Genomic DNA, 142829 nt, shown 5'->3' on the forward strand with positions numbered 1-142829 from the left:
TTTATATGAAAAACAAACCCAATTGACTTGGTCAAATTTTCATAATCTTGGCTGATATTTTTAAAATGAGTCGTGATAATATGAACCCCCCCAAATGCCCCCATCAAAGAATCGTATATCAATTCCCTCGAGATACATAAGGAAAATATTTATGATTATGCGTATCCCGAAGTAGTTGGTCTATGATTCTGAGATGTGGCGTAGGGGGTGTGTGTCAAAGGGGGGGCGGGCATAAGAAAATATTGAACAAGCCAACTTGGTTTCTAAACAAGTCAATGTGATGGATGATTCACGTTGAACATCTCACCCAATTGTCTTTGAGATTAAGATGAATCGCACGAGTCATCAAGTTAAAAAAGTCAATTCATTTAATGTGACAAAAAAAATGGATAGGGTCTTGTTAACGTGTGCCCCCAGGGCACACGTTAAAGTGCAATAAAAACACTTTGAAATTTGGATTTTGTACCAAAAATGATTTGAAAAATTAATAATTTTCAACCAAATATCCTCGGATTCCAATTTTCAAAGTGTATTTATTGCACTTTAACGTGTACCCTTAGGGCACACATTAAAAAAATCCAATTTGTATTTGGATTGTATGGATCTCTTTCAACCTATTTGTCAAACTAAGTTGGATCCTTCGAAAAAACCAAAATATTGACTCGTTCATATTATTAGGGACAAGGACTATAAGTTGTGCAATTTCATTTTTTTCATTTTAAAAAATAAATTATAATTTACATTAAAATAAAAAAAGATAATCTATTTAAATACTAATGATGTCGCATTTTATTAAATTATTTTATTTTTAATTTATATTTGTATTTGTAGTCATGTTCTTGTTTTGCAATTTGCAAACTCCATTAAAACTAATTGTATTCTAAACTATATTCTACTATTAAAACATTAGCATGGAGAGAAATTAAGAATTAGAAATAAGATTTAGGGGAGATGGACTTAGAAGAAATGAGATTCTTTTCAAACCATTTATTACACGGATCTCTATAACGCATCTAAACGTGTCGAAAAAGTAATAACATCATGATCATTATCCAAAAGAATCTTTTTAAATATTTTATACTATTTATAAGTGTCGTGCTGTAGTGACCTCAGATGGTGACATCTTGACGTGGTTGCGTGCGCATGCCCGTAGATCCATTTCTCCGAGATACGAGTAAAATGCATTTACGGACATGCGCATGCCACCACATCAAGATGTCCCTCACTAACGTCACTCCAGCATTAATATATTTATAATAGTGCAAATAAAGAACAATAATTGTGTACTCTTTATCTTTTTTCGATCCCTTTTGATCTTCTTTCTTGTTGATGATAATTGACATTTTGGATCGTGTGATCGCACCTATGGATCATGGTTTCAAAACTCGATTTGTCGGCTAGTACGAGACAATCCATTTAATTCAATTTATATTGATTGATTTATATATGTTAAAATTAAAATAATCATGGTTTTTTTTTTTTAATGAAGTAAGATAGAGTAGAAAATAATTAGTCATAAAATGAAGTTTTATTTATTTAATAAATATTTAAATTCTAAAAAAAAAATTTATTTTAATCAAAATCTCAATCAACTCAGTCGAAATTTTCAAAATATCGTCTGAGATATTTCATTTATCTTGCGAGATGATGTGAATGTTGAGACATCTTGCATATCCCTATTGTTGTTGAAAGAGACCGAGATGATTTGGGCGAGTCATCTTGGCCTGGGTTCTAACTTTTCAAAACAGTCAATCAATGTTTTACTATGATCGAGGGTAAATTGGTCAACACATACTCCAAACTTGATGCAATTATTTCCTGCTACCACATTAATTATATCATTATTTTTTATGCCTAGAAGAAAAATATGATGATCTTTTAGGCGCCACTACGCAAAAATATAATTTTAAAGATTACTAACACCAACCCAGAGGTATTGGCTCAATGGCAATTTTGAACTGATAAGTAATTAATGTCCGAAGGTCGTGAGTTTGATACCTAGTAAGAGCATTAGTTCCTTAAGGGCCACTCGCGAGGACACACCCTCACTTACATGGTGCATGTAATGTACGGGTGTTGCGTGTTCCCTGGGCCTAGCCCTTGGTAGTTGTTCTCATTTATAGACATTGATACAATCAGGATAGGATCGAATGGATAAAAAATCATAATCATTTAATTAAAGTAGTTTGGAACTATAGCACTCGATTACACATGGTTTTAATAATTGGATTTTGGGATCGAATCCAAAACCATGATTCCAAATGATTGAATCAGATTCAATTAGATGAGTTAAATTGTTTGACATAAATTGATAACCATCATTTCAAATTATATTATTGAGTCTTCTGTTATAAATTAGATAAATAGAAGCTATAATCACTAAATCTTTTATTAAATTAATCATAAATATTTAAATTCTTAAAAGATAGGTATATGATAATGAATTTGATCCAAGCTGGTTACTCGAACCTAGTTTTGAAATCAATACAAAAAACCAAAAAAACAAAAACAAAAAAAATTTCAAAAATTAAATAATTCAAATCATGATTTAAAAAGGTGTTTAGGAGAAAGATGACTCTGGCAAGTAGGGGCAGATTTACATTGGGGGCACTTACCCCCACAAAAATTGTCAAAGTCTATAAATTAATGAGCTATTACAATAGATATTAGCAGCGGATAAGAACTCCATCCCTATTATTTTCATAATTATTATTTTTTTCATGCATAATTGTCCCCACAAAATATTTTTTTCACTCAAAGTTGTCCCAACAAAAAAAATTCTGCTCTCAGTTGCCTCCACATGGGCAAAATCCTAACTTCGCCCAACAAGTCATCTTGGTTTTGGAGGCAATTGATCAAGAATGTCACATGAATCACCCATCATATTGACTCATTTGAGATCCAAGAACCCAAAATTCTAAAAATTGGGATTAAATTTTTAAAAACTCGATTAAATTGGTCAATTTTATTTTTTTTATAGAATATTTTTTAAATAATTTAGATATGTGTGATTTATATTACATATTATCCTATGATTGATCATTTATTAATCCAACTTATGATAAAAAATAAATAAATAATCATCATTAAAATATAAAACAAATATTTATAAAGAACTATTAAATCAATTCTTAGCCACGACCCACGAGTTGATAACATGTCCCAGATCAAAACTCGTCCGAGCCTTCGGATCCCGTTTGACTGGACCGAGTCAAATCGGACTCCGTTAGCAGCTTTAAAACCAGGAGTCCAGGACATTCTTGCGAAAGAAACAAATGAAACGTCCAAGTTTGGCACCGAACCAGTGGTAGTTTCGTAGTTTAGATTACATGCTAAGGGTAATATAGTCATTACAAACTAATTTATTAATATCGACTACAGTACTGGCTATACTTTAAGGTACACGAGATTATTAATTTATTAATAAAATATGCTTTTCTTCCATTTTCAGGCCTACACTGTAACCCATATTCCTTTCCCGAGCCCCCACCGCCCTATCGCACCGTCGCTGCCAACTTTATTCAAGATTTTTATATTTTTTTAAAACAAAAATTCCACGTGGCGATTTCTTAGAGGTGTTCAACGATGATCACTTTTTATTTAATTAGTTCTCACGATTATTAAATCCCACGTAAACTTCTCGAACCTTTTTGGGGGATCGCATTATCACCCAATAGAAGGCCGTCCCTTGCTACCTATCCAGCTAGACCGTGGGCCCCACACAGCCTTAATTAGTTTGAGAATCGGCGAGTTGATTGAAAAACTCGCGGAGGTGTTTGTGTGGACTGCATAGAAGATTTGCACGTGATGTGGAATTAGACACGTGACCACTAGATGGTAAATACGGTCTAATAAAAGTAGGTCTTTCCCAAAATGTCATCTAGCCGCCAAAGCTTTTATTTTTAATTTCCTATATGGGATCAAATAAAGTAAAAGTCGAAGACTTCGAAGATGATGGGGTTTAGCCTTTTGAGGGAGAAAAATCATGACTTTTTGGGTAGGTTTTGAAGATGAGGGTATTTAAGTCATTTTGTCTTACTTTAAAAAATATTGGAGACTAAGGGTATTTTTGTAAAATCACTAACACATATTGTGTATATTACTTTTAAAATGTTTATTTAACTAATTCAGAAAATGACTAGAACAAGCGGTGTACTGTACCTATAACAACATACGGTGTCTATGTGCCACATTTTGATTGGAGACTAAACAGAAAAACAAATTGGTTAAGAGCTCAATGAGTTTTAAACTCCAATCAAAACATGGCACATAGGCATTGTTCCTTTTCTATAGGAATGGGACACCTTACCAGATCTTGATTCATTTTTTATTTTTAATAATATAAATATAGTTATAATAAAGTTTAGAGTACTGGTTTGGGCTAATGACAGGCCTAGTTTCCGAGTTCAACCCTAAACATAATTGAACTAATTTGGGCCTAATAACAAAATGGGCCTTGTAACACTACCAAATCGTGATAATTTGACTACCCCCACATGGCAAACTCAATCGACTACCCTCACCTGACAAGTTTGAGAACTGTAGATCTGCGCTCCTCGGGATACACAGCTGCACTTCCCCATAAAAAAGTGTTTCCCAAGGAGTGCAGATCTACAGTTCCGAACTTGTTACGTCAAGTAGTCAATTGAGTTTGCCACGTGGGGTAGTCAGATTAGAGTCGTGATTTTCTGATGCCCCCTCTAACATATGCTCCCTGACATGGCATGGGCTAGACCATAGATTTTTCCTCAGGATACACAACTGTACAGCCCCATAAATATGTGCAATTGCGTATCCCAATGAAAAAATCTTTGGTTCTAGCACATGCCATGTATGCAGGCGTATGTTAGAGGGGGAGGGGGGGGGGTGTTTCAGAAAATCATTTTTCTTTTTCACCATATTACTTTCCTGGTTATAAATGGGCTGAGTCAAAATGTGTCTTAAATGTTTTTAATTGGGCCTAAAACCTAGTCCAAGACTAACTCCTTAATTAATAGGCTTTAGAAAAATCGACAAAGTCAGGCCCAACCTACCTACAATCCGATCCAACTATATTTGGACCAACTTGTGGGTTAGGCCAGGTTGGCTCTCCTTAGTTCTCTGCAAAATAGAGAGAGAAAGAGGAGGAGAGGTGGTGTGGGGAACTTTGTAATGGACAGTGTTGGGCAAAGCTACAATACAATACGATTTTGAATCGCAAATCCAAGCGCGGCCCTTTAACTGAAAATGAATAGAAACTATCTATTTTATAAAAACCCAAATCCAAGTCGAACCCTTTTATTTAACAAGTTTACCTTGGCCCGATACGAAAATGAATTGAACCTATTTACTGAATTGGGTTACGGGTTAGCCCGGTCCATTGACATTGCCAGGCTCCCATGTGCATTCCCCCTAAAAATTTGGTTAAAGGACTTTGTCGACGGATACCCATTTAATCGGAACCGAAAACCTCGATTATGGAACTCTTTATTGGAACCTATTAAAGTAAGGTCTATTGAAACCGAACCAATTGAGAACCAAAACCAATAGGAACCTAGTATGTAAACTATTTAAGGACATTTTTTTTTTTTTTTTGATAATTTAGTTCTGGCTCTATTAATTTGAGAACCAAAATTGAAATCAATAGGAGTCAAAATCGATAAGATTTAACTGTTCTGGTTTTAGTTCCGTTAGAAATCAAACTGGAACCAACCCATCGACACCCCTGCACGGCAATGCAGTTGTTCATTAAAGATAGTGCATAGCTCGGTAGAGTTTCTAATCCAAACTCGATGTAAATTCGAGCTTGACTCAGCTAAGTTGATGAGTGGAGTTTTGAGTCAGCTTAACCTAAAGTATGAAAGTTATGGTTTAGAGGTGTTAATGCTAATGTGATGGGCTTTTAAGTTTAATAAACTTTGGAGTCATGCTTGCATTGGGCTAAGGCTTAACTTCTGTAAAATTAAAAAAACGAAAGCGTTTGGAAGAGTCAACTAAGACAAAACACACAAAGTCCATGAAGAGGTGGGCTAAATATTTATTAGTTGGGCCCAACATGGACCACGCTTAAATGAGACAGAAATCTAATTTGATTTTTCTTTTGAGTCCTGATAATATGATTCGCCAGGTGGCGTATTCAATCGACTCCCTGACGCGGACAAGTTCGGAAATCATAGGTCTGTACGCCTCTGAATACACAGCCTCTCTAGATACACTTTTTTTTTATGGGGAAGTGCAATCGTATATCCCGAGGTGTATAGATCTACAGTTTTCCAAACTTGTCACATCAGGGAATCGATTGAGTATGCCACTTGGCGAGTCATATTATCACGACTCTTTTCTTTTTTTCTTTTTTTGCTCATCATGGGTATCGCCACCCTTCGGGTGAGACTAATCCCATGGTCACATGCATTGCCTCCTTGGAAAGTCCTAGTGCAACTGGTTGAGTTGAGGATCAATCGAACCCTGGAGGGTGGTCCCAAGGAATTCATAGTTTCGTAGGGTTTTGAACATTTGACCTACCCTTCCTGAGGAGCTTATCAAGGCTAGGCTTCCCATTAGGCCAACCCCTTGGGGTTAAAATGAGCAAATGTGAGCTCAAGAAAAAAAATGATCAAATAAAATGGAACAATCAACAAAGGTGACGGTTAATAACATTTTTTTTTTAATTATTGCAAAGTACCACTACACGTTTTAGGATGAGACTAATCCTTATGATCACATACTCAAACCCACAAAATTTTCTCAATGTGCAGCAAAGTAAATCAGGAGGTCATCCAATTTTGAAGATATAATCAGAGGGAGAAAATCCTCATCTTTAGTTTTTGCTGTTCTCAGAATGCATGATTAAGTACTTCAATGGGATCAACCATGGTGTGTTCTAACTTCTAAACATACTCACAAATTCACCTAATTTTTGTGAAAATTTAGAAAAATTTGCTAACAAACCAACCACTCCAAAAGATTGATCAATTGGAGAAGGGGAGAACGATGAATATACACTCGACACTCCCCCCTACCCATACGGGTGGATAGATTTAAACCCGCGACTTATACAAACTTAGGCTTTATCCGTGAGTATCCGAAACCGATTTATTTTAATATTATACATGATTTAAGATTTTCTTATATTTTAAAATTAACATATATACTTTGTAAAGCCCTTCAAATTTTCATATCAACAAAATATTAGAGCTTGAAATAGCTCATCTCTTCTTAAAGTTTATTACTTGTACAAAATATAATTTTTAATTTTTCACAAAATTCATTAAATCTTATTTTTAGTGAAACAAATTATAATTAATTTGATACTTTTTAGATAATATATTATTTTTTTAGAAGGAAATTTTTTATTTATAATAATTTTAAAATATTTTTTTCCCATTTAATTCTTGAGAATCGGAACCAAAAAAATATGGTGATTATGATTCTAACTTTTTCAGCAATCGAATCCTAACCGACCCATTGACATTCCTACTCTGTCCAAAGTTAGGTCAAGTGTTGGAAAAAAGAGTAGAAGTGCCACACAGAACCTCTTGTGGCTTTGGAGGAAATCTTTGGCACCTTGCAAGAGACACGTTAAAGTGACATTTCCTTAAGTAAATTAGAAATACCCCCTTCACATTTTTGTTGTTGTTGTAAATATTCGAGATATCTCAATGTTTTAAAATTGATGTCATTCCCTTTGACATGAGTCTTCTTAGATAATTTGATAGAAAATGACTTAGATGTCCTCTTCATCAACCTCTAGCCAAAAGTAATATATATATATATATTAGGGCATTTAGGCCATTTTATCTTGGCCTGCAAAATGGATGTTTATCAAATCAGATATTGGTACATCCGAATTCGAATCCAATTTATTTCTGGGAATCCAAATTTGAATCTGAAATCTAACGGATATTACGAATCTCAATCCGAACAAGAATATAATTGACTTATTAGATGTCCAATAATATTCGATTTGATTTTGAAGTAATTTTTATTTACTCATTTTATACACACACAAATTAATTACCCCTTAAACCACGCATCTTCAACCTTAACTTCTATTAATTCAACCTACAAACCTTGTCAAAAATTAAATTTTGGCTTAAACTTCCATTGGAAGATTTGAATAAATTTTTTTTGACAAAATTAAGGGTTTTTTGGCTTGAAGTTGAAAATGAGAAAGGGAGAGATTAACTACTTACTGGGACAGGTGCATGGTCATCGAAGTTGGTTTTATAGTTCTTGCCTCTTGGTCATAAACCCTAAATGTAAGGGGAGATGATGAAGATATGTTGAAATCAGCAACTGATTTTCTCTTTATAAAATCTAAGAGAAACAATATTTATTATTAATAATAATTATTATAATACGCTTTTTATATATATCGAATTGGATTTTATTGGATTCGGAAGTACCAACATCTGTATCCGAAATGTATTCGAATCCTAAATGAATATTCGAATCCAATATTTGAAATTTTGAATACAAGTTCAGATTTTCAACTATCCACTAATAGGCCTATTTTTTAGTCTCTCTAAGCAGACCAAGGTCAAGGGATACGCCATTTGAAAATAAAGAGTTTTCTCAAATATTCACAGAGAGAGGAACCCTAAATAGCTTTACTAATTTAGTAAGATTTTAATTCTTACTAAGGGTTGTTGAGCTCACCTTGTGGCATCCGATCATGTTTTTGATGTCACAAGGTTGTAGAGGACAAAATTCTGTGAACTTTGAAAAAAAATGTTATTTTTCACTATTGAATTTTAATTTTAAATTTGAAAGTTTCGTGGAAATTCGGTGGTCGTCCGTTTTCCAAACCTTTGGATCAAGAAAAAGAAAAAAAAAAGGAAATTTGGATATGAGCTTTCCCATGAAATCTAGAGGAATGTAGTGTTGGATGGTTAGTGTGGTAATCCATTTGAGCTCAAGAACCCTTAGTAAGAGTTAAAATCTTACAAAGTTAGTAAGGAAAGTGTTTTTTTTTTCTTTCTGAAGAGAGTACGCCCATGTTGGCAAGATGTCACCATGACGATTTATGTAAGGGCGTGCTATTGACACCTACTTTTATGCTCGTCACACCTACTTAAATGTTACATGTCAACAATGTGTAAGTACATAAATACCCTTTTTGATTTTATTATGTTTTATTGCATACACTCATCAAACTAACACTATTTTTATCTCCTTTGATTCAAAACATATAAGTCCTATCGAAATATCCTATTGGAAAATATTATCAAAGTTCAATTGAATCCACATAATTGAACGATTTTTCTTCAGATTCATTAAAAAAAAATCACGTTTTGATATATCTGTGAGGGATATTATTCACTAAAATTAGATTTTTACCATAATTTGATATAATGAAGCATTTTGATAGATGGAGGTGAGTATTTATCATTTATTTTCATCATCTTTCGTTTTTGAAATTATTTTTAATCATTTTGCAAATAAATCATGTTAAAAATCAATTTTATCTTGTATTGTTTACATCATTTATTTATTTTTTATTTTTCAAAATTCCCAGTACATTCGGTAAGTCAAGATCGAACTCATCAACACTATTTCAGTAAGTACATCTGAACACATTTTTCCACATAAGATCTCATGTAAAGAACTATTCGGTATGTAGGTACCATATTTTCAATATATTTCTATCGAATTTATCGTTCTTAGATCTTTTTACCAAACAGTTCTTTGCACGGGTTCGGGGTTCCATGTGAAAAACGTTTTGTATGTTATTATTGAACCTTTTAACCTTCCAAAAAAAAAAAAAAAACTTTAAAAAAGTTCAGTGGGTGAAGTTAGTAAATAACTATTTATTGCATACAATCACAAGGTTGATGAGTAAAATGAGTAAGTGGGTGTGTTAGAGTAAAAAAGTGGGGGTCAATAGCCATGCCCATTTATGTAACTCACGAAAGAAAAGGTCTAAAATGGCAGAAGAGTGGGATCCATAGCTGAAGTGAAGGTTTCGGATCCATGCGAATAATCTACTACATGGGACCCACTAGTTTTAATTCAACCAAACGGACAAACCTTGCCCATGAACGGCCATCTGACAAGCCACGCTTCGCCGCTTCCCATTTGACACGTTTTGCCTTAAATAAGAGTTTTTCTAACTTTGTGTATGTTTTTCAAAGATGATTCTTTTGCCAACAAATTAAAAAAATATATATTATTATTATTTATTTATTGACAAAAATTTTCTTGCAATCAGGATTTGCCCCCACAAATGAGGATAGTAAGCTATTAATATTTTTCTTATATGATATTTAATTTGGATTAATTAATAAATGAAAAGTATTTCTACTGCATTATGTTTTTATCAGTCACAATCCATGTAAAAAAGTTGTCGCTCCGAACATAATGGAGTAGATGAACACGATTTCGACGAAAATGATTAAATAGGAGAAAAAAATGTGCAAAAGCATAGATAAAGGTGATGTGTTTTAGATTTTGGAGGACACTTGTTTCTTAATCATTTAATAACTTTACGATTTTATTTATTAAAATAAATATTAACTAACGAGTTGGAAAGTTTAAGTGAGCAAAATTTGATGGTTGAACAAATTAGATGCCAGACCAATAAAATACCAATTGAACCTCGACATAAAAATATTTAATGTTGCATTTGCAAATACTTTCCTCACTTTTTTGGATATTCAGGTGTTCGATTTATCCATATAAGATAATTCATTCTTTTAGTAAGTTCGGGATTAAATTCATCATCATCAGAAACAACAACTATTATTAAAATATTTATCTATTTCAGACTAGTGTTTGAAAGCATTTAATCCATCTAAAAATTTGATTTCTCTAATTTTTATGAAAATTGAGGTTTGGTTACGATATTGATAATATCTAAAAAGAAATGATGAAAATTAGAATAATAGTCAAATACTGAATTACGTCTATTGTAATAATGATGAAAAATAATCAAACACTAAGAATTAATTAGACTATGAGAGATTGAGAGATAATGGCTTATCCACCACCTTAGAAACTCCAAGGAAGATACCCTTATCGATACTCATTTATTAGTCATCAAACGCTTTTGGGTATGCAGAGGGGTATGCACTCTAATCGTGTTACCCAAAATTACTATCCATAAATATTCTAATAATTCAACTCAATTTTAAATCGGTTTGAAATTGTAATATTTTAAGCTAATTGTATGAAATCTCCTCCTCCCCCCTCCAAAAAGAAAAAAAAAAAAAAGAAAGAGTAGCTTGAGAGGAGCACTTATTTTCCATATTGAAAATATCAAGACCCAAACTCTGTAATGGAATGGGTCCTACATTGGAAACACCCATTTTGGACTCCACTACGCAAAATGACAATTGAGAAGGGATGGGTAATGAGATAGGTCATGCGCTCGAGTTGCTCTTCTGTCACTCTTCCAAACTTCATATTCTTTACACTTGTCATATACTTCCTATTGCAATCCTTCACACTCGAAAAGAATAAAATATTTTTTCTTTTTCTTTTTTTTCAAAACATTGAATATTTTTACGTCACTTTGGATTATTTTGAAGTGTACTGATTTTTCTATTTCTCGAGGTGATGCTTTGAGATGATTTTCTTAGGTTATGATTATAATGATGGGTATATATGGATGATCTTCTCAAAATCAAGGTCATATTAAAATAAAAATTATTTTCTAAAACAATTAAAAAAAATTATATATTACTTTAAAAATAATAAATAAAAATAAAATAGATTTCAAGATACCTTTGAAATATTATCTACACCTTACCCTTTCATAAAGCCCACGACAGGTAAAACCAAATTCAATGTCCATAACTCACCTAGATAACTGAACTTTGGTTAGTGTGAAGAGAAGAGTCCACCACTTGCCATGCAAAGGAGACTTGAAGTTGGTTAGTTACCCAACTCCTTGGAGTACAGAATCTTCCCTTGACTAGTATATATCTATTTAATCGAAATCCAGGTCGGAACTTGAAAGTTGAAAATTACATACTGAGATTCCAAAAATGGAGTATTATTAATTATTCCTCAACTTTCAAAGAGTAATTTAAACACCTCTCTCTTATTTTGATAAATATTTGAGATACCCCTATTCTTCCAAACAGAATAAAACCCACCCTTGAACTTCATCTTATGTAAGAGACTAATAGAAAATGACATAAATTTCCTCATCTTTAACCTCTAGCCATAAATCTTAAATCCTCTTTAGAAAACTCATCACCTCTACTGTAAATTTAGAAAAACACTTTTCTTACCAAGTAAGAAAAATTTCCTAACCACCCGTTCATGTGGCATCCAAAAACATGATCATATATCACATGGATGCAGATCACAAAATTTTAAAAGTTCTATTTTTTTAAAGTTACTTTTGTCATTGTATTTTAATTTAAAATATGGGAGTTCGTAGGCCATCCACTCTCAACAACTTGGATCAAATCCATTTTTTATTCATTTTTATGTTTTTTTTTAAATCTAAAATTTTCCAAGAAATCTAAAGCGTTGTGGGTTTGAACTGCCAATTTGGTAATCCAACCAGGCTCAACAACCGTTAGTAGTATTTGAAATCTTACTAAGTTAGGTTTTTGACCTAGTCGCCCGTCGTCAACCAGTCATAATCAACCGTTAGCAGAGAAGTCTTGATGTTTTTACCAAAAATTTTATCATCAAAGGTTTCTCAAAGATGGATAAAATCTTGAGGGTGAATATGAGGGTATTTAAGTTATTTTCTTAGTTTGACAAATAAGACCGTGTTCAAAGGGCATGCGTAAGTTTGAAACCATGGGATATCTCAATTATTCAACGAAACTCGGAGGGTATGTTATAAATCACATCTTTTTTAAGAGTCCTTATTTACGGACTCGAAAATTTTGACTTGGTCAGTACGCGGATGACGTGTCAAGGACATAGAACCATACAAAGAAGACGATCAACGGTCCTGTGACCTTGACACGTCAGCGGTTATGTTATGAATCACATATTTTTTAAGAGTCGTAATTTCGGACTCAAAAAATTTGACTTGGTGGGTACATAGATGACGTGTCATGGGCATAGAACCATAGATCTATTTCTTCGGGATATTATAGGAAGATAATCAACGGTTCTATGCTCTTAACACGTCATCCGAGTGAAAGTTTCGAGTCGGGAAATCATTAGCACTTTTTTAATAAATTTTTGAGGGATGAAAGAGAGTATTGAAATGGCAGCCAAAGTAATTTTATTTTACCCTTTTCGGCGTCTTTCGTTCTGCTTAGCTTTCAAAGAAGTTGCAGTCTCGCAGAGCCAACCTTGCACCATAGCTTGCTCTCGAAAACGAAAATCCTAGAAATTATCAAACGATTTCACTCAAGGACCTATAATCTTCCAGTAATCTTAGCTCCCGCGACTGTAGATCTTGAATCCTTGTTTCCACTTATTTACTTTCATGTGAATTTGGTTAGATTTAATTGTTAAATAGTTCCGGAACTGTAATGTAGTGTTGTTGTAATGGCGGAAAAGTAGAAAAATTGAACAATTAGTAGAACTTACAGAGTAAGTCTCTGTTTGGATTTTTTATGGATTTGTGAAATTCTGTATCGGAAACGCTTGATTTCTCCCTTTGTGTTTCTCGAATCGGAAGCTTTGAAGAGTTAGGGATTCTGAATTCGTGGATACGAAGCTGAACAGAGATTTATGAGCTTTTGATGGAGGTAACGGTTAGATCTTGTTTTTTTTTTTGCATCTTTCTGCTTCAGTTTCTTATGTTTCTGATAAATTTGGGAACTTTAGAGTAATTCTTTAGTGGTGATTTCTGGATTACTTGAGTCGTTTGTTCCTTTTTGGAAAATCTGAACTTTTATTCAAATATACAAACTTATATCTGGTGTTAGAAAGGTGTATAATGTGGATAATCAGCGAGTTCTTAATGTTTTTTCTGCAAGTTCAGTAGTTATTGTTCTTGAGGCGGTCAGAATTTCGAATTTGCTAAGTTAGCTTTGTTCGTTTCGATTAGTTATTAAAAAAGCTATATTTTAGTTAAATCTTTTTCTTTCGGCATTTTTAATGATTATTCTGGACGTGCAATTGAAGATCTGTAGGGCTATAATTGTGCTTGAATCATTTTGGTCGTAGACTCATAGTGACCATATCTCATCTCTCAATGGCCTGCGATTGGATTTGCCCATATAGGCCAAAACGTTTGACCATTTTCTGTGCCCATTAAAATCGAAACAATTTCCAACTAAAGATATCACCAAATTTTTTATTTTTTCTATTTCCAATAAATTTTAAGCATATGATGCATAAGAAATTCTAGGGTTTTTCTATAAACAGTTTCCTTTTCATGCATCAAATTCTAGTTTTTTTTCACCATACTTTTGTTTGATAATTTTGTGTAAGTGGAATGAACACACTTTCAATAAAAGAAAGCACCCAAATCTTAGGGATAAGGCTTCGATGATGTTTGATAATCCAAGTATTCCTCCTTGAAATTTTAGCCTTCTTTTTTTCCCTGAATAAAAACTTCCCATGCTTTTGTGACTAGAATTTCGGCCTGAGTGAATCAGATGATCTTACCAGTGGCAACAAAAATATCTAATTAAACTAAGAGATGCAGTCAGCTTGCATTGAACTATTTGTATAGGAATATTTCGGCGGAACATTCCATGGTTCAAAATTTCATTCTGTTTCAGAATGTTTCGGCGGAGATCGGAATGAAATCATATAGGAATATTCCGGTCGAGAGTGCACCTTGGTTTTTCTCCAAACCGAAACATTATCTTGAGGAGAAATTTTAAACTTTGGGTACGCAACTTGCCCCAACAGTACCAGACTAGGTGAATGCCTTCCGTAGGGGCTTTGAGTGAGTCGGGGTCCAATATGGTGATGTTGAGATTTCAATATTTACAATCATCAATCAAACCAATTTGTGGGTGTACGCCATAGCTCAGTTGGTTGATGTATTGCAAACTTCAACTTTGAGGTTGTGGGTTCAAGTCCAGCTTTACGTATAAAGAAAAACTAATTATAAAGTATTAGGAAGATAGGCATTGCTATGTAGAGTCTTGACTTACTCATATGACCTAAAAATGGAACAAAGTTAACTGATTTGTTCATTCAACTTGGATAATTCTTAAACCATGCTCAACATGCACTATTCTTAATTTCTACTTGAATTTTTTTTTCTCTATGTTTTCTTGTTTTGACATTCGTTGCTTTACACTAAATTGAAGAGAGCTTACACAGGATCCACAAAGCACGCCAGAAACACAACCCTCAGCACAGGTCACACATGAGTCACAGGCTGACCAACAGAATCACACATCAAATGACCCTCCGGCAGAGGGCTCTGGTTCTATGTCTGTTTCAAGCAATGATACGAGGAAAGTTTCTCATAAAGATATTATACTTGTAAGCCAGCTATCATTAAATTTTTCTTGAACAGAAGCTCAACTAAACCTGACTTTTTCTGGCTTTTTTAACCTTCTCATGGTTTGTTTGGTCGTAGGTGCAAAATTTGATAGAACATTGTCTACAGTTGTACATGACTCGGGATGAGGTAGTAAAAACTCTCCTGAATCGAGCAAGAATAGAGCCTGGGTTTACTACTTTAGGTAGGTTATTTATACTTCCTTTATTCTGTAAGATTCCTTGTCTTTGTGTACCTTAAAAGAAAAAGATTTCGTGGATCAGCTGCTTTCCATAATCTCATATTGTGGCCTATTAGGCTATGTCATCAAAAAGAAAAATAAAATTGGAGGTGGCCACCTCTTGTGTCGCATGTGGCATGATAATATGTCACATAATCTGATAGTCAAATCAACAATTCTTTTCCCTGGTTTGTTTGTTGGAGCATTGGCCTTGACCATAGACCATTTTGAAATAGTTTATTGAATGGGGTAGTTAGAGATCACCATCCAAGGATTTGTGGACAAGTATTGAATGGTCTGGAAAGATAGCACACTTGCAATTTCTTTACCACTGACCCAGAAGCTTTATAATGTGGTTGCTTTGCACCTAAGGGGAGTGCAAATGTGCTCTGCCCACCTTGGTAATGCCAGCTTGCACTATCGGCTGATTGGGAGTCAATTTCTGATGGCACAGTTGTTTGTCAGTAGCCAGTACAAATCATTACTATTTACATGCTCAGAGATTTAAAAACACTTGTAAATAAACAGATTGATATATGATTCTAAATGGTAGATAGACACCACAATGTTTTTCTTAAAAGTTATTAACCTGAAATTCACATTGCTCATCGAAAGAGAGCATCTTGGGATAGATGCAAACCTGTAAGCAGTTGAATCCCCATACATCTATTTGATTCTTTATGTGCATGCAGTGTGGTCTGATACCCTCATTTTTTTTATTTTTTGATTAAGTATGGCAGAAATTGGAAGAAGAAAATGGTGAATTTTTCAGGGCCTACTACATTAGGTTAAAGCTGAAGAAACAGATAATTTTGTTCAATCATTTGCTTGAGCGTCAATACCATCTCATGAAGTACCCTGTACAACCTAAGGTTCCATTGGCCCCAATGCAGAACGGGATTCATTCCATGCCTGGTAAAGTTCTCTCTTCAAAGAGTTTCTTTATGTTTTAATCAAGGATAAGCACATGGCAAGACTCCACATTTTCTGCTATAAACATGAAAATAACGAAACTCAATTGCTTTTCCACAAAGAACGGATTGAAATGACAAATGGGAGAGTTCAAAGTATCACTCGTTTTCGCTAGGTTTTACCTAGAATAATTTATGTTGGGTGGTTTCAACTTGATTTCTTATTCTATACACTCTTTCTTGGACCAAATGCCTCCTCTTCACAGTTAATTTTTAGAATTTCTTGGAGGAACCACTATGTTCACTTATTAATGGATTTTTATATTTGATGTTATTGTTTGGGGCTTCCGCCCTTATTTTTATATAGGTTCCTCATTTTGGTAAACTACTGCTTTCAACCACAACTTCATAATCTAGGAAGTTATATTTTTCTATTTTTCATTGAAGTTGAAGTATGATTCCAAGAAACTGAAAAGAATGAAAGAAAAAATGGCAGTTTTTACACATGACCTTCAAAAGTAAGGGTTATTTTACCATTTTGTCCATTCAATGGTGCTTTAATCATCTACAAAAGTTCTGGAGTAGTCTGAATTTTCAAAACAGTATAATTAGCAATTTGGTAGTGTTCTTACATTTCTGTTATCATTCTTATTCAATGCCGACCCGTTTGCAGTGCAGTTAACAATTTACCTATGGGGTACCCCGTACTGCAGCAGTCCCCAATCCCGGTTACTGGACAGCCCCATCTTGATTCCATGGGCAGTGGTCTTCCCAGCTTTCATGTGGTAAATGGAGTCCCTGCTCCAGGCAATTTCCATCCTATTCCAATGAATTCTGGGAACAAGTGAGAATTTTTCATTAGCTCCTGTTCACTTTTTTTTTTTCCCTTTCTTTTGCTTCCTCAACTCCGATGATGTTTGATGGACAGTGTCCAATTACGGCTGAGATGGGAAAATATTCCTAGGGATTACCTGAAAACAGATCTCTAGGAAACCTGTACTGTTCCCTTGGAAACTTGTGTTTTTCCCCCCATCTCAGCTGTGCATTGAATGCTGTGTGTCAAGCGTTGTTGGAGACTAGAGAAGTCCATCTAGTTATCTAGACAACTAAATTTTATTAATAATATATTCTCTATTTTTACAATTTAACCATATGGATTATGTACTAGGTAAAGTCTTTGAGTGTTGATACCACCACCTGGGTTCAAAATTCGCCTTCACCTACTAAATACTATCCACAAATCTCACTTAGCAGGAAAAAAAAAAACTTGATTACATGATGGATTGTATCTGAATGTCTGAGAGGTTGTAGAACTTTTTTTGTTTTGTGTTTGGTAGGTGTAATTTCTTTTTTTTTTTTAATTTGTAAATTCTTTTTATTAAAAGAGTCGTGCTGGTGTAATATTGAGATTGACATTGTCTGGGACATTGGTGTGCACAGAACCATAGATGCTTCCCACTCGTATCTCGATGAAAAGCATCTATGGTTCATATACACATCACATCCACGTCAGCAATGTCCCAAACGATGTCAATTTCAATTTTACTTCAGCATTTTCCTTATTAAAAATAAAGAGGGTTGAAGGGGCTGAGATAGTCTCCCATACAAGGGGGGAGAAGAAAAGAAGAACAAAAAATAGAAAAAACTACAATACACCCAAAAAATCTACGTATCACAAAGAGAATCCCATCTGAACAGAGTCCTGAAAAGAGGCTGCCACAAAATCCCTGCTCAACTTTGACCGAAGGTAAAGAAGGCCCATAATCTCCAAAAACACAGCTTGGTTCGTGCTTTCCTTGCCCTAGAACACAGAGGTTGTAGTGCTTTGTCAACTAGGTTTTATACCCTACCAAGTAAGAAAAGGAATTGACTTGTAGGCTATTATATGACATACCTAGTTGAGTTTTCATTTGAGTTTTTGGCCCAACTTTGCAAGAAATCATTGTATCTTCACTTGAGTTTTTTTTGCAGCTTAGCAACTCAAGTAGATATATACAATTTCCCTTTTTTCATATTTATTCTCTATAAGAGATTTGAGAAAATCCAGGAGTGTTTATGGTGGGAAGTAATACTTTACATCTCATACAATAGTGTCTGTTGGTGCTATACTGATGCATACCTAGTTGTTTCTTGCCGACTAGTTGTTTCAGGTTTAAAAATGCACATCGAGTAAAAACATACAGACGGAAATTCATCTCAATTTCCTTATATTTTCCTATAAATGATGTTTTGCTTTTGAGAGTCTTCACTAATGGCAGCTTTTCATGTTTGTTGAAGTACTGTAATGGAGAACAGTGCCATGTCATCCATGTCGGAGATGGCCACGAGTCCTGCATCAGCGGCTTCCAGTGGCCATTTTCAGTTCACCCCTTCAGAGATGTCAGGAATGGGTGTAGACACATCAGCACTTGATGCAGCATTTACATCTGATGTGGCGAGTCCTGTAGGGTTGCATCTGGGACTGGATAGCGGGGCTGGGAATGGAGGGGATTCCCTTGGATCATTGGCCCAGATACCGTGGAATTTTAGCCTCTCAGATTTAACAGCAGATTTGCCAGATATGGAAGGTAATCTTACTCCTCTTTTCCCTGTGGAAGTGACAGTAGGTATTTCAGTTTTGGGCTGCAGCTTTGCGGGTTGTCAGTACTAGTTAAATAGTTGATAAATCACATTAAGCTTTACGAAGAAACCATGAATATAATTCAGAGATTCTTGACATTCTTCCAACTAATTACTCGGGTAGAATATATATATATTTGGGTGATAATCATACCTTTATATTTTCATATATTCTGGTTTGAATTATTTTCTTCAAGCACTATATATAATTCTGATTTTGTACCATAATAACAATCTTTTTGCACATTTATCATCTGTTCTACATACAATCCTATACGTAACTATCACAAACAAGAAAATGAACAATCTTAGAAAATAAAAAAATGAAAATATTTAGTCAATAGAGCTTCTTTTCTTAAATTAAAAAAAAATGATATTAACACAGGAACCAACGCAACATTAGAATAGACACAAATCCAATCTTAAATATCATCTTTTTAGCATATGTCCTTTTTCATATATAATAAATGCATGTTATATATATATAGGGCCAGTTCTGTTGACTCAAGAAACATGACTTGAGGAAAAAAAAAACACAATCCTGACTGTCTAAGCACAAAATCCAACTGTCAATATTTTATGCGTATCCCAATAATACAAATCTCTTTGATAGTTATCTCGAGGATACACAGTTGGGATCATGTGTTTTTTCTCCAGTCATATTTTGTGAATCAATGGAGTGTGAGAGTGTAAAGGTGGGAGTTCAATCTCAGTCCCTGGTATTAAAACAGTCTTTTACCACCTCACCAAGGTGTCACCTTCATCTATTAAAAAAGTTTCTGTATTTTTCCAAAGTCTAACGAGTCTGAATTTGATACAAGCTCCTCACATAAGAAGCTATGCGAAGTGTGTGGAGATGGACACATCATTACTGGTTTAAATTTGTTGCATTCTTTGACACTAATTGTTTGATGTTAGCATCTATTTTTAATACTTTTTGGACCCACTAAGTGTATAGTTTTAATCTTTTGATGGAGATATACAAAAACTTCCAACTTGATTGGTGACTTATAGTTATCAGATTTGATGAATTTTCATGGTCGATCCCTAGTCAGTTAACTTCTTTTAGTCACCAATCAAACTATTTTTTCTGTAGATCCAATAAAATATGGTATGAATAACATGGGTTAGTGGTCCCAATTAAGTGTCTATTCGTGCTTCACAACTTTTTTTATATGAGGGCCGAGGGGTTCACATCAAACTTGTTTTCACTCTGAACATGTCCTTACTGTTATAGCATAAATCTTAGTGCATTTTTGGCGACAATCTTTGTAAATTAATAAATATCATTTATAATGGATTTTAGCTGCAAACAGACATAATCATAAAGTGCAACAGAATGTTATAGAGAGCTACTATTGCCATCCCATGGTGTGGCAATTACAACTCTCATGTTATAACTTACAGCTTTAACTAGAGCTTAGCCTTAATGGTATTACTCATTATTTCCAATCCATATTTTATTTTTTGGGACTTATTGTTTACAGATCTTGGAGCCCTTGGAAACTATCCCGGTTCACCCTTCTTGCCTTCTGACTCGGATCTTTTGCTCAATTCTCCGGATCAGGATGACATAGGTAAGAAGAATTACATCTTCTTTCATGTTTCTTTATTGACTGCTCTACTAAGATCAATGGAAGAGATGGAACTTGTAAATCTCCGTTCTGTTATTATAACATGCCGCTTAGAATTAGATCCTACAAATGTGACACGTGTCTTCTCAATAAAGTACCGGTAGAACAAGAAGCTAGTCAAAGAATGTATAAGACATAAGATTCGTTTAGGTTAAGTCTTTTTTATGATAATGATGCAGTTAAGCTTTGGATTACTTCCATTCTGAGTTTACCAAGAACATTTGTGTCTAGTGTCTACCCTTTAAACTATGTTCTACAACTAAATGTGCATAAATACTTGTCAAGTGGCTGATCCAACAAAGTGAAGTTGGTCGTTGTGGAACGGTTCCAAACTCCATAGTTAACAAAAAAAATTATTTATTATTTTATTATCAATAAAGATAATTTTACTAAAAGGAGAGGGAAAACAACAAGAACATAGTTAACAAAACATAATGACAACACACACACACACACACATGTAGATGGGTAGATGCATTTACACCATCTCATTTTGCCTAAAGCAAATACTTTCAAGAGTCCATCTAGCTTTACTAAGATAGTGAGGAAAAGAGAGGGCTAACTAAGCCTCATCCACAATCAAAAGGACATCGAGATTTGTAAAATAAATCATTGAGATATTTACCAAAACTTGATGTCTTGTTTTATGCATCTCGAAGCCTTTTTGACAGTGGATGAGACTTAGTAAGTCCTTTTTCCTCTCAATCTTAGTAAGGAAAGTGTTTCTCTACTTTGAAATCTACTTCTATAAAAAAATATTATTTATTTATTTTTCATTTTTATAAATGCTGCTTATCCTATTTTATGATTCAGCATGTCTATTAGTTTGAATGATCAAAAAAAAAAGAGAAGTCTATTAGTTATTATTGGTAGTTGAAAAGCTGCTTCTCTGTTTCAGTTGAGGAGTTCTTTGTCGATCCAACCCCCGGAGCTTGCTCTCAGTCAGATGGAGAAAAAGATGAAGAGAAATCCTAGACAAGGATCGAGTATAGCATGACATGGTTGCTGGATGGCATGTATGCCTTGTATTCAGGAGGCTGTCAATGGATTGGATCCAATCCAAAATCTGATCTCATAACTTAGGAAACTGGATTAACAATTCGGGTTCTGATAAGGGCCCAATTAGTAACTTATCGAGTAGTTCTCGATCAATAAGATCCTGATTTAATATGTACCCAATCTGTTATCACGTGAGAATTTCTATAAATTTTATTATATTAGTAGATTAAATATAAACATTCATGTATGCTATATTAAATCAAATTGGATCCAAATCCGACCCAATTATCCATGGATTGGGTTTGTGAGATCGGGTCCGACTTTTATGGTGTTTTGGGGTTGACTTTGACCTGCCAAAATGGTAAGTTTCTATGGTTGAAGTAGTCAAAAGGTTTTTTTAAGTGAAGAATGGGAGATGGTCCATGGCCCATGGCCCATGTCTTGATCAAAAGCATAAGCAAATAATTTATATTTTTTTTCCACAATATGGATGGAATGGTTTCTTGGACATTAAACAATGTTATTTTCCTATTCCACTAGACGGGTTTTTCCAAACCTATTACTGCACGGAGACTGATATCTGGACCATCATGCCCTCGGATTTTCCGAAGCCGTGTTCACACCTTGGTTTTAATTGGATCTAACCCCTCAAATTTTGATTAATATTAGAGATACCCCTGTATTTTGAATTTGAAATTGATACCATGCCTCCCTTGACTCCAGTCTAAAGATCGATATGCCATCGTCTTCAGCATTCAAAAATCCCCGATGTTTCTTTTCAAACCAATCATCTTCAACTTCTTCAACCTAACCTCAAATAGTAAATTAATTTAATATATTTAACCTCTTCACTCTAATGATTTCTACCTTCTATCTAACTCTTCATAAAAAAAAATATTAGATTTTTCTACACAAGGTTTCATTGTTTAATATTTCTAGGTTTCATTGTTTAATTCGTTTGTAAAAATTCAATATTTAAAGGTTAAATACTTGAAGTAGATAGAATCTTTAGGTTACAATTAAGGTTTTAAATTTTTTATTTTGGACAGATTAAAGACGACTGATCTAAGAAGAAAAATCTGAAGGCTTTTAGTTTTGAAGATGAGTTACTTGTCCTTGTCAGAGATGACTTTGTTCGAGACAAGTCGATCTCATTCATGAATGATACGAGTCAAAATAACGAGATTTAAAAACATTGTTCACACTGATGATCCACCCCCTTCCACAAGTTGAACTTTTATTAAGAGATGGGTTTTTTGGTATTTATTAAAAACATTAGCAGTGTTTGTAATTTTGTGATACCAAACACCCAGCCACCTCAATAGTACATAGAGAAGATTTTTAATTTAATTTGATTATATCTTTTGTAAAAATAAAATCAGTTTGTGAACTGGTTGTATGATTGCACCATGAATGCATGTCGTAAATCATATGTGGTCTGTACATGGATGATGTGGTAAGGGCACAAAATCATAGATCTTTTTTCTTGTGTATCCCGAAGAAAAAGATCTATGAATCCACACCCTTGCCATGTCAACAACGTATGATTCATCTTGTGCATTCATCACGACTCTTCATAATTATATGCGAGTTGTGCTAGAGTAACATTGAAATTGACATCGTTTCATACATTGTCGAAATCATTTTCACTAGTTAAATTTTAAGAATTGCGATAATCTAACGTCCCCCATCACAGAACTATAGATCATTTGCCTCAGGATACACAAGAAAAAGATTTATGACTATGCATATCCCGAGGCAAATGATCTACGAGTTTATGATGAGGGGGTAAAAAAATCATAATTCAAATTTTAATTATTATGTATAATCCAGTGAGACTTAACTCCATTGAAACTATCATTTGCATGTGAGGATGGGAATGATTCATTTTTTTCTCAAGATAATCTCAAAATAAATCACAATATTAATTTTCAAAGTTGAATTTATAATAATAATAATTATTATTATTATTATTATTAAGGTTATGTTTGGTAACACTTCTAAAGACTGGAGTTTGAAATCTGAATCTATAAATTAAAAATTTCATCTAGCATCCCTCCATCGTTAATTCAAAATTTCTGAATTTTAATTATAAATTCTGAAATCCGAACTAAAACAAACAGAAATAAAATTTCTAAAGTCTGAATTTTAAAGGTGGAACACCTCTATTTAGATTTTGAAAGTGTTACCAAACACACATTAAGAGATTTGACTCAAGAGTCGTGATAATCTGATTATCCCGTGTGACATATTCAATCGACTACCTGACGTGATAAGTTCAGGAATCGTACATCTGCACTCCCTGGGATACAAGGTTCTCTCGAGATACATTTTTTAAAATGGGGAAGTGCAGCTGTGTATTCTAACGAGCATAGATCTACGATCCCAACCTTATCGTATCAAGGTAATCAATTGAGTTTGCCACGTGGGATAGTCAGATTATCACGATTCTTGGCTCAATGGTGCGAGTGCGAGTACGAGTACGAGTACGAGTACGAGTACGGCTTGTCCTATTTAGTTCTAAAGGTGCTCTTTCCGGGAAATTGTAGTGGGTCCCACACTCCCACTCTTGCAGCCTTGCCACGAGTCAACAGGAGTTAAAAAAGGACTCTACGTGAAGAAGACGTTTACTAACTAAGATCCCAACCGTTGGACAGTCTTCAAAACTGTTTGTTGTAAATCTCAAGGATTATTAAACAATCTAAATATCAAAAGACAGCAACACAGTTGAACTGGTCTAACTGTACTTCCATGGAGATGGACTTGTCTTCCTCTTTCTACAGAGAAACACTTTTATATTTAAAAAAAAAAATTTGAAAAACGTAGACACCACGAACCTTCCTGTTTGTACTTCACGAGAAAACTCGCCCTTCTTTGAAGTCGAGAAAAATCTTCTCTTCTTGAGTTCTTGATCTTCTATAGATGAACATCATTCCTAAGGTTAGCTTCTTTGAAATCGAGAAAAAATCTTCTCTTCTGATCTTCGATAAATAAACATTATTGCTGAGGTTAGGTTTAAATGTTTAAGAAACAATTTTTGAGATTTTTAATATCTGATTCGATTCAGTTCTGTTCTTTGTTTAAGTGAGTTTACGTTTAATTCTTTCAATTATTGCTGCAGAAACCTTACAATTTGCTTTATTTTTGTTAAAGAAAGTTTTAAAATTTGCAATCTTTCTCATCATATAAGTTGAAATTTAGGTATTTTAGTCTTTCTTCTCATGTTTGTTTAGAATTTTGAACTTATCTGAATTATATCTTCTGCTCTGAATCTCGATTATCGAATATCTATATAAGAAACACTCAATACTTCCATGGGTTTAACTATTAAATGGGTCAGATGTTGAGACCTTCTTTCGTGGTTTACTTCAATTTCAATTGATTAGCTATAAACACATGAATTTGAAGATTCCACAATTCGTATATCTTTTACTGGTATTTCTAATCGAAGAACTCGTTCGTGTTAGTGTTTATATGTAGCGAGTCCCACGATTCGTAAAATGCCCATTTCATTTATTTGTTACTGAAATTGAGCATTTATAGCGTTTAAAATTGTTGATTAGAACTTATTCATTTTGAGGAAGATATAATCTCAAGTTGGTCTTTTTCAGGGGTTTGCATTAGAAATTTCTAAACATTCGTAACTACGTCAAGAACATGGACGAATGCCCTTATCTTTCTTGAGAGTTTCAAGGTTCCTTCATTGTATTATACAAGCAATCACAAATAAATAGAAGTCATGAATTTCAGGGAAGAAAAATATGTGAGGTTAGTCCTAATTTCTTTTTATGTACCCTTGAATTGATGACAAATTTGTATTGTATGAAAAGGTAAAATCATCAATAAAACTTTGGATTTAATTAAGGGTGAAGTTCATTAGAAGTCTTATAACAAATGGTGAAGATTTATTTTTTATTGCTTTGTGAAACAAATAACTTTGCTTTTTTCATTTGAATGTGTAATAAATTTTAAAGGAACTACACATTTGGAGATTTGCAATTGTGTTATTAAAAAGTAAGCAATCATTTCCCTTAAAATAAGGAATCATTTTCGTAAGCTTCCTTGTAATACTTTCATGCTTCACAAATGCTTGAAGCATCAAACCTCTGCCATAATTGCTTGAGAATAGGAATTGAGTTAAAATAAAGATAGATTCTATTGCCACACCAACTTTTGATAATGCCACACCAATTCATATGTAAATCACCCAATAATTAGCACACATATTGGGGTGGCGTTAGCAAAAGTTGGTGTGGCATAGAAGTTCTCTAAAAATAAAAAACAACTAGATTTGTTTCAGACTCCAAAGGATAATATTATTTGCAAGTGACGAAACCTTGGGCAAGATAACAGTAATCTTATATGCTCTTATATGAGATTTTATGTTCTTTTCCCTCTTTGAAGTTTGAAAAAAACTTTTGGGAGGGACTTAGCCACTCTGAATTTTTATGAATCATCTGATATTTTAGCTTGTTAATTCAGAGAGTGCATGTCAATTTTTTTTTTTCCTTTTAATATCCTGGCAGGCATTTTCGTTAAGGAGGCAGCATTTTGAGTCAATTAAAGTTGAAAAACGGTTTTGATAATGGTATAACAAACCCATGGTCTATATGAATCAAAGACCATTCAATTTTTTTATTTTTTTGCTTATTGTGGGTATCCTCACCCTTTCGGGTGAGACTAATCCCACGGTCACACGCACCCCCCCTCGGAAAGTCCTACGTGCAATTGGTTGAGTCGAGGGTCAACCGGACTTTGGAGGTGGCCCCAAGGAATTCATTGCTTCGTGGGGTTTCGAACACTTGATCTACCCTTCCTAAGGAGCTTGCAAAGACCATTCAATCGATTGGTCACATTCCGGATAAAAGTATTTGAGGAAGTCACACACATTTTTCAATCCAAACTTCCTAAGATTTTTTACTCCTTCTCCCCCCCCCCCACCTTTTTCCTTTTCCTTTTCCTTTTTGGCTCTGGGACACTTTTTTTTTACCTTGTAGATTTTGTTTCTTTCCTGATTTTAAACAGAGGGTTAAGATAGACAATTGAAACAAGTGTTGGGGGTTATGACCTAGCCATGAGGTGGCCCATCAATTGGATGATTTGGATCAATGATTGATTGGCCCACTTGTACGCTATAGCATCAAGTCGAAACATTTCTTTCCATCATAAAGCACTAATGTATATCCTTTATCGTTTCATCTCAGTGACTCCGGTAAAATTTCGTTGAAATGAGTACCCATTCTTGATTTTGAAATGAGCCAAGTAACTATAACTGAAGCACTTTAGCCATATCTAGACATCTGTCAAGTATTCCTTTTCACCACTTATCCCAGTGATTTGAATGATTATCCTTTTTCCTAACTGATATGTGTTTCTTATCTTTCCTTTCTATTAAAATTCACTTCCCTTTCTCTCAAAATTCACTCTCCCTCATTAAGCTTACTTCATATTTTGTATCTTATATCTCCCATTTTCATTATGTTTCTACACAAACTAGTTTCTTGTTTAGCTTCATGTAGAACAAATTAAAACACTTTTTCAATATTAGAATGCATCTAAGATTCTCCTAGGTCTACTAGGATGATCTACTGTTTACATGGCCGTAAATGTTCATGTATTAGAATGCATCTAAGATTCTCATTACCTTGGCCACATTTTAGCGAATTGGGCGATTGCAACCATTATGTCTATTAACATTTTAATGCTTCATCAGATATTTTTCTCTGGAATACGACTGTATGAGTATTCTATCGTGTTCAATACTTTGATGTTTAACCACGTTGGACTTACAGTAACTTCTTGTATGCTTGATCAGATTTCAGGACTGGACTTCAGAGAGATCTTTAAGTTCTGACAAGCAATTTTCCATGAGAGACGACCTATATCCAGGAAAGGTTAAAACAAGAATAAGCTTGGTTTTGGAAAGGATCCTCAGATGCTTTGCATGGGGGTTCAAAGGGATTAAAAGCATTAGAAAATCAATAAATTCCCATTCTCCGAACGAGTTGGCAGAGACAGACTCTAAGTCTAGGATGAAAATTCTTGACCCACAAGGCCCATTTCTTCAAAGGTGGAATAAAATATTTGTAGTATCATGTGTGATTGCAGTGTCCTTGGATCCCTTGTTTTTTTACATCCCAGTGATCGATGACAACAAGAAATGCCTTGATTTGGATAAGACGTTGGAGATTAATGCTTGTGTCTTGCGTTTTTTCACTGATATCTTTTATATACTTCATATTATCTTTCAATTCCGTACTGGGTTTATTGCTCCTTCATCTCGAGTATTTGGACGTGGTGTTTTGGTCAAAGATCCTGTTGCGATAGCCAAACGATATTTGTCATTCTATTTCCTTATTGACATTCTTGCGGTTCTTCCCCTCCCTCAGGTACAAGATTTCTTTTAGCAATCAATTTGTAGTTTTGATGTATTACTAGTATCCAATGTCGCGTAGACAGTTTGACTACAATTGCTTGCTTACATGTCATACATAGCAACGAAAAGGCTGCAATTTATTTTGTTCCTTGTAAAATACAAGCACGATTGTATATATGGGTTTAATTTTTTCCATGGAATTTAAGGCATATTCAAATATTTCAGGTCGCGATTTTGATTATCATACCCAAATTGAGAGGCTCAGTAGCATTGAATACAAAGAACTTTGTTCGATTCATTGTTCTTCTCCAGTATGTTCCAAGATTTCTTCGAATACATCCACTCTACAAAGAAGTCACAAGAACTTCGGGCATAATCACTGAAACAGCATGGATTGGAGCTGCCGGCAATCTGTGTCTTTACATGCTTGCTAGTCATGTAAGTAGGACTTTCCACACAATCTTTGTCTAAATATTTTAAAAGCCACTTCAACATGCGTTTATTTCCAATGTTTGGTGTGTAGTTGGAGATCTGTCACTTACTAATGTAGATGCCATTGTTGGTTAGAGATATAGAGTGTTGAACATGTATTTTATTGGGATCTGATGCCCACCCATCCATACAAGTGAATTCAAGTAATAGGAACTCATATTACATTCAACATATAACAGTATCTCACTACTTCAGAGAATAAATAAATGACCCAGGTCAAGAAATTATTAAAGAAAGTCCTTTCATTTTTTATGCTTCCTTGGGATAAGTTTGGATATCTGTTAATTATTTGAGTTTTTCATACTTGGATAGCTGTTAATTGATTTCTGTTTATGAAAACTTGTATGATTCTTTTGATGGGCAAAATTTTCTTGTTCTCTGAATTTTTATTTATTTATTTATCTTTTGTGTTATATTTAAGTAACACTAATTTAGTACCTCAGCTGCCATTTGCAAAGAAAATGATAAATTATGGTAATATGTCTCTGATATTAGGTTAACTTGCATGTGTTCACTACTAATTTTTTAATTTAAGGGACTTACGCAAATCTCAATTTCTTAAATAGCTCTGTTTTTCTGTTTGCTTATTATTTGTTTTGCACTTTTTTTTTTTTTGTTGATATGAGGTTCTGTTAAAGTAAAGAGTCATGCTGGGGTGACATTGGATTTACTGCGGTTTTTTACATTTCTAACGTGGAGGTGCACACATAACTATAGATGTTTTTTCCTCGTGATACGAGTAAACACATCTACGGTTATGTGCGCACCTCCACGTCAGAAAATGTAAAAATCACAGTAAATCCAATGTCACTCCAGCATTAGTGTAAAGTAAATAGGAAATTTTACAATAAAAAGTCATGTTTGGGAAATTCACTTACAGATTCATCTCATCTTTGAGTGGTTGTCTGTCCTACAGATATTTGGGGCCCTCTGGTACTTGCTTTCAATTGAAAGAAAAGACACGTGCTGGCGACGTGCCTGTTGGAACACCCCTGGCTGCAGCCTTAGTGATTTGTACTGTCGAGATGATTTTAATGGAAATAATACATTTCTAAATGTTTCTTGCCCTGTCACTGAACCAGATACAGCTCCCTTTAATTTTGGAATATACCTTGATGCTCTCAAATCGGGTGTGGTGCAATCATATGATTTTCCACAGAAGCTATTTTATTGCTTTTGGTGGGGACTACGAAGTTTGAGGTTTGTGCATATAAGATAGTTTTGTTATTCTTTCTGATCTATTTTAGAACAGTTTCATCTGTGTTTGGATCAAGTTTAAATAGGATATTATTTGCAAAATTTATATTTTCCGGACCCAGATTGTTTTCCATGTATAATTATAGGAAAAATTCGAAAAATTCTACGGCCAGAAACTTAATTTAATACATAGTACATGTGTTTTATGTACTGCTCTGCTATTGTTTAACCATCTTTGCATGTATGCAAATATGGTGCACAAGCATGGATGGAGTCCACCTCTCTATTGAGAGATTTCAGATGCAAGAAGGTCTACTCTTTTACGTTTAGGACAGTTCTCTTCTTATTGCACTGACCCTTTCCAAAAGCCTACCCAAAGCATATACGTTAGATTTTTTTTTTCTTTAATTGCGTATTTATTGTATAGGGCCTCTTACTTGTAGCATGACTTAATATCACAGAATGTTGGTTTTGAAGCTAATTTTTTACCTTGTCCACATATATTGTTTACAGTTCTCTTGGGCAAAACCTGGAAACCAGTTCTTTTGTTGGGGAGATTTCCTTTGCAGTTACTATTTCTATATCCGGCTTGGTTTTATTTGCGCTTCTCATTGGAAATATGCAGGTTACTACTAAACCTTCCTCTTACCATGCCGTGCCCTTCACTATTATCTGCATGAGTGATGGGGTCAACATAAAATATGTAATACACCGATGTCCACTATGGAGATTCTCTTAACAAAAAAAATAAAAAATCAGCCAGATCATCCTGAACACTCGTTCATCTGTTTTGTATGTTCAAGAAACAACAAACCAGATAAAGTCTGTTTTGGTTTGTTAGGACCATTTGATTAGGAGACTCCAAAACCCATTCCATGTGTGTCACAAGTATGGTGGCCCTTGAAGGACTATACTTGTAAGAATCAGAATCGAGTAAGGTGTCTCATGTCAATGTGGCACGTTTCATTTGGAGTTTAAAACACGTTGGGCTCCTAACCAAGCCGTTTTCTACATTGCACGTAGCCCAATGTGTCTAATCTCCAACCAAAAGGTGCCACGTAGACACCATATGTTATTATAGGAACAGGAAACTGCTCTGAATTGTGACTCTACTTGTAGTACTGCCATTTTCCTTTGGTATTCTAGATTTTGTTAGTTGAAGGTTTTTACTTGTGCTTTTACAGACATATCTGCAATCCAGCACTGTTAGATTAGAAGAGATGAGAGTGAAACGGCGTGATGCAGAGCAGTGGATGTCCCATCGTTTGCTCCCTGAGAACCTGAGAGAGCGGATTAGGCGGTATGAACAATACAAATGGCAAGAGACGAGAGGGGTTGATGAACAGAACCTTCTTTCTAACCTTCCCAAGGACCTCAGGAGGGATATCAAGCGTCATCTTTGCTTGGCTCTACTCAAGAGGGTAAGTGTCTCTCTCTCTCTTTTTTCAATACATTTCTTTGTTGTACCTATCCTGCCCCAGGAACAAGAACAATTTTGTCGTGTTTGGTCATCCAATACATCTCTACCCCACTTCTGATGCTACTCCAAATTGGGTAAACCTTGAAGATGCACATCCCAATATACTTGATCTTGTTATTTTGAGTTCGGCCAAGACCTCATTTGTTGTGTGTATAGTTTTCTCTACTCTTGGGTGTGCCATACCTTAGTTAAGCCCCATGTCCCTCTTATATCCATTCATGGTTCTCCCCCTCTCCAATAGATCGGTCTTTTGGAGTAGTTGGTTGGTTAACATCATTGGGATTTTGACCTCAACTTACATCTTGACCTAGTTGAGTCGATTTATCAAGCCATGTTTATGTTGGAAGTTTAAGATTTCATCTCATTTTGACATTCTGTGTCTGTCAATTGATGGAACGAGATGTAGCGAAACATATAACAAACTGACTTGATTTTGACTTGGTTTTGTTGTAATCTTTTGAAGTTAGTCGTATCCCTGCCATACTCTCATCTCCCTTTTCATGTAGGTGCCATTGTTTGAAAATATGGATGAGCAACTGTTGGATGCCATGTGCGAACGCCTTAAGCCAGCACTCTATACAGAGGACAGCTACATTGTTCGTGAAGGCGACCCAGTTGACGAGAAGCTCTTCATCATGCGGGGTAAGCTATTGAGTGTGACCACGAATGGTGGAAGAACCGGCTTCTTCAACTCTGATTTTCTCAAGGCCGGGGACTTCTGTGGGGAAGAACTACTTACATGGGCCCTTGACCCCCAGTCCTCTTCCAACCTTCCCATCTCGACCCGAACTGTGCGGGCCGTGACAGAGGTTGAAGGCTTTGCTCTCACGGCTGACGACTTGAAGTTTGTGGCCTCTCAGTTCCGACGGCTTCACAGCAAGCAACTTCGACATACTTTTAGGTTCTACTCACAGCAGTGGAGGACATGGGCAGCATGTTTCATACAAGCAGCTTGGCGACGGCATTGTAAGAAAAAGATTGAGGAATCTCTACGTGAAGAGGAGGATAGGTTGCAGGATGCATTAGCCAAGGGAAGTGGGAGCTCACCAAGCCTTGGTGCAACCATTTATGCCTCCCGGTTTGCGGCTAATGCACTACGTGCCATACGACGCAACCGATCTCGTAAGGCCAGGTTGCCCGAGAGATTATCGCCAATGATGCTTCAGAAGCCAGCGGAGCCTGATTTTACCACCGAAGAACTTTTGTGAGGTAATGTCTTCCGATTCAGTTATGCTTTAATATGTAAAGAGTGAATTATGGCCATTAAACTTACTATCAGTTTTGTATATATTTAGACAACTTAGGTGATGGTTTTGGACCTTTTGTTCTGTCTTTGGCACAAAGAAAGGTAATTTCGAATGAAAAAGACCAAAATGATAGTTGTCATGAAGGATTCATTTTTGTTATATATGGTACAGATCTAATGCTCAGTATCAGTTGTGTTTCCTTGTTTGGTTGGAGTATTAATCAATAATAGAAAGACTCCATTTTTGCATAAATCTTTCCTGTTTTTGCCTCGATGCCATGACACATTGAGATACTCTCACTCTATTTCCCTTCATTTTTTTTTAATGTTTTTCCTCTCTAAAATTTTAGGTTCACATCAACTTGATATCAGAGAAATAACAATTCTTTCCATAAATACCCAAAATCATAGATTTTGAAAAAAAGACAAAAAATTGTTATAAAATTAGAACAACTCTTGGGCTTAGACCCATAACTCTTTGATTAATTGCAATTCAATTTTGAGGTCTTAGAAGATAAAATTGGAACTCTGAGCCCCAAGTGACAAAGTCAAATAATGAAAGGATAAATAAATTTGGAATCCACCCAGAAAAAAAAAAAAAAAAAAAAAACTATCGAAGAGAAATTTTATTAAATTGAAGATGATCTCTCCATTACATTACAATTCCTTTAATAGAAGAAAAATTATAATCCTAGTAATACACGAAAAACTTGTCAAAAATACTAAAAATAGTAAAAACGACTTAAACATAGAAATAGATACTTATTTTAGAAGTAAGGGAGAATCAACGGTTCAGGATTCTGATTTCTATAACTAAAGTTATTAACAAAATGAAAATGACCAAAAATAGAAAAATTGCTTTAAAAATAGGATAAACGAATGAATCAGGCAAAGCAATTGATCGTGATGATCTCGACGTTTCAATTCAAGAATGAGTCTCCTCGAATGATTTTGAATCCCTTGCCCCTCTGGGTCCATGAGCCCACGTGGGTCTAAGCCTTACCCTTGGACTTTTGGCGATCCCAACGTTCCATGAATTCTTCTACAATGTCTTACATCACCAAGGTAGCACCATGTCCTTCATGGACTACGTCTACAACGGCGGGCCAGAGAAGAAGAGAGTCGGCACCCTCAACAAGCCGACATGGGTGAACCTAGCAGGAGAGACTGTCGAAGCATCTACCTTCCCTCCACTTGAGGTGGTAAGATTCACCATGTATCATATTCTTTATTGGTGGATCAAGTCCAACTTATCAATCAAGAAAAGAAAGAAAGTGAACACTACATGTGAAGGAAAGAGAAAAGAACCAACTCACGTTAACTCAGAATTCCATAGAAGTAAAGAAGAGAGAGAGTCCCTTGCTAATCAATTTTATGGATTTAGGAAACCCAATCCAACTTAGAGGCCCCAATTATTCCAAAATTTGATTCTTCCAATATGGAGATCTTCTAAGACTAAGGAAGCAACTTGGGCTCTAACCTGAGCTTTAAAATATTAACCCAAACCCAACCTGAGGTATGGTTAGATGGTGAGTCTTAGAAAGGTTGTATTGAAATCTCTTCATAGAATTTATATTACTGTCTTAATCATTTTGCAAAATCTTTTACCAAAATGATTAAAAAGTTATTTTAAATTTTTTTCACAATTTAGCATATTCAAGAGAAGTGTAATTAAAGAAGAAAGATAAAATCAATTAAAATGTTTCATGTCTATATAATAAAATATAATGATGGATACCACTCTTTTATCTCAATCTTTATATTCCACAAAAAATGTATCTCGAAGATACAATTTTTACTTTTATTGTATTTCCCTTTTTCCACTTTTTAAGGATACCTTCGACTTTATTACATTTCATCTTCTACTCCTTTTCCCTGAATCTCCTTTCAAGTTTATAATTTTTTCTCTTTTACACTCTTAACCTCAACGAGGATGGCCGTATTGTAGGTACTAACAAACTCTAATATTAAAGACAGAGGAAAGTAAGGATGAGTGGGACTATAGCCCCCCCCCCCCCCCCCCCCATTGAGTTTTTTTAATTTTTTTAATGATTTAACCCCACACTTGAATCAATATTTGACATACACCCTCGTGTTTTTTTAATTAACGACATACATCCTTACAGTTACAAGCCAACAAGCCCATTAAACTTTATTTACAAAAAAAACAACAAATTTAGTCCACCGTTTTGATTGATAATTTCAAAATGAATTGTGATAATCTGACTATCCCACGTGGCATACTCAATTGACTACTCTGACGTGACAACTTCGGAACCATAGATCGGCACTTCTCGGGATACACAGCTGCACTTTTCCATTAGAAAAATTTATCTCGAGGAAATTGTGTATCCTGAGGAGCACAGATGTATGATTCCAAACTTGTCATGTTAGGTAGTCGATTGAGTATGCCATGTGGGGTAGTCAGATTATCACGACTCATTAGAAATATACCCCTATGCTTTCAAAGTGACGACATGCCTCCCTTGACACTGATCTTATAGCGCTGATACTAGTGGAAAAAAAAATTAGGCTAACCTGACTAACTTAGTAAGAATTCAAATCTTACTAAGGTTCTTTAGGCCCACATGGATTCCGACATCGGCAATTCAACACCACCATGGTTCTGTAGATTTCATGGAAAAACCTAGATTACAAAAAATTAATTAAAAAAAAAACAAACAAATCTCTTTTGGGATTGATCCAATGCGTTGAAAGTGAATGACTATTAAACTCCCAAATTTAAAATTAAAATTCAGATGAAAAAATGAGATTATATATATATATGGGTCAGGTTTAAGGGACATATGAGAAAACATATGTAAAAACAATGTAACATTAATAAATTTTCAAAATATGGGTTAGAAGTTTCAAATTGAGCTGATTTTTGTGAGGATGATCTCTATGATGGGAAGATCATCCGAAAAAAAAAATCAGTCAAATTTGAAACTTCTAACCCCATTAAAAGTGACTTAGAATGTGGATTGTTGATTTTTTGTCAATAATTTGTAAATCACTTTTGATGGATTTAGAAATTTCTGATTGAGCTGATTTTTGTGAGGATGATCTTCTCATCATAGTGACCATCCTCACAAAAAATCAACTCAATCCAAAACCTCTAACCCATATTTTGAAAAATCATTATTCTTACATATGTTTTTACACATGTCCCTTTGAACTGCCCCCTCTATATATATATACATATATGGATTTTTCTTCTTCTCAAGTTGTTAGAATTTTGTTCACTACAACTCAGTGGTGATCATGGTTTTGGATGCCACATTTAAATCAACCAACCATCGTCAGCACTTATCCCTTACTGACCAAAAATCCTAGCATTACCCCTGTTTAGTATTATACACAATAATCGAGCTCAAACTTATCTAAGCTGGTAAGACTTGTAAAGTGTTGAGAACTACAAATCTTTTTCTTGTGTACCCCAAGTCAAATAATCTACGTTCTATGACAGGAGGCGTATGTCAAAGGGGGGCATTAGATTATTATGATTTTTTTTTTAAATAATAATATTTAGATCCATAATACATTATTGAGTATTTCCTTTTAATATTTGAGAGAGGGAAAGAGGTGTACACAAGGATTTCTTATGATACATTATTGGCTATTTTTCTTATGTTATTCTCCTTTGATTCTCATAGTAAAGACGACTATGTCACATTTCATGGACGTGGATTTCAAAGTCAAATTGCGTAAATCTTGCTAGTATCTTACTTTGATCTTTATTTATTTTTGTTATTTTCTTTCATGTGTTTAACATGTTATATTTAAAAATCTAATAGAGGACAACAAGTGAAGTAAATTATAAAAAAAAAAATTAAAATCCTGTTTTATATCAACCCGGACCGTTTTCTGCCATGGTTCATTAGTACATGAACCGGGCGGTCTACTCCAGGTTTGACATCACCGACAAACGCCGTTTTTTTATTCTTAAAACGTTAGAAATGAGACACACGTGTGGCTTGCTTATCAGTTCGGACAAAAATTCGTGGTTTTGGTGAGGTATAGAAGCTTGCCCTCCTCTTTCTGCGTGCGTGCGTGCATGAGAGAACTTCTCATATCACGTGGTGGGTCCAACGAAAATGTCAGAAACCACGATCCCTCACATGAGAGTGTTTTAATTCTCTAACTACCAGACACGTGTTTCCAATCCCGCATTTATTGCTCAAATTTTGTAACTGGCTTAGGGTCCACTTTTGGCGTGAGTTGCGGATGATGGACGGCTAGGATCAAGGGACATTCTTGTTGTCTTTTCTTTTCATCTTCATTAATAAAGTCAATTTCGCCGATGGTTCAGATCCGCCGACAGAATACGACGTACGTTATAAAGCTACGTACGCTGTAGTCATCTCAAAAAGAAAAAGTTTTAAATTACAAAATTACCCTTACTAACAGACATTTATGAAATTGAGGTTGAGATGACACGTGTGTAAAAAGTAAATGTTATAATTAATGAGCTGTGATGAAAAAATGATGAAATCCAATGGTTCAAAATTGTGAAAGATGGGCCAAAAGTTTGTGATTAAAAAAGAGAGAATCTTTTTGTGACCTCACATAAGCTTTAGTTGGGGATGTGGGGCCCTTTCACGGCACGTGCAATCACATTTTGCAACTCTCATGAAGGGAACATGAAAATATGATGTGGATACTTAGGACCAGGTGCACGTGTGATGATTGATTGGAAACTTCCAAATGCCAAAAAAAAATTCACTTTCCCTATAAGCTTAATAACGAGGCCTTAAAAGGTTTATTTGTGTAACTTAAAAGTGCGACAATGAGGACTTGAAGCCTTTCTTGAGTGTGAAAAATATTTATCAGGTCCATCTTTAATGATGGGCTGAAGTAAATTTTTTATATTGGATCTTGTTAACGTGTGCCTAAGGGCACACTTTAAAGTGCAATAAACACACTCTAGGAAAGAGCATTTGATTATTTATTTATTTATTTATTTATGAAAATACTGAACAACCTTTGTTAGACATTGGTTTGAACGCTAAGATGATGTGGTGGTGCACAGAGAATCATAGATTTCTTTATTTGCAACTTGAGGAAAGAAATTTGTAGTTATCTGTGTATTGTCACGTCAATTCAGTGTTGGAAAGTGTTGAACTGACTTCGTTGGACATTGTGTTCAACATTGAGTTGATGTGGTGGTACATAGAGAATAATAGATTTCTTTACTTGTATCTCAAGGAAAGAAATCTATGATTATCTATGTAATGCCACATAAGCTTAATATTGAACATAATGTCCAACAAAGGCAATGTAGCACGACTAAAAAAGTATATTGTTTTGAAGGCATTTTCGATATAAAATTCAATTTTCCAACTGTATTTATTGCACTTTATCGTGTGCCCTAACCATACCCATTTTTATTTTATGAACGAGCATCCAATGACAATTGATGGCTTCTAAATATATTGAAACAATCATTTTAATCTAGCATATTTAAAGTTGGAGAGAATACAAGCTGACATTATGACTAGTATTACTTTTTTGAAGTTGATTGTTGGGCAGTTTAAAAGTTTCATTTTAATATAGTAGAGATGGAGATGTCGATGATAAACTAAGAGAAAGCCAACACATTAAATGAAGACTGATTTCAATCCCAATTAAAAAAAACATAAAGTTGAAGGTTCTAAAAAAGTGAACGGAAGACCTAAAAGAATATGAATTGAGTTTCTATAGTCAGATATGAGTATATCATCAACAATCAAAGATGTGACTTTAGATAAAATTGAATGGAGGACATAATTCATTTAACCGACCCCAAATCTTTGAAATAAGAATATGATCTCGACGATCTTACTTTAACATCATTCCTACTAATTAGCTTAGTTTCATTAATATTTCAAAGCTATTCTGTGATAGGATTTGAAAAATAATAAAAAAAATCAAGGTGATTTTCATTATAATCTAAACAACCATGTTGGTAGATTCCATTTAAGTTCAATCAGATTTGCTTCTCTTACATCGATCAGGCTTCTTCGTATCAAATAATGCCTCTTATTTGTAGGGTTCAAGATTGTCAATGGCTCAGTTAAAAATCATTCTTGTCTCATTCCAATAAGAAGTTAAGAAAACATATAAACTATATTATTTATAATTTATTGAATCGAAATAGATCCAATTTAGTCCCCGATACCATTATTAATAGATCAACTTTTAGATTCAAAGTTAAGATATGACAAGGTCTCTAAATCTACTAAATTAACATGACCCATTAGATTTTATGTTTACACGGTCGAGATCAAATGTTATCTCATGAGTCATCGGAACTCGACCCTTTCAAATTTTGGTGGCTAACCACTTTGATTCCACTTCTAAAATTTAAATATAAAATATAATTTTTTTTTAATTCAAATAAATTTAAAATGCTTTAAATAGTTTGGCAAGAGATGACTCGGACGAGTCAACATGCTCATCCAGTCATAGATTATCTTTCTTACCAATATGAAATGAATCTCAAGAAGTCAAAAAGAAAAAAAGTCTATCAAATAAAATTAAAATAGAATAAAGGAGAAAGTGAAAAACAGGACCAAAATGTTGGGGATGGCATCCACTTTGGTAAAGAAAGACTGAAAATGTGTACTTTAGTTTCTCATTGGAAGGGCTCCCAAAGTCCTAAGTTAACAAAGCCTGCGATCACACCTCGATCAGCGCAGGACCTCATGTTCCAGATATGTCTTTTTCGCTATACGACCTCATCTCGTTTGTGGTCTATGTGTAATACTTTTTTGGGCTATTTATTGTTACCAAGTCCGTGATTAAGGGTGTTAATTGATTTGATTCCTAAGAAAATTAAAATCATAATCACTATATTTTTTCGATTTTGAATCTTGTTAATTCTGATTTTGAATTTAAAATAAGTTAAAATCAAAATCGAAACTGCCAAGAACAACAGATACCCCTTAGTTCCAAGAATTGAATGGAAAAAAAATATATTTCAAAATCATTTTTAAAAAAATATTCCTTCTAAAAATAACAAATGAACAACTTAATAATAATTTATATTCCTAAAAATATAATTTAATGACCTTTTTTCAAAAATTAAAATTCATCTTCTTTACAATTAATAAATTTTAAGAAGAAATCCTATTTTAAGCTTCAATATTTAGTTTATATGAAAAATTGAAGAACTTCATATAATATATATTAATTTTAAAATATAGGAAAATATTAAATTATGTATAATATAAAAATAAATGACAAAATAAATTGATTCTGAGTACCCATCGGAGAGAACCTAAAGATTTTGATTTTTATTGGTTCGGTCCCATATTAGACCCGGCTCTAATCAGATTCAATAAAAAGAGAATCGAAAGCCAAAAATTTTCAATTTCGAGAAAATGAGTGCCGCTTAACACCCCTACCTATGATGAAAATAAATTCAAGAATAATGATAAATTAACCCCCCTCCCCTCCCAACTTTCCTCACATGGTTGTGCATAAAATCAAAGATTTTTCCTTGGGATACACAATTATACATACTTATGGGGATGTGCAATTATGTATCCTGAGAAAAAAAATGTATAGTTTTATGCACAATCCCGTGGGGACAGTTTGTCAAACAGGGGAGTTAGAAAATCACAACTCTTAATTTAAATCAAATTTCTTGACCAAACATTGGAGTTGTACTCGTCGCAATTAAATGAGTATTCATGATAATCTAACTCGAAAAAACATATTAAATCACTTAAACATATGCGGTCAACGTGGTAAGTGCACAGAATCGTAAAAAAAAATTTCATTGTGTATCCCAAAGAAGATCTATGATTTTGTGCACTTGCCACGTCAACAACATTGAGACCGAGTATTTTTTTTTCGAATCAAATTATCACGATGCTAGATCTTTTACTTCGGGATACATAAGAAAAAAATAGGCAGATTTACCAAAACATGCACAACTTTTCATTTATTTACCAAAACGGTACACTGTAGCAATTAATTCCGAAAACGGTAAATTTACCGTTTTCGGAATTAATTTTTTTTACCAAAACGGTAGAAACAGTAAAATATATTTTTTGATACCGAAAATGCCCTTTTTTATTTTTTGACTGAAATTACAAAAATAAAATTGATTTCGGTAAAAAAAAATTATAAATACATATGATTGTTGGATTACCGAAAGAAAGTGAATCTTTTTAGTTGGATTTTCATTTTTTTAAGGTTAAAATTGTAAATATATATGTAAAACAAAAAAAGGGTATTTTCGGTATAAAAAAAATATTTTACTGTTTTTACCGTTTTGGTAAAAAATATTAATTCCGAAAATGGTAAATTTACCGTTTTCGGAATTAATTGCTACAGTGTACCGTTTTCGGAATTAATTTCGAAAACTCTACCGTTTTGGTAAATTATTCAAAAAAATATATATAATTCTCTGCATTTGCCATGTTAGCTAGTCCATAAAAATACCCTCACTTATTAGGTTTCTCATCAACTTTAGGAAAATTTAAAAGGGCGAGATCTTCGAGTTATTACCGACAAATGGCGGTAGTGGAAACGTTGCCATGGACATAACATAACCGGCGCCAACCGGTAATTCCGGAGTTTTGACTTAATTTATTTTATTTTTATACACATATTTTAATTTAAAAAAAAAAAAACACAAAGTGTAATAAAAAACTCTACCTCTATTAGCGGAGACCGTTGATTGCGGTTGGGGAATAAAGCACTATTATGGGACCCACTTCTTTTTTAAAATAAAAAAAATTGGTTCTTAAATCTTAATTTTTAATTTACCAAAATATATGTAATATTGACTATCTGTAACTTTCTAATATTATTGTCGGTGGCTTTGATATATAAAATAAGAAGAAAAATATATAGTGGCGTGCGCTGTTTGTCGGGTTGTCGGTTTTCCAAATCTTCTAATATCCGAAAACCAAAATAAAGATGTAATTTACGTTTTTGACCTTTATATTACATTAATGGGAAGACTTGAGCTAAAACAAGTTAATCGATTTAATTATCTTCAAGATTTATATTTTGGACAAATGAAATTTATAACATTAATTAGTTTAGTTCTCAATTAAAAGGCTACTTGAACTTGAATCCATTTAAACTCGATTCCACTTGAAAGATTACCTGATTTTTAATCTAAAGATTGTTCAAATAGAATTAAAAATTAATTTAAAGATACATTTCTTTCATTTTGAAGTTTAGGAGCAATTCAATTTACTCAACTAATTATAAGTTAAAGTATAAAAGATGTTTTACGAAAAATGATCGAACATTTATAAAAAAATACCAGATCATTCATACTTTTTTAATAATTACAAAACAGGTTATATATCTGATTTTTTATTTTTATTAAAATGGTTGTCTTATGTATTGTTCCTATGAGTTACATTCATGTCACAGGTATAAAGGTAAACTCATCAAATTGTTCAAATTATAAATTTTAAAAAAAATTAGGAAAACGAGTATAAGTCTGAATTAGGAAACCTCATAACCACTTTATAGTCTACAACGGTACCAAAAGAACCCCATAACCACTTTATGGTACCAAATTGGAGAACTGGACCATAATTTCTCATTCAACACCTTATAAAGGAAACAAAGAGTGTGTGAACCCCATTTCCTGTATGTGTGAATTAGGGTTTTTTCTGAGGATTGCATTTAATTTATATTAGTTTGTTAAAAAAAAAAATAATAATCTTGAAAATATTAATCTTGGCATAAAGAACCTAATGGGCCTAAAGTAAAAAATGTTTGGTTCCACTTTTAACAAAAAAAAAAAAAAACTTCACATAGCTAAGAGTCTTAAATCCAACGTCCTAACATTTAGACGATATCTACACGGAAATCACATTGAATCTCAAAAATCTAAGAATGAATTATATCATGATATGATCTTAGGGTTCACATTATTCTTGAAAGTGATTAATTAAAATAACTTGGTTGCTCTCCAAGTATTAGCTGAGATGGTAAGACACGACTGGGTTTGCTCTCAGGTCGTGACTTCGAGTCTCTAAATGCCTATCCACGTAAAGTGGCTGCTTGCTTGTCATAACACGTGACAAGGTGGGATGGTACTTGCGGCTCCAGGTGGACAAGTCTCACATAAGATAGCAATGCTCTTTGGGTTAAAAAAAATTGAAATAAATAAATAAATAACTTAGTCGATATTGACTCTAAAACTAGAATTGTTTTTGTTCTTAAAATTACTTAAGTGTTGGAGTGGAATCAAAATGAATATTTATGGCAAAGAGATTGCGGTAATAATTGTAATAAATACTTAAGTACTTGTGACTTGCATAAGAAATACAACCTTGATGTATGTGATTTTTATCCTCTCCACTCCCCTTTAGAATCTTTGATTGGCACTGGATCTTGAGAGTGAAGCTATGATTTTCCTTTTCATGTTCAAACATTCCATATTTTATCTCTACTTGGTTTATTCTTAGATTCCCTCAAATATGTTTTGTTTTCATTATCCTCCTTAATTGTTCATCGAACCATTTCAACATCAATATGTCTTGGAACACTTTATTCGAAATGTGTTACCTATGTCGCACTAAAATGAATATATAAAGAATCATGATAATCTGACTACCTCACGTGACATACTCAATCGACCCCCCTGACGTGACATGTGCTAGAATTGTAGATCTGCACTCCTCAAGATACACAAATGCACTTTTATGGGGATGTACAGTTGTGTATCTAGACGAATATAAATATACAGTTCTAGCACATGTTACGTCAAGAGAGTCGATTGAGTATGCCACATGAGATAATCAAATTATCAGGACTTACATAAAAGCATTGTATGCTGTATTGCAGGTATATTGTATTAAAATCTTTAAAATGGAAACCCAAAATAGAAAGAAAAAAATTAATAAGAAAAATAATTTTCAAAATTTAAAATCAAAAGTTAGAAAATTCTAGATTATGCAAAAGATAAAAATCTAGGATAAAACTTTATTTCAAGACATTAAAACTTACCTACTTTAAATTTGATTATTTGACTTAATCCAAATATATAACTTGAGTTTCGGAATCTTTGTAAGTCTTTAATCTTTATTTGAGTGATACACATTAGGGAACAAATCAAGGGACATATGTAAAAACAATGTAACATTAATAAATTTTTAAAATATGGGTTAGAAATTTCGGATTGAGCGATGGTCTCCATGATAGGAAGATCATCTAAAAAAAAAAAAAATCAGTCCAATCTGAAACTTCTAACCCCATTAAAAGTGATTTAGAATGTGGATCGTCAATTTTTTGCCAATAAATTGTAAATCACTTTTGACAGATTTAGAAGTTTCAAATTGAGCTGAATAATTAAAGGGTATTTTTGATAATTCACTTGGGCCTAACTTTTGACTAGCTTTCTTGTTTGGTTAATTTTCATTAGTGTTTAAATAAATAATATAATAACATCTAAATAAATAATAAATAAAATATATAAAACCTTAATTTCTTCAACAAATTCTGTTGTTGAAAGTAAATTAAGCCGCCACCGACCCTTTTCAGTAAAAAACAGATACTTCACATGGCTCTGCTTACAAATTTCAACTGTTTTTAGTTCAAAAACGAAAGAAACAAAAATTAACCAACAATACATTTTTTTATTTTTTTATAAAAAAAAAATACATTAAGAACCTGTGGTTTCAGAACTCTTGGGACCCCTTCCATCACTCCATATATAGTAGCTTGATCTCATTACATTTCTCCACTCTCTCTTACTTTTTCAGTTTTCTTCTTTGAGACTTTATTTCTCTTAGTTCTTGTATTGGGTTTATCAGGAATTTTAACTGATAAACTAAACCAAACATTGGCATTTTTCCCAATTAAATCTGCTTTTTGTGGTGGGTTTTTAAAGAGGATTAATGGGTTTCTCATCTGGGTTTTAGCGCTTTTTTCCTTTATAGTAATAGACACAAATCTGTATTTCTTTGTTTATTTCTCTGTTCTTGAGTTGGATTAGTAATGGAGAAGTTTCAAAGACCCATTTCCATGATTCCTCTGTTTCTCCATGTTTTGCTTCTTTGGGTTCCTTTGGCTTTTGCTGGCCATGACTATGGTCAAGCTTTGACTAAGAGCATTCTCTTCTTTGAAGCTCAAAGATCTGGTTATCTTCCTAGTGACCAAAGAGTTAAGTGGAGATCTCATTCTGGTTTGGAAGATGGAAAGACTAGTGGGGTAACCTCTCTCTCTCTCTCTCACACATAATTTGTTGTTTTTATTTCTCGTTTGTTTTGATTTTCCTTGTTTTTAAAAAAATGGGTAATGCTGGGAAAAATAAATTTTTATATATTTTTTGGGTAATCCATTTTAAAAATTTTAATTTGTTTCTTAAAGGATCTGAATTATTTTGATTATTTGTGATTTAGGTGGATCTAGTGGGAGGATACCATGATGCAGGGGACAATGTGAAGTTTGGACTACCCATGGCTTTCACTATAACCATGATGTCATGGAGCATAGTTGAGTATGGAAAACAAATGGCTACAAGTGGTGAGCTTAGTAATGCCATGGAAGCTATTAAATGGGGGACCGATTACCTCATTAAAGCTCACCCTCAACCTAATGTCTTGTATGGTGAGGTAGGTTTCTCTCACAATTCCTTTATAAAATTATATTAAATTTTTTTATTTTTTTTCTTCTCTTTTTTTCCCAAACAAGACTTGTGTAAAAAGACCAATTGAGTGACCTTATAAATAAAAAAATTCCATTAATCTAATGTAATTGACATTAATTAACTTTTTCATGATGAGAATGTTTTTTTATTTTATTTTTTAAATATAACCCATATCAAATCAAAGTACTCAATAAGCTTTAACCCCCGCTTTCTATCAAATCAAAGTACCTCACAAGTATTACCCCTCTTTGAAAGGATATAATTTGGTCGCATCTTCATTTACTATTACTTATCAGTATGGTTTCAAAACTCGGTTTGATTTCTCGTCCATCGAAGAGATCAAGTTGTCTCGGACAAGACAATCCATTTAACTCGGTTTATAATAATTGATTTACATATGTTTAAATTAAAATAATTATAATTTTTTTTTTAATAAAATAAGATAAATTAGAAAATGTTTAGTCTTAAAATCATATTTTAGTTATATAATCAACATTTAAATTCTAAAAAAAAAAATTTAATTATTTTAATCAAAATCCCGATTGACTCAGTCAAATTTTACTAACTCGGACAAGATTTCTAAAATATCGTTAAAGACATCTCGTTTATCTCGCGAGATGGTGTGAATGTTGAGACACAACGTATATCCTTATTATTGTTGAATGAGACTAAGATGACTTGGGCAAGTCGTCTTGGTCTCTGCGCCCAAGTTGTCTTGGTCTCTGCCCAAGTCATCTCAGTCTCAAATGAAATTTAAAATCATACATACTTATCAATGAAACAGTATCAAATCAAAATACGCAACAAACATTAATTCTCCTTGAAAAGTAGTTTGATTTAATCAAGTCTTCGTTTACCGCTAGTAAATCATTATCAAAGGTCCTTCTAAAATATCTACGATGTATCAATTTGTTTATTGTTCTCTGGTTCAATTTATTTAAAATCATATTTTCTATTAATTAAAGTCATATTCATATTTTGTCAATTAGTTTTGTTATTATTTTTTATTAATTACGATGACGATGATGATTTGAGATTGGAAGGACTAATTTGTTCATTAATGTTCCTCTTTTTTTTCTTATTTTCTTTTTAATTAGGTTGGTGATGGAAATACTGATCATTATTGCTGGCAACGGCCGGAGGACATGACTACTGATCGTAAAGCTTACAAGATCGATGTGAACAATCCAGGATCAGATCTTGCTGGAGAGACCGCAGCGGCAATGGCAGCCGCCTCGCTCGTCTTTCGACACTCTAATCCTTCTTATGCTAATGAGTTACTTACACATGCTAAGCAGGTAGAGCTCCCATTCTTCCTCCCTATAAAACTAGAGTTACTATAGCCTCACCAACTTTTACTAACGCCACACCAAATTTGCAAGTTTGATTTACATAGGAATTGGGTGGCATTAGTAAAATTTGGTGTGGCAATAGCAGTTGTCTATAAAACCTGGGCAGGGCATGTTCAGGCGCACGTTAGTAGATATCAAGATATGTAATAGTCATTAACCATCACGTGTTAGCATTAGTTAAGAAAGATCCAAGTTTTCCAGCTCATTTTAGCAAGGTCTAACGTGCACCAATCTATGGTGGGCTGAGTCATCAGCCTCATACTCATAGTGTATTTTTAGCGCAATTGACGCAAATTAACTCTCTTGCTAATTTGGCGCATGTTAGCGTAACCTATTTTCCTCTTTTACTGGAGGGTTTCCGAGTTTTCGACCGTAGATCTGTTCTCCTCTAGATCTGGTCCATTCGTTTGACAATCCGTCGAAAGTGCGTGTGTTGCAACCACGTGTATCATTGATTGCATCTTTTGACCTCTTACATCGTAAATTGAACAAATTCTCGAATGACTTAATTGCCCTTATTTCCTACTCAGAGGGCATTATGGTCAGTAAAAATATTTATGCTAAATGTCAAAAGTACCCTTGACATGTGACACTAATTACTTCCAATAAAATATTCTGAAATCATTTTTTTTTTCTTATTGGTCCAGCTATTCGATTTTGCGGACAAATACAGGGGCAAATACGACAGCAGTATTAAAGTGGCTCAGAAATACTACCAATCTTACAGTGGTTATGCGGTAAGTAATTTAATTTCCCATCTAAATACCCTCAATAAATACATTTTACTAACTAAAATACCTCTTTTTTTAATGATATTACCAAAAATACCCTCAAAAATTATATCTATGGTGTATTAAATGCATCTCAACATGTGCCCTTGGGGCACAAGTTGAACCCTTTTTTGTTATATAGAAAAATGCTGAACTGACATCGTTGGACGCTGCGTTCAAACACTCGCTGATGTGGCAGTGGATAAAAAATCACAGATTTTTACTTGTATCTTGAGGAAAGAAATCTATGATTATCCTTGCACTGCCACGTGTTGCACGACTCTTTTATATACCCTTCCTAGAATATAGATTCAACCCAAAGGCATGAAAGGTTAATTCACCAAACTATCCCAACAATAACAATATATTAGATAACCATTTTCAGAAATATTAGAAAAATATGGCTGATTCAATATATTTGACAAAATACAAGGTTGTTTTAGTAATTTTCTCTTACTTTTACCTTTTCTGTTCTTTTCTTTTTTTGTCTGATTTGTCGACGAAATGTTTTCAAATTCTCAAAAAAAAAAAAGTTATTTTTTTTTGTTTTTTTTCTAGAAATCTAAGCCTTTGATTGCACCTAGGAAATCTTAAAAGGAGATGTGATTTTTTAGTTTTTGAAGTTGGGATACTGTTGAGTATTGACATGCCCTGATTAGGAATAATGTTTAGAATTCTAATTTATTTCACTCAATTGTATCTATTTGTTTGGATTTTTCAAACTATCGTAACTTTGGCCACGTGGGGGCAATCAAAAGCGATTTTTTTTTTTTTTTTTGTGGGGGTAAAAGATACTATTTTCTTTTATCCGTCGTTGTTATCTGTTGCAATAACTCATAAATCTAAAAAGACTTTGAAAAATCTTGTGGGAGCAAGTGCCCCCCACTGTAAATCCACCTCTGATATCATAACAAGATTGCCATTTGAAAATTTAGGCTGTTTGTGATGAAAATTTTCTATAATATCCTTAACAACATGATTTTTTTTTTTTTTTTTAATTTTAATCTTACGTTAAGACCTTTGGTATAAAATATAATAATAAGATTACAACCCCGAAAAAAAAAAAGATGGTACTCACATGTCATTTACTGATTTGGTTTTGTAGGATGAGTTGCTCTGGGCGGCCGCTTGGATGTATCAGGCAACTGACGATGAGTATTACCTAAACTATCTAGGCAACAATGGCGATTCCATGGGTGGGACTGGTTGGGCCATGACTGAGTTCGGATGGGATGTCAAGTATGCGGGGGCTCAAGTTCTTGTAGCTAAGGTACAATTATAACACGTTGCTTCCTAGTTGTTAGAATTGGACCCAATGATGGTCAGACGTTGGCACATTACATTGCACCACCCGTGACACCCTACATTGTGGTGATCGATGTCGACGTTCCATGTTAAAAATTGTTGATTCATACATTTAGATTTGTTTCCGATTTCTTACTTGAGATTAACACAATTTACTTGCTTCTTTATCCGTAGTTCCTCATGCAAGGGAAGGCAGGCCAACACTCGTCCGTCTTTGAAAAATACCAACAAAAGGCAGAGTACTTCATGTGTTCTTGCCTTGGAAAGGGTAGTAGTCGAAATGTTCAAAGGACTCCCGGTGGCCTTCTGTTCCGCCAACGATGGAACAACTTGCAATTCGTGACAAGCGCTTCGTTTCTACTAACAATCTACTCTGACTATCTTGCTTCCGTGGGCAAAAACTTAAACTGTGCGTCGGGAACCACCTCACCTTCCGAGCTTCTCACATTCGCCAAATCACAAGTAATTAAAATATTCAAATTTTTGGGATATGGTTTCAATGATGATGAGGATGATAATGATTTAAATAACTTGGATTGTTTTATGTCAGGTGGACTACATTCTTGGAGACAACCCAAGAGCGACAAGTTACATGGTGGGGTACGGAAGCAACTACCCACGACAAGTTCACCATCGAGGTTCCTCGATTGTCTCCATCAAGGTCGACTCGTCATTTGTTAGTTGCCGAGGAGGCTACGCTACTTGGTTTAGCCGTAAAGCAAGTGACCCGAATCTCTTAGATGGTGCAATTGTCGGTGGTCCTGATGCCTATGACAACTTCGCTGATGAGAGAGACAATTACGAGCAGACCGAGCCTGCGACATACAACAATGCTCCTCTTCTTGGCATATTAGCCCGACTTAATGGTGGACATAGTGGGTACAACCAACTACTTCCAGGTACAAATTCTCTCGTTCGCCATAAAACGATGTGATTAGTACTTTTCCGATTAATTTATAACTAATTATGGGTCTGTCTTGCAGTGATACCTCCATCTACTGTACCAATCATCCACAAACCCAGCCCCAAACCACAACCCAAACCAACTCCTGATGCCGGTATATTTCAACACCGATCTCTATTCATTGATCAAATCGAATTGTTTTGCGTTATGGTTGGTTCACTTCGGTTAAAGTGAGTAATCAGATTTTGTAAACTTAGAGATTCTTTGTGTTGTGCAGGTAAATCTTCTGCTCCCGTCGTTATTGAACAAAAGGCTACAGCCTCATGGAATTACAAGGGAAAAACTTACTACAGATACTCTACAATGGTGACCAATAAGTCGGAAAAAACATTGAAGGACCTTAAGCTTTCGATATCGAAGCTTTATGGTCCAATATGGGGACTCAGTAAGTCGGACGAGGCATATGGATTTCCTGCCTGGCTTAACTCTTTATCACCTGGAAAGAGCCTTGAATTTGTGTATATTCACTCGGCCTCTCCAGCCGACGTATTGGTCTCTAGCTACAACTTGGCTTAAAAAAAATTAAAAAAAGTTGAGAAAAAGAAGGAAGGTTTGCTTGGTTTCTGAGATTGAATGTAAGAATTGTGCAGATATACAAAGTGCAGTTCAGAAAGGTTTGTTTTCCAATTTTCAATATTTAATACAGGAGTTTAGGGAAAGAAAGGAGTGAAGAGAGAAATGCCCATCCTCTTTCTTCTCAAACTTTCTCTTTATACATAGAGGGATTGAGAAACATAAGAGGGAGAGACAAAAAGATGCAGCATGAGACCTTCTCAATGGATCTCAAGAAGGTTTTTTTCTTTTTTTGTGTAATGTTGTTGTAAGCTTTACAACCTTATTATTCCCCCATATATGAGTATAGTTTGTGGAATGAATGTAAAATTCTCTGTGCTTCAGATTTTTAGTGTAATTTGAGACAGGTTGAGACTCATCATAGTGAGGTTTTGAATGAAATGGGTTTGTTCTTCTTCGTTTTTCCCTCTAATTAATCCCGAAAAGTTCATAAGTTCTCATTTGTTTCCCTAAAGCGCACCAAAAACAAAAAAAAACCAATTAAACAAGAATAATGATTTTCTGACGCCCCCCTCTGAAATACCACCCCCTACACCCCATCACATAACAGAATTTAATTTGCCTCAGGATATGCATAAATTTTTTCTTCTGCATCCCAAGGCAAATGATCTACGGTTCTGTGATGGGGACGCAGGAGGGGCAGTCTTGATCCATCTCATGCCACAGCCAGGATTGGTGGCTCACTACTTCAAACAACCCAATACACAAGTAAGGCAACCGGCAAACCTAGCCATTGGCAAATATGTCTCCAAGAGGGTAATTATCGCCTATAATACAGATTATAGACCACTAATGCGAATGTAGCTGTGATGACACTAATGGTGATTAAGTACATTATCATAAGCAAGGTCTACACATGGTCTAGGTCTTCTCTTCTAGGAAAAATAACCCTTCAGTCACACCAAAGGAATGAAATAGCCGATCTCGATGAGGAATATGCCTTCAATGTGATCATTATTAGTATGAACCTTGTATTGGTACAGACTAGGGGTGCAACTTAATTCGGTTCAAACCAAGAACCGAACCAATCCGTGAATTTTGGATTGGGTTGGTTCGATTTTAATTAAGGACGGTTCGATTTCGAGTTTAAAAAAAAAAAAAAAAAGAACCGATGAATTCGGTTCGATTTTCAATTCAGGATTTGTATATAATCGAACCAAGTTACTATTTATAAAAATAAAAGGTAAATTTTTTTTTTCAAATCTACCATCGTCTCTACGGCTGTGCCACCGTGTCACGGCCCTATTCTTTCGAAGCGAGGTCGTGCGGCGCAAGAGAGTCAAATCCACTTGCAAGCCTGTAAAATGATCGTACACCACACACACGTAGCTAGCAAACAAGTAAACGAGGCAACACGAGATAAAGCCCGGAAACAACTTGGTTGATATAATAGTAATTACACGGGGTAACGCGTTACAAAAGCAATAGATGATCCTATGACATGCGGGACTTCCACGGAGCTGGGCTTCAACAACGTGGGTGTAGGCCGGGGATTGGGATAGCACTGACACCCTTCCTACAAAGTGTATGCTAAGTCTTTACTAGGTTTTCAGAAGGAAACATTAAAAGTAGAGGCCGGTCATACTCTCTTATTACAGAAATGCCACTAAACTAACAAGTGTGCCCTGGCACGGGGCTGACACGTACCCTAAGCTAACAGATATGCCTTGGTACGGGGGCTGACATGGCTTCATAACGAGCCTTACATACTGTTACATGGGTACTCTCGGGTAGCTCCGGGGCAAGCTTACATCTAACTCTAGGTGACAGATGATATGGCCGTTACACACCGGCCGACTGATCTCTCTCGTCTCTGCGAGCTGTGCCACCAGCTCACCGCTCATCTCTCTCTCTCTCTCTCTCTCTGCAGCTGCACCACCAACTCATCTCTCTCTCTCGTCTCTACAACTACGCCACCGACTCATCTTTTTCTTTGCGGCTGCGACTTCTGTCTGCGATCTGCGACCTCCGGCTGCAACCTGCGATCTGCGGCTACGACAGACTGGTTCATCTCTCTCTTGCAAAACAAACTAACAGATAAGGGAATTTCTGCTCTTGGCAACCCATGGAACCAAACTGAATTAAGGTCTGTTTGGATTGGTTCGGTTCTAGACCAATTCGATTCGGTTTTGGTTCTCATAGAATAGAATCGATCTTGGTCGATTTGGTTCTGATTTTGCTCTAACCCGAACCAAGTTGCACCCTTAGTACAGACTGAAATGTCTGAGGGAAATTTTTTTTTTTTCTAAGATTTCTTCTTCAATTGGGAAACCTATAGGAGGCATCCTTTCCCGAAGTCACAGCCTACAGAGCCATTTTGCCAAGTTTCCTAAGAGAGTTTACCTTGCACCCTTAGTTTGAGCAAACGCAAATAGGCATATCTGCTAGGTATTTTGTTGTAGAGAGTGATTTTACTTATTTAAAGGATCTTCACTCCAATCGTACTAAGCCAGAATGACTCCACAAATTCAAATGAAGTCAAATGCTTCACAACCACCATCATTTTTTATCATCAATAGGTAAAGAGAGATACTCACTATTTTCTTTTGCCTCTGCCACTCTCTCTCTCCAAAATATTTCAAATTAAGGAGCCAAAGCTTGAGTTCGTTGGAGTACTTCCAAAGGGCTCTAACCATGTAAAATGACAGTTTGAAGAAGATACAAAGCCCGAGCCCTAGGGCATTGGAGTTGCTCTTATTCTCTGTATACCAATCCACCTATGTTAATTATGAGCACAGGTGCCCTTTTGTTGGGGAGGATTTAAGGGCTTATTTTTCAAGATTCATCCTCTTTAGTTGAGAAGTTACTTGGAACGATAGCTTCCCTTCCCTCCTTCCAGGGTTGGCAATGTAGTATAATAATAGAAATTATTTTAACACTCGCTCCATTAATTCCCCACTCAGTACAAGGTAAGTCTAAACCTCCTCTTGTTTTGATGATACATTTTTTTGTCATAAAGAAATGATAATTGAAAGGTTCCCACAAAAATTATCGTAAGCATCTTAATGTTTAAAGATTAGGATTTAAGATTCTTAGTTATTCATTCACACAAACGCACATGGTTGGAAGAAGAAATTAGAACAAAATCATCAACTTGACAAACAAAAGTCAGAGGTTTCATATTACAAGTAGTTTATCTGCAATTTCCATAGGCATTATGAGGTCCTGCGAAAGCACTTAGTAGCAATTAACAACTCGGGACTTAAATATGAAAGACATAAAAATAACTCACATTTGGGTCTTCTCCATTTCCATTCTTTTTTCTTTTTTCTTTTTTCTTTTTTTCAGAAATAACAATCGGAAATTAATATGCTGACAATCCTAACCACTAAACGCAGATTCTTTGTAGAACGGTTGGAGAATCATCAAGTAAGCTCACCTCCCTCTTCACGAATGATGGCAAGGCAAAGGCCGCTGCATGCATCTGTCAATCAGAGAACAAGAACTACTCAATTTCTTTTTCTTTTTTCTTTTTTTTGTGATTAATTTTTTTTTATTATTAATGAGGACGGTCGAGATGACTTAAAACCCCAAGGACAGAACAAAGCGAACAAAGCAAGCAACAAATGCAAATTAAAACAACAAAATTAAGAACTACCCATATGGTTACAAACCCAATCCCACCTTCCCAAGAGGTCTTCAAAGAAAATCCTTCTTGATTCAATGAACACCGACCTCCAATGAAACAAGAGGCCTAGAATGTCAATGATAACCTCATGTATTTCTTGCTCCTTATACTCGAAGACCTTACCATTTCTTTCGTGCCACAAACCCCAACAAATGGCAAAAGGGGAAGAAAGGTCCACAACTTCCTCTTAAAGGCTAGAAAACTCACTCCCCACTGGAACCAACACTCAAAACACAATCCAAAGAGTACTAGGCATGCACCCTGTCACTCCGAACAAATAAAAGAAATGAGACCAAACCCTGGATCCATACTCACAATGAAGGAGGATATGGTTCACAGATTCCCCGTCGGACTTTCAAAAGCTACAAAAGTTAACCGAAATGATTCCCATTTCATGACATTGTCCAATTTCTTCCTGAATAAGTAACTTAAAAAAGAAAACAAAATTCACTGTTGAATGAACTTTTCACGTACAGACATCTCCCCACTGAATACATATTGGACAGTGGTTTAGTGCGTGGACCTCATCAGTCGTCAGTGATGGGAGAATGTGTAAATAGACCAAACTTGGGCAAATTCAAAGCAACAATTTATCTATCCATTTATTAATTTACCGAGGAATAAGTAAATTATGGAACTGGATAATAATAACGACATGCAAAAAAAGATTAAAGGGGAAAAAAGGTAATAAATCCCCAAAACATAAAATGCTAAAGTAGAAATGTAAGATAAAAAAAAAAATGCAAAAGATCAAGAAGAAATTAATCTAAAAAGAGGGGACTATTTCTGTGTTTCACATATACAATACCTAGAAAAGAGGGTGCGAGTCTTTTGTTAACGCATTTTTTACTAAGTTAATAGAAAGAGAGGAGAGGGGTTCTATGTACATTGGCATTTTCCTAAAGGAACAGTGGCACTTCTGACATATACCTAAGCTCCTTTTATTTAGTTCCATCAGATTAAAGTATAGTTACCGAACCCAAATATTCAATGACCAAAAGGTCAGACCCTTGTCCATAGCAAAAAAACAAAGAGATGTCAAGAATCAATTTGGCTAAATGATAAGAATACAAAACCATTACCTCTGAATTGTAGAACCTGAGTTCCCTACGGAACTTGAGTGCTCCTTCTACCTTCTCAATAGGATTGATAGGATTCAAGAAATCGACTGGTGGTCCTTCCGTAGAGCAAATCAGAAATCCAATCACACCACTGCATATCCAACAGATAAGCCCTTTAGAATAAGACACAATATCAAGTTCGCCATTGAGATCAGACATAAAATTCCATTTTCTAACCAATGGAAGACCCAAAACATTAAAACTATATCTAGACAGTTATTTTCATTTTTTGACAAAAATGCATTTCAGTGATCAAAGCAAAACTTTTACTTTTCATAGGATGGGTTCCTTTCTTTCTGTTCTCCAGTTATTTATTCTACTTTTTTAAAAAAATAGGGTCAAGATCAATAATTTGATTCTCCAGGAAAATAATTAGAATAACGTCACCCAACAAATATTTTTTATATTAGTGTAAACTTTTTATTAACAGAGGAATGCCACCTGACAAATACAAAACCAGATCCTATTACTAAAAGAAAATAAAATGAGAAGTTCGAATCTTCTGCAAACAATGAGTGTTCATTTGATCTAACAGTACAACTAAATTTCCAGGAGGGGTCCACTTTTACAGTTAAAACTTGCATTCCATTAGAAAAACCCATAGAAATCTCCATCTCATGGACTTATTTGTCTTCATCCCTCTTGTTTCTCCATTGAGAGATCATAAAAGATTAGGCTTAACTTTCTCGTTTTATAGATATCTGCAGGTTATTGACTCTGTATGCTTGTTTCAGATCTAAAATCCAAGATTCTGCACTAAGGAGTTGAGTAGCATAACCAACACTACGTCTCCTTGCATGCCACAGGCCACAATCTGTCTAGTTCACAAGCATACAAATGTTTAGCCCAGCTGTTAGTGGACTTAAAGACCAAATATCAACATTGGTGATTTTTAATCACTGGATTTAAGCATTTTTTCTATAATAAAAAATTTATAAAAAAAATCATAGTAGGCCTTATGAATAGGGCAGTAGATGGGTCCCCAAGCCCATGATGAAAAATAAAAAATTCCATGGGAAAAATTTAAGGGAATATACTTTAGTCGTAAAATAGTATCCAGGATTTTTCTTATATGGCAACACAAACAAAGCCTTAATCTGAACAAAAGTTGTGCACATACAATATACGAAAAATAAGGGAACTTCAGCGAAAAGAAAAGTCATTACCTTGGATACGTAGGAACGTTCGTCCAAGCATAACGGACAGAGCCCTTGAATGTTTCACGGCAAATAGACATCATATCCTGAATAAGATGTGTATGGAGCCACATACTTTCTGCCATGTTACAAAGAACACCACCTGGCCTTAACGCCCTTGCTATTGTCTCAAAAAATGGCCTTTCAACAAGTTCTTGAGCAGGACCTGAAAGGGAGAACAGTCTCAGCAAGGAGATTTTTGTGTTAGTTTCAATTTATTTAGGATGAAAAACCCATGCTATGAATTTTAGACCATAGGAGCATAAAAGTTTAGAAGAGGATTTCTCATATGCCTTGCCATACTTAAATAATCAGAGCATGAAAGTAGCACTCAGACTCAGAAAAAGGAAGCATAAATTTCCCTATTTACTCATGGAGGCATCTCGGACAGCTCCATGTGATACAATACACTCCTTAATATAGGAAAAATAGGGCAATTTTTTCAGTGTATAAGTCATCTAAGCACAAATATTTCAACAACAAAAAAAAAAAACAAATATTTTATTTACATGAAATTTCCATACCAAAAAAAAAAAAACATCCTCCTCTCAAGCAGCAATGAAACCTTTATAGTTCAGCATGGAATTTTCATATAAATAGCACTGCTAATGGCGAAGACTATAGCCAACAGATTTAGACATGATACCTCTCTTTTACCCTTTTTTTCCTGATAAGTGGACATGATACCTCTACATCATCACCACCACCATCAAGCTTTATCCCAAAATTGAAACAGAACAGATGGAAGTTGTAGCTTACCAACAGGATCTGATGAATCCACAATAATTGCATCATACAACCCTTTAGGTGCATTCCGTAGAAATTCTGTGGCTGCCAAAATCATGGATATGTAAGCAGCAAGAATAGCAAAATATACAAAATTTGTTGAAAAATGAACCAATCACATAGCACCAGCATCAGTTGAAACATCACAGATGAAATAATTAGATGGTGGCAGCCACCCAAAAAATTAAGTAGTCGGATAATGCAGAGAAGAACTAAAAAAAATTGTACTGTCCAGCATACCATCATCAATATGAAGTCGCACACGAGGATCCTCAAAACCAATAGACAAATCAGGAAAGAACTTTCTAGACACCTAGCATGGACAAAATTAAACTGACTAGTTAAAACATGTAACCAAATAACTTGCAGAATGTAATAACAGGTAATCAAATTACCAAGTTGCATATACCACCACACTTACTTCTATGACCATCTTATCTATCTCACAGATATCAATACGCTCTACAGAGCTATGACGAGATATTTCCCTAAGAACTCCGCCATCACCACCGCCTACAACCAGAACCTGCATTAAGCATTTCCCGTAAATTTGATATATTCTCCTTGTTTGTATAAAGATAATTCAGCATACAATTATTAAGAAATAAAATATACCTAAATCTGCAAAGGATTCATTCCTTAATCATTTATAATATAAAAATGAACATTTTTATAGGCAAAAAATTTTATCGAGAAGAAAAGAAAAAGGAAGCTCAGATAGCCACCCAACAAAGATAAGAAATATGGAACCACACCACACTCATGCATCACATAATGAATCCCACTTGAACAAAAAATCCTCAAAAAGGACCCCTCTAAAATCCTTCAAGGTCCTGCTCCAAGAGAAGATTAGTTCCATGATAAAGATAAGAACCTCATGCAATATGAACTTTTCTTTTAGAAATATAAATTCAAAGTGGTCAACAAAATGTGTTAGAAATCACAACACTTGACTTTCTAAAAGAGAAGCAATCAAACATTCCCTAACTGCAGGAAAATTATCACAATGGTAATAGCACAATTTTTTTGATTAATTGTTATTATTATTATTTCATTTTATTTATAGATAAGAGAGTAAATTGTAACTGCATAATTATGAACTAGATTTCATACCTAATATTCCAAATCCATCGTTTATTTATGACCTGAATTGCCTCTTTATTGAAATGTACTACTCATGACCATAAACATTTTTTTTATTCTCAAATTCTTGTTTTCACTTAGATGTATAATATTTTGGGGTAGGAGGATGTGGCCCTTGAGACCATCTATTTTGGATTTTTTTTCCGGGGGAGTGTAAGAGGATTCTCATAGATTTTCACTTTGAACCAAGGTCCACTTATCCCTGAAATCGGGTTGCAAAATTGGCTCTTTCATATACACAAGCTGAGTGACCCCACTAACGGTCTCACTTGATCTCCTTTACTGTGACTTGACCTTTACTTAGTAGGACATGTGGTGTCAACATACATAAAGGAGCTGGTTTTGCAGCTGATTTCAGGGAGTACTATTGTTAGTAGGTTCAAGGCTCAACTTCAAGTATAGATCCTACTACCCTTGGGCCTTTTCCACAAAAAGCTTGACCTAAAGTACATGTGAAAGAGTCAATGTAAAAAAAATTCACAGGAAATCCATGGAAGCAGCATATCATATTGAAGAGCATGTTATTAGAATCATACAATTTAGGATTTGAACCATACAATTCAAATCACATCTTAACCGGGTTAATGATTTAAATCTTCTGTATGAATCCCTTTGATGGAGAACCTGAATCGTACTATTCAAATCTAGTAAGATTCTTTCAAATCGTAGAATTTTAACAAAAACAGAGGGCATGGTTTCATATGAAAGCAACGACTCCTACGTTTGTATTTTTTTCTTGCAAAACTTTAGAGACTACAAAAAGAAAAGAAGAGAAAAATAGTGAGCAACTGTTTTTACTACTTGCATAACACCTAGCATAGATGAAAAGAAATGCATTTTGATGTGGACAATTTCAAATATCAAGAAAAGAGAATGTTTATGAAACAAGAACCTGTTTACTTTGATGACAGAATGATAAATGAATTGAAAGCTTTTAAAGCAAAGGGGGTTTTCTTCGATGATTTTGTGGGGAGATGGGACTGGGTGTGCAGTAGAGTGGTGTAACTGGGTTTTGTGTCCTAGTCATTTTTGTTTTCTATGTTTTGTTTGTGTCCTGTGTCCATTTCTCATCCATGCCCTCTTATCAATAAAATTTCTTTACCTACAAAAGAAAAATTAAAATTATAATTATAATTATAACCATGTCTTCTTTATAATGTATATCGAGATTGCATAGTAGTTTATCTGGCGAATGTTGAAGGATCTCTCGCTTACAATCAGTGATGATTAACCAACAACTACTTACAATCAGAGGAATGATTAACCAACAGCCAATGGGACCTTATCCCTATTATGCTGGTTCTAGGGAATCTTTTAGTGAAACCATAACCACTAGAACCTGAAATTGAAGTACGAATTAGGATTGGATTCTAGGCTTCTTTTGAATTAGAGCATGAAAGCCTTCGTTTTTTTTTTTCTTTATTTCACATAAGGGTCAGATTCTGGGTTTCTTTTAACTTTTGAGCATGAAAGACCTTAAATTTTTTTTCCCTTGTTCACATATTTTATACGATGGATAGATGCTTGACACCCAAAAGGAAAGCAGGTATCTGTCAGTTCCAGTTATGGGACCAGCTGCTTCAGTATCAGAATCAAAATTGAAAGAATCCAAAACCATTGTATATAATAGGTTTTGGTTCTGACGAATGATTCAACAATAAAGCCTCTAAACAATGTAATCAATAAAAAGTATATCTCAAATGTAGCATTCACCAGAATATACAATTTAGCACCCCAAAAAAAAAAAAAACCTAATAATAATTTACATGCTATGGCAAACATTAACTACCAGAGAAAAAATTTAGAATGCTAAGAACAGGTAAAATTACAGTTTTTGGGGATGGAATCGAACAAAGTGGAAGGTGGACTATCATCTCTTGATATGCACATTCATCTTTCTCGGTCAACTGAACAATACCATCAAGCACAAGCACTTTTCCATATGTTGAAGACTGCAAATAAAGTGATCAGTATTAATAGATAAAAAGAGCAAAGCTAAAAAAAAAAAAAAAAATAAAAAAAAAAAAAAATAGAGTGAATGACAAAGTGAAATCAGCTCTAAATGGATAGTTCAATATTTGAAATCAAGAATGATGAACCTCAAAAACCAAGATCTCTTGGTACTCCGACTTTTCCTTGTATAAAACCTTCTCAACCTTTAGCGAATGTGCTTCCCCTACAAATGACCAATCAAAAAGGCATAAGCCAAGAACATAGCTTGAAAGCATAGTTGTGTGTGTGGGTCTTCTTACACCAAATTTTGGGGAGGACAACATGAATCCCATGTCATCATTCAACTCCATCTGAAGTTATATCTTATGTCAAGGGATGAAAAATCATGCAAAATGATAAATTAAAAAAATTCTATTACCAGAATTTATATTTGTTGCTTAACATTATCTGCCTTCATTACAGTTCAAGTTAGTCTTACATGTCAAAAACAGAGAGGCCACACAATGAGGTTTTGTGGTGAGCCATAAACTATGACCGTTAAATAATACACCACAATTTTGCAATACGTTTTCTCAGGCATATTTCAACCTTCCCCTAAAGGAGGAAAGGGGGGAGTGTATATTTTCTCAAAATGAGTGACATCAACACACTTCACAAATAATTCTGCAATGAAGACAGTGGGATTGTTATAATGATAAATTGATTCTTCGATACTAAAGATTTTGGATTTCTAAATAACATGTATTATGAATCTCCTCAGTATCATTAGCTTGTAGAACCAATATCTAAAGTGAGGTGGCAAAGTCCGTGTGTGGCAATACCACAAACTTGGGATCAGCCTTTCACACTTAAACCTATAAAGAAAACAATATTTGAAGTGAAATAACAGAACCGAATGGAGGAACAATAATCATTCAACGGATCCCACATCGACAGCACATGCAAGAGTAAACTATAAACTAGATTTACAAACATGTTGATTAATGCGTACCAGGCCACATAGGGTTGTTATAATATTTGTAATGAATTCCACCTGTAATAACCAAGATTTCAACATATCAGTAAACATATTTCCTGGTCTAGAGTACCAAATACAGAACAAATTTAGCAATATATGCATAATGTGAACAAAAAGTCTAGTGGTAGATAATGACCAGAGCATGATCGAGGTTCCGAAAACCACCCAGAAACCACTGTCGAGTGGCACTTTGCATCCAACTCAGGCGCGGAAGCCATCGCTTTCAAGCAACATGGAGGAATGTTTCTCACTGTACTGTTCTCACTAGTCGCCTTCCCATCCATAATCTTCGGGCATTCCAAACCTTTTCCTGCGCCGCACTCCATAGATCCTTTTTTTCTTGGTGGTCTCCAGTCTCTAATTAACAAAAAAAAAAAAATTTAATTTAAAAATTTTTAAAAAGAAAAGAAAAAGGAAGAGAGATTGTTTATGAAACTGATCTCAACTAACAATAGTAATCATATACAAGCCCTTAATCTCCTTTATGTCTCGGGGCTTGTTTAATAGGCCATTTTCTTGCAAAATTATTGCATAAAACATATTTTAAAAAAATATTTCGAGCAACAGAAGAAACTCATATACAAGCCCTTAATTTTGCCAGTAAAGTTACAAAAAACACTCAAAAAATTAAAAAAGAATAAATAAAATGATGAATTCACACTGAAACTGAAATCTTCCTCCAAGAAAGAACTAGTAAAACCTAATCTTTACTAGATTTAATCAATAATCTTAACCTAAATATACGCAGGTATACAGGGGCGGAGCTAGTAAGGAGCTGGTGGGGGCAATTGCCCCCACAGAACTTTGAGACACCCCAATATTTTCAACTAATTACATGCCCCATTTGTCTCCACTCCCTCACCTCTCTCCCCATTTGCCCCCACAACCTCACCTCCCTCCAATCTATTTTTCAGCACAAATAATTTTCCCACCATTCAAGTTCTTCAACTATACAACTAACTATAGTTTGCCCCCACAACAAGAAAATCCTGGCTCCGCCCCTGCAGGTATACCGAAAAACCTGTTTTTAAATTAAGAAAACAGTCATCTAAAATCGGGAAAAAGAGAAGAGCAGAAACTAATTAAACCGAAGAAAATCAAGGTGACCTCTCAATTTCCATCCTGATCCAAACAAAAAGAAAAAAAAAAAAAAAAAGTAAACATCCTAATTACCCTAACCAAACGATCTACTACACCAAATCTTTCCTTTAAACAAAAACATCATTTCTACATCAACAACAGAAAATGTGAAAAACACTGAAGTGTACACTTGAGTTTCAAAGTGCCAAAAACTTGAAATCGTGATCTTCAAGGATTCTGGAACTTCTCAGTTCGAAAGAGATCGAGATAGGCAGAGAAAGTGTTCGATTGTGAGTTACACAACTAAAAACTCACTTCTACATAAAAAAGAGTACCTAGGGTTTCAAATGACCAAAAAATAAACTCAAATTCAAAATCTTTGAAGCTCTGCTCTTCCTCTGCTTTACAGAGGAAAAAAAGAAAAGAAATTTCGTTTGGACTGAAAATAGCTTCAAGAGAGAGATGAAGCTCTCTTGCCTGGTTTCAATGGAGGTCGAAGCGAGAAAAATATAGATAGAAAGAAAAGATGTGTTACCCTTTAAAGCCTCTCTCGACTCTCTGTCTCTCTATCGTACCTCTCTTCTGCACTTTTTTGCTTGTTTGGTCATCTGAAGCGGGCAAAGTGTTCCATACATAATTCCCCATACTTTACCAAAATGACAAACATGTCCCTGGGCTTTCTTGTCATCACGAAAATAGGGTGTACGTGCACGTGCTCTCCTAATATTTGAATAAGAGTCCTGATAACCGGACGTTATTTTTTTCAGACGCCGCCTGTACGCCTCCATCACAGAACCGTAGATTCTTTATTTCGAGATACCAAATAAAAAGATACATGATTCTGTAACTGCCAGGTCAGGGGGCGTCTAAAAGAGCGTCAGTTATAATTAGTCCTTATAACTATTACTATGCTGCATTTCTTAGCGTCCTCCCATGCTTCTGACCGTTCATATTCCTCGAGACTCACATTTGGTGGATTATTATTAGGAATATGTGTATATGATGAAGGGAGAATAATAATAACATTTTTAACATTAAAAAATGAGTCTTGAATTAATTTCGGACGCCCGTCTGACACACTCTCCTGACGTGGCATGAGTTAAAGCCATAGATTTTTCCCTAGGGATACACAATTCTACATCCTCATTGTACACAATTGCATATCGTGACGAAAAGAATCAATGATTCGGTGTCATTATTCTAAAATAAAAAAGAGAAAGGGTAATTTAGACATACTCCCGTGTTTTCAATTGTTGATATATTTCCTTTGACCTAAGTTTTATATGAGAGACCATTTATATGACTTAAATGTCCTCATTTTCAATTTCTAAACTGATTTTCTTTATATATATAAAAAAAAACAGTCATCTTCCACTTTAGGATCAAGTTTTTTATCATCTCCTCTAAATTTTAGATTTTTGTCTTTTTCAACGTTCAGGCCTCGAGAACAAAATTTAATTTTTGAAAAAGTAGCAGATCGATGGAATTTTGCATAGAAAGAATCTATTATTTCTATAAGACATTGAAAGATTACGTACATTAAGATTCTATCTCCTTCAATCTTTGAATCTTAAGAATAAAATATGATTTTTGTAATCTAAACATGGAGTTTCTTCGCCCGGGGGGGGGGGGGGGGGATATTGAATAGGCTAAAAGTAGTTTATCTTAGATATTAACAATTATAAGATACAAGTTTTGGGGGGAAAAATAAGGGGGTGATGCTTTAGGTTGAAGACAATGCCATTTAGGTCATTTTCTATTATCCTATTAGAAAAAACTTAAGTCAAGAGGACTATGTTATCAACTTGAAAACGCATAAGAGTATTTCTAATATTAATCAAAATTTAGAGGGGCATGTCCAAATCACCCAAAAAGAAAGAATTTAAAATACACAAAAAGAACAATGTATTGAAAATGCTAGAACAACGAGTGGGCCCACCAACAATTCCATTTCATCGATGGCGCGCTACATGTCTCTCATGCTTACTTTACTTTCTTTTGATACCATCATGTTATGTTGAATATAATCGATTCTTAGACGTGTTTGATTGTGACATTGAAACATGTACAATCAAGAGAACTATCCAAAGACGGCACAAATGAAAAATGAAGTCAAATCTACTATCCAAAGACGGCACAAATGAAAAATGAAGAAAATGAGCTTTTTCCGACATGAAAAAGAAAATGGAGTGTCTTGAAATAAAGTGGAAGAAAATGGAGAAAAAGATTGCTCTAAGGTACGTAGTAATCTACGTTGTCTTGTAAACAACAGACACCCCCACTTCGATTGAAATTGAAGATGCAGGTGTGTTGTGAAATGTCTAGCATTCTTATTGGGACCTTTCCTGTTGTGGAGTGGGTTCGGAGTCATCTTGATCTAGGACGATATTTAAAATTATGTTCTAAATATAATTATTAGACTTGAGTATGCACTTGAAGCCCATATTATTTATAAAGCTTATGGAGATTCTCAACGATTTATATTATATTCAATCCTATCGAGAGTCACATTTTGTATTATTGAAAAGGAAACGCCTTAATATTAATGGAGTGTAATATAATATATAATGCCTCCATATACATAATATAAAAAAAAAATAAAAATTAGGCTAATGATTTTACTAACTCGAAAATTTCCATTCAATCTATACTTAGTTAACATGACAAGGGCATATAACCATTGATCATTTTTCTTATGCATTCCCAAAGAAAAATATCTATGACTATGTGCCCATGCCATGTTAGTCACATACCCACCGAGTGAAAATTTTCAAGTCAGAAAATCCAACTTGAAAAAAAAAAAAAAAAAAAACAATATTGCTTGACAAGAAAAAGAGGTACATCTTAGATGCAATCTCTCTTTGATGCTTTAAAACTATATAACATGTGACAAGGATCAAGCGATTAAAAAAAACATATTTTTGACTAAGTTGGCATGAATCAAATTTCAAGCTTAGACCTCACATCACACACCCACCCTGACGTGACAGTGGATAGGAACTATGTATGCTTTTTCACTTGTATCTCAAAGAAAGCATCTATGGTTCTTATACACTTTCACGTCAAGGTGGGTGGTGTGAGGTCCAATCTTGAGGTCACTTTAACATCATTCTATAATTTATTATACTCGATTGTCAATTTTGACACTCTTTGGTGTGAATCCTAGGGAGTTGGTAATCAGGTATTTTTTGTTTGTTATGTGACACATTCTTTTGCTCAAGGTTAGCACTTATAAACCACCAAAATCGCAAAACTTATCTTCTTGATTAATAATATCCAACGTAAGGGATGGACACAGAGAATTTCACTTGTGGGGTTGAATTAATATTATGAAGATGAGATTAAAAAAATTATAAATAATGAGATGATTTTAGAAAATTAATTTTCTAAAAAATGAAGAGGATTTAGAAGAAAAATCCTAACAAAACATAAAGGATGATTTATTGGCTTCTTGCAACTCAAACTCTCTAACTAAAAAAGTGGAGAAGACTAAAAAAGATAGTTTATTGGCTTCTTTAACAAGTTTGTAAGACAACAAACTTTTCTTTCTAAAAATATAGACTAACCTAATATACATAGTAGGACATTTAGCAAAAAAAATTCATGGGTTTATGATAATGGAAAAAAGGGCCACTTTTATTTTTTTAATACTAAAAAACATTCCATTTGCGATAGTAACTCATATTTTTGGACAAAAATGTCTTTTACTTTATCTTCTTTGTTAAACCTTTTTTGTAAATTACAACTACCTCCCTCCTAACCATTTTCAGATTTTACAAATGAGAACTCTCCATTCTCACTACAAAACCCACTAAATAAGTATTGGAATCAACAAAAAAGATCTGACTATCAGAAAGGACCAACGTCTTATTGATCTTGATAAATTTCATGTTTCATTCATGATTTATTGGACATTTTCACCAAATGTTATCCTTCTCTCATCTCTTTCTTTCATTTCTTTTAAAATCCTCATAGTTCTACAAATGAAAAATGAAAAATGATAGCAAAAAAATCTGAATAATTTTGCAAATTTTTTAGGGCATAGATCATAAATTTTTTGTAATGTTGAGGCTCGACATTGGAATATAACAGAACTATCGTCGAACCTATACTTAATATATAATCGCTGAGGTTCGACGCTTAACATTTTATTATAAATTTATTTTCAAACCTCTATAATAGTATAATAGTAGAACCTCTAGTTAATATATAGTCATTGAGGTTCAACAATGCAAACAACTTTTATTTACAGAAGAAATATTATATTAGTCATTCATCGAGGTTTAATGATAGGTAATGTTGAACTTCGACAATAATTCTATTACATTCTAATGTCGAGTCTCAACACTGCAAAAAATTTATGATCTATGCTCTAAAATTTTCACAAAATCATTCAGATTTTTGGTACCATTTTTCATTTTTCATTTTCCATTTTCCATTTATATAACTATGAGGATAAAATTATACAAGATTGTACAAGGGATTTTAAAATAAATATATATATATATATATAAAGATGAGAGAGGGATGACATTTGATAAAAATATCCAATAGATCATGGATGGAACATGAGATTTATCAAGATTAACAAGACTTTGGTCGTTCCTCATAGTTGTATCATTTTTTATGATTTCAATAGCTATTTGGTTGGTTCTGGAATGAAAATAGAGAGTTTTCTCCTTCGTAAAATCTGGAAATGGTTAGGACGGAGGAAGTTGTCATTTACAAAATGTTTAATAAAGAAGATGAAGTGAAGGGCATTTTTGTCAAAAAACACAAGTTAGTGTAGCAAATGGATTTTTTTAGTATTAAAAAAAAAAGGCTTTTTTTTCCCATTTTCATAAATCTATGAATTTTTTATGCTAAAAGTCCAACATAGTAAGATTTGAAATCTTATTAAGGGCCATTGGCCCAAATGAATTATCAAAATATTAATTCAATACTACAACCTTCTAGATTTCATGGGAAAACTCATATTCAAAAGAAAATAATTTAAAAATAAATCTTTTTGAGTTTGATCTTTGGTGTTGAAAATTGACGGCTATCGAACTCTCAAATTAAAAATTGAAATTCAAGAAAATTAACTTTAAAAAAAAAAAATTCAAAGTTCTTAGAATTTTTTCTTCTACAATCTTGTGGCATTTGATTATGTTTTTGGATGCCAACTATTGATGGTAAAAACTTTCCTTACAAACTTAGTTAGGAAAGTGTTATCTTTTTTAACAAACCTAAGCAATGCGACCGACATTTTAAACAAATTTAAATACCTATAATACCCTATATATGTGATTAAAAGAACATAAAGAATCATATGTATTTAATCATTTAAAATGTCGTAGATTTTATGTAAGGTTTTTTGAGTAACAAACTTAATAGAGTAAGAGAGTTTTTGTATAAAAAAAATACAAAAGATAGGTTCGTCCTTTAAACCTCTATGTATCTTATCACATAATGACCTAATCATAAGTTTTATTTTATTTTAAATTTAGTTGTATAATTTATTTGCTTCTATTAATTTATTCTACTGGATTAATAAATTTGACATTCTTTGGCGTGGATCATGTGCTCTAGGGAGTTGGTAGTCATGACTTTCTTCTGTTTTTTTATTCTTGATAGGTAGCCATGATTTTTTTTGTGCACATGGCAATTTTATCTTGATCGATGATTTATATATGTTAGATTGAAATATTTTTAATCATGCTTGAACCTAGGGATGGCAATTTTGCTCGTCCTAACCTCCCCTAGAGGATCGGGTTTTCGCACCTTTAAACAGTTTTGGGGTGGTTTTGATATTAAAAATGAAAAATCGACTTGGATTAGGGGCGGTGACGATTTTGATATACCCTGTCCCGTTAACACATTCTGTCATGCCAACCCACTCTACCCCAATATGTATAATATAATTATCTCAGATTCTCAATCATTTTTCATTTTAGTTAGGTTGTAATAAGTAAATATTGGGGTGCATATTCTAAAATCTTATAAGGATTTGCTTTAATTAAAAAATTAGAGATTTCCCAATTTGTTTGAGAAAAAGGGAAAATTTTGTGTCAAAGGGCAGGATTAGGATTTAGAAATACCATTAGGGGTGGGAATGGATTAAAAATTTTAGACACGAGTCGGGGTTAGGAGAAGTTCAGTTTGAATATTATTAATCGGACCTGGGTTAAGTTAAACCCAGCACAAACCCTCCCCATTGCCATCCTTACTTGAATCCCACAAGAGTATGATCAAAAGGCCTTAGGTGATATTATTGAAATCCAATGGTCAAAAATTGTCAATCATATTGATATTTTGGGAGGTAGGCGTACATTCGTGGATTGATAGGGGGATGGGGATACATTATCCAATACCCTTCTCTCTCTCATTTAAAATAGTAGAAGGGTTGGTAGGTATAGTTGTCGAGAAAATCCATACATAAAAAAAATCATCATTTATTGCACTTTGCATCTCTCAGAATAAAAGAAGGAGAAACTCAATTTCTCTCCATCATGTTTGGATTGGCACGAGAGAACTTAGGATAACTTTGGAATTTTAAAATATCTTAAAAGAGATTTAAGGGCAAAGTTGGAATAATAAAATATTTTAAAAGGGTTTCTCTCATCTTCTCTACCCCCACTTAACAATCCAAACAAAAGAAATTGGGAGAAACTCATTTATTTTCTCTTCTGTTTTCTTCATTTCTCTCAATCCAAACACAACATAAAAATAGCAAAGAAGGTAGGTTGGCATAATTGTGAAGAGCATATTAAAAATGAGAGTCGTGATATTTTGACTGGAAAATTTTTGCTCGATAAGTACTCAATCAACGTGGCAAGTGCACAGAACCATATATTTTTTCTTCGAGATACACAAAGAAAATTGAATATGTGATTTATTGCAAGTAAAACGGAAACGGTGGTACATAATCAAATTCCATTCTCTCTTACATATAAAATATCAGAAGGATTGTTAGGTATAACTGCTGAGAAAATATTTTCAAAAAAATTCAGGATCAGTTAAGGTGACCTATTTTAAAATAGGAACAATGTCTAGTTACACATTTTGGTTGGACTTTAAAACACATTAGGCTCATAACAGAGTTGTTTTCTCTGTGACCAGGAGCCCAATGAGTTTAATCTCCAATTAAAATGTGCCATGTAGATATTGTATATTGCTATAGGAACGAGACATTGTTTTGGATCACGACTCTTCAAAGATAAAAAAAGAGAAAAAAGAATTCATCATTGATTGCAAGCGAGACGATTGAGTTAAATCATCTAAATTCCTTTCTCTCTCACATTTAAAATCACATAGTGGTAGGTAAGTAGGGATGTAAAGAAAACCCCCCAAAATGAATGCGAGACGGAAATGGGGGTGCATTATTTAAATTACCTTCTCTCCCATACTTAAAATAGCATAAAGGTAGGTAGGTATGGTAGAGGAGAAAATGTTTCATTGAAAAAAAAAAAGTTTTTTTCATTTAAATGGTTATGGAAAAATGAACTCTAAGATGTGATTGTATATATAGAAAAATGTCAAAAAAAGGGTTGGTTTTTAATTTTGGACCAATGGACATATGTGACTACAAATGGAAGGAGGATTTTTTTTTCTTTTTTTAGCACTTTAGGAGGGATCTGTGCATTTCTTTTAGTGATAAAGTTAGAAAGGTTGATTAGGGCATAGTAACATGGTCTATGTCCATGTGCGTGGCTTGATTTTGTTGAAGAAACTCAGCAATAGTTAAAAAATAGTCAAAAAGGTGTGGAAGAGAAGAGATGAAGTCTCTTGGGCCAAATAGTAGGCCAAGGGTATTTATTCTTTCAAATCAAGTATCTATTTCTACTAAAATAAGGACTTGGGTTTTGATTCTCTTTATAACATAAAGAAATTTTGTAGACATAGGGCATCTCAAAATAGTTTATGGATATCCAAGTAATTTTGGGGATAATCTTGGGTTATTGGAGTGCTTATAACAAGCATACATTAATTATCATCGTTTAATGGTATATATAGATTGATGAACTCACTCTTAATGACAGAAGACTTGACTTTAGGCCGAATGGAATGTAAAATCATGATTCATTTAATCAACAACACCAATTTTTTGAGATTTAACGCTTAGTTGTTTTTGTTTTATTAACAAATAACGATGAATTGCAGAGTTAGGAATTGGCTGAGGATTTAAGAATCGAGAAATTTGATATCTCTTGCATTTATTCAAATCAAATTGTGGAAGTTCTTGATCAGAAGCACCCGTGGATCCATCTTCGTGATTTTCTCTTGATCTCCTTCGTTCCCTAGACACACCCAAGGGACTTAGGTGATTGACCCAACCTCCATTATGGATCCAGATTCCGTAAGGGATACATATCATGCATAATCTGGTAAGAGTTCAAAAATTAGGGTATTTTGGTCATTCTCTGCTAGCCTCAGATCAAAGACTGCAGTCCTAGGTTTTATTATCATTTTGAAACCTCAGGGTTATCTGTAATTTTCACCAAAACCCAGAGGGTGCCTCAAAATTTCCCTTTTTTAGGGTAATATTTCTCTTTGAGTCTTGCTTGGACCAATGTCAGAAGAGTTGCCAAATTTGTCTCCCCACACCAATGACACCATACACGCTTGAACAGGACTAACTGCACCATCAAAGGAGATTGACTTAAAGCTCCTACTTTAGTAAACCTTCTTGTCCATGGAACAGGTTACATTCATAGATGTGCATGAAGCCTTTCTATTATATTCAAACAAGTAAAAAACTGTGATACATCAATTGTTTCTGAACAATCTATGAATTTAATAGTGAACATTGTATTGAAGTACCATAGTTTATGAAGAAAGAGCAAATTACTTTGGATTAATGACAAAAGATACTGTTTTTGACGTTGCAACCGCTCCCCTTTCTCTAGGCTTGTGCTTACACCATTGTAGAATCTGTCTCCGTAATCCCAAATAACCTTACTGGACCCATTAAAGTTCGGCTTAATCAGACTCTAATAGATAATTAAAAAAAATGGAAGAACCTTAAAGCAAGGGAACATACCCATACATGATAAGGTCTTCTAGCAAAGAAGAGAATCATTTTCTGATTTTTACACAACATGATCACCAGTAATCGTTGCAGGAGCACATACCATCCTTTATATGATGGAAGCGATTTGAGTCCCTCACGACTATTTCTCTCTTTGTAGTAATAGAAATGAACTTCATTGCATTGTGACAATCTCCACAAACTCGTAGATTCTTAAATACTCTAATAGGTCTCGATTCAGATGTGTTTATAAGACCAAAAGCCACGGCTATCTTCTCACTGTGTTGAAACAAATACTGCTCTTTCTTTCCCTCCTCGACATCGTGAAGAACAAAATCTGTATTCGGAATATAACCCAAGTCCTTTATTTCACAAACCAATCGATCCAATTCCTTGAAGATCTCTCGTGCTTGGGGATGTGAAGTATCTCCTACATAGAACTTGTGAACATTGTTTTCTATCTCTATCCAACTACAACCTGCGTCTTTAATCAGTTTTCTCTCTTTCATGTTTTTTCTAATTTCCACCACATGATTCCACTGACCCGTAGAAGCATACAAGTTTGAAAGTAGGATATATGCCGCTGGATCATTTGGGTCCAGTGCTAAAATATGCTTAGCCGCATATTTACCGAGCTCCATATTTCCATGAACTTGACAAGCTCCGAGCAATGTCCGCCACACCAAAGCATCAGCCTTGAAAGGCATTGAGTCGATGAACTCGAGGGCTTCTTCAAGGAGGCCTGATCGGCCAAACAGATCAACCATGCAAGCATAATGTTCCATTCTCGGGACAATCCCGTGTTCCTCGTTCATGGAATTGAAGTGTCCCCATCCCTTGGAAACCATACCCACATGACTACAAGCCGATAGGACTGCAATATAGGTGACTTCATTTGGTTTTACACCCATTTCAATCATTTCATGGAACATTTCAAGAGCTCTTCTCGCATATCCATGCTTAGCAAAACCAGTGATCATCGAAGTCCATGAGATGACATTCCTATCATCCATCTCATTGAAAACTTGGAAAGCTACATCTATATTCCCACACCGAGAATACATGGAGATCAGAGCGTTACCTATGCATTGGTCTGACTCGAATCCAGCTTTTAGTAATCGAGCGTGGAGTTTCTCACCCTTACCCAAGGCACCAATACTTGCGGCACCACTAAGAAGACTAGCGAATGTGAAAGCACTGACCCCAATCCCTGTGTTCTCAATTTGATGGAAGAGTTCAAGGGCTTCTTCTGAATTCAAATTCTTGGCATACCCATCAACAATTGTGTTGTAGGAAACAAGATTCTTCTCAAACAGAATATCAAAAGCTTTTCTCGCCTCTTCCATCATACCCGATCGAGAAAACATGCTAATGAGAGAATTGCCCACACAATTAACCGACGCAAGTCCTGATTTAACCACATGGGCATAAACTTGTTCGCCAATAATGGCATCGGAGAGATTTGCACACGCCTTGAGAACACTAGAGAAAGTGAAATGGTTCGGTGAAACTTGTCCATGTACCATCTCACAAAAAATCTCAATTGCTTCCTTATCACGCCCTCCACATTGCACGTATCCTGTAATAATTGCAGTCCAAGACATGACATTATGGTTGGGCATTCGATCAAAAACTTTCCTCGAGTCATCAACCGATCCATCTTTTGCACACTTGGCATACATGTCCACTAGACTACACCCAACACAAACATCCAAAGCCAATCCCAATTGAATGGCTCGAGAATGCAATTGTTGCCCCAGCTTAAAAGATTCTAATTCGGCACAAGCGGAGATAACACTGCTAAGAGTGAACCTATCTGGCCCGAACCCACTCGATTCCATGTCAAGAAACAAATCAACAGCATCTCTTGCAGACCCACATTGTGCGTATCTAGTAATCATCAATGTCCATACAACCACATTTTTCTCACACATACTGTCAAATATCTTTCGTGCAGAAACCAAGTCGCCACTACCCTTTGTAAACAAATCAATCAAAGAACATCCAACGCATAGATCCGATTCAAAATACCCAGTTTTAATCACAAATCCTAAAATCACTCTTCCTATCCAAACATTCTTGGCATTAGAACACGCTCGAATAACACCAGTGAAACAGAATTCGTTCGGGTAGTGACCCGATTCGAGCATCTTATAGAATGTTGTTATGGATTTGGATTCATGGTTATTATTGGCAAAACATGAGATCATCGCACTCCATGAAACCAAATCTCTACCATTCGACATCCCTTCAAATATTGAATTTGCTGTTTTCCAATCTCCACATTTTGAGTACAAACTGATGAGAGAATTATGGACAATGGTGTCGAATTGGAGACCGGATTCAATTAGAAGGGCATGTACAAGCTTACCACGATCGAAATCGCGTGATCGGATACAAGATTTGAGGAGAACAGAATAAGTAATCAAATCTGGTGAAATTCCTTGTTGGGTCATGAGATGGAGAGTCGAGAAAGCGTGATCAAGCTGGCCTCCATCTAATTGGCGGATCAATCGATGCTTAAGGGGTTCGAAATTGGGGTTTTTGAGGGATTGGGATGAAGAGATGTTTCGGCGGGAAGGGTTGGAGGATTTGAAAGGAGGTGGAGTGATTTTGGCGGAAAAACAGAGGCTGGGATTGAACATGCTCTTCAACGGCTAGTAGGATATCCAATAGAAATTTGACACGTGGAAACTTCAGTGCGGAAAGAGCTTATCCTGTCCAGAGCTTCTTCGATAAGTAAAGAGGGATCGAAAGAGTTCCTATTGCACGAGATTTTGACGGTTAATACTGTTGAAGTTGTAGACAGATATGAGATATGATGGTTATTCGCACACCCGGTCCAGCCCAGTTTGACTCGACCGAGTCAGAATAGGATTGGTAGGGTGCACAAAATGCCACGTAGCAAATAAGGTGGGCTCTTGAATATTGGGCCCACCTTTTATTGGACCAACAGCGTTGCCAAAAAATATTGTGGAATGCCGATATATTGCTTAAGAGAGGGAGAGATGCACATTTGGATGGTTTCTAGGCCGTAGGATTAAACTTTTCATAATGGGCATGGTACCTTATTATGGGCCTGCTGATGGACCCAATGATAAAATGTTAAAACCCAAAATGCTAGAGACCATCGGTAAGGCCGATTGATGCAACCTAATGTCATCTTGAACCATTAAAATTTAAGATTGGCTTATCACAAACCAGGCCCAAGGTCAATAGCATGATTGATGCTTTCTATCCATTATGGGGGCTTCATCATAAGTCCCATATATGTTTCCAAGCCCATATCAGTCATCCAATCCAACGGCTGGAATTCAACAATCAGGTCATGTGTAGGTCCGCCAAGAGATGGTTTACCTGTCTCATAAGTAGGGATAGTTATTTTTCCGTAAACAAGATTATAAGGAGAGGCCCATGCCAAGGACATTGCCAATAGGTCCTCAACTACCAAAATTCTGAAAGAGAAATGAACTTTTCAATGTTCTCACTTGGCTCACTATAGCCGAAAAAATATACAAAACTCCCTCAAATAAAAATTCTCAAAATTTCTACAATAATATTCTATAATCTTTCAAAATGGTATCTCTGAATCCTACTTCCTGATCCCACTTTCACTTTGGATAACCAATATCAAGGCGATTTATTCCGTCTGCAAAAAATAGTTGAACTCATGAGTACGATTTCTGTGACACAAGTCTTCATCACTTCTTGTTTTTCTTTTTTGCCTTAATTTGTTTCTCTAGACTTCTAATCCTCTGACTGATAACTGAAGATGATGAGATTTTTCGGTCCGAAGAAATATTTGATCGCTCGAGGGGTGCTGTAGAAGGTTTCTCCTGTGTCGCTTGTGCGGATGGTTTGGTCCATGGAAATGGAGGGAAAGCAGGTTGTTGCTGTTGTACAGACGTCGTAGATGGCATGGGTATTTCAGGAAGACCAAGTAACTTCTTAACCTGAGGGCGTTTAAGCACTGTAACAACAAAATAATGATCAGATGGTTAATCAAGAGAGCTACTATTGGCTCCTCAACTTTTACTTATTACACCCCAATTTCTTAAATTATTTATCCACAATTGTAGATCAAAACACACTGTTCAAACATTGCAAAGGTTTGGCTTAAATTATAATCTCAACATTATAGCACTTGTTCAAAACATTAGTACACGAGCGAAATGACTCACCTAGCCCATACACGAGTGAAAACATGTTGGAGGTAACCCAATAACAAAACATCGCCTGCAGAGATAGAAATCCAAAACAGGGGAATGTTATTTATTAAAATAAATCAAAAATGAAAAGTCACTTTTGGTTTTAAGTATATCTCGGAAACTCTTGAAGATTTTGAAATTGAGAAATAATTATCGAGGAACGAAAAAAAGATAAATTCCAAAAGAACCAAGATCTTAAACCACCGAATACCACCGAGGGCCTCAGCTAATTTAACAAAAATATCACTATCATCTATAAGGAGCTCATACAAAGATATGCCCTTTGCCAAGACTACAGTAGCACCATTAGCATACCTTTGGGAAACTACTTGTAAACGGAATTGTAAGAACAGCAAGGATCCTAAAAAAGTTTTTCATGGTGCCAGCAATAGGATTTCCTTCCAAACCTTCTTGCATGTTGCACTGAAAGAGAACAGAGATCAATCAATTGCATTCTAATTCAAAATCACAATAGCAATTAAGCAACAGATTTGAGCAAGCTATGAGCATACATAACATATAAGAGCCAGTTTTCAACAGACATCTATAACCATAATTGTCACAAAATGATTCAGTTGACTCGGTCATGATTCAAGTTCATGTAACCTCATGATATGTTCTTCGCGTAGGGAAAGTTTTTAAAAATAAGGGATCGGAGGGGAGGGGGAGGGGGGCATTAAAACAAACAATCATGTTTTGAAAATTATGCATATATTACCAAAATATTTGAGTAAAATGATCAAGGCATTTGTTTATGAAGATTCTTGCGAAAGCAGCAGATCTGTCTACTAGGGTATTTGCATCAATGAAATAGCCAACACAGAAAAGGGAGATTGCCTCCGAGCCATCCAATCCTGTTTCATAGCACAGCACATTCAGGACCACTTCAAATAACTACATTCCATAACAAAGCTAGCCTCATGGCCTAGAACCCAGTTAGGCTCCACTGACCAAAGAAAGACAAGAACAAATTATCTTTCTTTGTATCACACTTGAGTTGCTGCCTCCAATTGATCTGCACGGTTTCCTAGTTATTCCCAATCTGAAGACATGAGATTCATCTCTCTCCAGAAGATGAAAAAGAAACAAGAACACTAACTTAAGGTCCCTTCAAGTGTATCCATCTATAACGAATTCAGGCAATCACCCACCACCTCAGTGATAAACATCAACAATTTGAAAAACCTTGTCACATTATAATAGCCAAGGTTTTCAAACAAAATGAAAAATAAAAATCAATTTCTCAGAAGAAAGTAGAATATCTCACAAAAAATTGGGTTGTTTCACTTGCAAAAAATTTCCCTTGTTATTATAGCAAGATATATGTTTTTTTAGAAATAAAATAGACACATATAGGTTAGATTCAGGATTAGATCGAAATAAACATTTGACATAGAATCTTCAGAGAAGAAGTGCCACATTCTAGAGAAAAACTTCAATCCAACGTCAGGACTAAAAGCAATTAAATGAATGGAAGCAAACCTAGAGGGATTCACTCAATATGTAAAGAGTCCAAAAATCTCAAAATCTCTGTTTCAAAAAGAATGATGCCTACCTCCACAGTAATCAAGAAGGTCAATGCTGCCAAAACTGGAAAGATGTATAAACTATCTGGAGTTGTGAGATCGGTAAACCAGAATGCTCCACCCTCTTTGAAAGATGGAACTTTCTCAACCATGTTTGAGATCTATAAGAAAAATAATAATAAGGAAAACTGATAAAGGTAATATTTAAAGAAAGAATTTAAAAATGCAAAGATTTCTTTCTGAAAAAAATGAAATAAGATAATCGACAACATGATAACAGAGAAAGTGTGAAAGATCTTACAGCAAAGTAAAAGCTCATAAAAATGGGACCTTGGATAAGAAGTCCCTTCAAGGGAGTAAATGGGGTGACCCCATACCTGCAGTAACCAAATAGGGAATGAAGCAATGAAGGTGGATAGAAAAGAAAATGTTGCAGAAAGAAAAAGGTGGATACGAACTATCCATTTGTAAAAAAAAAACATCAAAGTAATAGAGCTAGCTTCGACTTGTAATCAGCTAAACTCTTGTAGATAACTTGGTGGATATCGATGATGGTTGGCGCATTTTGCAGTCTAAAACGGTATAGTAATGATTTCAAATTTCAATGACAGATTCTCTCTCTGATGGCATAGCATACTAGGATTGGCTTACAACTAAGGAATAATGTGTATGTATCCAATCATGTTTCCCCTAAAAGAAATGCATGGTGAGACTCCCCACACCAGTCTAAAAAAAAAAAGTGGGATATGAAAGATTTTCAAATCATCTGTCACGAATTATCTCCATCAGGCACATGGAAATGTTACTTACTCCTTGAATAAGTTGTTCATTCGTTTCTGACCCTCGGCGACAGCTTTAGGATCCATTGCCTGAAAAAGAGAACGTGTGAATAAAAGTATAGTTTTAAAAGCATGCAATATTATATAGACATTTTCCACCCAAATGAAAAAAAAATTAAAATATTTACAAAGGAAAACCAAACTGGATGGTTGCAATGGGTTGGAGCTCGCCATTCAATGTGTCCCACCTATAAATTCTTCCTATTCCAGGATTACACCAAACTGGATGATTGCAACAATCCATCAGTAGATTGTTGTTTGTTTGAAAGCCTATTTTTCTAACATCCACAGAAAATATACAGATGCTTCAATCACCTAATCAAGTCAACCTTTCAGCATAAGAGATCTCTTTGGTAGGCTGAATAGTGGACTCAGCCCCAATGTGCACCATGTGTAGCCATATGTTGTTGGTAGATGGTCAATGGTTTAGATTTAAGAGATGAATAAATGCATCAAGAACACTCAGATAGACCTAAACCCAGGGACTACAGGGCAACCCCTTTCCAGTCTACAATAGATTTAACAGGCAAAAGTGACTGATAAGTGAATGTGAGTCGAGTGGAATCTAAGAAACTGTGTACAGTTCAGATGTGCCCTTTTTTCATAAAAGCTTAAAAATTGTTGTCATCCTGTAAAGGAAGATATGGGTGGTAATTAGATGACGAGTACCCAGCGTCTAATATAATACCAAAACACAAATAGCAATTTTTTCCCTGGTCAGTAAGCTCCCTACCAACAACCCCACCCCACCAAAAAAAACAAGGTGTATACCATATCTTGCATCTGTTGCTTAATCTGCTCCAAGTGTGGCCTCATCAACTGCACAACACAACATAAATCACTTAGAGTGGTATACCACAGTCTAATACCAAGCTTCAATGCAATGACAGAAAAAAGATCGGATAAAGCAAATAGAAAGCATGACTAAAGAATACAAGAGAAATGAAGTATAAACCACACAACATTAGTTCTTTTCTTTTTTTCGGATATCACAACAGAAAATTTTCTACATGCCTGTGGTAAGAGAACCAAAACACAAGTTTTGCCACCAATACAAATGAATTATAAAGAATTAATGAAACCGAACTCAAATGCTTGGTTTGAACTGCACTTTTAAAAGGTCAAAATAAAACCACCCATAGACTTTGCCAGATGGCTTACTAGGTAAAGTCTATGGGTGATGATACCATAGACCTGGGTACAATTCCCACCATCACTGAGTTACTAATCTCATTAAAAACAAGCTTACCAATCAGAAATAAATAAATAAACATACAAATTCTATCCACGCATTAAAGATGACAGAGAGGTCCATGTAGTTCTGCGGAGATGGAAAAATATGGAGCAGGTCTAACAGAAGGATTATGTATGATAAGAAGAAGAGTGACACAATGAGTGACATCAGGGAATCCAAAGAACAGTAAATTTTCAAGGCTCCTATGGCATGATGAAAGAAAGGTCAGAATAGTGGTAAAATATTTTGCCCAAATTATACAAGAGTTCATTTCTTATGCCTGAGAGCCTAAGAGGTTAGAGAATGTTTGTCTTCCAAGTCCTTACAGGTCATTTACCCACCTTGGGTAGGTTCTATGTCTCAAGTTGGAAAGTTCAAGCCCCATGAACTATATTCTGTAATGAGAATATCACTAACCAATTGATGATCTTTCTAATGAAAAATGCCAATTAACAAACAATTTCACAATTCATCATTAGAGAACAGGTGTATCATTTCATAACACATGTTGCAAATAGAAATAAGTACAAAAGAGGGAAGAGATTAAGACAACTCACATTAAGTTTTGAAGTAGCTTTGAGTTGATTAATTAGAAATGGTAGAGTAGCTCCTCTAATCAAAACAGTTGTTAAAGCTATGGAAGCCCACCTGCAAGAAAAATTGAATAAAGAGAAGGTATTGTAAGTTACAAACCTTCAGTATTTTGCTGGTACTACAAATACAAAATCACTGGATAAGATATTTATGTTTTAACTATAATATTCTTTTAAGGATTCATAAAGTTACCGACTTAGATAACAAACCACTGAGAAATTTTGGCTCATTTGCTTTTGAAGTTCAATTCAACCAAGGAACCTTTGATGAAAATAATAAAAAGATCGGTTTTAACATAAATATAATTGTCATCCAATTGTCATTTGTTCATTTCTATTAAGTATCCCCAACACTGGCAGATAAATATTGATCCTTTCAGTCGACATGATCACTGTTTCTATCATTATATTTAAAACACAGAGCATAAAATAAGTTTGGGGTTGGAACAGATATCTCCACTTGCCTTCCTTTGATTGTTGAGGGATATAACCTTAATCTTGCAAGGAATTTGTTCTTCCAAACCTGTGCAATAAATAAAAAATTTCCTACAACATGCCATTTTCAAAGCTAAAATATTCTAGTTTTATGTTCCATCTTTTGCTGCTAATCTATTTTCATTTCCTTTAAATTCCCCGTTAGATATCTACCCAAATCTCTCAACAACTGGAAGATAAAATATCACACTCAGACAACCTGGATTATTAGAAACTAAGGTTCTGTTTGGGTTGCCAATGTCATGCTAAAAACGGATACTTTTTGCACCAAAGATGATTTTTTTTTTTTGGGTGCAGTGCAGTGCAATTCACAGTGACCCTAAACCTTTCACATGCTAAGAATTCAAATTACTAAAATGCCTCTACATGAATTTACTAGTCCTATTATCTCCATTAATTGCATGGTGTTGTTAACAGGTCGAGGCAGTATGTTGTTCCTAGTCTATGTTAGCATTGAGTGTACTGAGTTCCTATGGTTGAGCTTCTGCAACATTGGTTCTACGATGCTACGAGCACTGGCCCAACAAGAGTATAATCAATTAAGGAGAACATATCTCAAATCTTATAAATATAAATACAAAGGAAACAAGCTAAGAAAAGGAAACAAAGGGAGACGGGTCATTACCAATTCAAACCAGTAAAGGAATGAACACCATCAATTAAATACTGCAAGGCTGCCACAGGATAAGCAGAATCTGCGGCGGCAATAACCACTTCATTCACAACGGGGGCCTGCGTGGCTGCCAATTCCAAGCTCTTATCTGAGAAAATTTCAGCAACGTCACTCATGTATTCAATCTTATCTGATCCTTCTCCAATGTTTGATGAATAACTACAAAAGGAGGATCCAGTCCTTGAAGACAGAGAGAAGGGTAACCATCCTCTATCTTGAAAAAGAGCACCAAATCCAACAGTGGCATTGTTGATATTTCTGTTCTGGACTTGCCCTTGCAGGAAATTATTAATTTTAGGTTGAGATGAATCTTCAACAGGAGGCTGGCATTTGCCATCATCATCATGAAGAACAAAACTAAGAGATGGGTGGAACCGTTGTCTGAGAAGGGTGACTCTGGCAGAAAGGCTGCGCCTGTAAGCCATCTATTTGAAAACAGATGTCTTCTCATATAAGTAAAACATAAAACATATTTGAAACAGAGAAGAAATCATGGGAAAATTTTTGAAACAACTGAACCTGAATTTTGACTACTTGCACTAAGGTCAAATTTAAATGTTACAATAAAAGGGAAATTTTATGCAGTTATAATTCAAACCTCCTAACCAGAGTGGTAGAGTCTTTTTGCTACAATAAAGGTTACCATAATCAATCAAAAATGTCATTCATGTTCCTTCTAAGTAGGATTGTGTGGAATTTTCAATGAACACATGATCAAACAATCTTAATTGACTTTCTCAATTTTATTACCTATTGGGCTACTCTTGCATTTCAACTAATGCGTTGATTTCTAAATTTATACCTTTTAGTCTTCCAACTCGACCATCTCTGCTATGCTTGATTTATTAGTATGTTGTTCTTGGTCATCCAACATTCAGCTCCATAGAGCATAACCGATCTTATTTTGGTCTCATAAACTTTATTCTAGTTTGATTGGGATGCATCGGCCGCATAACAATCCAGACCCACACTTACATTTTTAACCATTAGCCTATAATTATATGGGTATAACAACCTCTTCAATCTCACCATCCTTCTTACCATAGAACCGGTACTTTCTTAACCATCAATATTTACTGGGCAATTTTCTACAGTTTTCATTTCTAAAATTGCAGTTAACGTACCCAATACCACATTCAATCAAGAAATTAATGAAAAAATGACTTTACAATCCAAAAGTAACTCTTAAGAATACAAAGAGCAATTCAAAACACTTACTTGAATGTTTAAAGTAATTCAAAATCCATTCTTTTGGGTTTTCCTCTCGGTCTTTTAGGGCCTTCAACTTTAATATTACTTGTAACCGTAATCGACCTATGTCAAACATTGCCCAAACCATCTCAGTCAACTTTCTCTTAAATTATTGCCTATTGGAGCTACTTCTACATTTTCCTGATTGTGTTTGTTCTCGTTTTATCTTTCCTAGTCTTTCCATCACTTTCTCTTGTTCTTTTGCAGCTAAAATAAAATTAAAAAGGAAAAAAAAAAGGATCATTTATAAAAGATGTGTTTCTTATAGAGATCATAGTAAAGTTAAATGCTGAGATAGGATTCATGTTGGGAAAACGACCAATATACGATGAAGATTAGTAATATAGAAACTTAGATTCCAGATTATGAAACATAAGATCAAGATAAAAAACTTGCGTAAACAAATGAAAGATAAAATCAAAATCACAAACTCACATAAACAAATGAGATATGAAATCAAGCTCAAGACTCACATAAACAATTGATAGATTTTGTGTGGAGATTACCTTTCAAATTCTTCTTCTCTCCTTCCAGGCACACACGGCCGCATAGACTAGAGAGAGAGAGAGACTCGAGTGTCGAACGAAGAAAGCTGTAGTAGATCTATAGTTCGACAATCGTACTTTCTGAGTCAAGCCGTCTAGGTCTTTAAGTAACGAGTTGGTTTGTTGTCTCGTACGAGACCGCGTTGTCCCGGACGAGTCATTACAACTGGAACGAGACTTACAATTATTTTTGAGAGTTACTATTGCTACACTAATTCCTATGTAAATCACCCAAAGAAGTGCACATAGTTGATTTGACGTTAATAAAATTTTGATGTGGCAATAGTAACTCCCTTATTTATTAATGTATAAGTAATTATAAATTATAAATTTATCTCATAAAATAGGGTTGATTATAAGGTGATGATCGGATATCATATTTATATATAGATACTAAATATTTAAATTATAAAAATAATTATTCTAATAAAGATATAAAATCCTCAACGACTCCATCAAGTTGTACTAACTCATCAATATTTTCAAATATCATTAAAGTCATCTTGATTTTCCAACAAGAGAATGTGTGAAATTTCAATAAGGTGCCTATCGATCTTATTTATAACGATTTGGTTTGTCAAAAAAAACACATCAATCAAATCGAAGCATTTTGATAAATTTGGGGGTCTAACTCAAAATCAATTGGCAATGAGTGAAGAGGCCTAAGAGCTTACAAGAAGATAGACAAGGCAATTTGTGTTCGATGTGGGACTAAACTCATTAGAATTAAACTCAACACACCCCCGCATGTGTGGACCGAACTGGGTCAAAACACGTAGAGATATGAACTGGGTTACGTGGAGAAAAGAAAGACCTTCTTAGACACCATGTTAAATTTGTGGGTCAAACTCAAAATCAATTGAAAATGAGTGGAAAGGCCCAAGAGCTTATAAGAAGAGAGTCAAGACAATTTGTATTTAATGTGAGACTAAACTCAACACATTTCATATGAGAAAATATATGTTCATAAAAAAAAATTGTTCAATATGCACTTATTGAATCATTGATCGTCTGAGATTTCAATAAATACACATATGTATATAGGTGCATCTTTCATCTTTTTTCTGAAGTTTCAATAGAGGGATTCTTCTACGAACGCACAATCAACTACATTTGTTAGAAAAGCTTTCATTGACTCTATAGACCCATCTTCCTATATTTTTGCAAGGTACATATCTATCATGTTTATAGCAATTTGGTTTGAAAAAAATATTAATAAACATAATCACATGAGAAATTTTCTATGTATAGATAATTTTTCTAGAGAACTATTATTGCCACACCAACTATGTGCAATTCTTTGGTATTTTATATAGGAATTGGGGTGGCAATGGCAGCTCTCTTTTTCTATTTGGTAGCTACGGAATCCTTTTCGTAATATTTAGTAGGAAGTTACTGAACTAGTGTTTGATGGATACTTTTGAATCAATAAAAACATCTTCTACTTGAACTTACGATTGAAATTTTATTTTTTTTGAAAGGTCAACAAGGTTAAGGAAGTTGAACCTACGATTGAATTTGTCAAAAAAATTTGAGTTCTTAAATCCAAAATCATCCTCTAAAGGTTTCAATGGTGGATTTTCTATCTTTCTTGATATTTAAATTAGAAAAAGAAAAGTAAAATTTCAAAAAAATTTAAATTAACTTGAAAATGACCTAAAAAAAAAAAATCCCCTCCATTGCTTTAACTTCTCATAAATCTTAAAAGGAGATGAATAATCAAATTATAATACTCATTCAAATAATTTCAATAGTTGTCTCAAATTACGATTATGGTTTTAAAATCCGTTTTGATATATAATCTCATCCATGAACGAGTCTAAGTCGTCTCGAACGAGTTTTTCGATACATTTGAGACGTCTCGTTCAACAATGAGAAAAATGAACTAGGGGTTTTAAATCTTGTCTGATAGACTGACTTGTCCATTCGTCTCATCCATTCATGATATCAAGACAACTCCAGTGCTACATCTCCGTCTCAGACGAGTTTTGGAACTTAATTATGATTAGGCTCGTACAAAATCTTAAACCCAAAAAATAGAAATACTTTTTCTCAACCATTCACTGCTTAGTTCCCATATTTTTAATTGTTATGCAATAAGTAAAAGTTGGGGTGCCATCAACAGCTCTATAGTTGAAAACAAACTCGGTCTGTCGGTTTGGGAAATCGAACAAAACTAGGGTTTATATTTCGAAGAAACAAAATTCGATCTCTCTTCTTTCTTTCTCAATCGTAAAGAAACAAAACTCAATCAATCATCCTTCTTTCTCAATCGGTCCGTAGATAGCGAGCTCGAAACCCTCCATTAATGGCGGTCTATAATGTCTTCGTCAAGCTTTTAGACGGCACAAGTGCAAATCTAAGGTTCACTTCACCAACCATCTCTGGTGAATCTATAAAGAGCCATCTCTATGATTTAACCCAAATTCCTCCACAATACCAACGATTAGTCACCGGTTCTCAACAAATCGAAGAAAAAACCCTAATTTCACTTCCTGGTGATGGCGGATTTTTCACTATTCATCTCCTATTACGTCTTCTCGGTGGAAAAGGAGGGTTTGGATCTCTCCTTCGAGGCGCCGCAACGAAAGCTGGACAAAAGAAAACCAATAACTTCGATGCGTGTAGAGACATGAGTGGACGAAGGCTCCGCCACGTTAATGCGGAGAAGAAATTGGAGGAGTGGAAAGCTGGGGCCGAGGAGCGGAAATTGGAGAAGATCGCTGAGGATTTTATTAAGAAGAAGTCGAAGGCGGTGAAGAAGTCCGGTTCGGGTGAATCGGAGAAGTACATCGAAAAGTATAGGAAGGATTCAGAAAAATGTATGGAGGACGTTGAGGCATCGGTGAGGGAATCATTCGGTCTTTACGAGGCTACAAAGAGAAAGATCTTGCCTTCAGCAGGATCAGCGTCAAAGCGGTTGAAATTGTGGTAAAATTTAGTTTTTTTGTTCTTAGGGTTTTGATTTGTTTTAAAATTTTGAATGTGATAATTAATTGGTTAAATTTTTGTAGGATGGTGAAAGAAAAGGTGAATGTGAATGATAGCGAAGATGATGATGATGATGACGACAACGATGAGAAATCTGTTGTTCTTGATGACGTAAAGCGAGTGGTGAGAAGTAAGGATGGTGAGGGGACTTCAGGATCTGTTTATGGGATTCAATCCGATGGGGAATCTTCAGGAACGCAAAGCAATTTGGAGGAAGAAAATGTGATTGTTAACGAAGGGGTTTTTGTGTTGGGCGAAAGTTCTGGAAGTGGTGTGCTTGGCGCCGAAGTACATGTTTCGGATGAACCCGAATCGATGATTCACGAAGAAATAGTTTCGGAAACTGAAGTAATACATTCTGAGGGAAACAGCCCAATTGTCATTGAATCTGGAAAGTGCGAGGAAACAGTAGATAAGAGCACAATTTCGAGCTTCGGAGTAGTGGAAGATTCTGGAAGTGGGGAAGTTGTTACTGAAGCAAATGATTCTGTTGAAGAAGCTGCGGTTGCAAGAGCGAACAATTCTGATTTGGAGAAGCCATTGAATTTCAATGATTTTAACTCAGCGGCAGAGTTGGAGGTATGCTTATGAGATCTACTTATGATTTATTTTTCCCATCACTGTGTATTGTGTTTGCTAGTGTAATCGGATATGTTATTCTACGAATTGTTTTCATGGGACTTGATATCGTCCACCACTGAATTTTGACACTTAGTATAAATCACCAAAAAAGAAACACACACTTCGTCACAATACAATTTTACATACCAATCAAAATACCCAATATTGATCTTTTTGGCAATTTAACTAAGTTTATCAATCCAAGGAAAGCAACTTTGAATAAAATTCTTTCAAAAGAACTCAAATTATTTTGTTGAACACCATCCTTGCATTTATTGTCTTCAGATGTGTTCAGATTCATTTCTAGTCCTTTAAGCATGAGGTGTTTATTTATGTCAAGGTTAGCAAACCGAATGACTTTTTATGTCAGATATTGTTTAAAACAGCTTGCTATATTGCGTATTTGGAAGCATGAGACCGATAAGAATCTCTCAATGTCCTTTGCCAGATTGCAATAATGTAAATCCACAAAAGATTGAATTCCTTCACACTAACATCGTTGAGTTGACTGAATCATGAAACACTAACGGAAGAACCTTGTGGAGTGGAAACCTATTGACTTTGGAGTAAACAGGAGCATCAGTGAGAATTTGGGCCTGGGTGATTTTGGAGTAATTGGAAGGAAATTTTATGTGTTTTTATGGTCCCATGAGAGATTGAAGACTTGAATGCAAACTGGAGTTTCATATGAGTGCTCACATTTTTTGCCAAGTTTTGGGGTGGTTACATAGGTTTCAAGGAAATGTTTGAACCTGGGGAAATATGCAATGCCCATTATTTAGTCGAAGAGAAGTTGGTATTTCTCATTTTTCTTCTTCAAAATAGAGGATTGTCATAGCAAAAACAGAAATTTGGAGATAGTAGTTGAGTCGGGAATGTTCTGCCATGAGATCTAACTATTTCTCACTTTCTCAAAATCTTTATAACCTTTAGGGATCACCTACACTTTCGTCCACCACCAAAACCTCTCGAAATTGCTTCTTTCGAAATCCTTCATCTGTCTTAAACAACCCTTTACTGCTCAAAAGGCTCTAATTTGATACAAGATTTATGTATAGACATACGAAATACTTGATCATCCTTGGGTGCAATGAAATGCCATTGTTGGAAACTGGTATTCTGGTTATTAATTGAATACTTTGTTCTGTATATGCTGAATTACATACTTGTGTATAGGTCTTCAAGAATGAAATGTTGAACAATGAAACTTGTTTGTAGATTCTGTCGTGGCAATGTAGTAGCATATACCCTGTTTATTGTTGGTACTAATATCAATTCTCATTTTTGTTAGGTTCTTGGTATGGAAAGGTTGAAAGTCGAGTTGCAAACACATGGATTAAAATGTGGGGGTACCTTGCATGAGCGAGCTGCCAGGCTTTTCCTGCTTAAAACCACACCAGTAGAGATGCTGCCCAAGAAGCTGTTGGCGAAGAGATAATTTTTTATTATTATTTTACTGAATAAGTTATGGTATGGGGAAACTTGCTACCTTTAACAAGATCTGCAGTAAAACAATGTATTTTTTCTATATAGACATAGTTGATGGTTCATGTAGTTTTTTGTGATAAATGTTTGAAATTGAATAAAGCACTAATACTATCTTCTTTTTGTTAAATTTATTTTTTGTGTTGTGGCCATCCTGATTGGTTGTTTCTCTTTTATTCAGCGAAATCCTTAAAGGGTATATATATTTGCTGGATGATCTGCGGGAAAGTTAATTTGGTCAAAAAATGTGATTTGTCAGAGCTGATGGAAAAATCATTTTCTTATACCTAGGTAAATATTGGGTTTTGGATAGTCAACCACCAGGAAACAATTTTGTTTTTTAATGGATATTTTTTCGTCGATCAAATAAAATCATCTTCACCCTTGGCTCAAATCCTGGGGGAAAAAATAGCTTATAATACCCATTGAAACCAAAATTTGCTGGAAAGCATCTTATGGGCTCAAAATATAACAAAATTTTACCTCCCTCTTCTAACTAACTAATTGAGGATTCTAAAAAATAAATAAATAAATAAATAAAAATTATGCTTGTTATTTATGTCAGGATTAAGATTAGGATCAGATGATAATCATTTTCTTTGATTTGATCTGATAACATTTTGTTTCTACATCAACTTGGAAGATCATAAGATCTTAGGTATATTGTAAGAATAATGATTTTTTGACGCCCCCCTCTGAAACATGCCCCCTCTCTCCTCTTTTACGTGGTATGTGCTAGAATCATAGATTCTTTCCTCGGGATACACAACTACACATATCTATGAGGATGTACAGTAGTGTATCCCAAGGAGAAGAAAATCTATGATTCTAGGTCTAGGTCCAGGCCATATCAGGAGGCGTCAGAAAATCACGACTCATTGTAGATCTTTTCATTGACAAATGAGATTTTTTGAACAATAATAATGGGAAACGGTCAAGGTTGGTAGCCTGTTTTTGGCAAGCACTTATAATCAAATATAATGGAGTAGAGGAATACAAAAGGCAATGGAGAAGCATTTCACAAGTGTGTGCTTCAAGAAACTACCAATCTGCAGCAAATAAGCAAATATTGAAGCTATAAACTTAATTTACCCACAACTATGTTTTGTTATTTTCATCGTGTACTTAATTAATCCTCAAAAATGGCAAATCAAACACGGTTTAATTCACCTTGGTGTAATAGTCCAACCCTCAAGTAAAACATTCTTCACAGTATCTCTTTATTTCTGTTTCATCTACTCAAATTTCTTAAACATTCTCAAATCTTGAATCCCTCGGCACGGAGGCACTGCAGATGAGCCTCGATCCATTTCGTGCAAGCAGCTTCCCCAGACTCCACAATGCATTCGTCTCTCAGCCTCTTAGTGTCAGGGCAAGCACAACAGATCTTCTTTGGCTTTGAGACAGGCCCTGCTGCTGCTGTTGTTGTTGTTGTTGTTGACCCTTGGTTTTGCTGTAATCCTGGTGAAGCCACTGAAGATGGATTATTTGTAGGCATCCCAACTGTACTACCCATTATCTGACAAGTTCTGGGAGACTTTGCTATCCTGCAATTGTTAACATGTCAAAAGTGATTTCAAGAATGGATAATGAGAGGAAAAAGTGTACAAGAGAGAAAATAAAGGTGCATGAGAAACCGGTGAACGAGAAAGGTATGTATGAAGGGGAAGGGAATCAAATATAGGGAAATTTCAATGCCAGTTAAGTACACAACCAAACAAGAGAACAAAACACAAATAAATCTCTTTCACAAGGCTGGAGCTATTTCTTCAACTAGTTAAAAGAACCACCCAATTTACCCATGAAAAATCTTAGATGATATATAGCAAGAAACTCACGACTGCCATGGAAAGATAGAGATGGTAAACACCAAGGCATTTAGAGGTTAAACATGCAAATATAACATTTTAATAAAAAATACAAGGACATTGTGCTTTGAGGGTTTTGTTGTGTCATATTATACATCTGACAACATACATGCCCTGACAGACGCCCTTATGCTAAGATAATTTATAGAAGGTCACTACAACCCATCCTCCATATGCTAATTTATTATGTCATTAATACTTTGATATTAGTAATTTACTTTTAATAGGTTATTATCATTTCTAAACTAGGGCCCTCCCAGGTAGGGTGCTTAAGCTAGGTTGCCTAATGAATAGGGCCAATAAGGTGTCAGACTCGGAAACCAACGAGTGTTAGGTGCAGTGGCCAAGGCATCCCTTAAAAAATGGAGAGGTCTCGAGTTCAAACCCCCTCGTTGGCCACCCACTAGGATTTATCCTTGCTTACCTAGTATGTGTGGTTTGAGGGGGATTGCATGTACCTAGAGGATTTGGACGAGATATGGTGCTCTAAGAGGCTAGTTGTCTTGCCCCTGCTAGTTAGGCCTACGGATCCAGGACCCCCGTGATTATATATATATATAAGGTGTCAGACTCGGATAATAGACCGTTATTCTCACTAGTGAACTAAAAAATCCCGACACAAGCCTATATAACAAGGCTAGCTACAATGGTCAAGGGTATTATCAACTTCTCCCATTCTACACAGCTATATAATAATAAAAAATTAAATGGGTTCATACGTTCAAGAAATCTCATCTCCCTTCAATATTCCTACTAAGCTACATGCAGCTCCTCTCCTCTTGTCCTCTTCCTCGCCTCATATGCCTCTCTCCTTTTCTTTATTGAGGCAATGGTGATCAAACAATCATTGATTTGGTTTAAGTGGAAGTTGGAGCCACCTCACCTAATCCACGAATAATTAGCTTTATTGGAGTTTGATAATTCAGTTTAACTACGGAGGAAATCTGATAAAATGTTCGTGCCTAGACAATAGGAAATTTCATGCAGTGGCTAAACAATGTCAGAATACAATGGTAGCTTACAACCCTTTGTGTTATGTTGTTTTTGTAACACTGCATCACATTGATAGTAACTTTGCACACAATGAGTTGAAAAGTTCTCACTGGAGATTGTTCGTCTCTCATTTTGGTGGCCTAGGATGACACCCTTTGCTAGGATTCATTTATATATATATATTAAATATTGAATCTATAGAAACTTATTAACTGAATAGAGATAAAAATCACACAATAGAGATAAAAAAATATAGAGAGATTATGAGAAAATATGATTGATTCGAGGTCGCCAACCTCCTAGACCAATTCGAGATGGACAATCCCCTAAATCAAAAGGATTTGATTAATATTTCACATTGATCTATAAATGAATATGCAAAAAATATTTAGAGCAATTGCCTAACCATCCAATCCTAATTAATAACAATACAAATTCATCTTAAATTTGACAGAATATTTTAACATCTTCGTCAATAAATACAAATTCACAGAGAGAAACCTTAATTTAACACAAATTGATTTAGCTAGCATGCACAAGACAAAAGACTAGATTCAAACAAATCTCAGATGGAGAGAGGAAGGGTGATAATTAAATACCTAAAATAGATCCAAGCCTGATTATTGACAAAGAATATGAAAGGGGTGAGATAGGAGACCGAAGAAGAAGATTAGAATGAGAGGTGAAGAAAAGAAACAGTAAATGAGAACAAAAACTAGGGTTTAGGCAATGTTTTCAAGAATCTTGACTTCGACCGGTTTGGATCAACCAAGTCAATTTGTCACAAGCCAGTTCAGACTGATTCAACATAAAAAAATAACTTGGGTTGATGAATGCTAAGGACCGTTTGGATGCAGGTGTCAGTAGTACTTAGAAAAGAAGTACTGTCAGAAGTACTATCTGAAGGAGCTGGATAAGTGTCATGGGATGCAGGTTCTAAGAAGTACTGTCAGAAGTACTTCTGATAGAGTTTTGTGTTTGGGAACTACCAGACCAACCCATAATCCAAAATTAAACAAACAAAGTAGCCCCAAATGCTTTTTAATTGTTTGGCCATAAAGAAAATCAACAAAAAGAAACCATCAGTGTCAAATTTCTACACAAAGACTAATTTCAGTGTTCCAGACCAACCCATTAACCAAAACAAAAACAAACACATATAGATGGTGTAGTTCAAACTCATTTTTCATTGGTGTAATCCATTTGGGTCTATGGAACAACAGATGAAGAGGAAGAAGAAGAAGATGGTCTGAAAAATCAATATTATAGTTCTACTCAAGGGTTCTACATAAATCGGTTTTTTTTATGGGCAATATTTGAGAGACTTCGGAAGAAAGTTCTTGGATGGTGACAGTGAGGGTGTCAATATTTCCCATTCAAGTGTTCCATCTTCCTTGGTTAATCCAAGGGTTCTTCAAAAATCAAAAATCAAAAATTGAACGTAGATCCTGATTAGAAAACGAAATATATCGCAGATTCAACCCTCGATAAGAGCTCAAGGACTCAAATCGAAGTCTTATTTCATTCAAATCGAAATTGAAATCAATACTAACCTCTGAGGAATTTTCCGATGCAATTGCTGGGTGAAGGGAGGCGATGATCTTGACAGTATGGTTAGGGTAAGAGTTCGAACAAAACGAAACAGGTTTGGAGTCTTGGAGAAGACGAACTTGTCTTCTATTTGTTGATCGGGGATATTTCATTAAATCTGGTATTTGATAAGGGGCTTTTTAGTCTATTTTCGCGTTCAAATGACGGGAGAGATACTATTGCCGCATCAACTTTTACTAATATCACACCAATTTCTGCCAAAACATAATTAGTGTGGCGTTAGTAAAAATTAGTATGGCAATAATAACTCTCTTGTTTTTTGCATCCCCAGTCAGACTACCGACTTTTGGTGTTTCGTCAAAAACTCATAAAATTACTCCCCACAAAAATTACTCTTTGAAAGGGTAACTCATCCAAACAAACATTTAGATTGACTTTTTCAAGTGCTTCTAACTCCCGAGGGTGTTGGAAGCACTCTCTCTCGTGCGTTTGGATGGGTTTATTCCTTTAAAAAGTAACTTTTGCGGGGAGTAATTTTATGCATTTTTTGCTGGCAAAGTCATTTCTCATATATTCCTCTTTTCATGTCAAGTTACTTTGAACTGAAACCCACTTTAGACATTTCTCACGATTAAAATATTAAAATTGTCCTAATCATTCAAACTCATCATTTTTGTTAAAAAAAATAGATTTTTAATATTCCGATCGAGTTTTGGAGACTCCATTCCGATGAAAATAATTTGAGAAAGAAGAAGAAATCATTTTAAGGATTTTGAAGATACATGTAAAAAATTATGATTTTTTTTTCAATTATTTTACTTCATTTATTTTATGAAAATCGATTAAATATGGCTCATTTGGTTTGAAATTATCTACATAAGTTGTTATTGTAAAGTTTAAGTTGAACTTTCCATGTATTTTTTTTTTATTATTGTCAACCTCACCAATTTTTTTATGGTCGAGGTCAACAATATATATATATTTTAAATATTGCTGAAGTCAATAATAATTAAAAATTTGGTGACCTCGGTAATAATTTTTTAAAAATATTGTCAACCTCAACGATGTAAAGTTCACCCAATTTCATTTTTTTCAAGTTTTGCTGACTAAAATACATGGAAAAATCGACTTAAAACTTGGTATAACGGTGTTGTGTATATAGTTTCAAATCAAAAGAACCATCCTTGGTCGATTTTCATCCAAGATGGAAGCAACACAATTGAAAAACTCTAGTTTTTTATACACATTTTCAAAAAATTTGAGAAAAAAAAATCTTTGGAAATGGCTTCTTCTTCCTTCTCAAATCTTATTCATTGGAATGGAATTTCCAAAACTCAATCGAGATATCAAAAATCCAATATATATATTTTTTATTTTTTTTTAACGAAAAATTGTGAATTTGAATGATTAGGGCAATATCAATATTTCAATTGTGAGAAATGTCTAAAATGAGGTTGAGGGACTATTTTGAAAAGAGGAATTTACTATTTGATAACTCACAAAAGGCAGGGATTAAATTGAAAGAAAAGTTAGTGTCAAGGACTATTAAGTAATTTTTCCTTTAAAAAATAATGACGTGTCCCTCTATATTTATTTGAGATATCACCTTAATTTTCAAATCGATGATTCGTACATTAACTTTGGTTTTCTTTTATAAATCAATGTGACAATAGCATTAATGCCTTTACCATCACCAATTTCATCATCATCATCATCACTATTAACGTCACAATCATATTATCGAATTTTTGAAATGAGACTAATAATACACGTATAAAGCATATGTCACATATTTTTCGTTTATCAAATTTTTTGATCAAATCATAGATTGGGTTTTTGCAACACAAAATTGAATAGAACTTGAATTTTTCACATTCGAATTTTTGTCATATTCCAAATTACTAACAAGGGCTCGTCCATGAACTGGACCAAGTCATCTTAGACAAATTGTTTGATTTATTCGAGTGATGTCATACAACAATGAGACAATGGACTAACTTTTGAGAAACACATTAAATTTGAGATGACTTGTCCATCCATCTCTTAGTGGACTAGACAAATCAGGCGAGTTTTTTCGGTCTCGGACGAGATTTAAAACCATGAAGGGACTGCAAAAAAAAAAAAAAAATAGATTTGTCATAAAAGGACATGGTAACATTGAAGCGATTGACGTGGCAAGTGCACAAAATCATAAATCTTTTTCTTCAAAATACACAAGGAAAAAGATCTACGATTTTGTGCACTTTCCACGTCAACCATGAATGTATCACTCATCATTTTATCATTAGTAAAAAAAATAAAGAGAGATTCTACCGCCATGTTAATTTTTGCTAATGCCACCCCAATTCATATATAAATCATCGAAGATACACATATTGGGAGGCTTTCACAAAAGTTGGCCCAACAATAAAAGCTCTCATAAAGACAAATAAAATAAAATAATCAAATTGATCCAAATTGATTTTTTTTTTTTTTTTTTAGGGTTGCAACTTGGATGAGTTGACTGTCGTGAGCTCAACTTGACCTTAATTAGGGTCGAGGGTTCAGGCAACCCAATTCACCCAAATTTGAGCATATTCAATAGAGTATATAAATTTTTTCACATTAATCAAAACAAAATTAGACTTGCTCAAAGAGCTCAACACACCTAACTTAGTCTAACCCCAATTCATCTCAAGTTTAGAAGCTTAAGTTCAATTGAATTTTGATTAACGAACTTCTCAATGCTTGGGTTGAGTTGAGTCCAGGTTGAGAGATTCACCATTTGAGTTGATCCAATCCACGCCACATTGTAGTCTTGAATTTTTTTTTTTCCTTATGTATAGTGTTAAAATATTTAAACCCTTTTTTTGTTTTCAAGTGAGGAGCTAGTTGTCAACATAGGTGGTTCAACGGGATTTGAACCAAGGTCGTGGGATCAACTCAACTTAATTCTAACCAACTTCACACCTTACCATTTGAGGGGATGGATATTACGGTTATTTATCATCCTTTAATCTTTATCCTATAATTTTGAGATTTGGGATCAATTAAACGAATCTTGCTTCTCTATTCAATATTGTCCAAATCTTTGTATTCTATTACTTGAAGTATATTACCTCTATCTATGTTTATTTTAAAAAAAAATTTCGATATTTAAAACATTCATATATTATATATAACTTATTCCACTAAAAATATTTAAAAAATTTATCTGATAACATGTATTGAATCTCATCTCTCATTGCTCTTGGAGCTCCTTTTGGCGGGAAAATCTCCTTATAAAGCCCACGCACCTATAAAAGCCCATAAACACCAACACCACAAACACCTCTCTCTCCACACCTGCTTCAGAACTCCTCTTTTGTGCCCTAAAAATGTCTGAAACACGCAACTAGATTACTTCTTTCGAACCAGCTTTTGATCTTCAGAAATCTAGGGTTTCTTGTTTTGTTACGAAATTCAGAGAAAATTTTGGAAATTTTCTATTAAATTCTGTTTATAGAACAGAAAACTTTTATCTATATAGATTTTTAGTTTCGTCAAAGCTTTGATTTTTTGCAAAAATGGCGGATGTGTTCGAAGAAGAAGCGGAGCAGACGGTGTCAATCCAAGAGTACCTTAAGAACGTCGAAGAAGAAGAGCTGGTATGGTTGATTTCTCCTATTTTGCATATAACATTCATTTTGCCCTAAATTTACGTTTTTTATCTCTTAATTTTCATTTAAAGGAAGCTGATTTGGTTCTTGGAGGAGATGAGGGAAAGGAATGCACCTATAGTGAGGGTTATATGAAGAGACAAGCGATATTTTCTTGCCTCACTTGTATTCCAGCTGGAAATGCTGGGGTTTGCACGGCTTGTAGTTTATCTTGCCACGACGGTCATGAGGTATTTTATCGAAAACCGATCTCATTTAACTTTAATCAGTGATGGATATAACATGGATTTTCAGAAATAGAGTTGATTTTCGCTTCTATTTTGGTAATTGGTGAATTTGGGATCTTCTGATAACTCAGTATTATATATATTTGACATTTATTGTTGGTATGTAATGTTTAGATTATATTCTTGGTCGATATGATATTGGTTATTAATTTGTCTACACGACGAAAGAAAAGAGACATATTTATAATTGAATATTTGTTTATTGTAGGTCTGTTCTGCACTTGTGCTATAAGGAATCTTGATAATTGTGTTTCAATAGAGGGTACTAGATACATGGCATTGCCTTTTCTCTGTGTGCATTGAGATTTGGGGTGTCTTGAATGGAAACATCATTGGAAATTCTCTGGTTAGATTAACGATCATAAATGATACTTGAGACTTCGACATGGTTTTAAGAAGCTAATTACTTTTGATTGATGGAACTAATCAATCTAATATAGTAAATTGCTTGTTTGGGGTACTTTATACTGCTTGGTGAAAAGTTTACATGTGACATTATGTGGCATTATCATAGTAGTCTTATCTCAACGACTTGGAGTCTTTTCAACGGATTTTGTTCCTCCATTCAATTTTGTCTAAAGCCATGTCTTTTGTCAATTATGATGTGTTCATAACTTCACATCCTCTTTCACTATCTCGATCCCCGTTCTTTTTTTTTTCCCTCACTCATTTAGAACGTTCAACTTGCACCTCCCTAACCGGGGTTGTAAATACTTGTAATGGGCCTTCTTTAACAGGATCAAACCATCTCAATTGACTTTTCCTTAGTTTATCACCAATTAGGGCTACTCCTACATTTTTCCAAATGTGTTCATATTTAATTTTATCTTTCCTAGTTTTTTCTCTCATCCATCAACACTCTCATCTTTGATATGCTCGGTCTAGGCACACGATGATTCTTTATTGCCCAACATTTAGCTCCATAAAGCATAGTTGGACTTATTGCTATATTCTAAACAAATTCTTTCTGTTTGATTAGGATGTCTCTATCACATAACACTCTAGAAGCACTACTCCACTTTAACCATCAAAATAAGAAAAGGGGTTAGTCTAGGATAGTTTTGGTCATCAATATTTATTGTCACTTACTCTCTATGACTAGGAGTACCATTAGTAGAGGTGCACTCCATATACTCTGTCTTGGCTCTACTTAATTTAAAGCTTTTGGATTTAAAGTAACTTTCTACAGTTCTACTTTTGCGTTGAATTAGTTTCAATTAAGTCTCTCTACTTAATTTAAAGCTTTTGGATTTAAAGTAACTTTATTGAGTTCTACTTTTGCGTTGAATTAGTTTCAATTAACTAACACTACATTATCCACAAATGATATACACTAAGATACCTGCTCCTAATTTTAACCAATTGATTTATCTATAAGTAGAAAAAACAAATATGGACTCAAAATCGAATCAATTGTGATTGGGAACTCATTTATCTCTTTTGCATTTGTTCTCACACTGGTCACGAGTCTCTCATACACATCATTATATATATTCTTGGCAATATTTAGTCTTCAAAATATTATTGATCAACTTAGTTAGCCAAGATAATCTAATGGTTTCCTTGGATTTCCATACTTGTGTTGAAATAACATCTCCTAAAGCCACATTTGCATTCAGTTTTTATTTATTTATACTTCTGGTGATTCAGTTCTTTGGAAAGATGTTTGTCCTCTAATCTCCAATGTGTCTCTTCTTTGTCCTCGGTCCCTGTGTGCTACAATAGAGTTGTAGCGTACATATGTTTTTGTTTACCCTAGGTAGAAAAACTATATTTTTCTTTATTGGTGATGATTAAAGGTTCAATTATTGGACATTAATGATATCGAAAGCTTGTGTCAATGATGCCTCCTTTTCTCAGATGCGTGATGTTGCTACTCTGTTCTACTTACATACCAATAAGGATCTTTATTCCTGAATTTGACCTTTTCATTTCTTTCTCCAATGCGTTATATTTCAATTCTTAAAATTGATGGTGTTTGTTGCTTGTTTCTATGTTGAAAAGATTGTGGAGTTGTGGACCAAGAGAAACTTCAGGTGTGATTGTGGAAATTCAAAATTTGGGGAGTTCTACTGCAAAATTTTTGCAAATAAAGATCCAGAAAATTCAGAGAACTCATACAATCAGAATTTCAAAGGTTCGTATTGCACATGTGGTCGCCCTTATCCTGATCCAGAGGCTGAAGAACAGGTTGAGATGATACAGTGCTGTATCTGCGAGGACTGGTTTCATGAGAGCCATATCGGTCTCGAGTCGTCTGATGAGGTTGGATCGTTTATAGTTCTGGTCATTGCATACTTATAATTTTGTAATGCTTAAGCCATGGGTTATCATTTCTCCGTTGGATTACTTATATCATGGTCACTAGGTTTTGGCATGGAGTAAGTCCTTCAAGTGTCTTACAGGATATAGAAAGAGGTATGGTTCGTTATGATTCATCCAAGACTGTCTAATTAGTAAGTCACTTGGGGGATGGGACCATTACCCTGAATTCACATTGATGAGATGGTCCTAAATGTTTGAGTGGTCATAAACATCCAAGACACACTAGATTTTGGATGGTCATAGATATCTTGACATTTTGCCCTGTATTTTTAAACTTGACAATTTATCTTTGTAAATAGTGTCATTTTGAAACTATCCCATCTTAGGGTTTAGTTAGATGGCATGAACATGTATCAGGGGTGCCACTCGGTGAGGTGGTAAAGTCTGCACAGACCTGTTATGGAAACCCCTCCTGTATCTGCAGCACCTGTAACAATACATTTTTTGAACTAATAATAGAGAACTGTATTAAAAATGTCACAGGATTCATGCTGGCATGCTACATCCTCTTTATTAGTTCTTTGAAAACTTTGCAATTGATCTTGTAGTTTTTGGAAATTGTTAGTGGGTTGGTCACTGTATTTGGACTCTGGTGATTTACAATTAATATCAAGTGTGAACTTCAGCTTCACCATTTTTTTTTTTCATCATCACCAGAAAGTTTATATCCGTTAAAATGTAGTAGTGATCCAAATAGGTGTTAAGGTAAGAGAAAGGTGATTGGTATGGTTTGGTCATGTGAAACAAAGGCCGATTGTACCAATTGGAAGGAATGTGCAAGTTGAAGGTTTGAAAAGAGTGACAGGAAGATCCCAAAAGGACGTGGAGGGTTGAGGAACAAGATTTACTTAGCTGACAAACAACAGTTTATATTACGTTTCCAGAATCAATACAGAGTTTGTGCTATTTATCATTCATTTACTAAAACTTATGCCTGTATTTTTTTCCCTTTTTACTCATAGATACCAAGAGATGAGGAAGGAGAACCATTATATGAGGATTTCATCTGTCAGGCATGTGCAGATATATGTTGTTTCTTGACTCTTTATCCTACAGCCATTTGGGCAACAGTTAGACAAATTGATGCTCCAGAAGATAGTACTAGTATCAAAGGACCTGTGTTGGGAGAGACAGCTTCAGCTTGTAAATCCATGTCAGAGATCGAGAATGGCATCACCCCTTCAGACTCTCTGAAAATGGATAGTGGACCTGCTCATGCTGCTTCCGAAGCTGTTTCAGGTGAAAACAATGTGTTGCTTGGAACAAACTCTCAGACAGATATGGGTTCAAATGAATGCGTCCAAAACAATCCTTCAAGTCCGAAATGCATCCTTGTAGTGGATCTTCGGGTCGCACCCTTTGGTTTGGAGAAGAAGAAACCCATGTTTCTTTCCAAAAACTGGAGAGATCTTCTTTGCAGATGTGAGACATGTGAGCTCTTTTATACCCAAAAGGGTATTGGTTTTCTAACCGACAAGGAAGACACAATTGCGGAATATGAGAAGATGGCTAAGAAGAAGAGACAAGAGAAATTGCAACAAGAGGAGGGAGCTGAGTTAAATTTTCTCAATGCACTTGGTCATGTTGAAAAAATGGAGATTCTAGGTGGCATTGCGGATATGAAGAATGAACTTCGGTCCTTCCTGGTATTATTTCCTTTATGATCTCAACTTCTCATTCATTTGATTCTGTTTCTAACATTGTTGCTTCAAGGGTAAGGTGTGGAAATCTACATCTTTTGAAAAAAATTCCCGTCATGAATTGTAAAGAGCTCTGTTTTATATTTGTTTGTGTAGGAGTCCTGTGACTCATCAAAGCCAATCACATCCGCTGATGTGCACCAGGTCTTTGAAAATCTTGCAAAGAAGCGCCAACGTCTATTGTAAGTAATTTTGTGGATTTTTTTCCTCTATCGTAGTGGTTTGTGTTAGCTATAATCTGCTGTAGTTGGTTTTGAATCAGATTCAGGCTTGAAGCCAATCATACTCCTTAAATAGTTTTAGAGTACGTTAATTGAGGGTTTTAACTTAGAACACTTTGACTCCTATGGGGTATGTTATATGATAAAATCATGTGATCTTTCGCTCTTTGTTGATCAATGTGGAATTTGCCTATTTGATTGCCTCAAAAATTGAGGTCATAGTTCTCAGTTGGATGGGACTTTGTGTCCAAAACTAAGATTGCGAACAGAAATGTTAGCCAACCCCAGATTCTTGGGGTAAGGCTTTGTTGTTGTTTTTCAAAAACGTGCTCTTCTTGGTGCAGGTGGTAATATGGTTACTAAGACCACAGATATGACAAGCAGCAACTCCAAAGGCTCTTTACGTGTCAAGCGCTCTTTATTATAAAGAGTCAAAATTAAAAAACGAGGGTCCAACAGACTCTCTACCACTCGAAGTTGGGTAGTGAACACTAAAATTCGAGATCAAGACTTGCCATATTATTAATAAAAATATAATATAAAATCATCAAAATTACTCCCCTTACTAACTTAGTAAAATTTTGAATCTTACTGAGGGTCTTTGGGTCCACATGGATCATCACATTGACAATCAAACACACAACGTCCTTCTAGATTTTATGGAAAAACTTTCACAAAATAAAAAAGGTAAAAAAAAAAAAAAATTTAGCTTGATTCAAAGTGTTGAAAATGGACGGTTATTGAACTATCAAAACTTTCAAAGCTTAAAATTAAAATTGAATAGGGAAAAATAGTTTTTATTTTTTCGAAGTTTTTAAAAATCCATTCTTTAGAAGTATGGCATCGGATCATATTTTTGGATTCCAAATGAAAGATTTGTTGAGTCTATTGGAGGACTCAACAAATCTTAAGTAAGTTAAAATAGCATTTGACAAAACATGCTCTTTATTTTAAAGAGCATTGTTGGAGATGCTCTGATACTGTGATGATGAAAAAAAAAAAAAAGTGGCTAGAATTGCGGAACAAGTTAGCAAACATCTCTCTCGCTCTCTCTATGCTTTTATAAAATCTTAAATAGCAAACATCTCTCTCGCTCTCTCTATGCTTTTATAAAATCTTGAAAGAAGATTGGAGAAAGATATTTGATTTCTTAGGATGTCATAAGAGTTAAAGGGTTATAAGAACATATTGGTGTGGCAACGTAAATTCTTAGTGAAATTATCTTGTATGATAGGGAAATTTTATCGACACTAAAAGAAACTCCAAGAGCCCTCGAATTTCTAATTACATCTCTCAAAATTAAAAAAAAATTGTTTTCCACTTTTGCCCGCGCTTAGAGTTCAGTGTGCGTCAATAAAATTTCCCTTTAAGATAAATACTGTGGATTCATCTGGTAACTTAGGATGCCCCTTGAAAAAATTCAGTAAGATTTGACTTAAACAAGAAGAGTCTCCCTCTCTTAAAACGTGATTTTGGTGTACGCTTCATATAAAATTTAGAAGTTGTTCTACCAAAAATTATTACTAGGTTTTATAAGTGGCACTTGTAAAGTAAAATAGGTTATTCTTGAATTTATACAAGGGTTGGGATCTGTTGACTCATGAGAAAACACACCATCCCAACCATTGAGATACAAAATCCGGTGGTTGAGATTTATGTGTATTTTGATAACACATATCTGTCAACCATTGGATTTTTCATGAGTTACTTGATCCTAACCCTTCTAAAAAATACCAAAATTTTCCAATAGAATCAAAATGAAATTCAAATTTTCACGAAGAAAGGAAATAGTACTTATTTATGAGAGACAACAAAATGGATTCTAAACAAACCAGCTGAAACAAATCAGTTGAAACTATCCTTTTATGTTTGGACACAATTCAATATGATATGTATAATTCTAGATGCAAAACAAAAAAAATCAATATTACTGAATTGGTCCTAACCCAATCCGATCTGATTTATTGGTAGTATTGTATATAATAACACTTATATGGGAAGAGTCCCTAAAGAGTGCCAAACATTTTTCAAAATATGATCTAAAAGTCTCGAAATGACCTGATTTTTTTTGTGTTTTTGTTTGGGGGGGTGGGGGCTGAGGATGACCCTAAAGCGTGCCAATCATCTTTCAAAATAAGAGAGTTACTATTGCCGCACCAACTTTTACTAATGCCACACCAACTGTGCGCAATTCTTTGACCATATCAAAATATTTTTTATTTTTCTCTTATATTTGATATATAAGAGTTGAAAATCACAAGGAGCACTTCTTTTCACTTTGCCAACAAATAAGAATCATCGATATAGAAAATAAGTCAAAACCAGCTAAACACAAACCCCATTTTTACATAATTTTCAGCAAATGAAACCAACTGTACATTATTGCTTAAATATTCCAGAACTAAATTTCTTAAAAAATGAAAAATATATAAATAAATAAAGACTGATAAAATCCTAAAAGCTACACAAATCCCTCCCCATAAACTACTTATCCCATCTCATCCCCAATCAAACTCCATGACTGCTCCTCAATGACATTTGTTGGTACTAGGAGAGCCGTCGATCAACTTATTTATGAATCAATATTTCTTCTTTGTCGGGACAAAACAGTATCCAACCTTTATGTCATTAGGGTTGTGTTTGTTGCCATCATGGTGCTTGATGAAGTCCTTCTGGCAGCTGTTTGTGGCAATGAGGTCAGGTACTTGTCTACCTGAGAAGCGGCTTGTCGTCCCTCTGCTATGGCCCAGACCACCAGAGATTGTCCACGTCGGCAGTCACCAGCAGCAAAGATCCCCTCCACATTGGTCGAGAAGCGACCATACTCCGCCTTGTAATTTGACCGGTTGTCTCGCTCCAAGCCCAACCGGTCCGCGACAATCTAGAAAAAATTAACATAAGCATGGTAAGTAGGTAAGAGCTCATTTTGGCCAATGTTGTCTTTAACAGAAGCATTTCTACAGAATCAATTTTCTTGAATAAGTTCTATAAGAATCGTCAGACATTTGTGAAAAAACGACTTCTCTGAACATACCAATCAAATTAAAAGGAAAATTTTAAAAGATGGGAAGTAAGACCAACTAAGCTTTATGGAGCTGAATGTTAGGTGGTCAGGAAGCCATTTTATGTCATAGATTGAAATGGACTAGTGAAACAGCTAAGAAAGCTAGAATTAAAACGAATAAACGTACAGACACTGTTAAAAGTTTTGGTCACTATATCCCAAAAACACTCTAGGGTATTTTAGTCATTAACTTAGAAGTCAAGGATATTATCATCCAAAAGAATGCAATTGATGTTCCGTTTGATTCCTGCAGAAGCTAGAATCCAGAAGCAGGTCAGGCAGCTACTGTTTCTATCCCATTTTCCACTTCTGGCTTTTGCAAGAAGCCAGAGCGCGACACCAAATGGTAATTTTGGACCCAAAATTGATTTTTATTTATTTTTTCCTTTTTTCGGGTGGGGGTGGGGGTGGGGGTGGGGGGGGGGGGGGTGTTCCAAAAGTGGGAATAGGATCCCCCAAACACTACCTAAGACGTTTAACCCCTCACCTCCTAGAATTGAGTGTCTAACCAACACTCAGAAAATCACATGCTCATCATGGGAAATTATGAACAAGATACAGGAAAAATAAAAGTAATTACCGACTCAGGACCAAGGAACCCCATGGCTAGAAGAACAAGATCGGCCTCGATCATCTCCTCCGAACCCTCTATTTCCTTGAACTGAAACTTCCCACTAGCATCCTTTTCCCACCTCACTTGCACCACCTCAAGTCCCTTCACAACCCCATTCTCACCCTCTATGAATCGCTTGGTCAAGACCTCAAAAGACCTTGGATCTTTCCCAAACTTGGCCGCTGCTTCTTGGTGACCATAATCAATTCGGAAAACACGTGGCCACTGCAAAAAGGGAGTGAAAAGTACATAGCAACTTGGTCAGACATCATAAGAACGTGCTACATGTGAGGTTTATAAGTTACAATGCTCACTGGATGCACATACAGCTCTCAATCTTATAGACAGCTACAGTTTGCCCGTGCTGTTAAAAGGGTAAAAGATGAAAGATAGTAACGTTACAGGGGTATTATTGAAAGAGGGGGGGGGGGGGGGTTCAAAGAGGAAGGATAGTAAAATTGGAGGGATATTATTGAAAAAGTGGGGAGAAAAGGAAAGACAATAAAGTTGAAGAGGGTGAAAAGAAAAAGTAATAAAGTGAGGTGGTAGGGACCACTCCACTGTAGCTGCAGTGAGACATTTATACCCCAAAACTGTCATTGTAGTGGGACCCACCTTTATGTTTTATTATATAGATGTTTGTAGTAGAAAAGATTTCATTGATGTTTTTCTTTGGCTATCTAAGAGAAATCATGTGGTGTAAAGAATTTACTACAAAAATGAAATCATTGTGTTGTCCGAGGATAAAGTGTATACCTGGGGCCAAGGGTTGCCAGGAGCCCTGGTTTGAGGTGGCTGAGGCAGAAGCTCTAAATTAGTGATGCTGGTGCAGCCATGCCGCATAGATGTCCCTATGCAGTCCGTACCTGTGTCACCTCCTCCTATGACCACTACCTTCTTCCCCTTAGCGGATATGTAATTCTCATCCTTGAGATTGCTGTCAAGCAAACTTTTTGTGTTTGCATGAAGAAACTCCATGGCAAAATGGATGCCCGAGAGCTCCCGCCCTGGAACGGGAAGATCCCTGCACCCAATAACAGTATATTAGACATTTGACACATTAACTTCATTATACTTGAGGTTCGAGACTAATGCTTTTTTTTTTTTAATCTTCATATTACCTTGGTTTTGTAGCTCCTACGGTCAAAACAATGGCATCATTCTCTGCACGAAGCCGTTCAAGGGAATACGAGGGATCTGTTCCAACATTGGCATTCACCACAAATTCAACGCCTTCCTTGGCCATAAGGTTGACACGTCTTTGAACAATGTCCACCTTGTCAGCCTTCATGTTAGGAACACCATACATCATTAGTCCTCCAATTCGGTCAGCACGCTCGAACACTGTCACCAAATGGCCCATTCTATTAAGCTGATCAGCGGCAGCCAAGCCAGACGGTCCGCTACCCACGATAGCGACTCTCTTCCTGCATTCACAAAAACAGTATATTTTCATTCTAATATAATGTTTCCATACGAAATACTCATTCTGCACATCAAACTAAAGAGGACAATAGAAAACATACCCAGTTCTTCTAAAAGGAGGTCGTGGGACCATCCAACCTTCTTCAAAGGCCTTGTCTATAATGGAGCACTCTATGCTTTTGATGGATACAGGGTTCTCAATTATGCCAAGCACACAGGAACCTTCACAAGGTGCAGGGCACACACGGCCAGTGAACTCTGGAAAGTTATTAGTTTCTAATAGCCGATCCAATGCTTCACGCCACCTATTTTGATATACCAACTCATTGAACTCTGGTATCTTATTCCCAAGAGGACACCCGGAGTTATCCTGAATAGAAAGAAATAACCAAGAAGCAAACATAAATTGGATTAGAAAACTAAATTGCATCTTAAATACAAAAATCTCAAATAAGAAGAACTAAAACATCATCATGTCATATCACACACACGCACATGCACATGCACACACACACACACACAATATACCAGTAAAAAAAAAATTATTACCTGATGGCAAAAGGGAGTTCCACAGTCCATGCAACGGGCAGATTGGGTCTTTAGCAGCGGGCTTGGTTTCGACCCCTCCATAACCTCTTCCCAATCGTTAATCCGAACATTAGGGTCTCTGTATGAAATGCTCTCGCGCTCATAAGCAACAAAGCCCCGATGCTTGACAGCATTGTCAACCCGAGTTGGTCTCTTCAAATGTTGTGCTTCTTCCACATCCTGTGACTTCCAAAAACACTTGTTAGACTCGTAAACATAGGACTCCATTAAAAACATGTTAACCTCAAACCATATAACAAGCAAATCTCCAGAAGGTCAAAATAAAGGATTTCTGCTCTCTTTTTTAAAGTGACCAAAACCAATATGGTCTTCTCGAAAGGCTAACGTAAACTCATTACCACACAAGAACAAATCTTGTCTTGAGATAAGGCAAAATGATTCTAGAGTGAATTCTTCAAGCTTCAAAACTCAAGAAATGAAATCCTTATGCCAAGTAAAAAGTCTGCCAAGCGAGTAAAAATTGATGATTGTATGAGTCATTAAGTCAATTTAAAATACAAGTCACCAAGTTCATCTGAAATATGTCACAAATATAAACAAATTAGAGGCTGCAAAATTTATAAAATAATGTTGGTCATTCCCGGAATTTTTTACTAGGGTTTGACTCAGGGATACAAAAACTGACTCGCCAGGTTTATGATTAGGAAACCAACACTTGTGATTTTCAATGACAAAAGATCCTATTTTTTTGAGTGGCACCTTTTTCAGCACAAAATCAAATGCGGATGTTTCAGAAGCATTCTAAAAAGTAACAAACAAAATAGTTAGGGGAATGAGATGATGTCATCTATACTGTAACCCAGTAATTGGGTCAGAAACACAAATTCTATTATGGGAAGTTTAAGTCAGGAATTACTAATCAGAAATATGCATTTACCAGTCTTGGTTTCCCATTCACTGATGTGGCTGCCAACTGCTTAAGCTCTTCAAAAGCATCTTTTTCCATCAATTCTGCTTCTTCTCGTTCCTCGGATTCTCTAGTAGCTTGTTCCCCAGCTTCCTTGGTGAGTTTTTCCAACTTCATGTTTTCAAGAATCTGCTTATAATCCCTAGGGAACACTTTAATGAACTTGGGTAGAAGATTCTCAAAGTCAGCGAGGACTTCTCTGGCTAACTTACTTTTCGTGTGACGTTGATGTTGTTGTATCAACATCCTCAGGGTCATAATATCATCTTCATCTTCAACTTTATCGAGATCCACCAACTCCATATTACATCGAGATTCGAACTTCTCATCCACGTCGAGAATATAGGCAATCCCACCACTCATTCCTGCTGCAAAATTCCTCCCCGTTTTCCCAAGCACAACAACAATCCCACCTGTCATATATTCACAGCCATGATCACCAACACCCTCTACAACAGCCCTGGCACCTGAATTACGCACACAGAATCTCTCAGCAGCCATTCCATTAAAATATGCCTCCCCACTTGTTGCTCCATAGAGAACCACATTGCCAATCACTATGTTTTCCTTTGGATCAAACTGGCTTTTTCTTGGAGGGTACACTACAATCTTACCACCCGATAATCCTTTCCCGACATAATCATTGCTGTCTCCTTCAAGTTCGATCATAATGCCAGGAGAGAGAAAGGCTCCAAGGCTCTGACCAGCACTACCACTGAGTTTGATGTGGATGGTATCTGCGGGAAGCCCAGCCATGTGGTAGCGTTTAGTGACTTCATGGCTAAGCATGGTTCCAACTGCACGGTTCACGTTACATATTGGCATTTCAATGTATACAGGAAGACTTTTTTCTAAAGCAGCTTCTGATAAAGATATCAGCTTTTGGTCCAAAGCCATGTCCAATCCATGATCTTGTTTCTGGATGCAGTATTGGGCAGCTTCAGGCCGGAAGTCAGCAGCAGGTCTTAGTAACAGTGAGAGATTGATGTTTTCTAGCTTCTCGTTGTTCTTTACAACTTCTTTATCGATTTCCAACATATCCGAACGACCAATCATCTCATTAATTGTGCGGAATCCAAGCTGAGACATGATCTCCCGTACCTCCTCGGCTAGCATGAAAAAGAAATTGATTACGTGCTCGGGTTCTCCAGCAAACTTCTCACGGAGAACGGGATCTTGAGTAGCAATACCAACCGGGCAGGTGTTCTTGTGGCACTTCCGCATCATGATGCAGCCAAGAGTTATGAGAGGGGCTGTGCTGAAACCGAACTCTTCTGCACCAAGAAGTGCCGCAATGACCACATCTCTTCCAGTTTTTAATTGGCCATCTGTCTGAAGAACGGTTCTTCCACGAAGGTCGTTTGCAACTAGGGTCTGGTGGGTCTCAGCCAGACCTAGCTCCCAGGGTAGTCCAGCATTCTTGATGCCAGTCCAACGAGAAGCTCCTGTGCCTCCATCGTGACCTGAGATCAAAACATGATCGGCATGGCCCTTCACAACTCCACTGGCAATGATTCCCACACCGGCTTCGGATACCAACTTCACGCTGATTCGAGCCCCTGGATTTGAGTTCTAGTAAAGAACAAAAGACAAACTATTAAATTAATATAATTAAACTCAAGGGGAAGATACTCCAAAAGCGGGGATCCTGGCATGCATTATGTCAAATATCGAGGAAAATCCATTCTGGCTTCAAAGGGGACTTTTCTTCTGATGAATAAATGGAAATATTACTTTGTCAATTTAGGGCAATGTCATTTGACTTGGGATATCAAACAGATAGGATCCATATAAACCAACTATCCAATCATTACCTCGACTTTCTGGGCTATTTTTCAAATGTACAACTAATACTAGAAAATATCTTTATTATAGATATTGCTATTAAGAAGTTTCATACCATAGTTCCTTTGATTGGATCATTGGCTCAAGCGAAATTTTGTTATGTATGATGATCATGTTAGCAACAATGTAAAACAATACGTACCTTAAGATCATGGATTAGTTGAGCGAGGTCCTCAATGGAATAGATATCATGATGGGGAGGTGGGCTGATGAGTCCCACACCAGCAATCGAATTCCTAGTGACCGCAATATCACCAATAACCTTATGGCCTGGAAGTTCACCTCCCTCACCTGGCTTGGCCCCCTGTTTCAAGAAGAAACTACAATTTGAGAAAAGGTCCAACCTATAAAGAGAAGCAAGATTCCAGTTCATATATAATCTCACCAAATGCCAAAGGTAGGTCTCGGTTAAAGATGCAAAGGCACCCAAAGGTGCTTTGCAGATTCAGCCACATCTGTCCATGAACATAAATTCATAAACAAGAGGAACTTTCGTTCCAAGAGGAATACATGAATTTCAAGATCATAAGTATGAACTATGAACTATGAACTAGAGAGTGGTGAGACTCTTAAAGTATAATATCAAACAATTACCTGAGCCATTTTTATCTGTAGTTCATCGGCATTCGTTAGATAATTGATTGAGACTCCGAATCTTCCACTTGCAACTTGTTTAATTGCACTCCTCTTTGGATTCATTGAACCATCTGGAAGAGGCTCCATGCGTGATGGGTTCTCACCACCCTCGCCTTCAGCAACAATTGTATGACAAATCAAGGAATAAGAACCATGCAAGGAGGAAATATTTGCTAAAATCATTCAAAATTCACAAAAACCGGCCAAAAATAACCAACAAAAGACTTTGAAAGACAAACTCGATACATCTCAAAGAAGCATTTCAGAAACAATCAAATTTTTATAAAATTTTGAAACAAGAAATCAATTTTGTTGAGTCTATATTTTCCTCCACTCTCGGGTGTGTCAAACCCCAGTGAAGCCCTGTGACCCTCTTATTTTCATAGTTCTCCTCTTCTCCAATAGATAGATCTTTTGGAGTAGTTGGTTGGTTAACATGGTATCGGAGCGCTAGGTTCATATAGGTTAAAGTGTTTGATTCTTTCCACTCCCGTGGCTGAGGGGGAGTGTTGAGTGTATATTTTCCTCCACTCTCGGGTGTGTCATACTCCAATTAAGCCTTGTGACACTCCTATATTCATAGTTCTCCCCCTCTCCAACAGATTGGTTAACTGGAAAAAAGCAATAAAAAATCCAAGAGAATCTTAAATGTGAAAAAAAAATAAAAATACCTGTATTTGATTTTCCACCAATTTTGTTCATGGCAATAGCCAGGGTGGTGTGTGCTTCCAACGATATCGATCCATAACTCATGGCCCCAGTACAGAAGCGCCTTACTATCTCACTAGCAGGTTCAACTTCTTCCAAAGGAACCTTCACCTCCGCCACTTTAAACTTCATCATCCCTCGCAAATTACAGGTCTTATTCAGCTCTTGTATGCGCTTAGAGTACTCTTTATATGTCGCCACACTGTTTGTTCTTGCGGCTTCTTGCAGCTTTGTTATAGCAAGCGGATCATTAAGGTGCACCTCACCACCTTTTCTCCAATGATAATCCCCGGGATTCGGCAATGCCACGGCCTCTGCACTTCCAGGAGGCAAAACACGGCTAGGAAATGCAAGTTCATGCAGTTGAAGAGCATCTCGAGCAAGCATTTTGAACGTTGCACCTTCAACTCTACTGGGAGTCCCATTGAAACACCTCTGGATCACCTCAGATGAGAGGCCCAGAGCTTCGAAAATCTGAGCACCCTTGTATGAAGCCAAGGTTGAAATACCCATTTTAGCAAGAACTTTCATCATTCCATAATTGCTTGCTTTGAAGTACTTCTTGACTAGAACCTCTTTTGAGTGAAACTCACCGCTTGACTTTGGTGGGATCTTTCCATCAATCTGTAGCCTCCAAATGGCTTCTATGGCTAAATATGGGCAAATAGCATCAGCACCAAAACCAACCAGAGTACAGAAGTGATGCACTTCACGCGGCTCAGCAGATTCAACTATCAAGGCAATTTGAGTGCGTTCAAGATTTGAGACTAAGTGGTGATGAACAGCACCAACGGCCAGGAGGGAGCTTACAGCAACCCGCGTTGATGAGAAAGCTACATTGAATCAAATAATAAAGACTGATAAACTGGGGCAAGAACTAAAAAATAAAAAAGTGAGATAATTACAACCATAAAATTACAAAAACAAACATGCTATTCACGAATTCTTTCAGTAAAACCGTGTCCCTATAAATAGAATGGTAATAAGTATGAAATCTTTAACGCAAGTGTTCAAAGAGCAAGATAAGTTAATGAAGAAAATTTGTCTGCACTGCCAAGTTCACAATTTTGACACAACTTGATCTTTTTAAAACCAGAGTTTTCTCATTGTTCTACAGATGAAGAGTTTAAGGTACCTCTGTCAGATAGTACTAATGTGGTGTAACCTTCCTTAATTGCATTATGTGCTTCAATAGAGATCCTGTCCAAGGTCTCCTTCAAACCTTTCCTACCACGGATTTTGGAATAAGTGATGTCAAGAACCTTGCTTCGCCAACCTCTGTAGTTCATGCCTTTAATGGCCTCCATTTCTTCAATGGACAAGAGAGGCCCTTTTAGCGAAAGGCGGTGGCATTGTGTTTCAGTGGTTTCAGTGAGATCGCCTTCCGGACCAATCATGCACTCCATGGAGGTCACTATCTTCTCTCGGATTGGATCAATTGGTGGGTTTGTGACCTGAGCAAACATTTGCTTGAAATACTCAAATGTGAGTTTCTCTCTGTTTGACATCACAGCCAAGGGAGCATCATTGCCCATCGAACCAAGTGCCTCAGTACCGTCTTTTGCCATGGGTAGCAACAACATCTCCAATGCTTCAACAGTGTAACTGTGGACGAGGAAGGTAAGCCAGCATTTCATTTTATTCTTCTATATATTTGCTACAGAGTAAATAGCGAAAGTTATTTACTCACCCAAAAGCCTTTAGTGGAGACAACAGACCATGAATACCCATGTCTTCCACATCATCATCATGACCAGATGCCTAAAAATAAAAGTACATACATAAGACACATTTAGAATTTTCAATAAAGCAGAATACATTAAAAAAAAGGGGGACTGTAAGACAAGATGATGGACTAACTGTCACTGCTCCAGATATGGCTGGTGGGACCCTTTTAGATTTATGAACAGAATTAACAATGTCTTTCAGTTTTATTTTCTGTCTTTTGAGCCACTCCGCATAAGGCCGTGCTAGTGAATATTGCTTCTTCAAGGCCTCATCATCTACAACAACATGCTTCTCGAAATCTACCAATAGCATCATTCCGGGGTGAAGTCTTCCTTTCCTTAACACATCTTCAGGTGGAATGTCAACAACACCAACTTCACTTGCCATGATAACTCGCCCATTGTTTGTAATGTAAAAGCGACCAGGACGCAATCCATTACGGTCCAATGTTGCTCCAAGATAACGGCCATCAGTAACTGCAAATTATTCTAATAAACATAAGTATAAAAAAAAGAGCATTATTTGAAGAATATTATTTCAATGTGAAGCCAATTTGTTCTAGAACTTTTACACGATATAAGAGCAGGCCCATCCCATGGTTCCATAAGAGCTGAGAAATATTCATACAAGGCCTTTCGGTCAGGATCCATATTATTGTCATTTTGCCATGCCTCTGGGATCATCATCATGATCGCTTCAGGGAGACTTCTACCTGCTCGAACTAGAAGCTCCAGGACGCCATCAAAAGCTCCTAAAATAATCAGATTCTTTTTGAGTTAGGAAAATGGCAAGTTTTTCACATGTGAACTCGTGTTTTGTGGTAAATGCTCATATCCCATATACAAATATGCAAAATGTTCCAATCTCACCTGAATCAGATGAGCTGGCATCCATAATTGGTAGAAGTTTCTCCATCTCATTCTCCGTTAAGCCAAGCTCCGTGCACTTCAGTAGACCTTCGCGTGCCTTCATCCTGATTGAAGAAAAACAAGCAAGTGCATTAGCATCTCAATATCTATCAAATGAGAAGTATATCATTCAGCAAATGGTATAGACGGTTATTAGTCATTCAATAGGTCTTGATCCATCAATCTGGATAGTCCAATTACTTGTGTTATGGATATTTGTCTGTGTTAGATCTCACTTAGCAATACCAAAATATTTAATATTACAAAGATGTTTTGACATGTAAAAACTAAAAAAGGAGTAAAATAATGAAAAAATATAAAATTTACATATTTGATTCTCGAGAATGTGCAAGTAGAAGGTTCTAAAAGAGTGGTTTGAAGATAAAAAATAACGTGTATTGTTGTAGTGAGAGGGGATATGAACACACTTAAATTAAAGACATATTTTTAGAGAAAAATATACTGGCAGCAAGAACTCTAAGAAGAACTCCATTTCATACCAGTTCACGTTGCCCCTCAGTGTGTTGATCTCCCCATTGTGTCCCAAGATACGCATGGGTTGAGCACGATCCCAGCTAGGGAAAGTGTTTGTCGAGAAGCGAGAATGGATCTGCAAAGAAATCAGATAAACCCATAATATCTCTCACACAGATTCACATATTTTATTGATAATGATAGAGAAGTCATCCGAGAAATAAAGAACATGAATTTTGTATTCAAGGTATAGAATGAACATAATGGGAACCATAAGCTACCCTGACCAAAATCCAATTTCTTTTCTGGAACATGGTTGAATCCATATTAAGGCTTTTTTCTTACCCACCCAAGGCATCCACTCCAACATTCTATTTCAATTTCAAGGCCTTGAGACGAATCTTAACCTCACATTTGTTCAGACACAAGTGATTCCACCATGTTCTTGACTTTGAAGTATGGAGTTTGTGGAGAATAAGTAAAGGAAATAAGTAATATATTTACCAGGGCCATGTAGCTCGTGAAGCATTCATCGCCAAGATCTGCATAGTAGTAGTTTTTCAATTGATCTGGCTTCAGTTGACCTTTGTAAACAACAGTCCTGCCAAACCAAATAAAGAATAAACTTCATAGCTACAGACCTACAACAAACATAAAACCCATACTTTCTTTAACAAATTGAACAACAAAGCTTCCAAAAGAGCACACCTTGAGGACAGAGAACATATATAGAAGTCCTTAACTGCACCAAGTTGGATGTTTAAAGCAGTACGTATAGCCACCATTGAAACTCTTCTTAATATGTACATCTGTGGATGGAGCAAACAAGGATGAATAATACATACAACTTATTCTGAAGTTATTTCAAATTAAAAAGGATATAGACACAACAACATGAACCTTTAAACCAACAACCTGTTGTTCAAAATCAGCTTTCGACCTAGGACTTGGTGTGAGAAACACTTGTTCAATAACAGGTTCCGTCTGTAGAGCAGACTCACCCAAACCCGTGTTATTAGTTGGAACCGAACGCCAACCAAGCACAACATGCCCTAGAGACTCCGCGACCTGGGCATAGAATAATGAACTTAAACAAAAAAAAATCTTAAAAACATTGGAACAATAAACTCAAAATGCTGCATAAACAAAGAAAGCAAACCATGTAGAGAAAAATATAAATGTATACATTAGGATTCTCTGAAAAATAATGCCCGCTCTTACACGTAGTAAAGGTCATATTTTAGCAGGTTAGGGATTAGCAGAAATGACTTAAATGCACAAAAAAGTAAGAAATAATATGGCTAAAATATGCTTGAAAATTCATTTAAGAAGCAAACACTCTATCATAGCCACCATTCAAACGACAATATTTAACATGATGATGTGTCCCTTTACACACAACTAGATCAATCCACCATGAAATATGGAGATAGCCTTTGGTACAAAGTAATGTATTTACCTAAACAAACAAAATAACAAAAAGAAATTCACAACTACATGCCTAAAAAAATATAAGAATCATCAAATACAAAATCAAAATATAAATATATATAAACGACTTGTCAATCATAACAAACAAGTCAAACCAATTGGAAAATCAGGATATAGCTGAACAAACGTACAGAATTTCCATATCTTACATAGACCAACCACATAAAAATTGTGTTACATATATCATCAATAATTACCTTATTGAATACAGTTTTGCTTTCTTCCCTTCGATTCTCAGATGTTGGCAAGAAGAACATTCCAACTGCATATTCCCCTGGTGGGGGTAGATGAAATCCAACATCCTTAGCAACCTACAAAAAAAAATGGTAAACCAAACAGCAAGATCAATACAAGACGTAATTTGTTTAGATTCGACTTTAATTATGATGATGATGCATTACTCAATGTAAATCAGACATCATAGAAACCGAAAAGGATCCAATACGGTTCAAGCAACTACTAAAATTTGACATAGTTGTTAATCGTTATCACGAAATTCTACGGATTAGACAAGAAAAACTATGAAATAAATGAACACAAGTGAAGAAAAAAAACACTATTATCTATTGAAATTGAATAGAAAAGAAAGAAACAGAGAAAAACATGCCTCCTTGAAGAAGTTGTGTGGGAGGGCAACAAGAATTCCAGCTCCATCACCTGTGTTTGTTTCGCAACCACAAGCACCTCTATGAGCCATCCTTACTAACATCTCCAATGCATCAGTCACCTACAATCAACGCGATTCAGAATCAAACAACAAAAACCACTAAAAATATATATATTTTTTAATTAAGCTTACAGTTTTTCTGCTGCTTTCTCCGGAAAGCTCTGCAACGAATCCAACTCCGCAAGAATCCTTATCAAATGATGGATCATATAGACCAAGCGGCTTCTCCGGAACCTGCGAAAGTGCCATGGATCGAACCACAACTCTGAGTTTAGGAGAACGTCCTGGACCTTCTGATCTCCAAAGATGAAATCGTTCCAATCCAGATTGACGCAATCGGATCCCGAAGAACTTATTCTCCACAACATTATGTATTTTCTTACCAGAACAACTACATGATACTCTGCTTTTCAAAGGAGAAATGTTCCATCGATGATTTGTGATTTGGCGATTATACGAAGGACGAACAGTAGAATTGCTTCGGATTTGAAAGCATGAACCAGGAACAGAAGCCATGCTTGAACTTGAACAGAGATTAAAAAAAAAAAAAATTTACTTCAATAAAAACAACAAATCTTTCCTTTCAGATTCAATGAAAGATTAAGAAACTCAAATCAAAACACTCACACTGAAGATTCTCTGAAAAAACAAATTATGGAAACAACTGTGTTCAGATCTGAAAAAAATGAATTCGAGAGGATTTTTCTCTAACTAAGTTTATCCAGATCATCGTATGAGAGACAGTTCTCACTAGATCGAAATTACGAGCGGACTCTTGTTTCCCTCGCCAGAAAATTTTGCATTTTATAAATAAATATAAATATAGGCCCACGGCCCACCATCAACATCTACCTCCACTATCCCATTCTATTATTTCACGTTTATCTATAGAGATTCGTATTGGACCTTGAGATTCAAAGTGTCGTGTCATCTCAACCGTTTATTTGATTGAAAGCGTCAAACGATCTTTCAAATTTGTGTTTTTTTATTTAATTTACTGTGAAGGTCTGTGGGCCGACATCTGTTTCAGAGAGAAAATGATGTTACAAATTGGATTTGTGTGTCGAGCCACGTGGCATACGAGGGCGACTTGTGATGTATCCCATCTCTTGACCCACTCCGAACCTTAACAGCTAATAGGTTCGGTTCCGAGCCGTCGCGGTTCGTTTTAATTAAAATCCCACTTTAAAGCTTGATTAATTGTTTTTATCATTAGTATAGGTAGTCAAAATAGCGTGAAAATCGTAGGCCTTAGCCATAGATTCTGTTATTTATTAAACGAATTAGATAATTTAATTTAAAAATAAATAAAAATAATATAATTAGGTGGCTAGCCGAAGACAACACCATGACAGCACGGATGATGTCATTTAACGACAACAGATTTGTGAAGCAGCTGAGTTATTACATAAATACTCGATAATAAAAAATCTTATTATACAATTCAAGGTAATTTAGGCGTATCCCTGTGGTTTGGTGAGCATTTGAGATACCACTATATTTTCAAACGGATGACATGGCACTTGACCTTGGTCCTCTCTTATAGAATAATTAAATTGACTTAAATACTCTCATCTTCGACCTTAGTGAAAAACATTGTTTTTTATTAATAAAAAAATAATAATAAGTGTCATTAGTGTCGATGGGTACCCATTTATCTGAAATCGAAATTAAAACAAAAAACACTAGTTCCAACTATCTTTTTATTGGATCTTATTATAGTGGAGTCCAATATGGAATTGAACTTAAAAGAATCGGAATCATTAGATTTTATTTTGTGGATATCTAGAATCGATTTATTTTTTCATTTATTTTTTTATTATACATAATTAATATTTTTTTATATTTTAAAATTAACACATATTACATAAAATTCTTCTAAATATTAGAGTTTAAAATGAGTTATATCTTCTTAAAATTTATTACTAGTAAATAAGATAAATTTTAATTTAAAAAAAAATCATTAAATCATATTTTTGTGAAATAAATTATAATTAAGTTGATATTTTTTAGAAGGGAAATTTTTTATATAATGATTTTGCAATACTTCTTTCCATTTAATTTTTGAGAATTGAAATTGACGGGTACTCATATTTCTTGATTGGTCAGATTCTAGTTCCATTTATTTTAAATCTAGAATCAAAATCAACAAGAATTTAAATTGAAAAAATACAATGATTATGATTCTAATTTTCTTAGGAATCGAATCGGAATCAACCCATCAACACCCCTAACTGTTGTCTTCAAAATTTTCAACTTCATTGTTTAATAATCTTTTCTACCTAAAATTTCATAAACAAAATAGTTATAATAAATACTTATGAAATGTAAAATAACATTAAGTACTCATTAAATTTGACAGTTTATCTATAATTTAAACAAGTTCTCATAGGCTGGTGGGTTCAATTGAAGGTCCAACAAGGGACATCAAAATGTGTTTGTGTATAGAAGACAGCAAATTCAAACCTTAGACGATTTGGTCGCCTCAAGCCACGTCATGTAAATAAAACCTAATCACATTAATGTGTTCTTATCTTCTTATCTTCCCTTATAAGGGAACAAAATCGTTACGATCAATTCTACTTTTTGTATTCGCCGCATTGAATTGTCTTGAATTTAAATATTTATTGCAAAATTTTTTTACTAAATCTATAAAAGAAAATATAATTATCTATTTATTCTAAGGCCAATAGAGATACGTTGATCGAGCAACATCAATCGCTATCCCTAATGCGACTGCACTCTTGTCAGCACTTTTTGTTATTGACTTTGGACTCTAGAACAACCAGATAAACGAAAACCGTCACAACAAATCGCTATTTTTATGGATCGATTATGATGTGTGCTCCTGATACACTAAGGTCCATTTGATTGGAGAGAGTTCGAATTCCTTACAAAATGTACAATGGTCAATGGAAAATGAATTATGTGAAACTTCCTTTTTTGCCATTATATCAACTAATGACAAATTGACACGACAAAACATATGTGATTTGTGCACAACTGGCATGGCAAGAGCAAGGGCATAGAATCATAAATCTTTTTCCCTTGTGTATCCTGAAGAAAAAGATCTATGATTTTGTGTCATTGCCATGTTAGCTACAATACTTCGTATGTTTTGCCGTGTCGATTTATCATGATTCAAAAATATTAGAAAGAGAGTCGATAAAATTTTAAACTTGTAGACGAAACTTCAACTTTTGCCTAATGGGCTGGATTGGATTCAAGGTGACTTGATTTCAAAATTCAATGGAACCAATTTGTTGAATCAACTTTGCAAATGATCAAATTAGCTAAAAAATGCACCTAGTCAAGACAAAAAAATCTTCGAGTTAATTGGTTATATTTTAATCTTTTTGTGGAGAAAAAATTAAATATATTTTTTAAATATTAAAGAATTATTTTAATTTTCAATTTGACTCCACTCGATGGACATCTAAGTTGGGATGAGTTTTAAAATTATGTTTTAAGGATGGAGTAATCAAGAGTGAGCATTAGAAGGTGGGAAAAACATTTTTCTAAGGGTTGAATATAAGTCTATTTTCCTTCCTAAGGTGAAAATTTGCATTAGGCTAGAAATTGAATTTTAAGGAATATATAATCGAACACTAAAAATTATATTTTTTAATCCATTTTTATGATCACAAAAAAGATTGTTAACAATCTGAGTCTAACGTTAAAGCAGGCAGGCTGCTTCAAAAATTTGAAGAAACCCTTCTCGTTACAGGTCATGTAGCATTTTGAATTTATTTCACACCCCTACATTTCCACCAAATTTTGGAATACCTCCTTGAAAATGCCACGTGTAAATTAACAGAGAGGGTTCCTTTAAAATTTTGAAGCAGGTTGCCCCACTTTAAAGTTTTCCTCGATAATCCCATTCAAAAGATGCCTTGTTGCACTTCCTTGGGCCCTTGAAGTAGTCAAATCAAATTATTGAAATACTCATGACCATAAATTCCCCAAACAAGTTTAATATTTATGAATGTACATTGAAAGATCCAAAGTTAGTGGACCCAAATATATTTCACAAGATATTATTAAGTCAACATCAAGTTTTTTGTGTTTAGAAGTACAATGACTCATAGAGCCGAGATTTGTTTGGTAACAAAAGACGATGCTAAGTTGATGAACTATTTTTGTGTTTAGAAGTACAATAACTTAGAGAATAGAGCATTTGCTTAGTAACAAAAGACGATGCTAAGTTGATGAACTAATAGATATGGCCATATTGAAAATACACCTGAAACCCAAGCATGAAATTCGTTGAGAAATTTTCTATATAATTTTTGCATTATTAACCGATTACTTTTTCGATTACAATACGCAAGGCGTCATGCCATTGGTTCATCAACTTAGCACTCATTTTTCTTAAAGTCACCCTTACTAAGAGCAACTCCATGACAAATAGGCATATTTGCAGACATGAAAGCAAGGAATTTTATTATGGATAGTCTTTTTGCCGATTTAAGAGGTCTCTATTCTAATCATACTAGTCAAGATCACTCACCACAAATTCAATTACAGTAAAATCATCCTCACAAAAAATCAACCCATTCCAAAACCTCTAACCCATGTTTTAAAAAATGTTTTGCCAAAAAGTTGGCCCTTGAACGTGACACACACACACACACACACATATATATATATATATATATATATATATATATATAGAGAGAGAGAGAGAGAGAGAGAGAGAGAGAGACTCACTTTTTTCTTTTTCCTCTCACTTTTTCTCTCCAAAATATATCAAAATAGAAAGTCCCAGTCCGAGTGCATTGGAGTGCTTTTAAGGTTGTAGAAGATGAAATTCTATGAATTTTAAAATAAAATAAATTAATTCTCACTATCGTATTTCATTTATATATATATATATATATATATATATATATTTTATCCGAGTTTTTTGTTGAAACTTAGAGGGTTATGATGTTCGATTTCTGATGTGATAAAAGCCCTTAATAAGGCTCAAAATCTTACTATGTTAGTAAGAAAAAGGTTTCTCTTTTTCCTTGACAATAAAACTATGTTCCAACTCAGAACCTCTGTAGAGGTTCCCGTCTCTGCATGTTTGTTATAGCTTTTAATGTGACAAACAAACATCGAGAAAGCTGACTTGTCCGTTTGGTCTCACCAAATATTGCCACTTGTCACATTGTTAGCCCCACTTACCTATGAATGCTCACGTGTTCCTTGGTTAATGTGCACACTAAAACTATTATAACTCTTGAATTATTGAAAAGAAACATTTTCCACCATTTAACTTTATGTGAAGACATGTCTAGTCATTATTCAAAAATGTTTTAATGGTTAGTACCATTAGGAAGAAATTGTTTTATATAAAAAATAAAATTCTGCAAATAAACATCGTGCAAATATAAATTGTTGGGTAAACTATTATTTTGTGATCAACTTTTAACGAATTTACGATTCCAATTCACTGTTCATTTTTATTATCAAAACATGAATATGCAACAAATTTAGAGGTTTTAAAGTGATTATTTCACAAGTTTAAAGTGATAATTTCAGAGGAATTCTTTGCTCATTCACCTTTTAATAATTAAAATGAACATTGAATTAGAATCACAAATTTGTCAAAAGTTGATCATGTTTTTGTAAATATCTCTAAATTATTTAGGATAAAATAAATCCCAATATTTGCATCTAGGAAAATCTCAACACTAGAATTGGTTTTTAGTTGATTTTTTATTTATTATTCCAATTGTTCTAATGTAATATTTTCAACTTATATTTTAATTTCAAATGATTGATGAGATCTACTAATATTTCATAAAATCAGATTATTTTTAACTTAAACCAGTTTTTTTTTTTTTTTAATATATAGCAATTTTTGGTACATCAACCCTTGAAATGGATAGAAAAATAAATCATGCAAATATAAAAATATCTGATGACTGGTAAAATAATTTTTCTTTTTTAAACAATGCTCAATCTCAATCTCAATCATACACGTGAAAGTTGAATTTTTCGCGACAAATCATTTTCCATCCATTTTTCACGCAAAATCATACAAGCACTCCAGCGTGTCCTTGTCGTTGATCACATTGGATTTTTCCTCCAAATAATGACTTCTGAAGCATAAGTCGCTAAATAAGCTAAACAAATTATTTTGTCCGAGTCATTTGGATGGTTTTGAAACCCAATGTTTCTTCCCTCTTGAGTTGACTTGTTTGAGCCATTTCATCTCGTAATATCAGATAAAATTAATGTTGCCAAAGTTACAAAAAATTATTTTATATAAATAACAAACATTTGAACTATTAAAAATTAATTATTTCATATAAAGATTCAATTGATTTTTAAAACAATAGCCATGATACTACAACTACCACCTCCACAATTTTGTTAGTCTTACTAAGTAAGTAAGGAGTTCACCCTTACTAAGGGTTTTTGGGCTTACCTTGTGACACCCAAACACATGATTTGATACTTCTGGATTGTAAAAGATAAAATTCTATGAATTTTAAAATAATTTTTTTTTTAAATTTTAATTTTAAATTTGGGAGTTAGGTGGAAGTTTGGTAATCATCCATTTTCAAAATCTTGTATTAAACTTAAAAGAAATATTTAAAAATAAAAAAAATATAGATTTGAAGGTTGTGGTGTTGCTGATGTTTTCGAACAGTTGAGTAAAACAACCCTTAGTACGGCTTGAAATGTAACCATGTTAGGAAGGAAATTATTTCTTTCATAATCAAGAAAGAGAGGATAATGGCCACACATTTAAGCTGATAATTATGTGTAGGTCCAACAAAATATGGGCCCACAGATCCGTAGTCCGTGATCTAGACATCAAATGCCACTCCGTTTCTGGGGCGTGGGGAGACTTAAAATTCATGTCGTTACATCATTGTCCTTTATAAGTTGATGATGATGGGAAATTATTTAATTAGATTTAAAGATACCGTTTCCATCCGGACGATGACAAACAACCATGTGTCCATGTCAACCATAACATTTATATTTTTCTCTGTTTATAATAAAGGAGAGAGATGCTAAGATGGTTGTGTGAGGGTGACGCAATGTCTATGGTCTCCACTTAATATGACAACAACCTCCCGTGTATTAAACGATTAATAGTTTACTACATGTGCCCATAAAGAGCAATAAATACATTTTAAAAATTAGAATCTAAGGGTATTTTAATAAAAATAAAATTTAAGAGTATTTTCGGTATAAAATCCAATTCTCAAAATGTATTTATTGCACTTTAAGATGTGCCCTTAACAAAATCCCGCATATTTTTATCACTTCCAAGTCTGCCACATTAATATATATATATATATATATAGAGAGAGAGAGAGAGAGAGAGGAGAGAGAGAGAGAGAGAGAGAGAGAGATAGATGGGGGCAATTTAAGGGCCATATGTAAAAACATATGAAAAAACAATGGTTTTTCAAAATATGGGTTAGGGGTTTTTGATTGAGCTGATTTTTTGCGAGGATGGTCACTATGATGAGAAGATCATCCTCACAAAACATCAGCTCAATCAGAAACTTTTAAATCCATCAAAAGTGATTTACAAATTATTGACAAAAATTGACAAAAAATCAACGGTCCACATTTTAAATTACTTTTAATGGGGTTAGAACTTTCAGATTTGACTGATTTTTTTTTTTTTTTCAGATGATCTTCCCATCATAGAGATCATCCTCACAAAAAATCAGCTTGATCCGAAACTTCTAACCCATATTTTGAAATTTTATTAATGTTACATTGTTTTTACATATGTTTTCTCATATGTCCCTAGAACCTGACCCTATATATATAGGGTTAAAATTTAAATTAAATTAAATTAAAAAATAAATAAAAGAGTTAAAAATTAGCAAGCAAACTCTTATTTATTTATTTTTTTTTTAACATATCATATTAACTAATAAAATTGAATTTTTTTTAATATAGTTTAGTAATTTTTTTTTTAAATTTTTTGAAGATTATCTAAATTAAGACAGACCCAAACCAACTATAACTTTAGGAACTGTGAATCACTATGATCCTGATCAAGGATCGACAAGAGATCAATAGGAATAAAATTACAATCCAGCACATAGCAACTAACAACGGATTGCATAAACGCAAAGAGGTCAACAGTCCTATTAATTTCTCTGAACACATGGAAGAAAACAATCTTGTGGAAGGAAGAGATCAACCTTGAGATAGCCAAACACAAATGGTAAACATGCCCAGGGAAATAAAGTTATAATCCTTTAAGGGATGGGAACAGATTCTCTGTAGCCAATTTATTTTGTAGTTCTTGCTCTACAGCCATAGAATATCACATTGTTGGAAACTAATATTACAATCATTTTAAATTCTTAATTTATATTAGATTTAAAAAAACAATTATAAAAAGACAATATTTTGGATTTAATCAAGTGTTGGAAAATGGATGAGATCCTAAATTTAAACAATTGGATACAAATGTCGTGATGACATGGCACATCCTCAAACGTTGATGAGAACTACATAAGAATCACGTTACAAAGGATTTTCTCCCTTAGGGGATTCATCATTAGGAACGAGTTTCGTGGGAAGACTTCACTTAATAGGGATTATGCAAAGCCACACATGTTGAATCATCTATTTTCAAGTTCATTTTTTTCCACCCAAACTCAGTCATCTTCAAGTACTTATACCAAAATTTCATCATTTTTCTACTTTTAAAAATAAAATAAAAAATCTATTTGTTTTGGTTTGTTTGTTTTTTCAAAATCAATAACCTTTATTTGTTTTGATTTGTTTGTTTGTATATAAGTATAACTCTCGTTATACGAAATCTTTGCACCAAATGCCAGCCAATTCATATGTCATGTGATCAATGAAGAAATTGAAGGCTTACCTACTCTTTTCTTTCCCTTCTTATTTCAGATTTTGTTTTTTGTGTCTGCATCATTATTTGGTGTGTTGTATGTAATTTTATTAATTTATCAATTGTAAGAAAATTATTCGGGGCAATATAAACTTTCAAAATAAATAAAAGCTATTAATAATATATTTAAAAATAATTTTTAATATTTATTCATCGGTTGCCTTGTGAATGGAGTTTGAATCACTTTAGATAACATTGTCACTAAGGAATTGTTTGGTAGGCTTACAAATTGCATAAAATCAACAAAAAAATAGAAAATTGCAATGAATCGAAGTTTGACTACCCCTCCTCAAATTGTCAAAAAAACCTTTGTTGAACAAAAAGTTACTGTAAAAATTAGTAAAGTTTGACAATACCAAACTTAACGAATTTATGAGTTTCTGTACATGAACTAAGAAAGAACTTAGTGACCAAAATGTGGAGCGAGTGCATATATGAGAGCGGAGCGACAATGGGAGTGCAAAGGTCAACTATCATCAATATTTTATTACGATAATTACTTTTAGGAATTGTGAGCAACATCCCTTACAGATGGATCCAAACACTAAGAACAAACCCTAAGTAGAATTTTACATCATTTTTTCTTACAAGTTCATTGATCTTACTCTGTTAATGTTTTTAAAATAGTAAATAAGGATTGAAGAGATTATACATATGAAAAAGGCTTTATGAACCAAAGGACCATATCGAGCTTGGACCAAGGTCCCTGTATATATATTTGTGTGTGTGCGTGTATAAGGCCCCGTTTGACAGTCAACATGGGAGTCAAAAAATTTCTTATATTAGTTAAAAGTTTCAGATTGAACTGATTTTTTCTCACCATAGAGAATATCCTCACAAAAAAAAAAAAAAATGAACCCAAGCTGAATCTTCTAACACCATCAAAAGGGATGTACATCCTCACTAAAATTAGTCTATTCTAATAATTTTAACCCCAATTTATAAGTTGAAGAATTATGTACCATCAATATTTAACGTTAATTTGTAAATCACTTTTGATGGGGTCAGAAGTTTTAGAATGAACAAAGTTTTTGTGAGGATGATCTTTTCACCATAAAAATTAGCCTCACAAAAAATCAGCCTATTCCAAACTTTTAGCCTATATAGGACAAAACTCATTGGCTATGCTATTGGTTCTTGAACCTAACCCTATATACATATAGTTGGAGTCCATCCACCCCACCCTCACAGCCTCATTCCCAACAAAAGAAATAGTATTTATAAAATTATATTAGAAAATATAATTCACTAACGATTTTCTGACTCGAAAATTTTACTCGGTTGATGTGGTAAATGTGGAGAACTGTAGATCTTTTTTCTTGTGTATCCCGAATAAACAGATCTATGATTCTGTGCCCTTGCCAAGTCGACCGAGTGAAAATTTTCGAGTAAAAAAATCATGACTCAAACATAATTAAACTACTTTTAAATACTTGCATCCTTGATTCCCACATTGTGATGGCTTTGAGGGAGGAACATGTGACAATGGCAAACGAATCTGGCAAGATAAAGCTAAAGATTCTTAATTAAGAATCACTTTTAAAAATTCTTAATTATATGAAATATATATAAATTATAAATTAATCTTCCAAAACAAAAGCAAGATAGAGATGCTCAAGTATTGAAGAATCTACCAGTTCAATTCTTCCTGGCATTATAAGTAAGCGAATTAGTCGAAACCAATAATTTAGTGGGCCCACTGGACACCCACCACTCATGTTTTGTTTTATATACATATGGGCATTCAAGTACCACGTGTTTGGAACTTTCAACTGTCAAGCAATTGACTTGCTTAAAATAGCTCAATAAAAGAGCATTATTTTTATAAAAAGTTAAAGTGATAAAAACTTTTGATCTTGATTTCTTTATAGGATTCCAAAGATGGAATCCATTTTTACTTTCTTTTAATCTCATAATTTAACTTCTTTAATCCATGATGGTGATGCTTATCAACCCACTACTACTTCCATATATAACATTGATTATAATTTCAATCGATGCATTTGAGGATTAGGTGCTTTATTAAAAACACAAGTGTCGCGTTCCCACATGTGATTTGCCAAAATTTAAAACAATGGAAATGACATCTTACCTATTTTCGGATTGTGTAATGATTTTCTGACGCCCCTCTGACACATATTCCCCCATGCCCAATCGCAAAATCGTAGATTAGTTGCCTCACGATGGTAATCGATCTATGGTTCTGTGATGGGGGCACGCGTCAGAAGAGGGAGGGAGGGGGGATCATATCATCATGACTCTTTCGGATTAAATCAATGTTTTAGCTTAAAAAGATGGAGTTGATTTTAAGGTTTTGTTTGGAGCCACTTCTCTTTTCAACATAAACACTTCTATAGAATCAATTTTTTTAATCACTTTTACATGAATTACAATCATGAGATGGATTATTTGGTGAATTTATTTAAGAAATTGCTTTTTGTGATCAAGAAGTTATGGACAGTTGGCGAATAACAAATTTCATGGACATTTAGATCATTAGCTTAAAGATTTTGGATATTTTTGCCATCAAATTAAAACTATAAAACCATTTAGAAGATACTTATATCATTAAACCCCATATATTTGTGAAAAGGCTTTATCATTGTTATTGTTGTTGTTTCATGCACGGGCAAGAATCCAAAAGTTGGTTTTATCAAAGCTTGTACTTTTTTATCAATTTTTTATTCTGATTTAAAAAATCATAAACAATTTGTTAAAAACGATCATTTGAATTTGATAATAACTTCAAAAGTGTATTGTTGAGTTTAGTCCCACATCAAACACTCAATGCCTTGTCTCTCTTCTTATATGCTCTTGAGCCTCTCCACTCATTGTCAATTGATTTTAAGTTAGACCCCCAGATTTACCATGGTATCAGAACGGGTCTTTCCCTACTTCACTTCACATAGTTCACATCTCTGCGTGCTTTGGCCTAGTCCGCCCCACACGTGTAGGGGCATGTTGATTTTAGTTCCACATCGGGTACTTATTGCCTCGTCTATCTCTTTATAAGTTCCTAGGTCTCTCCACTCATTGCTAATTGATTTTGAATTAGACCTCCCAAATTGATGTAATACTCTTAACATGTAGAAATTAGAAACGAGATTCCAACCCCCAAAAGTTGCTTCAAACACTACCTAAACAAAATAGATTAATAAAATAAGAATAATATTAATGATAATTTAAAATCATTTATATATCATTATTTCAAGTCAAATGTTAAAGCTCCATCAGCCTTTCTAGATTTCGTGACTAGTAATGTTTTTTTTAGGAAACATTATAATCCAAGAAGATTCGTTACTAGTTCAAAAACCTCATCAAGTACTATATTTGAAACAATTACATTAAAAAAAACATAATTTACTTTAAAATATGTTTTTTTTTTCTAGATCTCTTCTCTTTCCACACAATGGTAGGTAAGATTGCTTCGACTCACCTACCAAAAAGGCATCTTGTTTGAATCTCGAATTTCTTTGATTGTGACCTCCAATTTTGTGACCCAAACACCTACCACGGTATGTGACCCATTATGTCTAATAGACTCAATATTGTACATAGAATTGCTATCTTTGGCTTTTAGTAAAATTCACATTTACCAACATTCCGAACCTAATCAAGATCCCGAACCAGTAGGTTCGGCCATGTCCGAAGCAAAAGGTATGGGACCCCAACACAACTAGAAAAATATGTCAGATATCTTCCTTCCATGATGATTAATAAAAGAGAAAGCAAGAGAGAGAGAGAGAGAGAGAGTAGCATCTCCAATGGCATTCTTTGTAAATTCCGCTTTTATATATTAAGGTCACCATGCCCAATGTGCAATAGAGCCAAGAAGAACTTTTAAAAGTTGATACTGAAGTTATTTTAATGGAGTTGTAATATTTTAAACCACATAGCCCATGGTACAATAGAAACAAGGGAAATATAATAAAGAAAGAAATTTTAATATCACTATGAGAAAGTCCATTGGTGTCTAACTATGAAAAGTTTATTTAATAATGATTTTAAAAATATATATATCTCAAGGCGCGTGGTTGTTGTACCTCGTCGATGATGTTTTATTTTTTTTACTTTATGTGGCATATAATTCAAGTTGGTTGAATAGAATAATTGTGTTGTTGTGACTACATTTTGGATGTTTATTTGTCTAGACGTTAATGATAGTATGTTGTACCAGAACCGATGTCAATAGGTTCTTAAATGAATAATGATTTTCCTTTGACATACACCCCAATCACAGAACCGTAGATCATTTGCCCCGGGATATATAAAATCATAAAAAATAAATAAAAACAATCTTGTGTATCCCGAGGCAAATGATCTACGGTTCCGTAATGGGGCGTATTTTGTCCATAATGTTTCTCAAATTTCACTTTCTAGATGATTTGTGGACCCTAAAAATGCTTTAGCTTAGAGTTTGGGTTTGGATTTGAATGTGAATTTCCAACAAAACTGCAGCCTCATTACTACCACTTTGAACCCAACTCAGGGTGGGCTTAGGCTGAGCCTTAGAACAATTTATCAATCCATTGCCCACGAAAAATGGTTTTTCTGAAAAATGCAATTCTCGGGGGTGTATGATTGCACATTTTCCTTGAAAAAATTATTTTTCCTACACGGGTAAGAAAATGCGTTTTTGACCCTACTATCAGGAATTCATTTTCCCCAAAGAATTCATATTTTCTTGAAAAGGAATTCTCTGCAAATCTTATAGACCCTTAAAGAATGCAAATGAACCACATATATTCCCCTTGACCATTTGTTGTGAACACAAATCCTAAAACCATTAGCTTCACATTGTATTTTCAAGGTTTAGACAACAGTTTGTACATATGTAAATCATTAAATTAACATAACAAATCTCGTTCCTCCATTCAATTCTACCAAAAATCATATTTTTGTTAATTCGTCAGTGTCTCCATTGCATTTGACCGAGTCATCTTAATTCACTTTCCCTTAATTGATCACACATCAGGGTTTGCGATTGTCAGTAGGTGTGTCAATGGACGGGTTTAGGCCAGTCTTTGTTGAGCCCTAACTCGTTCCTTAAGAGCCGGGTTCTACCTAGATTAGCCCTAGCCCAGCCTGGTTCGGACCAAATAAAATAACTAAAACTCAATATTTTCAAAGGAAAAAAATCTCTTTCAAATATGTTTTTTTTTTTGTTTGTTTGTGTGTGTGCATGTTTGAAGACTATCCAATTAACTTAAAAGGGTTATTATAGATGAGGGTTAAATTGTAATTAGATAATATAATTTATTTTTAATAGAAAAATATTATAACTATTTTCATAAGATTAAGTAAAGGGCCAGGTTGGGCACTATAAGGCCCTAGACCAACCCGGATTTAACGGGCTGAAAATTGTTAAACCCAGCCCTACCTTTGTGGGTTCAATTTTCAGGCCCTAACCCTTGTTTTGTCGAACTGACCGACCGACGGGCTCAATTGACAGTGTCTCCATTGGATATGATCGAGCCATCTTAATTCACTTTCCCTTAATTGATCACATATTGGGGTTACACTAATCGATGTGAATCTCATGCTACAAGCCTAATTTGCAAGATGTAGCAATTCTAAGGATTACAAATCTCAATTATATATTCAGTTTAAAACTGAGATACACCAACTGTTGGTTTAAGTCTGTCATGCCCCATAAGAGTAGAAGATAGTTAACAATAATATTACACTTGACACAACAAGAACATTAAGGCATTTATGAAAATTCTTCAACCAAACAAATTTTTTTTTTTTTTTGGTGGATTTAAGAAATAAAACAATTGGAATTAGAATCTGAAAACATCATTCTTACATGGGTCATCCTCGGTCGACTTCCTTGAAGCCAACAAAGACCAAGTCAAACAAATAATGCCACAAAAACAACAGCAACAACAACACACCAAACCTTAAAGCGTCACGAATTTCTAGAATCAACCTCATGAACCATCTTTGTAGATGGGTTGGTCTAAATTTCTGTGTCACCACAACTGATAATCAATTCGGTTACCATTCGACGAGCAAAAGGAACATAGCTTAAACTGTACCTGAAAGAGCTCAAACACATTCACAGAAATGGAGATAACTAGTTAGATCACATCACTAAACCTAAAAAGAAAAAAAATAGCAATCTACAGGGAATAAATTTCAAGGAAATCATGATAATAACAGCTCTTCTAGAAGAAATTGTCCGAAACAAAACTTATGGGGTGAGCTCAGTCAGGGAAGCCAACTGGTGTCCAAATGCTGTCAAATCCCTTAGTTTTACTTACCCAAATACTTGATTTCAGCCAAAGTCAAGTTGATTTGGGATTGAACTCGAATAAAGTAGTAGTTCTTACATATTGGTGGAAATTGCTGCTTTATCCAAAGATACCCTCAAGGAAACCCAGTTTTGTAGTTAGGCAAACTGAATGCTGCAGCTGACACAATGGTTTTAAAACTCAAATAGTAAACGAAAAAACCCCACAATACGCTAAAGAGGCTTTCCATTGACTCATTGTTGAATGAGACAACTCGAACAAGTTGGACGACTCAGTCTTGTTCATGGACGAGACGAGATGTAAAAATGATTTTTAAAACCATGGCTGACACACACCGATCGAACTTAGAGAATTTTTTTTTTTTAAAGACAGCAATAAGACCAGCTATGATTTATGGAGTAGAATGTTGGCTATCAAAGAATAAAACATGATCTGCACATCCGATTGAATATAAGAACCGCCCAGATATTGGGATAGAAAAATGGAAAGATATTTGAGATGGTTTGAGAAAATTTAACAAATATCAATCAAAGCACTGGTGAGGTGAGATGAACCCTCAACTATCTCTAACCTTTTCTTCTTTCTGAATGGATTTAGTAGGTTTTGCACTTGTTTTTGTTTACTATTTGACTTTTGATTTATTCTAACCATCAGACAAATGGGTTCTTTTAGACTTTTAGCCCTATTTATCTGGATTGTCCAAAGAATGCAATCAATTGGCATGGATCTGGAGTAGAAGATCGGCAAGGTGAGAGCTTGATTCATCAATTTAACCATCTGGAACAATGAGATGTGGAATGTGAAGGACTAAAGAAAAATCTATTCATCGATGGAATAAGGAAGTGCATAAAAATATGAAACTTACCAAATAAGAGCGCAGATCTCACTTATGATAGCCAGTAGTGTTAATATCTTGTTATGAATCTGCAAGACAGCATAAGACAGAATGAAAATATAATCAGAATCAGATGATGGATGCCACACTAGCAGCTTAATTCTAGAGAAGGGATCCTTTCGAGTTTGACGCCCTCCACTGTGTGGGGTTTATGTAAGGAAAGGAGGAATTGCCATGTCTTTGAAGTGAAGCAACATAGTTACTTTAGCAATATGCTGAGGGTCTCTACAAGGAATAGTTCCTAATGAAGCATTTTGGTATCTTTGGTCTAAGCTATTTAGCGAGTGAAAGGGCATGTTTCTCAAAGATGTTGTATCCAGATGGAATTAGAGGGGTGGCAATGGATCGGGTTGTGTTGTGTTAAGGTAAGGGTATTCTAAAAATTTACCCAACCCAAACCTGACCCATTTAATAATCGTGTCAAAAACTAAAACCCAAACCCAACACATTTAGTAAATAGATAACCTGACCTGACCCGTGTAACCCATTCAGTAAAATTATAATCTTAAATGGAAAAAATAAATTCAATTTCCACCACTTAAAATAAAATACCATTATTAAAAATAAAGTCACACAAACAAAATTTAATATCTACCAACATAAATTGAGTATTTCAAAAAATAAATTAAGTATTTTTCGAAAAAATTCCAAAGTTCTTAGAATTTTGTCCTCTACATCCCTGTGGCATCAGATCATGTTTTTGGATGACACAAGGTAATGTAGCTAGGAAACTTTTCTCACTAACTTACGAAGGAAAGTTTTTTCTTTCCAAAACTAAAATTTCAACCCTTACTTATTTGAAAAATATCTTAAAACATCCTCTATATTTTATAAAAATTGAAGAAAAAGAATGCATTATAAAAAAGTTATACGAAATTCTAGTAAAAAAATGAGTAATTTTAAACATTCTTAAATAATTGTTAATATTTGAGATACCTCCTATGTTTCATGATTTAAAACAGGAAAACAACACAATAACTAAACATGTCAAAATGGGTTGACGTCCCTAATCTAAACACGACCCGTTTAATAATCATGTTAGACAGGTAAACACTATAATGACCCAAACCCAGTCAGGCTTGATCCAAACCCACTAATTTCATGTCATGTTAAGATTGCCAACCCTAGATGGGATGCTACTGTAGGCACCGACAGATAGTTGTTGCTCCTCTCTTTTTTTAAATTTCCTAGATCCCCTAGGTATGAACTTTCCTTTTTCTAATTTCTTTTAAAAATAAAATTCTTTACCTATAAAAAATAATAGAATAAATAAACCGGATTGAACAAACCCAACCATCCAATCTTAGGAGATCTCCTAGCTAGGACCTTGCTAATGCCGAATCTCTTGGCCCTTTTGACATTTGCTGGAATGTTGGATTCCATACCTCACTGTGCCAACCCCAAGAGTGTCCCAATTTGTAAACCTACCTCAAGCTTTTACAGTGTTTAGAGCTTTGACATAGTTTCCATGTTTTGGCTGATCGAGACTTACCCAAAGAGCACAAATGAGAGCAAGAATAACACTCCCAATGTAAATAGCTGTTGCATAAACACGGACAGGGTCAAACATCATTCTCATTTGTTGTCCTGGTCCAATAAGGAACGCTGTGCTGCCATACAAAACTCCAACTTTAGAATCTTGAGAAGAAAAATAAAAAAAGGAAATAGAATAGCATTGAAGCAATATTTAAAAATTAATGCATCGATATGGCTCAACGAACTCATACAAACTCTTGGAACAAACCAGAACAATTTTTTCTTGAGACGGATGTTTTCTTAGATAATTTTCATAAAATTAGAGTTTAGACATGTTTTGTATCAAACTCAGTCGGGTGCACCATAAATCAAACTTCTGAACGTTGCTCAGTACAGTAAACCTACAAAACCCACCTTCCAACAGCCAATACGTTGCCAAGGGTGAATATAACTGCAAATTTGATGGGTCTGGCAAAAGCAATCAATGACTGTAAAAGAAGGAAAAAAGTTAAATCAATGATAAGTGAGTAATAAGTTAATGGATTCAATTAACACTTACAACCTTTGAAATATATTTGCAACTAAAGCCCATCAATTTCCATTGTTCCCTACTTACGACCAAAATTTAAAACCACAAAAACGAAGGACAACTGTGAAATCAGCTTCCATGTTTTTATAGTTTTATTTTTCTCTTTTAGCTAATAAATAATTAAGTTCAAAAGCAGGGGTGAACTATACTCTATTGAAACTAGATATATCCAATTTCTAACTTACGATGTTGGAAAATATATTTGGCGGGAGATCTCTTCAAAGTTAAGCAATTTTTTCTAGCTTGTACATATCTTTCACACCATGTCTAGTCCTCAACCTTTTATATAGAATTACAGATTATCATTCTTTTTAGGAAATATAATTATCATTCGACTTATGTTTGCTTCTTTTTTTTATATTATTATTATCATTTTTATATAATTTTAAATTTTATTTGTTTCTAAAATTGCCAAGACTTTTAATAGCTCCTTTTTTCTCCTCTAATAGCCTTCCGAACCCCTTCCCATCCCACCACCAAGTTTTCTTAAGTCTGATTTTTCCCTTGATTAACCAAGAACCTCTTTTAATACATTTTGAGACTTCATTCAAAATCATTGTAGTTTCTCCCTCTAAGTTCCACAATTTCTCCTTTATCAGTTTATTTACAAAAGAAAATGTTTTTCTTCTCTTCTAGATCCCAATACCTAAGTCTTTGGTAGTTCAATTCTTAATGTAAACATCTAAAACCATAATGGGTGGCTTGCGACATACCATATCGAAACCTTCTTTCCATACTAGAGTCCAGAGCACTACCAAATCAAAGAACCCTCCTTATTATAACAATTTTGTATTATTATCAATGTGACTTTGAGTATTCAGTTACCATTTAGATAGATTATTCACTTATTATTTGGCCGATCTGCCAATTTCAGAATTAGTAGGAAATTATTTATATAATCCTAGTAGTTTTTTTTTAAAGAAGTTAAGCTTGACTACAATTATTCCAAGGGAACTTTACGTTGTCCCAACTCCCTCGAACAACTCATCTTCTCTCTTATTCTATTATTTTTCTCATTTTTCTACATACTAAAACCTGAAGATTGTTTGGTATGGACATTAAAATTTGTTAAATTCCCAGTAACAATTGCCCTAAAATTTCCCATCAAAATTTTATTTTTTTATTTATTTTTATTATAAAAAAAGTGAAACAATAGGTTCAATTAATGGGTATTTTCACTGAAGTCTCAATTTTTTAAAATTAAAAATAAATCAAACAATAGATTCAATTAATGGGCATTTTCTCTCATACCCATTATTCTTTCGATCCAAAAAACAAAACAAAACAAAAAATCATAATTTCATTAAGAATCATATTATACTAAAATTGTAGGAATTCATATCAAACTATTAAAAATAAACATCAAAGGGACGTATACACACAGAATTATCACAGAAGAACTAGTTAATGAGATGGGTTTAGTGGGGAGTCATACCAGAAGCATGAAAAGCAGGCCAACAACGAAAGATGCAGCAAACCCATATATTTTCTACTCAAATAAAAAACCAAAAAAACAAGCAAAAATCGAACTTGTAAGTATGAGAACCAAAACCCTGATTTTAATTAATAGGAGGAAAATAGAGAGAAATAGTTATAGATAAAAATCTTGTAAAAATCTATCTATCTGGACCTGTAATGGAGAGAGCGAGCACGGGCCATCAGATTCTAAGAAGTTCTCATCGCTTTCTTCTTCTCCACCCAAAAGAGATGAGCCGATTTTCCACATTATTGAATTTAAATCCTCAGTTCTCTATGGCTTCGATCGAAGAGATCAAACATAAAATCGAGCTCATCTGCAGATTCAGTCCAGAGAGAGAGGGAGGGAGCGAAAGCAAAAAAGTAAAGAAATTTTAATTGAGATTCTATTAGTATGTCAATATTACTAATCACACACCAACCTTTTGAAATGAAAGAACTGTCAAAAATCAAAAGTCGTGCTCGGGTGACACAGTATCTACTGCGATTCTCACAATGCTGACGTGGAGATGCCTACATAACCGTAGATGGTTATTTATCGTATCGCGAGGAAAAACATCTATGGTTAATTGCACATCCCACGTCAGACTTGTGAGAATCGCAGTAAATCCCCTATGTCATTCAGCTTTTTCCAAATAAAAAATGTAGAATTTATTTCCCGTAACAAGGACAACTTTTGGAAAAATTCCGATTCCGATACACAAATCATTTCAATTCCCAAAACGGGTTTTCCAGCCAATTCGTTGGTGGACATTCTAATTTAAAGGGTCTTGTTAACCTGTGCCCTAAGGGCTAAGATTAAAGTGCAATAAACACACTTTGGAAAATTAGAATATATATCGAAAATACCCTTAAAAAATTATTTTTTTACCAAAATACCTCATATTCGAAAATTATTCAAAATTTTCCGAAGGTATATTTATTGCACTTCAATGTATACCCGTGGAGCACATGCACACGTTGATAAAACCCCTAATTTAAAGTGACAAATCCTGTTGATAAAAATTGACAAACTCACTAGTAAATTTAACGAACATTTATCCCGATCAACTTAATATTGGCAAACGAGGTTAGTCTTGGTGAAGGTGGGTTTTGAAATGTTATCAAAACCATAGTGACAAAATCGGGATTCGGGGGAAAATTCAACAAGAGAAAGCCTTGGAAAAAAATTGGCAGAAGTCAGAAAAACATCAGATAAATTAAAATTTAAGAATTTTTTTTCTTTTTTTAATCCATGATTTTTTGAAAAAAAATGGGGATAAAATAAATATTAAATTTGGTATAACAAAATCCCCTATCCCCTTTAACTGACCAACAAAGAATACATAAATTTGGTATAACAAAAATGGCACTAATTAATTGTGCTTGAAGCACATGTACAAGTAAATGTATCAGCAGATTTCCCTTTCTCTTGGAAAGCTCGATTTGAAGGAAAAAATAAAAATTAAGGGGAGGAATCTGTATGAGACTATTATACATGAATGCCAGCAAATTTTCAGCTTATATTAAGCTTGAACAATTGTCAAAACAAATTGAAATGAAAAATACAAACTCAGCAAATAAAAAACAGTGAGATCTAATGCTGGCAATGAGAATCGGTTGGAGAAACAATCGTGGTCTAATTCATAAATTTCCGACAGTTGGGAGCTTTACAGAGACAGGGGACTTTCACGTCATCACATTCATCAGGATCGAATAAGTAATCGTACCTGCCAACAAAGAAATCGAATAGTTCAATGGGTTGAGTATGATAAAAGGTAGCACAAAATAAGGGTTCTTGACCCACTGTATTTAATCTCCCGAATCAATATCAATATTATATAGGAATCTTTTTTTTGGCAAATGGTCGAAAAAGTCCAAAGATTGGTGGATCTCAAGGCCTTGTATGTGTGGACCATATACTCCACTGTGCATAAAAACAGTGATAACTGTTAACTAATTACAATTTACAATACTTGAAACAATAAACATACTCTATAAACAAGTATGCTTACAGAGTATGAATCTTAGTAAATACAAGGAACCCAACTCAAACAAACACACTCTATAATCTCTTTTTTTACAATTAAAAAAATAATGATCCTAGTTTGCCATAGGACATGTTTATAGCTTTAGTAAGAACAAAGTTTACACAAGAATCCACCATAATGGATGTTAGCTGGTCAGATGTTTAACTTAGCTGACACAAGGTATGTGACACTTGAGGCTAGTTGACTTAGATAAGCTATCGATGTCCAAGCAACACTTCAAAAAATTATTTTGATTCATTATTCATTATCAAGAGTAAGTGGTTCTCGGCTGTGGTTGTGTATGGGCTTGGTCTAGTCTGCCTGAAGCAGCTGGTGTACATTTAAAGCAAACAAATTTTTACTAGCAGAAGATAAAAACTTTTTTTTTTCTCTTTCCTTATTGATACAAGGTGTACATGCTTTGCACATACATAGAGAGAAGATAGAAGTTGGGGTTAAGAAGTAATACGTTAGCTCATCACCAGCAGAAACTTTTGTCTTAGCAATAAGTACAATTCGGCTCTCATCATCACCCACACTCATGATCCTCGCATAGCAGTTGGGCATGCACTGTAGCATGAGAAAGGGAATGTTTAGAATTATGGTCTAACAAAACCAAACAAAAATATAATTCTTTTAATGGAGTCCAAAAATGTTAAAAGTGGGATCATTAGCATTACATGGGAATTGGAAAGATACCTTTTTGAGCAATAAATGCAACATTGCTCAAGGTTAGTATAGTAAAGAAAATAACAGGAAAAGAAGGCTTTATCTAACTTTGATTATAATATTAACTTACAGAATGGTTTATTAAGCGGGCAATGTTCCCCTTATCTGTGGCATCAACTACTACTTCTTCACTGATTTTAAACAGCTGCAAAATAAAAATCAGTAGGTTCCAATATTAGGGAAGGCACATTCCAAGGCGAGTTGAAAGAAGTTATCCAAAAAGAGATGACTAAAGCCAAACTATTAGTTCAAAATTTTAGAGCATAGCTTGGGATAATCTTAACCACCACAATCTATCCATCTATCATATAGTAGAAAGCAGTAATGAAAAAGGGGATGGTAGCACCCAAGAGAGATCCAATATAAAAAGGGTCTACCACCAGTGTAAGTATGGAAATTGCACATGTGCAGCGAATGGGACCTACTTACTATTTAATGAGTTCCACAATTCAACGGGTCAAACCTAGGGTATCACTGCCAATACAAATTCATGATTGGTTGATCACACGCTATAACAAATTCTGACTTGTCCAAAAGAACATGATAGATTGCATGGTGATCATTGTCGATGCATGACAGAACTCTAGTGAACCCAAAAAATGTTGGGTTCAACCCCTTGCATGTGCAACCTGTGTCGTTGGTAGTCTTTATAGTAAATGCAACAGGAACCTTGATGATGTCCTTAACGATGACAAAGGACATTAAGCAGATGTGTGCATACTAAATTGCAAAAAAAAGTGTGGGCATTTTAACAAGATCCTACAGTGCAGTTCTTTTGTTTTGCTGGGGATTAAAAAGAATGAAGTAAAAAGGTCAAAATCACGGCAGCAGAAAGAAAGTTCAAAAGAGCACACAAGGACTAAAGAGATGGGATTTAGGGAGGAAATTGACGTTTGATTGTCAAAGCTTGCATAAAAGACTAAAGAGATGGAATTTAGTTTAAATGAATATCTGATTATGGAAGCTTCAAATAGGTGCCATAAGTTGAATTCACTCTATGATAACCGATGACGATTTTTCTATATATTCATTTAAAACACCTGGAAAAAATCAAACGAGAATAAAGCTTTTGGCCAAACAATGGCCTCCTTCACCAGATTTTTCAGTCACCATAATTGAAGGGCTGTAATACCACATTTTTCATGATTTTTTTTCGTTGAGAGTTTCATATAACTTTTGAGATTGTAAAAATATTAGCCAAGCTTTGGGCCTAAGCTTGTAACTTTTTTCCTTCTCAAACTATCACCCAATGATTGAAAAAGAGGAAATATCAACTGAGTTACAAAGAAGTGGCTCACATAGCAATCTTTTCCTTCAATCTGGTACCGTTTCTCCCTTAGATCCGCAACACTTCTCCTCACCTGTTCTCCGCGATATTCAAGAACCTGAAGACAGTCACGGGATTGAGCCTCATATTAAGGAAATATTTCACTTTTGAGGAAGCAACTCACGTAAAAGATTATGCATAAAATCTACCAATTATGGGCAAAAGGATTTTTTTTTTCCTTCTCTCTGTTTTTTTTTTTTCATATACAAGGGAAATTTAGCAATTTCATAAAGGCTGGAGAGAAAAGGAAGATGTGTACTCATGAAAATATCTTCAGATTTTATCCAAATTTACCATCCTCTTTTTTCCAGTCATTATAAAATGACCAAGCTACCCTTATGCTCGTTTTCTAATTGTTGAGACAAATATCTGATCAAATTATGCATTAGCTCCTTTTCACAGACTCACAGTACATTTATTAATATTATTTGTTACTTATAGGTGAAAGGCCTAACTTCACTTTTTTTTTTCTTCGGGATCAGTATATAAGTCTATGTTTACAAAGTCTCAGAAAGTTTCCCACCAGAAACATTGCTCAACCTAGTAACCATCAAATAAAAAAGAGGTACCATTTCTCCTTCCTGAATGTCGCGACGTGCAAAGAGGCCCCATCCATGTATTCCAGATCTACCAAAGCAAACCCTATCATTTTCGGTTCTCTGAAGCCATGAGTAAATAACAATAAAGATGAGAAGTGTGAATGGGGAAAGCAGAAAAAGAGAAAGAGAGCACGGAGTATGGGTAATTTGCCTGTAAGTAGTAAAGCCGTTCCCTGAATGTAGAAAAAGATTTAGGATCCTTTTCTTCCTGTTTTAAAAGAAACAAGAAAAAAAATAAGAACTTCATTTCCAGATTTATTAATACCACTTCCAAATCAAAAATCTAAAAATGGCAACAAAACTCCATGGTCAATAATAACAAGAAACTACCTTAATTGTGTTCAAGCTTTCTATCGTGTCTAAAGAATGATGGCAAGGCCCCATTATTCGGTGGGCTATTGCCTCTTCTCCCGTCCTCTATCAAGCAAATAAAAAGAAAGAAATGAAGATGAGAAACAGGCCTGAATTATCAATCATGCAGAGAGAAAATTAACAAAAAAATATATAAATTGAAGATGTCACAGCCTTTGTAAAGCAGAAATTGTGCCAGTTACAATGATTCCATATAGGAAAACATGTGAAGGAAAGTAATGTCTCCTACATTGTACTTAAGAAGTTAAAATGATGTGTTCACATATAAAAAGAACACTTCACAACCAAGTTTAAATAGAACATCCAAATGATGTTTTGAAACTGAGACAGAGCTCAACCCAGCAAAGGAGAGCTAGTCAAGTCAACATAGTCTTATCTTACATTTGTCCTCCTAATCCTAGACCTGTCTCCTCTTAGCCAGTGAGAAACATCTTCCATCGATCAAGATGTAGAAAAAGGTTCACTAAAGAAGCCAATTGATCAAGCAATGATGTTGTAGAAAGGGCTTGATTGATCAAGGTGGAACTCCTCACAGATCAGTCTGCCCCTCACAAAGCAACCTAGTGCAAAATCAGACTGGCTATATCAATTGTTTTCCATGTTCTTTTACACGTGTCCAGGTGAGGGTATGGGCTGATACAAGTTAGATTCGCCATCCCAATTCGGATATTTAAAACATTGGCCCTAAACAAAGAGCTTAAAAGCTAAATTTCTATTTTGATCAGTAACATTCAAGCAAACAGAAAGTCTTTTAAAAATCTGTGTAAGGTCATATGTAGTATACCTTATTTTTCAATCTTTCAAAGATCCGGCACTTTGCAGCAGACAACGGATCCAAGTGATCACTTTCTACTTTTGAATCCTCCAGAGTCTCTGTTCTCTTAGATGAAATTAGCCTGGAACCAGTTCCCTTCTTATTTTGGAGCAGGCTTTTGGTAGAGAAAACCCCTAAAGGGCTCTGTACGACTAAAACATTATCTGGGTTTGGAGCCCTGTGCAAAAGATAAAATTATGGAGCAAATAAGAATGGTTTTATCAGGTCAAGGCATAAAGCCATATGCTTGACACAATGGCATAAAATGTTCCTAATTTTGTGTGAGGGTGAGAGACATGAATGAATACCCATATAGGTTTCAAAAATCAAAAAACATCCCAAGTGATCTGTGTACCTGTCTTTTTGTTAAATTACAGGGACTACTGTTAGGGGTAAGAAGTTTGAAATCATGTGCACAGCACATACACAAACATATAAGCACAATCAGGGGGGTAAGTGGGCCCGAGCATAGTCACCAAGTCGGAGTTCATGAATAAATCACCAAGGGAAAAATTCGATAAAAACAAAAAAATAAATCAGGCTAGGCTTAGGGTTGTGTAATTGTTCCTACTAAGTGGTGTTCTCATATTATATCATCAAATCCCATATTAAATTACAATAATAAATCACCAAACCCCATTTTGATATCATCAATGGGCCCTAGCACTAAGAGCCAGAATAAGAGTACATTTAGATGGATACATAGATGTAGATATAAAGCACAAAATCCCTTTGTACCGCAAAGCTTATTTTGCTACTTATTCAATTTTTTGTAGTACTGGGCATTTTTGTAATTCTATGGAGGTTAGTTCTATAATATTTGGATTGCTGTGTTGAAGAGACAACTCAAGCCATCCCCTAAGTTGTCTAAATTTACAAAACTACCCAGTTAATCAGTTTCAATTTTCAAGCAACCAAATCCACCCACGTGTCACTCTATTAGGAATTATTACTTCTCTTTTTTTGGATTTTTCAAAAGGCCACAACTTCCAACCGGTGACTTGGTTTTTCAATGAAAAAAAGACAGTTAGAAACCTCTCACTGAGATCTTTCCAGTATATCCACCATTAATATTTATCTAAATGTACAATTGTTATTTACAATTTTCCTATAATGACCTTATAAACTTGGCTTTTTAAGATTGACATAATGTATAATACAAAGTGAAAATAAGCATGGTTGACAAAATCATTTAGGTTTTAAAAATTTCCTACTACTTTTATTTCTGGGTTAGTCATCTCGATCTCCCTCACTTATAGAATCCTTTTACTTAAAGAAAAACATTTCTCCTATTATTCAAGAAAAAATCTATTAATCATATAAAAGCAGTGCTACTAGGGAAATATATATGATTTTTCCACCTCATTTATTTCATCCATGACTCCATTGCTTTTAATTGTTCTTTCAACAAAAATATCCTTCTCACTCAAACGAGAAAAAGGTAGTTTAGACATTCAAAAGTAGAATACAAATCTTTTCTGAAGGGAATAGAGTCGAGGATGAAGCATAAAGGAGAGTGGATAAATCACTTCCCTAAAGAAAGGATTATAGGACAGGTGTATGATAAAGCTCCTCCCTGCCTCTGCTTCACGCGTGGCACAGATGCATGGGAGTCAATTAATGCTCCTGCCTAGGAGTTAGGGGGGAAATAAAACCAGTGAAATGATTCTATACATCCTATCTATCACATTCTATAGGACCAACAAAAAGATAGGACATGTTCCAGACAAGAAAAAAATTGAAATGATAGGAACCCTGTCAGGTTATATGAAGAAAAAACCTCCTCAATGGGATCCATCACCTGGTGGAGCTCAGACCCCATGCATGAGTTCCATGCATATAGGTAAGATGGGCTAGTTCTTACTTCTTCGCATGCATCTTCCATGATGCAAGCTTTTATAACTATCCTATAAATGTGTATAAATGTAACTGCAAGGAATGCAATAAATGTTACCATAAAGAAGTTAACTTTTACCTGTGAAAAGCACAGTAAGAGACCATCTTTGTAACTTGTCTTCCATTTCTTTCCAAGGAATGCAACTGCAAGTCATACAGTACAAGTAGAATGTAATCATTTAATAATTTTTTTTTAAAAAACAGCAGACTAAGAATTCAGGACTTCAACAGATTCCATGTCATCCTGAACCTGAAAAGAAGGGGTCATCTGATTCCTAAACCTAAAACAGAAGCAAATAATTGTAATTGACTGCAACTACATTAGTTTACAACC

The 142829-nt window shown here is 34.8% G+C and overlaps 12 protein-coding genes across 22 annotated transcripts in view; 5 read left to right on the forward strand and 7 right to left on the reverse strand.

The window, feature by feature from the left end:
* The first annotated feature begins 13165 nt into the window (after positions 1 to 13165).
* Positions 13166 to 22039, forward strand: LOC147393840 (uncharacterized). Its single transcript, XM_086456307.1, has 8 exons — positions 13166 to 13646; positions 15181 to 15345; positions 15443 to 15548; positions 16317 to 16499; positions 17174 to 17339; positions 18773 to 19062; positions 20602 to 20691; positions 21647 to 22039. The coding sequence occupies exons 1-8, from the start codon at positions 13641 to 13643 to the stop codon at positions 21721 to 21723; spliced, it is 1083 nt and encodes a 360-aa protein (XP_086312433.1). The 5' UTR covers positions 13166 to 13640; the 3' UTR covers positions 21724 to 22039.
* Positions 22040 to 24501: 2462 nt separating this feature from the next.
* LOC147393841 (cyclic nucleotide-gated ion channel 1-like) lies at positions 24502 to 32791 on the forward strand. 4 transcript variants are annotated; one of them, XM_086455513.1, is made up of 8 exons: positions 24502 to 24755; positions 25359 to 25515; positions 27563 to 28136; positions 28349 to 28561; positions 29532 to 29815; positions 30326 to 30437; positions 30997 to 31233; positions 31799 to 32791. In XM_086455513.1, the coding sequence occupies exons 2-8, from the start codon at positions 25487 to 25489 to the stop codon at positions 32498 to 32500; spliced, it is 2151 nt and encodes a 716-aa protein (XP_086311639.1). In that variant the 5' UTR covers positions 24502 to 24755; positions 25359 to 25486; the 3' UTR covers positions 32501 to 32791. The 4 variants fall into 4 exon arrangements, with proteins under 4 accessions (XP_086311639.1, XP_086311640.1, XP_086311642.1 ...); XM_086455514.1 differs by having other exon boundaries at positions 24502 to 24687; XM_086455515.1 differs by having other exon boundaries at positions 24753 to 24831.
* Positions 32792 to 44207: 11416 nt separating this feature from the next.
* On the forward strand, positions 44208 to 50443 carry LOC147393842 (endoglucanase 6-like). Its single transcript, XM_086456346.1, has 9 exons — positions 44208 to 44709; positions 44901 to 45113; positions 46246 to 46446; positions 47148 to 47237; positions 48376 to 48540; positions 48750 to 49037; positions 49126 to 49474; positions 49559 to 49633; positions 49757 to 50443. The coding sequence occupies exons 1-9, from the start codon at positions 44497 to 44499 to the stop codon at positions 50053 to 50055; spliced, it is 1893 nt and encodes a 630-aa protein (XP_086312472.1). The 5' UTR covers positions 44208 to 44496; the 3' UTR covers positions 50056 to 50443.
* A 2731-nt stretch (positions 50444 to 53174) lies between these two features.
* Positions 53175 to 62715, reverse strand: LOC147393843 (spermine synthase-like). 4 transcript variants are annotated; one of them, XM_086455823.1, is made up of 11 exons: positions 62573 to 62715; positions 61094 to 61314; positions 60931 to 60972; positions 60086 to 60162; positions 59816 to 59938; positions 57265 to 57369; positions 57084 to 57156; positions 56817 to 56888; positions 56028 to 56223; positions 54823 to 54952; positions 53175 to 53536 (listed from the first exon to the last, which is right to left on the reverse strand). In XM_086455823.1, the coding sequence occupies exons 1-11, from the start codon at positions 62680 to 62682 to the stop codon at positions 53441 to 53443; spliced, it is 1245 nt and encodes a 414-aa protein (XP_086311949.1). In that variant the 5' UTR covers positions 62683 to 62715; the 3' UTR covers positions 53175 to 53440. The 4 variants fall into 4 exon arrangements, with proteins under 4 accessions (XP_086311949.1, XP_086311951.1, XP_086311950.1 ...); XM_086455825.1 differs by having other exon boundaries at positions 62515 to 62615; XM_086455824.1 differs by lacking the exon at positions 62573 to 62715 and adding an exon at positions 62373 to 62514.
* Positions 62716 to 70139: 7424 nt separating this feature from the next.
* On the reverse strand, positions 70140 to 74360 carry EMB2261 (Tetratricopeptide repeat (TPR)-like superfamily protein). Of its 2 annotated transcripts, none has more exons than XM_086455786.1 (2): positions 71066 to 74360; positions 70140 to 70977 (listed from the first exon to the last, which is right to left on the reverse strand). In XM_086455786.1, the coding sequence occupies exon 1, from the start codon at positions 73690 to 73692 to the stop codon at positions 71122 to 71124; it is 2571 nt and encodes an 856-aa protein (XP_086311912.1). In that variant the 5' UTR covers positions 73693 to 74360; the 3' UTR covers positions 70140 to 70977; positions 71066 to 71121. The 2 variants fall into 2 exon arrangements, with proteins under 2 accessions (XP_086311912.1, XP_086311911.1); XM_086455785.1 differs by having other exon boundaries at positions 70141 to 70977; positions 71060 to 74360.
* A 150-nt stretch (positions 74361 to 74510) lies between these two features.
* LOC147393845 (mitochondrial inner membrane protein OXA1-like) lies at positions 74511 to 82505 on the reverse strand. 2 transcript variants are annotated; one of them, XM_086455788.1, is made up of 11 exons: positions 82373 to 82424; positions 81834 to 81929; positions 80568 to 81040; positions 79412 to 79502; positions 78392 to 78439; positions 77592 to 77650; positions 77083 to 77158; positions 76811 to 76942; positions 75571 to 75678; positions 75229 to 75283; positions 74511 to 75017 (listed from the first exon to the last, which is right to left on the reverse strand). In XM_086455788.1, exons 3-11 carry the CDS (start codon positions 81038 to 81040, stop codon positions 74749 to 74751), a joined length of 1311 nt encoding a protein of 436 aa, XP_086311914.1. In that variant the 5' UTR covers positions 81834 to 81929; positions 82373 to 82424; the 3' UTR covers positions 74511 to 74748. The 2 variants fall into 2 exon arrangements, with proteins under 2 accessions (XP_086311914.1, XP_086311913.1); XM_086455787.1 differs by lacking the exon at positions 81834 to 81929 and having other exon boundaries at positions 82373 to 82505.
* A 2063-nt stretch (positions 82506 to 84568) lies between these two features.
* Positions 84569 to 87638, forward strand: LOC147393846 (uncharacterized). The gene is made up of 3 exons (XM_086455782.1): positions 84569 to 85342; positions 85426 to 85981; positions 87315 to 87638. Exons 1-3 carry the CDS (start codon positions 84720 to 84722, stop codon positions 87459 to 87461), a joined length of 1326 nt encoding a protein of 441 aa, XP_086311908.1. The 5' UTR covers positions 84569 to 84719; the 3' UTR covers positions 87462 to 87638.
* A 929-nt stretch (positions 87639 to 88567) lies between these two features.
* On the reverse strand, positions 88568 to 92081 carry LOC147393847 (cytochrome c oxidase copper chaperone 2-like). 2 transcript variants are annotated; one of them, XM_086455783.1, is made up of 2 exons: positions 91923 to 92081; positions 88568 to 89055 (listed from the first exon to the last, which is right to left on the reverse strand). In XM_086455783.1, exon 2 carries the CDS (start codon positions 89022 to 89024, stop codon positions 88767 to 88769), a length of 258 nt encoding a protein of 85 aa, XP_086311909.1. In that variant the 5' UTR covers positions 89025 to 89055; positions 91923 to 92081; the 3' UTR covers positions 88568 to 88766. The 2 variants fall into 2 exon arrangements, with proteins under 2 accessions (XP_086311909.1, XP_086311910.1); XM_086455784.1 differs by lacking the exon at positions 91923 to 92081 and adding an exon at positions 90096 to 90478.
* Positions 92082 to 95201: 3120 nt separating this feature from the next.
* On the forward strand, positions 95202 to 100257 carry LOC147393848 (PHD finger protein-like protein). The gene is made up of 5 exons (XM_086456425.1): positions 95202 to 95546; positions 95630 to 95788; positions 97850 to 98110; positions 99133 to 99816; positions 99967 to 100257. Exons 1-5 carry the CDS (start codon positions 95466 to 95468, stop codon positions 100054 to 100056), a joined length of 1275 nt encoding a protein of 424 aa, XP_086312551.1. The 5' UTR covers positions 95202 to 95465; the 3' UTR covers positions 100057 to 100257.
* A 2136-nt stretch (positions 100258 to 102393) lies between these two features.
* LOC147393849 (glutamate synthase 1 [NADH], chloroplastic-like) lies at positions 102394 to 115965 on the reverse strand. The gene is made up of 22 exons (XM_086454947.1): positions 115299 to 115965; positions 115107 to 115226; positions 114697 to 114810; positions 113924 to 114076; positions 113717 to 113817; positions 113513 to 113609; positions 113035 to 113144; positions 112496 to 112599; positions 112198 to 112377; positions 111759 to 112102; positions 111589 to 111659; positions 111034 to 111503; positions 109862 to 110731; positions 109149 to 109303; positions 108697 to 108858; positions 106680 to 108281; positions 105743 to 105961; positions 105295 to 105563; positions 104890 to 105195; positions 104525 to 104792; positions 103736 to 103993; positions 102394 to 102972 (listed from the first exon to the last, which is right to left on the reverse strand). The coding sequence occupies exons 1-22, from the start codon at positions 115680 to 115682 to the stop codon at positions 102712 to 102714; spliced, it is 6618 nt and encodes a 2205-aa protein (XP_086311073.1). The 5' UTR covers positions 115683 to 115965; the 3' UTR covers positions 102394 to 102711.
* Positions 115966 to 129558: 13593 nt separating this feature from the next.
* On the reverse strand, positions 129559 to 135122 carry LOC147393850 (Got1/Sft2-like vescicle transport protein family). 2 transcript variants are annotated; one of them, XR_015182365.1, is made up of 7 exons: positions 134904 to 135122; positions 134709 to 134762; positions 133099 to 133172; positions 132701 to 132818; positions 131179 to 131237; positions 130885 to 131090; positions 129559 to 130097 (listed from the first exon to the last, which is right to left on the reverse strand). XR_015182365.1 is itself a non-coding variant. In XM_086456805.1 (6 exons), exons 1-6 carry the CDS (start codon positions 134997 to 134999, stop codon positions 130019 to 130021), a joined length of 480 nt encoding a protein of 159 aa, XP_086312931.1. In that variant the 5' UTR covers positions 135000 to 135121; the 3' UTR covers positions 129577 to 130018. The 2 variants fall into 2 exon arrangements, 1 of the variants encoding a protein (XP_086312931.1); XM_086456805.1 differs by lacking the exon at positions 130885 to 131090 and having other exon boundaries at positions 129577 to 130097; positions 134904 to 135121.
* A 1109-nt stretch (positions 135123 to 136231) lies between these two features.
* The window catches only part of LOC147393851 (histone-lysine N-methyltransferase ATX4-like), a 14228-nt gene continuing 7630 nt past the window's right edge, over positions 136232 to 142829 (reverse strand). Inside the window, exons 15-23 of the mRNA XM_086455368.1 lie at positions 142575 to 142639; positions 140570 to 140777; positions 139744 to 139830; positions 139565 to 139621; positions 139384 to 139473; positions 138786 to 138872; positions 137558 to 137632; positions 137228 to 137328; positions 136232 to 136458 (exon numbers count right to left, since the gene is read on the reverse strand). Of these exons, the coding sequence (XP_086311494.1) occupies positions 136368 to 136458; positions 137228 to 137328; positions 137558 to 137632; positions 138786 to 138872; positions 139384 to 139473; positions 139565 to 139621; positions 139744 to 139830; positions 140570 to 140777; positions 142575 to 142639 (861 nt within the window). The 3' untranslated portion in view covers positions 136232 to 136367. The remainder of the gene's footprint in view (positions 136459 to 137227; positions 137329 to 137557; positions 137633 to 138785; positions 138873 to 139383; positions 139474 to 139564; positions 139622 to 139743; positions 139831 to 140569; positions 140778 to 142574; positions 142640 to 142829) is intronic.

Source organism: Akebia trifoliata, chromosome 10 (assembly GCF_017979445.1).
Source record: "Akebia trifoliata isolate Shusen 1 chromosome 10, ASM1797944v1, whole genome shotgun sequence".
Classification (NCBI taxonomy): Eukaryota; Viridiplantae; Streptophyta; class Magnoliopsida; order Ranunculales; family Lardizabalaceae; genus Akebia; species Akebia trifoliata.

Excerpts from the sequence above, each read along its gene's own strand:
- LOC147393840 (XM_086456307.1), top strand. Across the intron at positions 15,346-15,442 it reads CTCATAAAGATATTATACTT|GTGCAAAATTTGATAGAACA; the intron begins GTAAGCCAGCTA and ends GTTTGGTCGTAG. Across the intron at positions 17,340-18,772 it reads CCAATGAATTCTGGGAACAA|TACTGTAATGGAGAACAGTG; the intron begins GTGAGAATTTTT and ends TGTTTGTTGAAG.
- LOC147393841 (XM_086455513.1), top strand. The coding sequence starts at position 25,487 with ATGAATTTCAGGGAAGAAAAATATGTGAG. Across the intron at positions 28,562-29,531 it reads TTTACATGCTTGCTAGTCAT|ATATTTGGGGCCCTCTGGTA; the intron begins GTAAGTAGGACT and ends TCTGTCCTACAG. Across the intron at positions 31,234-31,798 it reads GCTTGGCTCTACTCAAGAGG|GTGCCATTGTTTGAAAATAT; the intron begins GTAAGTGTCTCT and ends CTTTTCATGTAG.
- LOC147393843 (XM_086455823.1), bottom strand. The coding sequence starts at position 62,682 with ATGGGGAATTATGTATGGAACACTTTGCCCGCTTCAGATGACCAAACA. Across the intron at positions 59,939-60,085 it reads AAGAGATCTTGGTTTTTGAG|TCTTCAACATATGGAAAAGT; the intron begins GTTCATCATTCT and ends CTTTATTTGCAG. Across the intron at positions 57,370-59,815 it reads CGATTCCATCCCCAAAAACT|GTTCTGGTTGTAGGCGGTGG; the intron begins GTAATTTTACCT and ends TGCTTAATGCAG.
- LOC147393848 (XM_086456425.1), top strand. The coding sequence starts at position 95,466 with ATGGCGGATGTGTTCGAAGAAGAAGCGGAGCAGACGGTGTCAATCCAA. Across the intron at positions 95,547-95,629 it reads ACGTCGAAGAAGAAGAGCTG|GAAGCTGATTTGGTTCTTGG; the intron begins GTATGGTTGATT and ends TTTCATTTAAAG. Across the intron at positions 99,817-99,966 it reads ATGAACTTCGGTCCTTCCTG|GAGTCCTGTGACTCATCAAA; the intron begins GTATTATTTCCT and ends TTGTTTGTGTAG.
- LOC147393842 (XM_086456346.1), top strand. The coding sequence starts at position 44,497 with ATGGAGAAGTTTCAAAGACCCATTTCCATGATTCCTCTGTTTCTCCAT. Across the intron at positions 49,038-49,125 it reads TCACATTCGCCAAATCACAA|GTGGACTACATTCTTGGAGA; the intron begins GTAATTAAAATA and ends GTTTTATGTCAG. Across the intron at positions 49,634-49,756 it reads CAAACCAACTCCTGATGCCG|GTAAATCTTCTGCTCCCGTC; the intron begins GTATATTTCAAC and ends TGTGTTGTGCAG.
- LOC147393850 (XM_086456805.1), bottom strand. The coding sequence starts at position 134,999 with ATGTGGAAAATCGGCTCATCTCTTTTGGGTGGAGAAGAAGAAAGCGAT. Across the intron at positions 134,763-134,903 it reads GCTCGCTCTCTCCATTACAG|AAAATATATGGGTTTGCTGC; the intron begins GTCCAGATAGAT and ends TTATTTGAGTAG. Across the intron at positions 130,098-131,178 it reads GAGATCTGCGCTCTTATTTG|GTACAGTTTAAGCTATGTTC; the intron begins GTAAGTTTCATA and ends GAGCTCTTTCAG.
- LOC147393846 (XM_086455782.1), top strand. The coding sequence starts at position 84,720 with ATGGCGGTCTATAATGTCTTCGTCAAGCTTTTAGACGGCACAAGTGCA. Across the intron at positions 85,343-85,425 it reads TCAAAGCGGTTGAAATTGTG|GATGGTGAAAGAAAAGGTGA; the intron begins GTAAAATTTAGT and ends AAATTTTTGTAG. Across the intron at positions 85,982-87,314 it reads ACTCAGCGGCAGAGTTGGAG|GTTCTTGGTATGGAAAGGTT; the intron begins GTATGCTTATGA and ends CATTTTTGTTAG.
- LOC147393849 (XM_086454947.1), bottom strand. The coding sequence starts at position 115,682 with ATGGCTTCTGTTCCTGGTTCATGCTTTCAAATCCGAAGCAATTCTACT. Across the intron at positions 115,227-115,298 it reads GAGAAAGCAGCAGAAAAACT|GTGACTGATGCATTGGAGAT; the intron begins GTAAGCTTAATT and ends CGTTGATTGTAG. Across the intron at positions 103,994-104,524 it reads CTGGCAACCCTTGGCCCCAG|TGGCCACGTGTTTTCCGAAT; the intron begins GTATACACTTTA and ends CCCTTTTTGCAG.
- LOC147393847 (XM_086455783.1), bottom strand. The coding sequence starts at position 89,024 with ATGGGTAGTACAGTTGGGATGCCTACAAATAATCCATCTTCAGTGGCT.
- EMB2261 (XM_086455786.1), bottom strand. The coding sequence starts at position 73,692 with ATGTTCAATCCCAGCCTCTGTTTTTCCGCCAAAATCACTCCACCTCCT.
- LOC147393845 (XM_086455787.1), bottom strand. The coding sequence starts at position 81,040 with ATGGCTTACAGGCGCAGCCTTTCTGCCAGAGTCACCCTTCTCAGACAA. Across the intron at positions 78,440-79,411 it reads AAGCTACTTCAAAACTTAAT|TTGATGAGGCCACACTTGGA; the intron begins GTGAGTTGTCTT and ends TGTGTTGTGCAG. Across the intron at positions 75,679-76,810 it reads CCTTCTTGATTACTGTGGAG|TGCAACATGCAAGAAGGTTT; the intron begins GTAGGCATCATT and ends GTTCTCTTTCAG.